General features: G+C 42.4%; 3 protein-coding genes across 5 annotated transcripts; all 3 read left to right on the forward strand.

Annotated features, from left to right (window-relative positions):
- Nucleotides 1-37,652: 37,652 nt before the first annotated feature.
- Nucleotides 37,653-85,694, forward strand: CD96 (CD96 molecule). 3 transcript variants are annotated; one of them, XM_085577910.1, is made up of 15 exons: nucleotides 37,653-51,316; nucleotides 54,433-54,648; nucleotides 57,545-57,970; nucleotides 62,461-62,570; nucleotides 64,030-64,252; nucleotides 68,324-68,379; nucleotides 70,256-70,346; nucleotides 71,543-71,719; nucleotides 72,884-72,937; nucleotides 74,589-74,633; nucleotides 75,508-75,582; nucleotides 77,598-77,666; nucleotides 80,449-80,538; nucleotides 82,294-82,417; nucleotides 83,442-85,694. In XM_085577910.1, the coding sequence occupies exons 2-15, from the start codon at nucleotides 54,591-54,593 to the stop codon at nucleotides 83,548-83,550; spliced, it is 1,707 nt and encodes a 568-aa protein (XP_085434036.1). In that variant the 5' UTR covers nucleotides 37,653-51,316; nucleotides 54,433-54,590; the 3' UTR covers nucleotides 83,551-85,694. The 3 variants fall into 3 exon arrangements, with proteins under 3 accessions (XP_085434036.1, XP_085434077.1, XP_085434138.1); XM_085577951.1 differs by having other exon boundaries at nucleotides 37,653-54,648; nucleotides 77,601-77,666; XM_085578012.1 differs by lacking the exon at nucleotides 72,884-72,937 and having other exon boundaries at nucleotides 37,653-54,648.
- Nucleotides 85,695-85,743: 49 nt separating this feature from the next.
- On the forward strand, nucleotides 85,744-94,929 carry LOC146768572 (uncharacterized). Its single transcript, XM_085567585.1, has 3 exons — nucleotides 85,744-85,765; nucleotides 85,875-87,088; nucleotides 87,668-94,929. The coding sequence occupies exons 1-3, from the start codon at nucleotides 85,744-85,746 to the stop codon at nucleotides 87,707-87,709; spliced, it is 1,278 nt and encodes a 425-aa protein (XP_085423711.1). The 3' UTR covers nucleotides 87,710-94,929.
- Nucleotides 94,930-94,995: 66 nt separating this feature from the next.
- On the forward strand, nucleotides 94,996-115,609 carry PLCXD2 (phosphatidylinositol specific phospholipase C X domain containing 2). Its single transcript, XM_021535392.4, has 4 exons — nucleotides 94,996-95,136; nucleotides 105,724-106,184; nucleotides 107,434-107,675; nucleotides 109,956-115,609. Exons 1-4 carry the CDS (start codon nucleotides 95,055-95,057, stop codon nucleotides 110,110-110,112), a joined length of 942 nt encoding a protein of 313 aa, XP_021391067.2. The 5' UTR covers nucleotides 94,996-95,054; the 3' UTR covers nucleotides 110,113-115,609.
- Nucleotides 115,610-143,322: the final 27,713 nt, after the last annotated feature.

Consider the following 143,322-nt stretch of genomic DNA (forward strand, 5'->3'; position numbering starts at 1 on the left):
GCTGAAGGAAAACTCACACATTTCTGCAAGTAGCAGACTTTGTAGGCAGCCCAGAGCTAGAAACAAAGATGATGCATCTTTGTTCAAAAAGGTGTGATACGTTTGGGGATTTTTCATTGCTGTCTTTCTTCCCTTTCAGGGATTAGAAATAAATATTTTATGAAATAGGCTGATGACTGATGATTGGAAGGAGACCAGGCAAATCTAAGTCTGTTTCTTTTGAGAAGCAGATTTCAAGTCACTAGAACACTTATGTGAAGTTTGTTGCAGCTGCACACCTTTCTATATCTTTATTTCAGTAGCTGATGTAGTTAAGTTAATTTGGTGAATCACTTGCTAATTTTCTGCAGTACAATTGCTTGATAGAACATATTTTTAGTGACATGACCTCTTTGAAGTTTGTGACTTCAGCTTAGGATGTCTGTTCTTGTGACATGTGAAATACATTCTAGTCCATTAAGGTCAAACGAATTTTCAGAGAGGCAGGGTCTGCAGCCAAAGAATTTATACTGATTAACTGCTTTTTGAGAAGCACCGGCATGAGTTTCTAACTTTCAAATAAGTCACCACTTGGGAGATCATTGATGACACAGACACTTGTCTCAAAATTCATCTGCTTGATCTTTATTGAACTTGATGGGCAAACATTTAAATGATAATCGAAACACTAATTAAAATGCTGTGCCTATACTCCTGGTTCAGTATTGAAATGAAAGACTAAATTATTTCATGACAATGTGGGGAGTTACAGATACGGATCTTTAGCAAACTTGTAAGAAAAAGGGTTTTTTCAGATGTTTGAACTCTGCTGCTGCTACCTCCTACTGCTCCAAATATTCCACTTGATCCCCTGGCTTTACAAAGGATCCCACTAACCACAGTTTTCTAGCAAGTGCCAGGAAAACAGATTTACTCTGGTGAGCAAAACTGAAATGTGAGGCCTTGGTTTTGTTTTGCTCTTTCTAGGCATTTTCATCATGCAGTCTTGACACTATTAATCCATGTTTGCTTTTGTAAGTTTGCCTTCGTAAAACACGATCTGGCTCATGACTGCAACCAAGTTGTCTAATTCTATGTTTCAAATTATTCCCTATTACCCTGATATCCATTCCAAATAAATTAGATGCTCTTTCCTACATTTTCCACCCTGCCCTTTATTGTTGTTCATGGACATCCCTACATTTCTGCTTTTTTTCCCTACTGACACACTTGTGACAGCTGTTAAGGTGTGAGGATATTAGACCTAATCAAAATGTCTCAAGATCTTTAGCAAGTCACGTATGACTGTATTTACAAATGACTTTAGATTATTATTCTCCCAATGCAGTCACTTATCTCCGCTCCCCTGTCCAGGAACCAGAAAAGTGAAAATCAGGCTTGGCACTTCCACAGGGATCTCAGGGGTAGGTAAAAATTTCATCCCTGCCAGTGATTTGTTCCCTGTGCAGAACATATTTTTCAACAGGGCCTGCAAAATACTTACAAGCTTGGTACAGCACCAGTTCTGCTCCCTCCTTTCCTATCCTTTCTGTACCAAGAGTGTGTAGCAGATCCATTTCCTTCACTGGGGGGAGTCAGGAACTGCTATGGGAACAGATGCTGGGGAAGCAGATGGGGCAAGAGCTGATTTGGAGCACTGACAGCTCCGTAACCTTTTGGTGTCTGCCTGAGATTGCATCTTCCCCTGTATTCCAGAGCAGAAGGCAAGGCCAGGCACAGGACAGAGCCCAGGCTCAGCACTGTGCTCAAGCAGTGCTGGGTGGCAGCTGGGCTTCTCAAGCACAGCGTGGTGGCCCTGAAAAGGCAGCTCATGCTCCAGTGGGGCTTTCTATGCATTAGGTTCCAGCCTGGATTGCAGGCAGCACTGTCACAGTGAGCTCATGGGCACTCTATTTCCCCTTCCCTGGGACCCTGTGACTCTGATCAAGATATCCCTGGACCCTCCTTCCTCCCCCAACGGGGCTGGCAGAGAGCCCGGGAAGCCCACCCTGTCCAAAGTCTATATAGACCCCTGACATTTCCTGTTCGTCCTCTTTTGCCCTGCTCTCCACATGGACATCACAGAATAAAGAGAGCTGAACCAACATATATTGGGGTAAGAGCCTCTTTTGGAAATCTTTGCCATCTCCTGATATTCCTCCCCTCAGATCTCTGGGCTAGCCTGATATTCAGGGGGCTGAGTGAGGGGGGAATGTCACAGCACCTCAGGCTTTTTCAGGAGTTTGGTTTCGCAGGGCTTGCCAGCCCAGCACTGCTGGGAGCTCTTGTTTCACACCTGCTGAAAAGAAACAGAGGCTGTGAACTGATCAGAATTTGCTTTTCTGCTAAGGGACATCAAGTCCTGCACTGATTTGTCAGCTTGAATGAGGAATGTGTGTCCCAGGCTGTGGTACTCAGATTCAGTCAAAGAAAGAAACAGAGAGTTTCTAGCCAGGCAAAAAGCCTGGGAAAGGCTTTTCCAGCTGGGAAAAAGCTGGGAAAGAATGTAAATAATTCTTTATCTCTCTTGTTGTTCACATTGTTTATAGTTAAGTTCTATCACTGTGTGTCAAGCACTCTGCACCAATGCTGTGGGTTGTTTTCACTTCAGAACCAATGGATTTGGTCCTTGCAAAGCTCTGTATAAAAGAGTGGGGTATTTTGAATAAATCAGAGTTTTACTCTCAGCAGCCTTCTGAGTCAGAGTCTATTCATTCCTGTCCTGCCTCGACAGTGACACCAGGCCACCCAGAAGGTCTGGGGCAGAGCAAGGTGTGACATGTACATACACAACCTCCCAGCCCTGGACAACAAGCAGCTCTCCTACACTTCCACAGGGGCAAAGACAGGATTTTTGTTCCTGTTTCTCTTTTGCTATGGGGCAAGGGCATGCTTGGTGTTTGTGTTTGCCCATTTTGTAGGGAAAAAAAAAAAAAAAAAGAACACTATGGTTCCCCAATATGATTTATCTGGATTGTTCATAGTATAGCGGAGAACTTCAAAAGTCTAAGGATGTAAGTCTTCAGCAGCAAAATTAATGTTGTTTTTTTCAGCCAGGTAAAATGCCATTTAGATGAACTCAATTAAAAATCAGGATTTAAAACATTTAGTAAGGTTACTGGGAGTTCCTGTGTGTGCATCACAGATATACTGGGTACTTTATTCAGGATGCATTACATAATATTTATTGTGTCAAACTACAGGGTTAAGGCCAAACAAGTGCTTTTTGGATCAAATATTTATTCTTTCTGGTGACTGAAAAACAAGAAGATCATGAAGATTGAGAGGTACTCTGCATTTTATTTTAAAATGTACTTCAGATCTGGCCAAGTGATCATCAAAATAATTTATATTTTTCAACCTGATCTTTACCTTGATCTTTACTATGTTTTAGCTAATGGAATTTCCGCTTCTGAAGTTGAATGACACAGAATCTGATTAAAAAGATCATGCCTTCCTATGCATGATTTATTTACCAGGGAGCCAATGATAACATATTAGAACATGCCAGAATGTGTTTGGTCCCATTGTGATGAGAAGTCTTAAGAGCAACGGCATAGATGTGATGGAACTGGAAATAAAAATGTATGTAATTGTGCATTTAGTGTACTAGTTTACAGAGCTCCTGTAGATTTTCTTTATTAAGTGGCTGTCACTTGAGAAGCAGTAGAAGAGCAAAAAGAGATGACTTTGTACAGCACACCTTGCTGTGCTGTATTACTCTTCAGCATAAGATTTTACCCTGTTGTCTCAGGACCACATGAATCATAGTGAAGGGAAGCTGACAGCTTCCTAATGCTCTTTTTGCATGTGCCTGTCTATTTGTCCCCTTACCCTTCATTCATCCAAAAGCCAAAATTAAGCTAAACCAAACCCCAGTGAGATGCTTGCCTGAAATGCTTTTCTGTAGACCTCAGCTAGAGACTTTTCCTAAGGTGCTGTGTGCTGGGTAAATGGGAATAAAAATGCTGTCCAGCTGATGGCTCGTGCTGGCAGCACCTGTGATCTTATCAAACCTCAGGCTCTTCATGGTGCTGAGTGGAAGGTAATGCCAAGTGTGCCCGAGTGTGTCACCAGCTGCCAGGCTGAGCTTGAGAAGCATGATGAAAGCATTTCACTGCAGGAAGCTGGGCCACGCTGTGGGGTTGCTGTGATTTTCTGTGGTGGGCACAGAGCAGACCCCTCTGAGGAGATGTGATCAGAACTGAGCTTTGCTTGACCACTGCAGTGCTCAAGGTTCCAAATGTGACATTTGTCACTAGCCAACTCAGAGACATTCTCTAGGATGGAAGAGGAGTTTGGGGAGTTATTACAATATTAGCACAATATTACAATGTGTGTCACTGTCAGACTTCGTGCACTGCTGATTTACAGCTTTAAAAAAGGCTCGAGAAGGCTGATATCAGCTGATAAAGCTGATCTGGATCATTCTGAGAAGCCCAGTCTCATCCTGAAAACTTGTGGAGGAACAGGGATGGGTCAGCTGTGTCACAACCTATGAATATGTTTTCTTACATCATGAGTGCTGGGAGACAAAGATGAGAACCAGCCTGTAAGGATCCAGGCAGCATTACAGAGGAAATGCTGTGTGTCAGAAAAGGGGAGAGCACGCTGCAGCCCAAGGCTAAACTGAGATAGAGGTGGGGGAGGTGGCTCTTATGTTACAGCTCTCTTTAAAAAGCATTTTGAGACTTCTAAGGCATTGTGTTGTGCTTGTTGCTGCGTTTAAGGCTGCTGTTTATATTATTACCAAGAGACCAGCAGTGCTGATTAACTCTTGGTATGTTAATCTGGGGAGCACCAGGGAGCAGGTCTCCCTCAGCACCTGTACAGCTGGAGAATTGCATCTCATGCAGGTGTCAAGCCCAGTCAGAGCTTCCCTGTCAGGATGAGCTGGGGCTGCTGCCTGCAGTCTGTGTGACCAGTGCACATCTCTGCCAATAAACCACTTTTGCTCTCCCTTATGCCGTGTCTGCAGGGCTGCTGGAATGCTGCCAGGGAGAGAGGGCACAGAGTGTCTGGGTGGCACCTCTTGCAATCTGTGTTCTGCACGGGGTATTGATTTGCTTTGTGGAGGGATGAACATGAGCACCTCGTACCAGAGCATGACATTTTAATCAAAAGATGTGTTTAACTACTGGTAGCAGCTTGGGTAATGTCTACTTAGGGGGAAAAAAAAATGCAACAAAGGAAAAAAAAATGTATATGCTGGTTAAGAGCTATGTGTAGTTAAATGTAGAATACAAATGAGTAGGTTGTGCCAGGGCAAAGAGCACTTTGAAGTAAAGCTGTAGTGAGTGCAAATCAGTGATACAGGTGAAGACACCAAAACTGGGTTGTTGCATGGCTAAGCAGTAAAGTCTGCTCAGCACAGTGCCATTCCTGTCTGCCAGCTGTAAAATCACTTGGCTCAGAGGATAAAAAGGTGTCCTGCAGGAGATGAGGCTGGCAAGGAGCAAGAGAGATTTTTTTTTAAAAAATTAATTTTAAAAATGGAGTTTCCTCTGTATTTGCAATGATAAAGAGTTGTGAGAAAAATCGAGCTCTTTTGGGGTTGGTGTGCCAGGTATTTCCACAAACATTTTGAATAAAGGTTGAAAAATGACCACCTCAGGAACACGAGGGAAGGTTATCCTCCTCCTCAGTTCATAACATGCTGTTTAGTAGAATTTACCCTTCTGTAGTAAAGTCTCAGGGTCCCTGAAGAGCTCTGTTAACCTTGAAATCTGTGTAGGAGGTTACTTTCTACCTGCAAAGTAGAAAGCATCACTTATTCACAGGCATGAATGACACCAAATCTAGTCCAGAGGCAGACTTGAAAGGACATTCTTCCAATGTTTGTGGGAATTTAACTGAGAGGAAGCCTCTGAAATGCCAAAACAGAGAGAATAGTAAAATTATTCCCAAAGCGCTGCCTGCCTGTTAATTGCTGGCCATCTCCTTTTGTAAAAAGAAGCAAGAGAAAGAGTTCACACGTGCAAAAGTGACTTCTGGGGAAAACTGTTCTCTTTCTTCTCTTCATTTTGGATGCTTCAAATGAGGAAAGCAACATATCAGACTAGAGAGAGAGGGAAAAAAGTCAATGTTACCTTGGAATCAGATGATCAAAGGTGTGACCCCCTCTGCAGTGTCTGAGGATGGCTCAGGGGCTGAGGCACTCCTGGGGAGCTGCTCCTAGCTCAGAACACGCAATGTCCCTTCAGTCCCTGTGCCCCACACAGATCAGGAGCTGCCTGCCTGCCCTGGGAGAGGAGGATATGGTGGGAATCCAGAGCTTCCCTCTGGCTGCCCTGGGACCCTGGCAGGGGTCCAGAACCCCCCTGGACAGAGCCCCCAGAGACACTGGCTGTTATTTCTGCCCATGGAAAAGAGTTTGCAATCTTACAGGATGAATTACAAGCTCTGAGTGTTTGATATAAGTAATAATTAAGTGTGGCACGGGTGTTGTTGTAGGACACATGAAAGCACGACGCGAGCCACTTGCTATTTGTAAGGTAAAGAAGAAAGTTTATTATCCGACTTCGTCTTTTATACTTTCCCAAAGGTGACATTGGATTGGAGAGTAAATGGGCCACCTCTCCAAAGACATTGGATAAACTACCAGTACATCAAGTGTTCTCCACCCCCATAAAAGAATGTAAATAATATGTTGTTTACAGAAATTGTGTTGGAAAGTTCTCTAAAGGAATGTAAATTCAGAAGGCTTTAGAAAGTCTTAAGAATCAAGGTGACAGCACAGGTGCAAAAGTAAAATTTTAGGATTCTAGATAAAGGGTCCAAAGGGGACAAGATGGAGGAAATTGGGTGTGCCTTGTCCTTTTTCTCCTTCTTCATGCCCTCCATGTCTCACTGTGGTGTTGGCATTTTTCTGTTGGTTCAGGCTGGGGACACACTGTCCAACGTAGGTGACAGATATTGGCACGTTCTCGTAAATCCAGCCCAGGGAGTTTCTGGTATTTAATGTTTGTCACATCCCACTGAGGGCAGAGCCCCACACGCTGCCCTGCAGGACAGAGCTGGGCAGGGCAGCAGAACATGTGAGAGATAAACAGAATAAACAACCTGGAAACCAGCACAGACCAATTATGGCTTCTGCTTTGGCAGCAGGGCTGACAGACAGAGACTTTCTACAATCTCAGAATCATCAATACCTCAGATTCTGACAGGATATTTAGCTTTTCCCAATAGGAACAGGGCAGCTTAACCAGTTATCCTCTGCCAATGAAAAGAAGCAGGAGGATAAGTGTCAAAGAATGATTATTCCCTGGGCAGTGCCATGGCTGGCATGTATTTTCCTGTGAAGATCCGGTGAGCTGCAGCTGTTAAGTAGCAGGAATTTATGAAATTTGTGGCCAGCTTTTGTACTCAGCTTCCTTTCATCATTTGAAAAGTCTGTGATTTTATTCTGACTATTATACTTTAAACACAGAAAATAATAGAAGCTAAGAGGAAAATGGTTTGTTCTTTACATTCAGTTACCACTTTACTCCGTGCATTTTAACACTCAAAATGTACTGGCTCTGGCTGACATTTCCATCAAGTTGGAGGGCTTGTATGCACCTCATGTTTCTAATGAGGCACAAAATGACAGGAAATAGGCTGCAGATTTTTTCATGACCAAAATAATATATATATTGAAGCTCTAGCCTAAGGTTACAGCACAGCAAAGCAGGCAAAGTCTCTTTCATCTGCAGTTTACTTGAAAACTAGGACCAAATTTCAGCCTCCCCAGGTGACAGAAAACAGCAGAGAATCCCCAGTACAAAAGCAGAGACCCGTGCACCATCCAGCCCTGTAGTCTGTTTTCCAAGGATCCAGTGACACTTTTCCTTATAGAAGTAAAGCAGATGAGGGCAGGACAGTCAGAGAGACAAAGAAAATGGAGAAAAAGTTAAAATCAGTCAATACTGTGAAGACATTGGGTGAGGGTGTTCAGGACCTGATGTGAGACACCTAAATCAGGACACATATAAAATTTTCCCCCACCCCACCAGGCAAAGGGCTGCACTGAATTTGCCATCAGAAATGATGAACAGCATCAGCTAGTCTGAGTTCTTAATATACATCACACCTTTTGTATAAATTTTTGCCAGAACTATGGGGCAATTTTCTGAGACGAGAATTATTTTTTTGTCACCTGTAAATTGCACTTTTGTGAGGAGCCATACTGAGGAAAAGGAAGGTGAGATGTTGGTGGTGTGAGCTGGTGCTCCAAGGCTGCACAGCTGACAAATGAGATTTCTGACAAGGAGAGGTGTAGAGGGGAAAAAAAAAGAAGAAACCAAGTTCAATTCCTAGTGGTTTGAACAGACTGCTGAAATTGCAGGCTATCATTGGGAAATCCTGGTTTTCAGACACATGAGACATTGACATGAAAATGCCAGTGTGAGTCAGTCTCTGAATTATGTTTTTAGGTATAAATAGTCTTTACCTGGGTCTTGGCAAAGGGTTAAGACAGGGTTTTAGCAAGCTCATGGTTGCTGCTTGCATTACAGGGCATGTTCAGGACTCATAATTCCAGCTGCAGTTTTCACAAGCAGTATGCCTTAAAGTTGTTGAGTATATATACATAAATACATGTACACGTGCTGAATCCCCTTGAGAATCATTAAATTCATTTGGAGAGATGAATGGCAATCAAAAGAACTTGTTCATATTCCACCTGCAGAGTTGCACATGGGGAGGAAATAAAAACAAACAAAAATAAACACTATCTAGAGCTCCAGATTTCTCATTCCTTACTTCCATGTCCTTTGTATTTTACCAGAAGGTGTTATTGGAAATCTTCAGTGACAAAGGGTGTCTGCAGTATCAAGATTTTTTTTGTTGTTGTTCTTTCAGGTGCATGGCAGATCTGTTGTATGATGATGGAGCAGAAGCCACCCAAAGGCTTTTTCTATTGTGTGGACACATGGTGTTGGCACATTAATCTGTTCAATAAGTCACCTCATGCTATAGTACTAAAAATGTAACAAAATTGAATTTGGGGAAGGCAAAACTGATAAGAGATTGGCTGCTACTGGGAATGTGAATCACACATTTTCTGTAGCAAAGTTGCAAACATTATCTGAATGGGAGTACACAGAGCTAGTGAACTTCTTTTCTTGGTTTTAGCTCTGATCTGATAGAGGGGAGTACCTGTTTGTTTCTGATTAAGCAATTGTCTGCAAACTAGCAACAAAAGGAACTATCCAAGATGCTTTTGATAACTTCCAGGCAGGACAGCACAACAAGCATAGCAGCCACAGATGTATGCTCTGCTATCCAGCAGTGAGTGCATTTGGAGATAGTGAGGTGGATTTTGTTCACATTTAAGCAACTCCTTCGACTATCATTTCTGAGACATTTTCATGTCTACCTTTGATCTGAAATGTGTTAATCTAATGAGTGGGTAGAGAAAATGAGTTACTATGGGAACAACATCTTTCTCTAACTTCCTGGCCCAGCTGGTTGCTCTGGCAATCGAAGCACGCCGCGAAACGGAGCGAGGCCACCAGAGACAAATGTGCATTTCAGTCTTAAAGGGAGCATTCAGGCTTGGGCTTGGGGTCCAAGCAGACCTCTGGGAGCTCCATCATGTGCTTAAAGCAAAGTGAGAGGAGGGGGAGTGTGGGATCTGACTGATAAAGAAACAAACTCATCTGGTGGGAAGGAAACAAAGGCTCTTCTTCTTTTCTTGGGGTATAACTTACAAATTATAAGGACAGCTGTTAAAGCTTAAAGCTTTAAAATCTGTTATGGTGGTCATTAGCAAGGTATTTCACCATTAAACAGTTCTGTGAGCTGCTTTTGCTTCCTATTTCTTTCTGTAGGCTCACAGAAGAAGCCACGAGTATGAAAAGCATGGGTGTGTCTACCTTGCCACCATGGCTGTGTGACCTGGACAGCAGTGGTGTGGCAAGCACATTTCTCTCAGGATTTTTCATAGAGGTGCACAGAGAGAAATGAAAGAGAAAACAATTTCTATTTCTGCTCCTTGTTTTTCCCACGTGGAATGTGTTTGGAGAATTGTTTACCTGGAGTGAGTGCTTGGTTGGATTCAGGTGAGGATTGTTTGAGTCTGATGGCCAATCCAACCCACCTGGGGCTGGGCTCAGAGAAGGTCACAAGTTGTGTTAGAGTCAGATAGAGTCAGAGAAAGTAGTTTGTAGTTTGAGTATCTTCCTTTTTTATATAGTATATTAATGTATTTTAGCATAGTTATAATAAAGAAATCATTTAGCCTTCTGATTTGAGTCAGACATGGTCATTTCTTCCCATTAGGTTCACCTTCATTTACAGTACAGTGGTACCTGCAGTGGTGAGTCCTGACCTCTGTGGAGGAGTTTTTGGCTGGGAAGCAGCATCCTGTATCAGTATTAAATGTCCTCTGTTTGCACCTTCCTAAAAGCATAACACATGGGGAGAGGGAAAAGCTGAATTTCTTATTACTGCTCATTAAGGGGAGAACTTTTCTCTGAGTGGGAAAGTCTTAATCTTCTTGTATTTGATCCCTGTCCTTGGCCTATTGCCTGAACAAGGCAAAGGGAAAAATCTGTGGGTATCCTGCTTGCTTCAGCTCACTGCCCCTTGGCAGCATGTGAGCATTGGGTGAGTGCTCACCCCAACTTCAACAACTACAGGTGAGCAGGAAATAGCTCCTCTGGGCAGTTTCTTTGATACCTACGTTCCTCACTGTGTAATGTCTGTTTATTGGTGATTTGTTTGTTTGTTTGTTTGTGTTTTTTTTTTTTCCTACTTTCTCAGGAAAAGCACTGTTCAACTTATGTGGCTAAATCAAATCAGGATCATTTTGATCCACTTTTTTTCTAATGAAAAGTAATTGAAGAACAATCAATGAAACATTCTGGATCAATATCAACTATGAAATACAATACTAGACATGCAAACATTATCAAACTCCTATGATTTGCTGGATTTCTAATTGGGTTTTGACCACCACTCTCTTATTCCAATGTTTCTCTCCACAGTCACAAAATTTTGTACCTTCTTAGTTTTTTCAAGATGATTTCTGCCCTCAGGGTCTCTTAGCAGTCCCTTGCTTGCAGTGTAACCAGGCTGACAGTGAACCTAAGGCTGGTTAGTCATTGATAATTTCCTCCCAGCACTGTTAGCTTTTGGGCAATGCCTTCTCAGACAGCTGCAGGTTTCACACTGCCCCAAATTATGCCAGTGTTGCTCTTTTCCTGGCTGCTGCAGTCCAGGAAACACTGTGGGTCTGTGTGGGTGCCCCACACCTGCCCTATTTGTGTCACTGTGGCCCTGGTGCTTCGATTCTTCTCATTTCTGGGCTGTTATTGTGTCCCTACAATTAGAACTTCTTCTCTCTGGTGCTGTTTCTGGAGTTTAATGTTCTGCTCATTGCTTGACTCGTTTATTTATTATTGCTAACTTTGTGTGTATGCATCTCTATTGGAAACCTCAGGGACTTGCCTAACTTTGAGCTCACCTGCCCAAGGGCACCTAGCTGGGGAGGGCTAAGCTGATTTTCACATGTACCTGGCAAGGGAAGCATCTCACTGTCCTTAGTGTCACAGGCACATCCCCAGGCCAGGTAGGGTCACACCAAGGATTTGAACACAACTGAGGCTGCCTTTTCTCTGGTTGGAGCCCCACTGGTGAAAGCAACAGCAGCACCCTGAGCTCAGTGTTGCAACACCTGCATTCCCAGTCTGCAGAAGTGCAACCACGGCATCTCCCTGCCTGCCTTTGGCAGCTGTGCCTCTCCACCTCTGGCACGTTCCCAAGCTCCTCTCCAGAGAGCTTTCTGTGATGCAAAGAGGTCAATAATACAAATAATTAATGTCAAGTGGCTGTCAATAGATACTAGGTCTGAAAACATGGCACGTGTAAGCCCATATCAATTAATTTCATCCCATTCTGAAATTTGAACATTAAGCAAACTAGGAGGGATGGTATGCTGATAATGATCAATGCTTATTTTTTCCTGGGAGGTCTTGAGAAGCAGAGCAGCTTCGACACAGCTAAGTCCTAACTGAATTGATTTATCTCTCCCTTCTTCTGAAATTGATTTTTTAAATATTTGGTAGTTAATGGTGTAGTGCTTACTTTACAGAAAGTTGAAGTGCACAGTCGTAATATTAAAAATTCCTTTACTGTATTTTTCTAAAATACAAAAAGAAGAATTACACAGGAAAGCAGCAAATGAGAAATTAAGTTTTTTATCTTGACACACAGACTGCTTTTTCATGTGATCTGATCCATATTCTAGCTATTTATATTTCATATTTAGTCCTTGCATCTGGTGCATTTAGCCCAGTCCAAGTCCCTGCTCTCAGAAGCTTTTTATCAAGGTGGAGGAGCAGGGATCTCATCCTGGCACACACAGAGCTTGAAGAGGGTAATAGCAAACAAGGCAGCTCAGAAAAACACCACCACCATGTTCTAAAGAGCCCATGTAAAGATCCTTCCCATACAGACATATTAATGGCTCTACTGATTTGTGGGGTGGGAGATGTTGGATTTTTTCCTGTGATATTTCTAAAGCAGATATCTGACAGTGTCAACTTTTCTACGTTGCAGAACTTTTTTTGCCAAACGGGAGGGAAAGAGCGACAGGAATAAAAGCAGAAGATTTATAAAGGCCCTGATTTTTAACATACAAAATAATCTCACATGGGGGAACAGAGTAACATATTTTTACCTTCAGAATAATACAGATCTTTGCTCAGGTGTAGAAACGTTTCAATACGAGTTTTTTTTCTTTGCATGATGAATATGACACAAGTCCAGGTTGCTGCCCACAGAAGTCCCTGTCTCCCTTTCCTGCCACTTCCCTGCTGGGTCAGTGGGAGTGCAGGGAACACAATTCCTTTCCCAGGGCAGTTCCAAGGGCGTGGAGCTGTGGATGTTGCAGGGGACTGGGGTGGCTGAGGGCAGGGAGAGCCTGGAACATCTCCAAGAGCTCAGGAGCCAGCTCTTTGTTAGGTGCCACTGACCTGGAGTGACCCTGCTGCTGTGAGAATAAGTTCTCCAAACCAAAAACGTAAATTTGGTCATGCTGGCTCCAGCTAAGCAGCAGAACATGTTGAGCACAACAATTTCTCAGAAATTGCTCTGTGGAGTCGCTTTGGATGCTGAGAAGCTGAGCAGTTGTTCTTCAGTCTCTGGTGGAGTAGCCAGTGTAATCAAAACATGGTGAATTGCAGTAATTCCTACAATTACTCACGACTGATTTATCACTTCATTGTAGGAATTCAGTTTAAATAGATTTTTTTTTCCATCTCTCTTGCTCCCTAATTGATTATTTTTTTTTAATGCTGAATCTTTGAGTTTCTCTCATAAAGTAGATTAAAGTCATTATAGCTGTGTGCTTTTTAATCATTCTGCTGTATAATTACTGTTGCTGCCACTGTCTTCTGGTTTACACTGCTTCTTTATTAGCAACTTTTATTGCCAGAAGCTTTAAACATTTAATCATCTGTCAAGGTGGTAATTTTTTGTTGTCTTTTTTTTTGTTTTCTTTTTTTTTTTACTGAAGACATTTTCAGTGATATCTTCAAGCACCTGGCCTGCCCAGATATTTTAATGTTCACTTATCTCTATCTGGTTAACCTCATGTTATTTTTAATTGCCCTTCTTCTGGATATCCAAAGTTACCCATTCATCATAGACAGAATGTAAATAAGTCACATGCGACTGCATCAGGCAGTAGGAAAATGCAGAAACAGTAATGAGGCTGATGGCCAGAGGTGATGCATAGGCTGCCTGATGGCACCAGCAAAAGATCATTATTGGAGCCTGACACAGCATTCATAACAAATGCAGGTTGCAGTGGTTTCCATCCTATGAAAAGATTATACCCCAGTTTCTTCTTTTTAAAGCTTTTTGGGGTTTCCATGGAGGCTCTCTGCAGGAATACAGCCATCCTTCTCCCTGAGCTCCCAGAGGCTTTTCCTGCATGGCATATACCAGATCTGGAGTAGCTTTCTAAAGTCCAGGAAGTGGCAAACAGCTTGTGGGTGGTATTTGATGTCTGTGAGAGGCCCTTGGGCTGCAATTCTGGCCGAGCTGAGCAGGAGTCACTGAGCTGTGTCTCCCCAAGGAGCCTGAGGAGCCCTGTTGTGGGTCTCAGATTCAGTCAAAGAAAGAAACTGAGAGTTTCTAGCCAGGCAGAAGCCTGGGAAAGAGCTGGAGAGAATGTAAATAATTCTTTATCTCTCTTGTTGTTCACATTGTTTATAGTTAAGTTCTATCACTGTGCGTCAAGCACTCTGCACCAATGCTGTGAGTTGTTTTCACTTCAGAACCAATGGATTTGATCCTTGTGAAACTCTGTATAAAAGAGCAGTGTATTTTGAATAAATCAGAGTTTTACTCTCAGCAGCCTTCTGGTCAAAGTCTTTTCATCCCTGTCCTGCCTGGACAGCAACACACCCTGTTCCTCAGCAGCTGTGTGTCCCTCAGCCCTCGCTGTCCCTGAGGGCCAGCGCTGCCGAGGATGGCATTTTGCAGAAGTGGCAGCAGTGTCCTCTGGGCTCAGAGCCATGAGCTGCCAGGACACCCTGCATCCCACCAGAACAAAGCACCCTTGGTTCTCCTGTGCAGCCACTCTTTACCCAAAATATCCTCGGGAGCTGGCAGCCTGGCCCCCAGAGCTGCCCCTGGGCCCCACCACAGGCACAGGACCTCAGAGGTGGGGCAGCAGTCTCCAAGGCAGCTTCTCCTGAGCCCCCGAGGGGCTGAGAGATGGGACAGCAGCAGGAAGGGCTGGAAGAAGTGAGCAGCTCAGTATGGATCACTGAAAGCCTCTCACGGTGGCCTCTCCATTGTGGGAGTCCAGGGCTTCCCTCTGGCTGCCCTGGGACCCTGGCAGGGGTCAGGAACCCCCCTGGACAGAGCCCCCAGAGACACTGGCTGTGATCTCTGCCCATGGAAAAGAGTTTTCAATCTTACAGCATGAATTACCAGCTGAGTGTTTGATATAAATGATAATTAAGTGTGGCACGGTTCAAAAGTAAAATTTTAGGATTGTAGATGAGGGGTCCAAAGGGACAAGATGGAGGAAATTGGGTGTGCCTTGTCCTTTTTCTCCTTCTTCATGCCCTCCATGTTTCACTGTGGTGTTGGCATTTTTCTGTTGGTTCAGGCTGGGGACACACTGTCCAACGTAGGTGACAGATATTGGCACGTTCTTGTAAATGCAGCCCAGGGAGTTTCTGGTATTTAATGTTTGTCACATCCCACTGAGGGCAGAGCCCCACACGCTGCCCTGCAGGACAGAGCTGGGCAGGGCAGCAGAACATGTGAGAGATAAACAGAATAAACAACCTGGAAACCAGCACAGACCAATTATGGCTTCTGCTTTGGCAGGGGGCTGACAGACAGAGACTTTCTGCAATCTCAGAATCATCAATAGCTCAGATTCTGACACTCAGTGAAGAACAGGACTGTGGTGGTGGGAACAGTTCTGTTCTCCCCGTCCTCACAGGCAGGACAAAATGCAGTGGGTTCCTCTGGGCTGGAAGTAAGGATAAAAATTCTTGGTGAGGAAAGAGGCTGAAGATTGGGAGCAGAGCTGCTGGGGGACATTTCAGCTGCTCCTGGTTTCAGAGGAGAGCCTGAAACGTGAGCCTGGGGAACCTGACACACCTATGGGCTCCTCCCTTCCAGCAGCATGGGTCAGGCTGGCTCTTAATTCTCTTCCCCCTCTGCTCTCTGGCTGTGGAAGTGCAAGCCAGAGGGAACACAAATGGTGAGATTTGCACATACATCTGCCCTAAAGATCAAAACAAAAACACAGAGTAAAGGTTTTCACAAACACAGAATCTTTTCTGTGCAATCCAAAGACATCAATCATTTATGACCGAAAATAAGGAACAGTCAATAATTGCTTGTGGAAAATAAGATATTTACCTATATTTTAAATGACATCTTACAGATTTTTATTTTCTTTGCTTTAGAGTTGTTTGTTGGAGAAATCATTACATTTTTCCTAGCATTCCTTCAACCATTTTGGGATAAGCTTTTTCATTAATGGCAATGACTGTCTGCATTTCTTTTAGCACCTTGTCTGTACCTTATTTTATCTTGTCAGAGAAAACTAGCAGATAGATAGCAATTCTTAGCGTTTTTCTTGTCTATATGATTATTCAGACAGGATTTTGACAATTTCAGTACAATAGCCTCCTCTCAGGAAGTCTTTGATTGTACTAAATCAAACTCTGAAGTGCTGATTTCGTAACCCTTCTAATGTTCATTATTTGGACAGGTAAAAATTGAGTTTAAAATTACCTGAGAGGTCATCTTGCCAAGGTATAATCCAGTTAAAATTGTCTCAAATTGAATTAAGTAGACTGTATACCATGTATTGATTTTAAAAAATCTTCTTAATGTAGTCATATTATAAGACCCTTGACATATTTTTTTTTTTCTGCTTTGACAGAGCTGTTTGTTACAGAAACTTCAGTGTTTTGTTTTGTACAACTGTCACCATTTTGATGGCTTCTCAGTTGTATAAGACTTTAACCTCTGAACCAATCCTGTGTTTGGAGAAAACACAACTGCAAAATTATCTACTCCTTTGCCACTTGTGAATAAGTTTCTCATATGGCATTGACATGAAGAAGCTGAAGGCTGCTTTGGATTATCTTCTGAAGGACTCCTGATGTGGCCTTAATTCATATGCATCCTGTGCACTTTGAAACAAGAAATTTTTGTAAGTTCTGTTTGCAAATATTTTTTTTTTCCCTGATAATTGTAATTCTTAGTTTAGCTCTTTTTTTAGCATGGAACAAAACTGAAGAAACAAATAGTTGAATGCATGAGGAGACAAAAACTGCTCATCTGAGTGATTGTGGAGGAAGGGAATAGAATTTTCGGGAGGCAGGGGGGCTATTAAAGAACACAAAAAAATTATTTTGTTTTTTATCTTAAGCGTATTATTTTGGTTTATCTTAAGTGTTGAAAATACCATACAAAAAAAATCTTTTCTGTTGTACAGATCCTGGTCTTTTAAACATAACAATGATTTGGTTTCAAAAAAAAAAAAAAGAAATTCAGTTGTCCTTTCTTTAGAAAAAGATATCTTGTGGCAAACTTGAAGTTGACAGTAATTTGTTCTATTCACTGTAATTACTAGAAATGCTTCATCTATTCAAAAGCTTTCATAACACCCTCAGGGGCTGTTAGGCTTTAATATAAGCTGGTTTTATATGTAATTTTTCTCTCAGATGATTTTCCCTTTTGTTTTTTCAACTTGTCTAGGTTTTGTTATTATAGTGTTAATTTTTTCACTTGAAAAGGCAACAATAAAGCAATGGTGTTTCAAATCTTTTATCTAAATTTCTAGAGTCCAGTTCTTATGTAGAGCTATTTCTTGCTAAAATAATGTTGCAGGTTTGCTAGTGAACAAGCTCATTCAATCAATAGTTCCTGTTTGATAGACTAAATAAATGATGTTGTGCTATGTGATAATCTGAATTTTCACACCACCTGACAGAAAGCACATACCAAAGTGGGAGTGCAGAAATGGAGGAATTGACAGGCCCAGACAAATGAACAATTAAGTTGGTATAGTGAGATCTGTGGCAAGGCAATGGAATAAGGTAGAATACGTGCCTGGAATATCAAAATCTTCCATGCTAGTTTAAAGTGTCCCAGGAGAGCTGCTGGACAGATACTGCATGAAAAGCAGATTAAATTCTTGTTTCAGCAGATTAGGTGGCTTACCTAAAATTTGGAAATATGGGGAAATGAGAACACTTTGGAAAAAGGAACCTATGTATATATATTTCTAAAGCAATAATATGTTTATTTTCAGCAAATATGTTTTGAAGTAACCTCTGGTCAAAGAGGAAGAGGCCTGAGGTGTTGCAAGGATTGAAATGTGGGAGTTTTCAGCAGCAGGTCCCTTTCTCCCAGATTGCATCCTGGTCATTGGTGGCAACAATTAGAAAAGTCACAGATTCAAAACTCACTATTATCCAGGCACATCTGCAGTGTCACAAGTGGCAAAGTGACAACGGGGAAGTGGTTATATTCGAGGTATCATTTGCTTCTGTCTTAATCCATACTGTAGTAAAATGTTTGATTCTATTGGTTCTTATTTAAGTGATTTCCCACTTCAGAAAAAGAAAATATGTTATCAACAAAGTGTACTGCCTTGCATCTTTAGCTGGGGCAGAAGAGATGCATCAGCAAATGCCTGAGCAGCTGTAAAACCATTACTAAAGAAATGGGTCCTTATGAGGATCTGATTTCAATTTTGGGATAAGTAAATGTGTTTGCTTTGGCATTAGTTTTTTTTCCTTCTGGATGTATTTTCCCCCATAACTGCCAATAAACTGCAAATAGGATTATAGAGAAGAAACTGCATTGTGAGTCATAAATAGGATTATTGACTAAATAGCAGTTGTAGGATCTACGCTGCCAATGTGTAAGCCAGAAAGTATATCTTGACTGTACAATTTTATTTCTATTTTCATAGAAGCAGCAGTTAAAAAAATCATTATGGCATGCATCTGAGCTAATCATGTTTGATTTGGATGTTACTGGGATGCAATAAACAGGAAGCCCCAGGGTGCCTTTTTACTAAGACAGTTTTCAGAGAGGAACCACAGTTTCTGCAGCAAAGCACCACTGATTTACATGGATTTTCTTGTCACATGTTTTGGCAAAATGTATCAGCTTGTGCTTCTTAGCATCAACAAATAATACTTGACTTGCAAACGAGCTCCTTGGCAAGTACCCAGCCACAGGAGGCTCGGAGACTTAACTGTATAAAAAAGACTTTAATTTCACCAATTTCTGAACTGGCAATGTCCCTGCCATGGTTGTCTGCAGCCGCTTGCTGATCCCTGCTCTTGATTTTTGGATATTGAAGCTATTCAGACTGTTAGCTTTTACCAAATTCCAAGCAATGAAAATTAAACATTTATTCTTTCAATTTCCATGTAAATGCCTTAAAGGGCTCTCAAGCTCATTTGTGCTCTCATGTTTGAAATTAATCTTTTCTACCATTTGACATTGGTATCTTTACCCTCACAATGTAGGCCTTTCAAAATGCTCACCTTTTAAAGAAAAGAGGCAGCTTACTTTGAATTTTTCCTGTGCAGCCTACTTGTTCCTAATGAGCTTAAATATAAGGAGCATAAACCCATCTGGAAATAAAATTACGCACTAGGTTCACTAAAAAAAAAGTAATTACATTATAATCAAGCTGTCACTTTATGAGATAGTGGGAGATGAAATACACTACGTGCTGACAATGGAAGAGGATGGCTTGTTCTTTTAATCATCATCCACGGCACAAAGCAGTGAAGAAAATCTGAATTACGTACAGTGTGGCCAGGAAAGCACTTGGGGCCAGGCAGGTAAACCCCAACAGCAGGACCAGGGAAATAAATGTGCTTTTTTTCTGGTGGGATGGGGGAGCCTTCAGCTTTATGCTACGTGTGCAGGCTACTACTGTCATGAGACTGACAGCCCAGGGGTGTTTGGATTCCCAGTGGGAAACACTGACCTGTCAGTAAGAAATGCACTCTATTTCTGGCTCGTGCTTTGCACAGAACTTCAGTCTGTGCTGCTGGGGCAGCTCTTGCATTTCCTTCCTTGTTTGCTTCCCCTGGGGCAGCTGTGCCCCACCAAGCAGCCAGGGCTCAGCAGAGGCTGGCCCCTGTTTCAGGTTAAACGTGGGAGGGAATTGGGACAATCTGAGTGCCTGGGGAGTTCTCTTTGTTCATGTTCTACAGTATCTTATGGCCCTCTCAACCTGCACACACTACTGTGACTGGAAATGCCTTGTTTAGGTGAAATCCATGGTCCTGTGTAGCCCCTAGGCAGACAGCAGCATTCAGGAGTGATTTTCTTCAGTCCTTCAAACCCTTGTCATATGGGCTGTTGTTGAAATAAGTCCTTTTCCCTTCTGCCTTAATTTCTGGATCTGTTCAGTTTTCTGGTTTCTGTCAGCAATGGATCCTTTCCACGGGCAGATACTTGCTCTGACACCTGACAATGGGCTGGTGGCAAGTTGTGGGCATGAGAGTGGGGCACAGGGAGAGGGAGAGGAGCTGGTGATGGGAGCCAGGATGTCAGCCTTGTCATTCCATCAGGAACCTGTGGGAATCCAGGGCATCCCTCTGGCTGCTCTGGAAGGGGTCAGGAACCCCCCTGGACAGAGCCCCAGAAACACTGGCTGTGATCTCTGTCCATGGAAAAGAGTTTTCAATCTTACAGCATGAATTACAAGCTCTGAGTGTTTGATACAAGTAATAATTAAGTGTGGCATGGGTGTAAAAGTAAAATTTTAGGATTCTAGATTAGGAGTCCAAAGGGGACAAGATGGAGGAAATTGGGTGTGTCTCGTCCTTTTTCTCCTTCTCCATGCCCTCCATGTCTCACTGTGGTGTTGGCATTTTTCTGTTGGTTCAGGCTGGGGACACACTGTCCAACGTAGGTGACAGATATTGGCACGTTCTTGTAAATGCAGCCCAGGGAGTTTCTGGTATTTAATGTTTGTCACATCCCACTGAGGGCAGAGCCCCACACGCTGCCCTGCAGGACAGAGCTGGGCAGGGCAGCAGAACATGTGAGAGATCAACAGAATAAACAACCTGGAAACCAGCACAGACCAATTATGGCTTCTGCTTTGGCAGGGGGCTGACAGACAGAGACTTTCTACAATCTCAGAATCATCAATACCTCAGATTCCAACAGGAACCAGTAGATGGGACACGTGGGTGGCTGCAGGTTTATCCTCCTGGATGGACCAAAGCTGGTGAAAGGTTGGTGCCCAGGAGAGCTGCTCTTGCTGCCAGTAATGTTCCTAATGAAAGAGAAATTTGTTCTCACCTAGGAGCTTTCTTGTGGTAACTGAAAAAACAACAAAAAAAAAAAAGCTTCAGAAATATGAACAGATTGAAATTCATGTTTTGTAGCCTGGTTTGTTTTTTTTTTTTTTTCTGTTCTAGAGATAGAAATGGTGACATACTGAGAGGTCTGTGCTGTGTAAGTGGCACAGCTGATAGCTTTATTCAGTGTCTTGCTTTTTATTCATGCTATGAATACAAGGACAGAGCAGCACCACTTGCTGTGCATGGGATCACTTCCTATACACAGCAGATAAGATTCCCTTGATATATTCACACATCTGGCAGGGTCCTGAGAGCCTCAGGATTGGAGACTTCCTGATACTACACCTTGCTTTTTCAAATTTAAATCCCTAATTTGTTTAAGTACAATTAGTTTTTATTTCTTTTCCAAGAAAACTGGGAGTATTTCAGTTCCAAGAACAGGAACATTAAATAAAGCTTCATCAAAGAGAAATAATAATAAAACCTTGTCCAAACGCCTATGTAACTGTGTAGCCTCTGTTTTGACAGAAACTGTTTTTGTCAGAATCAGTTTTTGACAGCAGCTCTCCCCAGATAAAAACAGTTTTAAAGCTACTGTTCTTAACTTCTGGCACCAAATGTCAGCACAGGCAACCCCAGTCATGATCTGCCAAGAGTGATTTGGTGTATTGAAGGCTACATAGCCTTAAATTTAGCATCCTTATTCCTCATTTTGCTGCTGTTTGTGGCAAGAGACTTGGTTAAATTGCCATAGTCTTCTTGTCATTAAATTCAAGCTCATATAACCACCTTTATCATGCAAGACACGTAAGAGATTTTGAATTAGGAAGAAACAAAACAAAACAAACAAACGCTAACAAGCCTCAAACCAACCAAACAAAATAATCAATATTCTTGTGACAGAAGATACAGGTAAGGTTTTCTCTGTCAGTGCAGATACTTCCATGAGGCCACTGTGATACCAAGGCTGTTTGGAGCAGAAACTTCACTCATCCCAGTGCCTTGGGCATTCTCAGCTTTTCCCAGGTCTGTTCTGCTGGAGCAGGATGAAGGCAGAGCTGCTGGCTCATCTCCATTCCCCTCTTCCTTCATGCAGCTCCCTGCTCACCCCAAACTCTCAGCAGAGCCAGAGGTGGAATTTGTGCTCCCTGGTGGATTTTAGTCCTTAAGAAAGTTGGAGGATTAACACGTGCCATGCATATTCCCTACCCTTGGGATCCATTACCTTTCTGGCTCTTTCTGCTCATATTTAAATTGACCTCAAGTTGCAACAAATGCTATCAAAAATGCTTCCAAATAGATTAAATGGTGCTCCTCTTTTTTTTTTTTTTTTTTTTGTTGTTGTTGTTCTTTCGTATTGTTATTATTATTAATTTGGGTATATTTAGTTCTTTGAGTTTTTTTTTGTTCTATAAAAAACAGCTTAAACAATTTAAACAGCTGGGGCTTGAGTTAAGTTGTAGTAGTCTGCTTGTGGTACAGGTAAGCATCATTGCTTCTACAGGGAAAACTGAGTTGAAGAAAGGGTAAAACCTTTTAGAAAACAAACACAACCTCTGGATCAAATCTTGCTCACCTCTAGCACAGAAATATGTAAGGCTTTTCCTTCTGCTCCTAGTCAGACACAGAAGGTATGTTGTTCAAAGCTAGCAAGCAGCTTGGGAAATGTCAAAAAACTAGCAATACACGGTACTCTCTGGCTCTGGATTTAACCTGAACTGGTCATCATTAGAGCCCCACAAACAACTACATCTTTCTGCTATATTTTCTTGCCCCGAATATCACAGCAATGCAATAATTCACCTCAGATATATGTGACACTGTAAGGCTGAGCTCTTTCTTTTACCTGCCTGCAGTAGCTTCTGCCCAGCAATGTAAACACCATGCATGATAAAGAGGAAAATTCAATTTTTCTAAAATATTAAGGCCTCAGGGTTCTTTAGAAGTGAAAGCATAGAGGAGGACAAAATTACCATCTGGGCCTGGAATCATGTTCTTGGGATGACAACAGGTGACGTTGCTGACTCTTCTTAGCCTGAAAAAATAGTGGCAAAATTACTGTAGCAGGCTCATGAGACTGCTGGTATTTAAGGATTCTGCACAAAAGTTATAAATTATGGCTTGACTCAATGAACTTGGTGTTAGATCTTGACAATATTATTAGTTTCTTTTCTTTCTCTTTTTGTTCCCCCTCTGTGATCCTTTTTTCAGCTGCTGTTCTGAGTGTAAAACAGACACCTATGTATGAGCTTGTCTGTTAAGGTCTTTTCAGGGGCTGCTGATTTTTCCTGATTCTGAAAGGAAGAGAGATATTAGACTTTTTTTATTCCTTCTCTGCAGGGGCCAGGGCACAAAGTCTCTGGCACAGCTTGACACTGAGGTCTAGGGACTAGGTGTACTTAAAATGTGCTAACAGAGCAGGATTATTTGCTTGTATCTGGATGCATTTTATTCATATTTTTGCTGGGGGTCCCTCAACTACTTTTCCTTGTAGCCAGGCTTTCCTGCACTAGTCCTTTGGAGAGCCAAAACCAGCATTCCTGAAATGGCTGAGCATCTCTGTCTCCTGAGATGATGTTGCTCTCCCCTTCTCCCCCCACCCCAATGCTGAGATTTGGGCAGGGCTCTGAAATTTTTTCACCATTCCCTTACAAAAGCCCAAGTGAAGACTAGAGATGCTGATAACTCATGTCACTTTTCCTTTTTCAGGCATGCTGAGACTGAGGAAAATTAATGCCACACTTGTTATAAACCCATCCTCGTGGCAGATGCAGACCCTCCTAAAATCATGTCAAAACAACTTACTTAAGTGTGGCAATTTGCTAAAAAGTAATAGGATGGAAAACAGGACAAAATCATATGAGAACTTTGAAATTTCAGGATTTTAAACAAAATAGCAGCTCAGAGGTGTGTGATGAGTTTTGATTGCAAAGAAACAAGGATGTAGGTTTTGGGAATCAATCTCTGACACATTTTAAAAATCCATTTGTGCAGTGTCTGCCTGCAAGAAAGCAGCCTTCCATGGGATCCCTGCTCTTCAAGTAAAGACAGCAAGGATTGTTGATCTGGATGAAATAAATCACTGGCCTTAGTACAATATTGGAATGAAACATCCTCTAAAATCTAACCTGCTTAGGCCTAAAACTGCTTTCACTTGCTCAAGTGAGAAGCTGCTGACCTGCTTGTTTTGTTTTATACTGTAATTATCCTCATCTTTGTAAAAATACATTACTTCAGTTGCTAATTTTAGTAAGTCAGGATTTTATCCTGATTAATAAATCAAGCTTTTTTCTATCTGATTATAAAATTCACATGGCTTCATTAGAAACAATGTGGGCTGTTTACACTCCTGATCTGTATGTGTGAAGCAAAACAAGAACAAGGGAAGAATTCTCCCTCTCTCGTGTGTTTGATAAAGAAAGAAAACCCCTTTCTTTGCAGCACCTAATAATAAGTTCAACTAAAGACATAAAAGCTTGGGAAAAACCCTTTCTTTACATGGCTGCAAACTTTGTTGGTCCTACTGGCCAGCATTTCACCAAGTTCTGTCTAATGTAAATCAGGTAAATTACACAGCACTTCAGTTCTGGCCCTAGAGGTAAGTGGAAACCTGAACTCAATAATGTTTAATCAAATTTGGTTGGTTGGTTGGTTTGTTTTGGGGTTTTTTTTTGTTTGTTTTTTTGGGTTTCTTTGGGTTTTGTTTTTTTTTTGTTAGGACTAAACATATTTTTCCAATGGAGACATTGCACTACATGCTGGACCTAAATTTCCTAGTAGAAAGAGGCACTGTCCCAGAGTTTAGCATGTGTTTCCAGCTCTGTTCAGAATCCTGAGTTTACCCTGTCCTTATTGCCATGCAAACTTCAGTTCTTTCTTTTTCCACAACCATATCTGACCAAGGTGTGCAAATCCAGAACTAATTGCAAAGGCAAGAAATAAGTCTAAAATGGAAGACATAGACAAAATGGCTATGTGGGTTTTTGGGGGTTTTTTTTGGGTTTAGTTTTTTGGGGTTTTTTTTTTTTTTGTTTTTGGGGTTTTTTTTGTTTGGAATTTCCTTTGCTTCAGTGCTATTAATTTATTTGATTAACCTCACTGTTCAGGCTTACCAAACTGCTGACAGTGGTGCATGACACCTGCTTGGTGCAAGCCTGATTTGCACTTGCATCTCCCAAGTGCAACCATTCCAAAAGGGGAAATAAGATAAATAGAAAGAGAAAATTCAGGAGTCAAAAGTAAAAGAGTTTATTCAGAAGCTTAAAATCCAAAGGAAGATTTTTATGTACAGAGCACAAATCTAGCAAGTTGTAGCTGCTAAGACACATGGATGTCAAAGCTCAGGAGCAGTGACTACCTAGAACATTAATAACAGAAGTATATTGCACTAGATATGAAACTGCAAATACAGTCAGCGTTTATCCCTTTATAATATTTTAACCTTGAAATTAATCTTTCTTCCTTTAGCATTCTCTATTGCAAATAAAGTTGCTGCATTTGCTGAACCATCTTTCATGCCAATGCTCTGTGGCAGCCACGTTGCAAAGATGTTGATGAAGGAAGAGAATTCATTTTACGTGGAGCTGGTGTTCCACATGAGTCCAAAGGCTGGATTTTATGAAAGCTGCCAACAGACCTGGTGGAAAGAACACAGTGATCTGAAAGATAGCCTTGTCTTTCTCGTGGTCTACCTAATTAGAAAGCTAATTGAGTACCAGCTCAGTATGAGCTTTCTCCCTGCAAACACGATCTTTGCTCAGACATTAAGTGATGCTTTTGAAGCACCAATATATGTAGTCAATGTTCAGGGACCAAGTCTGAGAACACAGAGCACCCATTTGAAGCCTCAGCAGGACACATTTGAGAATGAAAGCTTGGACTGATTCAGTCTTTATGTTTCCTAAAGGCAAATTGGAAGCACAGAGCAGTTTATGGCTTTTCCATCACTAAAACAGATCTGAAAGCCATTGACACGGAAATGAAATTTCAGGTTACAATAATGAGAAATATATCATGAGGTTATGATAAGTAGCCAGTAAAATGAATGAGCTTTTTAATGGGCCTCTGGAGGAAAGAAGCTGTCTTAGGCAAACCATTGTGTCCTTAAGGCTCTGCACCAGTGAAGGTTCAAGCAGCAGCCAGAGAAAGGTAAATGAGGTCAGATGGCAGAGCCAACACTTTTTATGATAAAAGAGTGACAGAAGACAACCTATAATGAAAGCACAGTGTTGCTGTTGTTGCACAAATTTCCAAATGAATAACTGTGGTGAAAAGCACCCAAAGGCATGTCAGGCCACTTTCTGAAAGTCTCCCCAGGTCAGCAGCCTGAAGTCTGCAGTATTTCCCACGAGCAATGTACCTTTTCAGCCAGAGCTGCACCTACATGCAATGCCTGTTTCAGAGCCACAAAAGGGATTGGATCAAGGGTGAGGTTGACCAAAATATCTATCTCTGTTAAAAGTTGTTGCCTATGCAGTAGGATCATGAATTTTTTTTTTTTCTCCTCTCACACAGCAGTGATGCAGCATCTCCCTCACTTTTGTTCAGGATTTGAACCCTCCATGACACACTCCAGGCAGGAGGCTGGACAGGAAACTCCTGGGCTCCCCTCCAGCCTGAATTATCCTGTGTCACACCCCACAGGAGAAATGCTGTTTTAAAACCAGGCTGGCTTTGAAACTGGCACTTTTACTTGGTGTAGCTTCAGCATGAAGCTTGTGTGGGATATCAATAGCTAGAACAACCAGTTCTGTCAGACTTGGTGGGTAAGATGAAGGGATCCTGTCCTGAAGGAAAGTGATGGGAAATAGCAACTGAGGTTTCTATGTGGAAAGCTGAAGGATGGAGAGGTGAAGCTGGTTCACCAGGCTTACCAAGCCTGTAGGAGCTGAGAACAGAGTTGGGGTATTTGCAGTCTGGAAAGTATCTGTGTTTCTTCTTATATACACAGAAAACCAGATTTTTTTTTCAGGAATACGAGCTCCCTGGCTTGCTTGTGGCAAGACAAACTGTTTTCTGAAGCATGGAAGATACAACAATGATTTGCAGCTGAACTTGTTAAAGACTGAGCTTGTTAGTTGCCTTATTTAGCATATTTTAGAAGTACTGTCGTAATGTCTATGGAAGGACAGATGCATAACAGCCACTCTGATTTATGCAAATTAGAAGTGGGAAAATGGGCTTAGGTAATGGGGATGTCATAAATATCTCTGAGTTATGAAGTGGTAAATTATCAGAAAGGTCAGGAGCAGGACACAGTAATTGCTCACGACCTCCTATTCATCCTAAGTCCCTTCAATAATACCTTTGCACTGTTCCTTTTGTACTTTTGAAAAATACACTGATAACATACAGCAGGAAATGGTGTCTTGAGAGGATCATACCACGAGTTAAATTAACTCTACCAGAGGTGGATAACTCCAGTGGTAATTCTTCCCTGTGTGTTGGAGTTACGGTCTCAGACACAGTGTACATTCCAATGCATTTCTCCGAGGAGAAATGAGGCAATTTTTGTATCATATAACCAAATAACTATTTTTCAGCAAGCTGCAGATTGGTTGCTGTGGGCACTTGTGCAAGGAAAGCAGCAGTGTGTGCATGAGAACCACCACAGCAAACCTGAGATCTTACCTCAGGGTGTGTATAAGGAAGAGGGTCTCTGTGAGCAGCCCCAGCAATGGCTTAACTTTGTGGCTTCCTCTAAATTATTTTTGGGTTATTCTTCCTGAGGTGCTGGTCTGAGATAATGCCCTGCCTCCCTCAGGAAAGCCTGTGGTGATGGCTGTGCTTCCTTCACTGGTTCAGGTTATGGTGATGGCTGTGGCAAGCACATTTCTCTCCCTCTCAGGATTTTTCATAGGGGTGCACAGAGAGAAATGAAAGAGAAAATAATTTCTATTTCTGCTCCTTGTTTTTCCCATGTGGAATGTGTTTGGAGAATTGTTTACCTGGAGTGAGTGCTTGATTGGATTCTGGTGAGGATTGTTTGAGTCTGATGGCCAATCCAACCCACCTGGGGCTGGACTAGAGAGAAAGGGTCACGAGTTGTGAGAGTCAGAGAAAGTAGTTTGTAGTTTTAGTATATTCCTTTTTATATAGTATATTAATGTATTTTAGCATAGTTATAATAATGAAATCATTCAGCCTTCTGAACATGGTCATTTCTTCCCATTGGATTCAGCTATATTTACAATAGATGGCTGCAAGGAACCAGGAATTAAAGGAGTAACTCTCACCTAAGGTGTCCCCGCAGGGAAGGAGTTCAGATGGGGAAGATAAAGGGCAGAGATCCTGGCTGCATTTCACCAAAGGGAAGCTGGGTCAGCAGAGCCCATCAGAATGTCTGCTTGCATGCATTCTTGTCTTGAAAATGCATCTGGTGTGTACGTGCAACGGATTTGATGCTCATCATGCTTATCACAGCTATCCAGTGATACCTGGCTACAGTCTTGGGGTGAGTATGCATTTCTAATATTTATAGCGCAGACTGCAGAACTAGGGGGGGGAAACACAATTATTACATACATTTAGAAATGGCACATGATATTTAATTGTCAATTGTGTTGTCAGTTTTTGCCACAATGTGTTAATTAGTATAATGTTTAATTGGGAATTCTTATTTGCAACAATACCTATTCATTTATTCTGAATTTTCCTTTAATGGCTTTTCCCTATTATTTTACTGCAGAGAGTACTCAGAGAGCATCAAGTAAATAAAAAAAGTTTAAAACAGTGTGCAGATGGGCACATATACAAATAGATTAGTATTTGAGAATGCATTTTTCAGACAAAATTGTTGAACTATTTAACCATGATTTCTAAATAACTTTGTTGCATTTGTGTTTTAGAGTTTATTTTGCTCAGTTAAAATTTATCATAATCGAGAGTTGTGTCTCAGATCTCACTGAGGCTCATAACATTAATTATTAACTTTGTATCAATGAGAACTGAAGCATTTTGGGAATCTCAAAGTTTATTTTATTGTTAAGAAAAGTAACAATGGTCAGCACTATGGGGGTCATTTTGTTCCATGTCAGTTATTAAAATTAAGAAAGTGTGGATTGTCTTTGAAAGGCACTGTTCTCTGGGCTTCTACTCAAGAAGCTGATCATGAAGATCTGGTACCTAATGTTTAGCAGCTGATTCAATGTCATGAATTATCAATTTCAGGCTATGGAGATTATTTTTAAGTTTAAATTAATAGGAAAGTTTCCATTTGTGATTTTTGTCATTGCTTGTTGGCCATAGCTTGCTCAGTAGTGTGATTTATGAAATGTAGATGCTGATGATACAGAGGTTGTGAAATAAAGGACCCTTCTGGGATGTCCTGGTTCAACAAACTCATAGCTTCACATTTTTCAGTTTTGTTTTATTAAAAACGTGTGGTTTTCACAATCTGTTAGGTTCTGTCTGACTGATAGAAAACTCTGCTTAACATAAGACTTATAGCATATGCTTAGAGTTTCTTTTCCAGTGGAGGAACCATCCAGAGGAGAGCAGATGTCCAATGCTATTGCATGAGTGCAATAGGATTGCAGATGTAAACAGAGTGCTTAAAAAAACAAACCAAAACAAAACCAATTTTGAAAACTTACTGCATTGAGAGGTGTGAGTGTGCTTTGAGTAAGGGTAATGGCTCAAATCTCTTGAAGAGGATGGTTGTTTGTAGTCTGGATGGCAACAGGACTCTCTACTGGAGGACCTGTGTATCAGCATTTTATCTTGCTGCTGAGTATCCAAACTACACTCAGAGCACCAAGCTGCTCAAGCAATGGTGACCATTTCTGCATGAGCAGAAAACATTTCTACTATTTCCAAGAGTCTCACCTATGAAGGAATTGTTCAATCATGCAGCAGGAGCTGCCTGGGGAGTCCCTGGGACAGCCAGATCCCCACCTTGGGTGATCATTAGCACACCAAAACACATTGCTCTACCCATAGCAGGGATCTACCTGGGGGAATAGAACATTTTCCAAAATTCCTTCCTGAATAGCTCCTGAGACAGTTAGTTGTGCTGCTGTGATACAGACTAGGAGTTGGGTCAACACCATACCTCAGATCTACTTTTCTCTTACCAATTTACTGACTTTTCTGTGCAGAAACTAACCTGTTCTGTTAACCTGAATCTGTTAAACCCAAGGAATTAAGGACATAAAGACACAGGACATACAAGCAGGCACAGATTTTATGACAGCACAATTATAATTATGGAACAAACTTGAGTTTCTTTCTCGCCACTCACCAAAAAAATGCTATGGGTCTTGCCACACAATACACATAGCAGTAATTTCCAAGGTGTATTTCCATTCTTGCTGGTGTCTCAGGAAATGGTAGATGCTTGCCTCCAAGCTCTTATATCAGGAGCTTCCTCATTTATATAATCACTAGCTAAAATAAGTCATTTGCACCACCAAACTGAAGCTCAGTATATCTGCTTGCACAATATGTTACACAAAACACTGTTCTCATGCCCTTTGTAAATTGAAAAGACAGCCCCTTTTTAAGATGTGGGTTGAATTTCAAGAGGAATTAAGTAATAGCAGCAACATATTCCAGTTATAAGCTTATAAGCTTAATAGTAGCTACTTCATCTTTCATGTCTTGTTACTTGTTGGTGAGTAAAAACAAAGTTAATAGGTTTTTTTCTGATGAGCAAACATCAGAAGAAATTATTGGAAATTTCTTCACAGTTAAAGCATCCAACTTAAGATGCTTTGTAAAATGTTAGTAATTGTTCAGTACTTTTGAGTTGGACCTTAATGTGGCAAAGGAGTAAAAAGCCAAGCAAATGTTAAGCAGCCCTTGGCAAACATAAACAAATGTGTAGAAGCCACACAATTCAAATTGACATTTTCTACAAAAGCAACTCTACACTGTTCAATAATTGAAAAATCCCTGTGGCATGAACATACATAATGATGGGCAGCAAAAAATGCTTCATCTTCCTTGCAGTGCTTGCTGTGGATTTCATGGCTGGAGCTTCCTGAATTATTCATTGGAAACAGTTAATAGTTCTTATTGTGGATATGGCTTCTTTTTGCATTCAGAAGTCAGGGATGCTGTGGTTCAGTTAGAGGATGTGATGTGATACTCCCTGGGTCATCTCCAGTGCTCAGATGTGTAGCGTGGGGATGAGAGAAACAAAACATCCTTTTCTACAATCACAACTGGAGCTTTTCAAAATTCTGTCTTCTTCCTATTTGTATTTAGTCAGCAGTTTATCACACAGTTAGGTGCCATTCTTTTCATCCTATGTGCTGCACAGCTTTCTACATGGTTTTATTGCTTCCTGGACATGTGCTGGATATACATTCATGGATCCTCATGTGCACATTTAACCATGTGAAAACACAAAAAGGACTGAATCCAAGGTGTGAAGCTTCATCATCATCATGCTTTCCCAGATATGCTCCTGACTGTGGTATTCACATACCCTCTGAACAAAGAGAGACTTGGCTTTCTCAGGGTTTCTCCTGAGAGAAGCAGAGAAAAGAGAATCAAAACAATTCTTATCTCGTTTGGTGCTCCTGTGTTTGTGCCCATGTGGAATGTGGTGAGGAGATTGTTTGCCCAAGGTGATTGCTTGACTGGGTTCTGGTGATGGTTGGTTGGATTCATTGACCAGTTGGGTCCACGTGTGTGTCAGGACTCTCAGGAGTCAGTCACGGGTTTTCTAGTTAGTTAGTAGTGGTAGTTCTTATTAGTGTAATATAATTATAGTATAATACACTTTAACAAAGTAATTAATTAGACCTCTGGAATCTTTGGAGTCAGAGCATCATTCTTCCCAGACATTGGGGATCCTAGCACTGATACCTGGCCAGTTCAAGGCTTTTTTTTTATAAGATGAAAGACAGACAAATGAAAAGAGCTATTAGCTCATTCTCACTTGAAGAGCTATTAACTCTTTCAGGTGTATTTGAAACCTGGTCTCACATAACCAGTCTGTACCATGCCTGTTCCAGCTAGTCATGGAGGAGTTTTGTTCTATTAGATAGTATTGCTCAGGTCACCAGCTTTAGAACCATAGGATCACTGAGGATGGAAAAGGCCTCTAGATTCCTTCAGTCCAATCAGTAATCCAGTGCTGTTCTGTTCACTGCTAAAGCATATCCCTGTGTGCCACATCCAGACCTTTTTCTGAATGCTTGCAGGGATGGAGATTCCACCGTATCCCTGGACAGCCTATTCCAATGTTCCCCATATTTTCAGTGAAGAAATTTTCCCTACTATCCAATCTAAACCTTTCCTACTTGAGGCCTTTTTCTACTGTTCTGTCACTTCTTCAAGGAGAAGAGACCAACACCCTCCTTCCAGGTAGTTGTAGAGAGTGATAAGGTCACCCCTGAACCTCCTTTTCTCAAAGCTGAACAACCCCAGTTCTCTCAGATGCTCCAGACCCTTTCCCAGCTCCACTGCCCTTCTCTGGACTCCCTCCAGTACTTCAATGTCCTTCTTGTAGTGATGGACCCAGAACTGGACACAGCACACAAGGTGTGGCCTAGCCAGTGCCAAATACAGGGGGACAATCACTGCCTGGTCCTGCTGGCCAGACTGCTGCTGACACAGGCCAGGTCCCACTGGCCTCCTTGGAAACCTGGGCAGATGCTGGCTCACATTCAGCTGGATGTCAGCCAGCATCCCCAGGCCTGTGCTTTGGAGCACAGCTTCCTTGTGTCAAGGGAAAAGCTGTAGAAACCCCTTTAAAAAGTATTGGCAGTGTTCTGCTGGTCATCAGGCAGCTATCCCTGTCAACTACTGCACAGTCAGTCTCCAAAGCAATGAATTAAAAATAAATAAATAAATATTTTTTTAAAAATAAATTTAATAAAAACCTAGTTCCTTGCAGCTGTCATTGTCTCTGATGAGTATGACTGCTTTGGAACCATCTCATATCTGAACAGCACATTCAGCCTGTCAGCATTGTTACAGGGAAGGGGAGGAAGGCCCATATTTTTGGTTATGATGCCAGCAAAGAGCTTAAATAGGTCCATCTCTTCAATTTTAATTTGTAAATAAATGGCCTACAAAAGCTGGATTTTTTTTTTGAGTAAAGTCTTATAAATTACAAGCAATCTTGAGAGAGACAAGCTTACTCACTGCACTTTAATAATTTTTGTGTGTAACTACTTATCTTTTCCTGGAGAAACATTTCTTAAAAGGGCATAAAATCTTCTATGATTAAACTTCTCTGCAACACATCTTTTTTTAAATTGAAAATTCATTTTTTATTTTGACACATTATTGAAAACAGGATTTTTTGTACATGCTAGAGTGTCTTGAAACTGCATGCTAAACTAGAGCAGTCTGAAAGGTACCTGAATTTTCAGAAGGGTTTCTGTGTTATTCTCACACAATGTAAAGGATTGGTTTCAATTTTTTGGAAGTGGGGAGGGAGAAATCACCATTTCTCACAGTTCTTTTTTTAGAATTTGGTAAGCTGTTTGAGGCTTGTTCTGTGTTACAAGTAACGAAGTTTGATAGTTAAGGAGGGAACGGAAGGTCAGCTAACAAATTCACATGCTGTAATTTTGAATGAGAACTGTAAAAATCATTTATATTCTCTAGGGGGCGAAGGGGACCAAGTCCCAAAGGTTCAAATGCATTCTTCACTTGTTGTCCTAAAATTTTCTGTGCTCAGTTTCTCAGTGCCCTATATTATGTGCTATTGCTTTTCTTGTGCCAAAAATCACAGATAGCTGCTTGTGTACACATTGGTCAGTGAAGCTGGCAGGTACAAGATGCAAGGATTCAGATGAGAATATCAAATAAAGCATAGGAAAGGGAAGGAGATTTAAAGCACTTGGGATGTAAAATAACTTTTTTTAAAAATGTCACTAAACGTTAGCAAAAGAGTCACAAGGCATTTCAAATAAATGTTTGAATTGACCAAGTAATTTAAAGCTGACCAAAGTAATTGAGAAATCCAGCTTTTAGTTTAATCTGAGGAAGGGAAATATTTGTACAACAGAATGTTATTTTTCAATATATGAAAAAAAATTACCTTATACTAGTTCAGGCTCAAGCTTCTTTTAATATTTAAAACCATCCTAAATGTAGCATTTTCTTTACATGAATCAAAATTAGTTCCTTTTTCCCAACTGATTGGGGGTGAGATGGATGAACGGGGAACCAATTTTTTCCAGACTTCACTAGCTAACAAAAAAATGGTCTGGCCCAGCCTCAGTTCTGATACCTCTTGGCCCAAATCCACTGGAACACAACTCTAGTCATGGTGGAGCAAACCTACAGCTGCTCACTGCTGCTTGTGTCATCTTGTCACTGTGAGAGGAACGACCACAGCAGAGCTCTGCCCCTGAAAAATTGTTCTCTAGCATATTTTTGATTTCTTCATCTTGCCATCCCTGCAAGTGCCCTCTGTCATGAACACTGTGACCAAGGAGTGTGGGGCAGCTCCTTGCTTGGGCTGCTTTTAAAAGCAGCTTATCCCTGATGGTTTCTTGTCCCTGGACTTTTCATCTTGGTATCCAGCTCTCAAATGTCTGGGAGTTTTCCCCATCCTCAGAGCATCACTGCTGGCATGAAAGGAGGCCATGAGACCAGTTTTTGAAAGTCAAACACCACCAAAAACCCAAAAGGAAACCCCATGAGAGATCTGGTATACAAAAACAGTAGTGTGGTACCCTGCTGTATCAATCAGACCCCAATGTGCCTCCTAAATCTTTTGTTCAATGGCAAGAAATCAAAGGTAAATAAGCAAATAGCACAGTACACATATGTTTGTAAGTGTAGTGGCTGAAATTGCCTCATAGGGGACCATAAATCCAACTTCCACTGACATTTAAAAGAGCAGAAGTAGTAAGGTCCATTTGAAATAGCAGTGTTCCAATAGCAATGGCTCTGTGTGTGTCAGGCATGATATCTGAGCACCATAAATCAATCTTCTACATTGCTAGAAGGAGAGGAGGTTTGCTCAGAAGGTGTCAAGAGATACCAGGCTGTGTGTAGATTTAGGTTTTGGGTTTTGCTTGTTTCGGGGGGGATGTCTTATGTGTTTTGTCCCCAAGGAGCAGTAAGGGACATGCTGCCTCGTGCTGCAGCCTGCTGTAAAGGCAAATGTTGGCGTTCAGGGCTTCAGACTACACTTTTGAGTAGTAAATGTAGTTGCTATGAAAAGGGGAGTCTCCTCTCCCTTCACCACGTCCCTTCCCACAGGCAGTGTGGATAAGCAGTAATACACAAGTGTCGCTGTCGAGGCAGGATGGGAATGAATAGACTTGACTCAGAAGGCTGCTGAGAGTAAAACTCCAGTTTATTCAAAATACCCCGCTCTTTTATACAGAACTTCATGAGGACCAACTCTATTGGTCCTGAAGTGAAAACAACCCACAGCATTGGTGCAGAGTGCTTGATGCTCAGTGATAGAAATTAACTATAAACAATGTGAAAAACAAGAGAGATAAAGAATTATTTACATTCTTTTCCAACTCTTTCCCAGGCTTCTGCCTGGCTATAAACTCTCAGTTTCTCTCTTTGACTGAATCTGAGACCCACACACAAGGCTTTCTTTGCCCTGCCCTTGCAGCACCTCTCAGCACTGGCTTTAGGCACCAAAGGCATCAGTTGCCATTAGTGCCATTTATCAAGAGTACACTGAAAGATGTGAATGCAAACTCCAATGTTTAGGACACAGTGCAGGAGGTTGCCAAGTCTAAATGCTGGCCTGAGACATCTTCAAAAGAGTTTCAGTTAAAGCCAAGGAGTAAAATGCAATAAATTGTCTTTTCTGCCACAGAGTAAAACTTACTGAAACCTTCATGTGGTAAATTGAGGATCTGGTTGCGGTAAAATGCCACATTAAAAAAAAAAAAAAAGCAATACTTTGAAGGTATCCAGTACAATCCAGAGCTAAATTAAAGTGATGACCTTCCAGTGACTTAGATTTGGCTGTTATGAAATTAGGTTTTTTTGGAGATGGGCACATCCCTCATAGAAAGGGACTTGTTATTGAATTCTCCTTGTGCAGGAAATTCTATTGATCCTTTCAAGCTCTCCCAGAGAGGTGCCACGAACTGGAGCAGGCCCCCGGGACTGTGAGTGCTCTGAACGTTCCTCAGAAGCAGTTTGTTCAGGGTTAGGATAAAGGCATGTTACTGCTTTTCTCCTGGCTTCTTGTAGGGTAAATGAATATTTCTTCACTTCAAATATTTCACACTTCAAAGCTGTCAGTCTAACGACCCCTGCCAGAATTAATACATCTCTCATGGAAAATATGATTTTGTTTAATTGCACCGTGAGGAAAATGGGACAATAGAGGAAAGCAGAATGGTAAAATGATGCCTTCAGAGATGTAAATATAGAATATAGCATTAAAAAAAAAAAGGGGGGGGGGGGGGAAGCACATGCAAATTTTCCTGGCAGTAGGATTAAAACACCCAATTTCATTTGTGCAAGAGGCAGTTGTGGTTTTTCAAGTGAGGCTTCAAATTTTTATTCAAATGGAAGTTATTTTTTTAAAAAGTCTTACAGAGAATATCTCAGAAAAAAATTATATTTTAATGTTTTTTCCCTGATAGGGGAAAAGTTTAACTTCAGGAGAATGGGTGGAGCTGTAGCTTCTCTGCTGTGGGAGAAACAGGCTGTCTGAAACATGTTTAGGTCAGCTGTTGAATTTACTTACTAGTCAGATTTTTCACTTATAGATGAGTATTCATTCAGGTCTTAAAATGCTGACTTTTTGCCACAGCCTTTTTTTTTTTTTCTTTTTTTTTAGATTAATAGTGCTTTATAAGGACTTTTTGGGCTTTAAAGCAGAAGGTGATGGGAATAAACAGGTTTTTCATAGATCTACAAGCTCACACATGTAAAGCATACATGTAACAAGACAATGAAGAGAGCATGTTTCTTTTCCCCAAGAAATGCAAATAAAATGATTTTTTATCATTAAACACATAAAGCACTTTATGACTGCATTATAAACAGTGGGAGATGAATGAATTTCAATTATGCAGACCAAGGATATTGTGCCATTCATTATATAAATCAAACCTAGGCAGGGGCCTGTAAGCTTTTGCTGCTTCAATGATTTTTATTGCCATACAAAATGATAACTGGAAACCATATAGAACAAGGCAAATTAAGAATCTATTGGGGGGAAAATGCAATTGGAAATGAACATCTTCCTGGAAGCTACATTCACGAATCAAGTGCCTCGTGAGATTTTATCTTCCATGCAAAATGTGATGATATTCCTGGGCATATATGGTTAAATTAATTTTCCATTATCAGCATGAAAATGTAGCTGGCCAAAATAGATTAGAACTGCATAATATGTTGGATCACATTTTATTTAGGTGGAGAAGAGGAAAATATTTAATTTAAGCACAGAATGATATTGAGCAGAATAAATGATTGAGTTCAAACAAAGAGATCATGCTTCCCGGGTATTTTTTCTTTTGTTGCATGAATAAAATAATCTGTAAATTCAGGACAAGATGATGATTTTCTCAGTTGCAGAACAGTGACAATAAAATTATTTCTGTGGTCAAACAGAAACTTCTGAACCTGCTGCAGTCCAGTCTCACCCTTTGAATGAGTATTCAGTTAGTTCAGGAATTATCATTCAGGAATTCAAGGTTCCAGCCAGTCAGCCTGTGCATTTTTAAGCTAAGGTGGGATGAGGTGACCTGTGTCCTGCAGGATTTTTCTGTAAATGAGCTTATCTTCTAAACAATTCACCTGTGACCAATCTGGGCAAGTGGCACCAGCTTTGTCCCTCTGCTAAACACATCTGGCAATCCCTGGGGGCCCGAGGCTGCCCTTGCATACAACCCCACAAAATCCTGAAATGTTGTTGCAAATTAGAAAAAAAGAGCAGGATGAGGGTGGTATTTTGGGAGTTGTGTTTTTTTTTTTTCCCCTTATTCTACTGTTTTACTTCTCCTTGCTATTTAAGTGTTTCTTGAGGTTGGTCAGGGGGGTTTTGGGGTGGTTTTTTTTTTCTCCCTCAGATACAATGCTGTCGAGACTTATTCAGCCTGCAGCTATTTTTTTATAAACTTTTGAAGACGATATCTAGCATATGTCTTAGATTCATATTTCAATGACAAAAGCACCTCCAAACACAACAGGCAAATATCTGCTGAGGATTTATTTTGATGGCTACTTCTTGTTTCAGCCATATAGATATTATTTAATCCAATATTCAAGCATTATTGAACTGTTGATTGTTTAACCTTCAGCTGAGATTTAATTGCTTAAAAAAATATTTTTAAATGTAATTTCTGGTTTTTGGTGTTAGCTATTTCACCTCACCACTTCACTAGGCCAGATTTAATTTATGCCTAGCCTGTTGATATGCAGGGGGATGGATGTTAAATGGCTTAACAAAAAAAAAATATTCCTTCCAGTTGTGGGGATTTTGCTGAAGCCATAGAGGAAATAGATATTGCTTTGTTAGACTAGACTGTTTATTAAATAACAGAGCAATTTGGCTGAATAAAATAAGCTAAGAATAATGAATAATAAGAATGGTTTGTCCGCTGTAATTTCATTCTTACAAGTTTTGTATATCATAATTAGAATTGTTTATAGCTTTTTATACTCCATACCAAAAGTCTCAGATGCTGAGCTGTGTGCCTGGTTCTTGTGGGTTTTTTTATTGTTTTGTCATCTGGTTTTGAGAAAGATATTCCCTTTCCTTGCAGAGCTCACTTATATCTATAGACCACTGTATTTCTAAGAAATAACAGTGCCTTCCTAATTCAGATACATCCTTTTTGGGCAACCAGATGCAATGAGAGACATGGGAACAGTAAACAATGGTAGTTCACTTGATTTTACCAGTATCTGCAATGTCTTAGAGTAAGTTTAGTAAGTTAAATCTGGTCGAAATCATTGGCAAAATAAATTTTTCAGTTTGACCTCTTTGTGATACAAAGCAGGTGTTTGAACAGCCAACACTTATTTTAGCAGAATTCTAAACATCAGTCAAAATGCATGATTCCTATATTTGAGGGACAAGAAATAAGAAAACTCTTCAGGGCAGTAAGGATGTAGTGTATAAAAGCAGACTTGATTTAAAAATTAAATCATGGACAAAATCCCCACTGTTCTCCCTCCACCCCCCAGCTTATGCCCAAAGAAAGGACAGTGTAAGTGGCAGCTATTGTTGTAAAGCACTCCTTGGTCCATCTACGTTGGAGTAAATGAAAAACCATTAAAAGGATAATAGAAAAACAGTGCAATGAGATGCTCTGAGAATCCATCAATAAAAGGATGGCAAGCAATTGCTAAAGACAGCCCTTTCTAAATGTAGCTTTATTGCCAGAGGATGGAAAACTGAGAGAGAATGTGTGAACAATTGAATTTATGGCAATGGCAATCAGCATATTGTGTCACCAAGGCAAAGCTCAGAGCGAACATAAAATACAAAATACACCAATGTCTCATGGAAACCCTGTGTTTCACCCATTAGCTCTTGGTACTGGAAACTGTAATATTCTGATATTAAAACCTAATTCATTGCAAAGTGCTTCAGGAGGCAGTGAGGGTGATAGCCTGCTCTGTGCCTGCTTTAAGGTGAATTGTTGGACTAAAAGCAATTGAAGGCACAAGCTACAAGCAGCTTGCTCCTGTGTACTCAAAATAGCTTTGCTCCTTTACCTTCAGTGATACCTGCACAGTCTGATGCTCTTACCTTGGCAGTTTATGGGTAAATTACCTGGTGATCATTTGAGTCACTTTGAATTTTCAGCCTGTTTGCAAATGCACTGTCACAATTGAACCAGCAGACGTGACTGCTAAATGCCAGGAGGGAAGAAAACAATTCCCTGGTGGGCTCAGAGGGATAATAACCAATAACCAGATAAACAGGAAAGGGGAAAACCAACTTCTGCTGCAGCTCACAGCTACTTTCTCTGGACCAAGCCCCAGACAAAGGCTGGAATGAGTCTCTTTCCAACCTTGTGGCTGGAAAACCACAGGCACCAGCAAGCTTTAGCTTTGAGACAGACTGCACTCAGCACTGAGGGAGGGACAGGGAAGGCTTTCCCGCAAGGCTTATTTTGATTTTTATGTGCAAAGAAATTGCTGGCACGTTTCCAGAGGTTATTTGCGTGTGAGTTTGGATTTCTTTTACTCCATGTCCCCACCTCGTGGTGCCAACAGACTGTTTCAGGAGCTATGTGTCCCCTGATGACCACGGGAGATCCAACTGTCCCTGCTTCTGCCTTGTCCACACTGCTGTGCCCACATAACCAACCATGCACAGTACTGCTGGCTGGGCCACAGAAATGCCCCAGCATTAAAGCAAATCTGGGAACTTTTTTATTACTATTATTACTATTTATTTTATTTTTATTTTTTAATGTGTAGAGAACAAGCACAATGTTTGGATATACTCTGGATAGAGCAGTGGATATGGACGGAGTTACCTGACAGAGTTCCTAATCCTTGATGTGTCGAGGTTCTAAAGATGATTCTCTACAAAGCACTGAGGGGGATACAGCACTTGCTAGATTTATCTTCTGTAGATTTTGGGTTGAGAATAGTGCCTGAAAACAGAATAAAGAGGAGCAAAATATCCCAGGTCAGTCAATGTCATTCAGGAGCACCTGCTCTCCCTATATGGGCACTGCTGAGCCAAACTTTTTTGTCTAAGTCCTCTGCAAAGACTGAACCTGAAGACAAGTTTCCCATACTAAAAAGTCTTATATTAGACAGGGTAGAACTGAGTAAATCCATCTTTGTAAAATAATAATTAAAAATCCAATTTCTGGGGGTTACTCTGCAGATCTCAACAGCAAACACTAATGGAAGGTGGAGAGTTTTGAAAATGATAGAAGGTTGCTATGAGGTAACCAGCAGTGAGAAACTTGAGGTTTCAAAGTTGTGTGGGTCCAAGGAGAGCCCAAAGAACTTACTTGGAGAAATAAAAGTAAGAAGCAGCAGCCGGGCTCAGCCTGGAGCTGAGAGCTCTAGGCTCATGGAGAGCTGAGCTTGGAGAATGGCACTAAGTGTCAACAAAAATCCAGGATGGCCCTGCTGAGGTGGTGAGAGAAATTACCACCAGGCAAAATAGCTGTAAACCAAGCTGCTGTTTTAAGGTTATTGTTATATATATATATAACTTGAATGTTAGGCTTGGGCTGTGGCACTGCCTTGTGTCTCTTTCCTGGAAAACGTTTACTAAACATGCACATATTACAGCGTTGCTGCTATTAATGACTCTACCCTTCTTGAAGGAAAATATCTCTGATTTATGAATAAATTAGGGGTTTGTTGTTGTTTTTGTTTTACATGGTTTTGCCCGAAGCATAACAATTACTAGATCTCTGAAAAGCCCATAAATGACAGAGGCACAGCAATGTGAGTGCTCTTGAAAGATTTAAGCCTGTCATTCCAAGTGTAGTTGTCTTGGCAGCAAACAAGGATTTAAGTACCTTTGAGACATTTGCCTTTAATTGTAGAGGAACGGCATCGCCGGCTGCGAAAATGTTTAACCTTCAGAATAACTTGTCTTACTCATTTGCATCTCGTCGAGGCACTGATTACAAATATGAGGGCTGGGAGAGAGACCTGTAGGATGGCTGGGGTGCAGGCAGAGCCTGGCCTCAGGGCACCTCAAAAAGAGTCCATTTGAGTAGCTAAAGGTGTGAGCATGGCAGCGTGAGGTTACAGGCAGCTTTTACCTGTGCCTTTAGCTGAGGGGGGAAAAGGCACAAGCCTAATAAAGCTGGGGAGCTGTGTACCCTTTTTCTCTACCACCAGAGCTGTTATGATTAAAGGTATATTCCTGGAAATTATTTTTTATTTTAAATTCAATTTTCCCAGATTCTTTTCTATACTAAAAAAAAAAGATTGGTAGCCTGTCTACATTTTTTTTTTTTTTATAATCACCAACAGAAATTAAAATGAATAAAAGCTTTATGACTGTGCAGCCTCTCTAATTATGAATGCTTCAAACCTTGCTGGTCAGGAAGCTGTTCTGGAGTTTACAAGTGCTGCTATACAGCCTCCCCCAGCACCGAGGTGATTTGATGAGCTCTGCCAGGCTGCCAGCGTGAAATCACAGGCTGGTCATACCGAGTGCTCAGCAGGCTGTCCTTGCCCCTTCTGCCCCCTCCAGTTCCCCAGCCAGGATTTCTAATTTACTCAGCTGTCTTTTAGCACAAGTCTGACTCAGTCTTGTAGTTGTCATCCCCAGCTTTTTTGATTCACTGGCTGAAAAGCAGCAAAAATAACACGGCGCCTGGTGGGGTTCAACACTGGAGAAATGCCTGTCTAAAGACTGGAGCTGGACGTTCCTTTTATATAAATTGAGTAAGTTATTTACAGGGAATCTCTTCTTACAGAGAATTCTGTTTCCTTGTCACTCGCTGACTTCTGCCAAGTGCTCAGCTTCCATTCCAGGTCTGTTCACCAGCAGCCCTGTCTTCAATTTATTCCAGATAAGTTGAGATGCTGTAATTGGACTTCTCCAAGAAGTCTGCACAACCTTGTCTTAAAGTACACCAAATGTCTTCTCCAGGCTTTGATTACTTCTCTGACAGACTACAGACATCCTGTTTGTTTGTTTATTAGGCAGCTTCTTATCCCAGCTGCAGACTTGGGAAACTCCATCATTTCTGTTGCACAGCTCCAGCAATTAGGCTTCCTGCTTTTCTGGTCTGCCTGGTGCTACCTTAACCTGTGGAAAGACTAGAAGAAGGAGGTGTAAGAAAGAAAGCATCAGCACTGGGAGCAGGCAGCAGTATAAGGTAAGAACCTGGTCATACACCTCCTGTGCTGAATCCTATCAAGCTGGGGTGTTGAGCAGAACAAAATGGTGCTAACACAAGGCCAGCGACCAAAATTATCAATAACATAGATTACCATTTCACACACTTAAAAAAGGAAAATAAATAAATAAATAAATAATTTTAAAGGTAGGTAAACTAGAATAAAATGCTTTTTCTAGATATTTTTTTTCCTAGCAGGACAGGTTGAAGAATAGCAGAATGCCCCATTCCTGGGAAGTAAATCTGGTTGGGTGGGGCTTTGGACAAGCTGGTTTAGTAAAAAATGTCCCTGCTCATGGCAGGGGGTTTGAGTAGATGATCTTTGAAGGTCTCTTTCAACCCTACCCAACCTGTGATTCTGTAAAAAGTGCTTATTGCCTTTTCCCATTGTCAACCCATACCAATCACATATTCACTGGAAGATGAGCTTGGCCTGGAGTTGCAGAGATACATCTGAATCTTCGTCAAATAGCAACATACACCTAACAGGCTGCTAAAGTACAAATACTCTGTTTTTTCACCTGCAATGATAACAGAAGTAGAAAAATATTGAGGATTTATAAATGCCATTTATCCCCTGGAGAAGGGAGCCTGACTTGAATGCATTTGAAGGCACTGCAAATTAGAAATGTTTTAATCATGTATTCCCATCGGTGGGCGCACTTTAACAGCAGCAAATATTTATCCAGATGGATGAGTGCAAGAATCAGTTTTGGCCTCAAGCTGTCACTGCTCCTAGCCAGTCACACATGTCACTGGTGGGTCTTGCTGACATGTCATCCTCCTTGCTGAGAGCATCTGGGTGCCTTCAGCTGCTTGCCAGCCCTTCCCTCCCCTCACTGGGCTGCTCCCAGTCACTCTTCAGGCTGTGCCAAGTACATCAGCCACAGGAGAGGGTTCACCTGCCAGCCTTTCACAGGGGAATTATTTGGGGCTCTTTTTTCTGGAGGTCACCAGCACTGCCAGGATCTTGTATGGTTTCAACAGGCTACAGGGGTCTTACAGAAAGGTTAAACCAGACACTTGCCTGGCACAGTTTTAATTGCCCAACAGGACAGTGCAGGGTACTGCCTGCCAATGCTGCTGCTCATTTAGCTGCCCTTAAATAATGTTGTTCAGGCAATAAAGAGTTTGGATAAATTATTGCTGAGCAAGAAGCATGGATGTAGTGCTGTGTCATAGAACAGTACATTTTTTTAACCAATTTCAGTCTTTTCTGGGCCACAGTTCAGCTTCTTCCCTTTGAACTCTTGAAGGGGAATCCAATTTACACTTAGTGTTAAGTGCTCAGTTTTCTGAGCCCTTCTGACAGAGCCATGAATGCCTTAATTTTTCATACAGAGAGCCTGATCCCATGAGGATCAAAAGAGGAAGGCATTTCTTAGGCATGGCATGAATCTGCAGGGGAAACTGGCCTTTATGTGCAGGGTCTGAGACCCAAAAAGTATGACTTCCATATGTAGCTTCCATCCTTTTGACAAGTTTCTGTAGTAAGATTAACTGCAGCTGGCATAATTTTAAGGCTAAATCCTGAAGAATTCTGGAACAAGGCATGTAAAGTTCTATTGCTAAAAGTGCACCAGGCTGTTCTGGAAGGGCATCTTGAGAATTATGATCCTAATGGCAGCAAAACCACATCAGGACCAAGGTGTCAAAGCAATTTCAGGGCAAGTTTTGTTCTTGCTTTCCAGTAGGAAAAAAAAAAAAATCCTGTGTTCTGGCAAGCTTCTTCAGGCCCATAAAACTGAGATCTTAAAATTCCCTGAGTGCTATGTAGTTATGGATTAAAGCACAAGGCACAAGTGGGGATTGTGGATGCTGCTGGAGCTTTCTCACATGAGAGCCGTGGGAGGTGATGCCAGAGGTGCCTGACCAGCCCTTCTCCCCAAACCACAGCAGGAGCTCAGCCTTGGCCTGCAAAGCAGTGGTTTTAAAAAGCACCCCCAACACCAGCTGCATAATTCAGAAATTCAGAGGTCTCTCTGATAATGACATCTCTTGAAGGTACTCAGGGAATACAGGCAAGGCACAGTGTCCTAAACGCCTGGAAATCATGGAGACTGGGAAAAGCCCTGGCATTGCTGACCAGGGCAGGGGCCAAATGTGCTCCAGGAAGCTTGTTCCCTCTGGGTTTACTGCTTTGGGCTTGAAACTAATACAAGTTGTCATAAAAAATATGCACACTGACCATCCGTGTTAATAATTAACTTAATGAGGATCTAACCGTCTCCAGGCCATCCCAGAGAAGTTAATTGAGGGGATTGTGTTTATAATCTGCCTTGAGAGTCCTAATCTTCTCTTCTGACTCCGCCAAATCACGGATGGATTGATTGATTTTGGTCTCTTGGAGCAAAATAACAACCTCCTGAGGCAGACTTTGGCAGTTTCCCAAAGAGAAAGTACACAGCATGGGGAACCAGGAAAAAATGTGCAGGCTTCTCTGTGGTGTTTAAATCTGGGTTGCTAAATCCTGCTTCCTCCAAAATGCAAAGGAGTAAATGTCAAGATTTTAGGTGCACTTCAGGTCCTATGGAAGAGTCGTTGCTGTTGGCAAGGAACTTGTGTTGTTTTGTACAGATGATGGATGGTGATTTTTTTTTTTTTTTTCTGAGAATTGGTGTGGGGGATTAAATAAAACAAAACAGAAGGTCACCCCTGCCTGTTGTGGGGTGGTGGGTGAGGTCTTGAAGAGGTAACTCCCAAGTCTGGGAACCTCCTCTCCAGAGGAACAGACTGTTGGAGCTGTCCTACACAGAGCAAGTCAGGGGCTGGCAAAACATGATTCTGGTGAGAGAAGGAAAAGTCAGCCATCAATAAATACTGCTGAAAATGGCAAGTGAAAACGGAACATTGCAGGAAAACATGCTGGAGAGCCTGTCAAGAGATCTAATTCTTCATGTTTTGCCAAAGTCAAACTAACTGCACCAAAGCTATTTTTGGTCAATATTTATTCGAGGTAATAATTCTAATAATAAGATAGCTAATATGCTTGCTCTGTTCAATATTTTGTCCTTTTTGAAACAGCTGATTACTTCCCTGGGAAAAAAAAAAAAATCATAGTTCTTTCCTGTAGCCAACCAGTGTACCAATGCCATAAAGCTGAGCATGTACTTTTTCTGTTCAGGAAAAGTTAAGCAATCCTCCCTAGGATCCCAAGGCATACACTTGTTGCACCCAGCGTTTTCAGATCTGGGCAGCATCCCCACTGGTATGATAAAACTTTAAAACTTGCCTTCTGGGTGAATAGACCACATTCAGACTGCTTCTTTCCATTTTTGTTTCGTTTATAGGTTGTTAAAGGCTTCTATTGTACAAACCACGGAACCATATATGTATTTTCTTTGAACTTACATTTCTTTCATTATTTACTTCAATCTTTTCAGCTTCTTGGGAACGAGAGCCAGAGCAAAGCAGGAAGTCTGTCAGGGAAGTCCAATATCTGAGGGTGTTATGAGATTACAGCCCCAATCTAATATGGATAGATTAGTTTTATTTCCAATTTAGCTACAAGCATTTCTGTTTGAACCAGATATTAAATCAGACTTCTAAAATTGTACCTGTACTGAGAGCAGCTGGTCAGCTGTACTGATCTCTGAAAGACCACAGCCAAGCTGTGGCAGAAGCACCTTGGGCCAAATGTGTCTCTGGTGTATTCAGGTGAATTACTGAAATGAGCCTGAAGCAATTTTGATCCAGCTTCCTGCAAACAGATCTGTGGCTTCTAAACTTGTGTTTTTCATGCAGTTCTGTGGTGGGCTTTGTTCATTCCTCCTTGACATGCTCTTTACCATGCGAGTCAGTGCAATTCTACAGGGAGAAGGGGTGACCAGTAATGGCCACAGCTGCCATGGTTTGCATGAGGTTTGGTGCTGCAGCTGAGCTGAGGAAAGAGTTTTCTGGAGAGTCTGATTCACACAAGTCAACTTCGTTCAGTTCTGTAATGAGTGATTTTTTTTTTTCTTATTTGTAATTAAAATGTCAAATAGACTATTTGATTTGTGCTCAGTCACAGTGCAATTCTCCAGCTTACTGACTTTCATAAGTCTTGCAAGATGCTGCCTTTTTCTTAAAATCCTATTACAGTAACAGACTGAAATTCATTTACTGAAATCATTGATTTTCCAAGGGGCAGAAGGTGGCTTCAGCCTTTTGGGAAGGAAGGCTTGGGTAACATGAGTGGCTTTCCTTGTCTACAGAGTCATGCTCTTCTTGGGACACAGTCTGGAAGCACCCAGGAGCAACCCATCAACTTGGGCAGTTAAACCCACTGAGCCACTACATATTCATTTTGAAAATGGAGGCAATCATGCAAAATAGAAGTTAACTGCTCTGCTAGAGGTCTCAAATGATTTCACTGCCATTAGCAGCATTGCTAAGTTTAATCAGCTGTGGAGAAGTTAAAGCATAACCTGATTTCAGGCAGAGCAAGAGCAGCGTTCAGTCAAGTGGTGCCTGTGTGTCAGTGGGTCACAAGCAGTCTCCTGGGAATGGTTGGCAACACATCAGTGACTGGGATGGAAATAGGATTGAGGACAGAGGGTCAGACTGGGAGGAGGGCTAGAGGTGATGACTACTAACTTACTCTTTGTTCACAGCCAAAATTCCAGTTCAGGTGGCACTCAGGGGTGATTTTCATTACTGGTTGTCCTTTCTCTGTTTTATGCAAAAAATGTGTGAGCAGTGACTTTTTAAATGCCCATTTGCTGAGATATGAAATTTCACTGAGAGAAGCAGCAGCAGTGGCTAGTATTGTTTTGGGAGGTGACAGATTGAGCTAGAAACTGGACCCTCACAAATCAACCTAAAAGTCTTTCTTAATTTTAGTGGTGGTTGAAACTTTAGTAATTCTTATTGAATGTTGAAAGAAGGAATTAATTAATTAATTCTCCATCCTTTTCTTCAGCTACTTGGCCAGGAGTGCTCTGAAAGGACTTGGTGCACGTTGCCACTCTGAAAACTCCTTGTGGGCTCCTCAGGGCTCGTTCACCTCGTGCCTTTGAGCACAGAGTGAACCAAGAGGATTCACATCTGCAGTAGCTGCATGTTCCTCTGCTTAGGGTGTGGAAAATGACATTAGGCAGAAATATCCAAGAAGTTCCCTGCTCTCCATTTTGCCTTCTAGCTGCTGCTGTGCTGTGTTTACTCCACCTGACTGCATGGAGGGAGCGCTGGGCTCCAGGATGGTTTGGATGAATGGAGACAAGAGATCTCTGAAGGCTGCTCTTGGGATATCAGGTTTATTAGGGATGGAGAAAGGTCTTGCTTGGAGCTGCCAGATGCAGCACGTGGTGAGGCTTGAGGGGATGGGGGAGGAGAGAGACAAGAGGATGCTCTAGGAGAGGGTGGAGGTCCTAAGAGGGGGAAAATCCAAGTGGGGGGAAGATCCAAGAGAGCATCTGGCCCCTTGGATTCAAGGTGGGCTGGAACAAGACTTGGGCCAATGGGGTTACAGGCACTTGATGTTTTAGGGGAGGGTTACAGGTGCAGGGTGACCCATACATTTTGGGGGTGAGATGGAACATCCTACTTGACCCCTGGACCCATCCGTAGGCAAGGACATTGTCCTGCTAGCAGAGAGGTCCGTTCTCATCCTGGCTGTATTATTTATGAATAATTATATTTATCCATCCTTCCCAACAACTGCAGGCTGCTAACTCTGTGGAGATACCCTGGTTCAGGAATGCTTCATCCCACGCTGTGCTCACCTAAGGTGCACTCAGCTCTGCAGAGCCTCCTGGAGATGGCCCTGCTCCTCCCACGACAGGGTGAGGTGTCCTGCTATGCAAGGCTCCAGCCTAAAGCACCTCAGGAGTGCTAACAGGCTTCACAGAGGTACACTTTCTTCTCTGCAGAATCAGGCTCAACATGAGGAACAACCTCTCCTTTGCTTTTTGATTTGTACTTCACCAGTTTTTCTAAAGATACAGGAAATTATGGTTTAGTGGACAATTTAATAGATGATGGATGTGATGGGAGTAATGCCTCATTTTCCTGTAGTTGCTTCTGATATGTTGATAACATGAAAGGTATTTATAGGCTACAAAGATACAGCATGCAAACAAATTCATTAACAGCTGATGCTTCCAAAACATTCTGTCCAAAAAAAAACCAAACACGATATGGTTCTTAGTGTCACTGTAAACTTGGCCTTTTATTGTTGTAAATGATTTTATTTCTTTTCTGATAAAGAGAGTTCTGCTGCCTTCAAGTTGTCACTGCTACTGCATCTAAAGTTACCTTTCACACCTTTAATCTTTCTATTTGTTCACACCTTTAATCTTTTCTATTTGATGTGTTTCCTCAGTGGTGAATTCTAACCAGTGTGCCGTGTTGTGCCCTTGCCAGGTGGCTGTGTGCCTTCAAGAAGGTATTTTCATACAGTAGTATGGATGAATTTAAATTAGCTGGGGAACACAACCCACTGGAGATAGTCTGCATGGTAAAACGAGCTGTACAGTCCATCTAGGTTTACATCACTTCAGAAGAGAACATAAACTTCTCCATTCTGACCAGGTGGTCTGTTGCTTGTCTTATTAACTCCCTCTGTTGTGTACCACTCAAAGCCCACAGGCTGTGTCTGAGAAAAATTCTTTCACAAGCAGACACTTCTTGCTGGAATGATTTGCAAAAGTTGCTGCTCCAAGTTTCTCAAGCTGCTGCCAATGTGGCCAGGGGATGACATGGCCCTTCTGGGAGGCTTCAGTGGAATCTTAACCATGTAGTCTCACATGAGCAGGTGTTTCCCAGCACTGGCAGTGGGTTATCCTTTTCAAACAAATGCCTTTTTCAACGTTATGGGTGCCATTACATTTTGGTGCACAGTTCTTAATCTACTTTGAAACATTTTCTTACAAAACCTGGAAGATGAGATGTACAAGAAAAAAGCCTTTACCTGATGTTGTTGGAAACAGTGGGGAATCACAGCTTGTGCTGTATCTAGAAAAGAGAATGTACCAAAGAAATCAGGGCTGGTCTCATGTGTGCCTTCCTTTTCATTTTAAAAGTAATGGCTGTGTAGAGTCTTTAATTTTCATGGAAATATCCAGCTGGATTTCACACAGTGGTATTTCATTAGTGGGTAATTGTTGGGTCAATGTGCCTGTTATTTGTTTTGTTTTGCTCATTGGTTGCACTTCTTATACTCTGCTTTTTCAGCAACTTGAACTTTGCGCAACAAAATGCTCAACAGCTTACCCCAAGAGAACATCACTGGTCAGAAATTGCATTAAATGGGAGCAGAGGACCACAGGGACCTGTAGTGGAATGGCAGCAAAGGTTGGGAGCTCATTCTCCTCTGTTTATCCCCAAACATTTGCTCTCTTTCTCTAAAACATGACCTGTAAGTCAGGCTGCCTAATTAGAAAAAGTAATTAGAAAGCTGAAGCAGGAAGGCACCTAGGGCTGAGCTGTTCTTGGTTTTTTTTCCCATACTATGACCTGTCAGTGAGGTAGCAGAGAGCAAAAATTCACTCAGAGCAATCAACATCTTTCAGATGGAGAAACTGCTGGTGAGAGGGAAGTGTGTGATCCTTGCCATGCTGCCTCCAGAGCCTGGCTGGATTGTGTCATACACGGGGTGTGGGTTGCACATGCAGCTGTGAGGGAGGAGGAGGAGTACAAGGAGGAAGCAGAGGAAGAAACCCTCTTCCCTCTTGTCCCCCACATGCAGAAGAGGCAGTGCTGTGAGCAGGAGAGAGGAACTAGGAGTGGGAAGGGGTGACAGAGGGAGCAGGAGCTCACTGAAAAAGCCCAGTGGGTGTCCCACTGCCAATTCAGTGCCCTGTCCCCTGCCAAGCTGCCCCCCAGCCCTGCCACCCACGAGGAGGTGCCGTGGTCAAAGCTGGCTGTGGAGTCCTTGGTGCAGCTTTCAAAGCAGCTCAAAACCAAAACACGGCGATGAAGTGGGAGTTTCTGTGCCAAGTGCCAAGCGAACCTGAAAGGTTAGTTTAGCCTTTAATGAAATTCCTGCTTCAAAGCCTTCCTCTGTCTTCCACCGGGGACATGTGCTTTCTTTAAGCAATGTTTAGAGGACACCAGTCTGCAAGGGTAATCATCCTCGCCTCTGGCAGGAACGGCTCGTGCACTAGCATTTCTAAAAAGCCTCTCTTTGTGAATAATTGAATTTGTCTCTGGAGTTCAAGATTTCTTTTTCTGTGGGACTGACTGTAGCTGTGCTTCCTCCTTAGGTACAGCTCACTGTAATTGAGGCAGAAGAAATGTATTGCAGTGGAGGGTTTTGTGAGCATGACACATAATGGGGTGACAGCCGTGGAAAGAGTCATTTGTAGTGTTTAAAATCCTTCCTCCAGTGGTGAACAGACCTGCAGAAAATAATTAAAGGATTCCCCACTGCCATCCTCTACTGCCACCAGAATGAAAAAAAATGAATGCTGCATGTGGTGTTCCTGTGCAGTGGGCCCATCCTCGATGATATTCAGAGCCCATCTGCTCAGGGGACTATCAACCAGGTCAAATGTTTGTCCTAAAAAGAAAACCCTGTGGTTCACACATCCACTGGCAAGGTGTGTCATTTGCTTGAGCACAGCTTTTCCTCTGAAACCTCCCAGCCTTGCAGCGATTTCTGGGTGCCTCTGGAATGGCAGGAAAAACCTGCACATCCCAGATCTGAGACAATCATCCCTGTAGCTTCTCCACCGAGGAAAAGCCAAATGCAGGTGCGTCCTCCCTCCAGCTGCCCACGAGGTCCACTGGCCCTGGATATGTTTCAGTACCTCCTGGTGACCTGGCGTGTAACATCCGACCGTGGTCTTTGCAAAACTGCCTGTAAGTAACTTTCCAGAAAAGGGGGAGAGTGGGAAGAAACTCTTATAATGATTTGCTGTGAGCAGGACTTCGAGTCTGGCTCCAGGGAAGAGATGTCTCCCTGCCAGCAGGTGAGATAAGTGGCGTGTCTCAGAAGGGGTTTTGCCATCATTTACAGAGGCTGTAAATGATGTGCACACACATGAATGTTGGCAGCAGGATGACTATTTCAGGACCTGGGCTTAAGGTAGGAACTGGGGCAAAACACAGCTCTGAATGGAACAAAATTCCATCATGCTGGGAGGTTTCTTTCTTGTCTGCCTTTAATCACCAAGCACAGCAACAGAGCTGGGTGGCTGCATTCAGCCAACACAATGACACATGGCAGCAGTATATTTTTAGGAGGTTATTTTAGGGGGAGAAACAAATTCTAAGGGCAAGATACAATGATCTAGAAACTCAAACAAGCTGCTCAGGGATTTCTTTGTCTCTTGAATATGCCACACAGCACTTGGGCTGTCTTGTCAATTTGTGATGTGTGTTTCAGATCAATAAAAAAAATCTCGTTTAAGACAAAATACATTCTCTCATGGTATAAAGCTTACATGACCTGATCAGCAGGAGAAGCTAAGGTAACTGCAATCATAAATGAAAATCCAAATTTTAGACTGAAGTCAGATTTTCTTAGACTCTAGTATCTGCAGGTAATCTCTGTATCCTTTGTGGTCTTTGCTCTGAAGCGGAAACCAGAACGTATCCCTTTAGTATTTTTATTCCCTTCTGTGTCTGTCAATTACCATGGCTTGACTATTCTGTTCATCCTCAGCTTCAGGACTTCTTGATCATCTAGGACAGATCTTTCTCAGTCAGATTTCTGAATGACAAGCAGAGATTTCATACCCAGGGAAAATTTCTTTAGCAGCCACCTGGGCATCCAATGCATTTCCTACAAGTGCTCTTAGTACATTTCCTCAGGTAGAAGAGCAATGCAAACAAAAAGAAGATTGTGCAGCAGCATTTATTCTTCAGGACGTGTGGAGCCCTGACGTAGCCTGGCCTGCACTACCAGCTCCAGCTGGAGCCTATTTAAATATGACATCAAAAGTTTGCATATGCACAAATGAGGGAAGTGGCATAGATGTTGTTAATACCTGGCAGGTCACCAAAGAGGAAAATGACCGGAATCTTTTTCACTTTTCATTTTGTACCTTGCATGCTGGAGGTATGGGGAGGTCCATGGCTAGCAAAAGTTGGCAGTCAGGAAAATATGTCAGGAGTCAGCTCAGCCAAGGAGTCCCTCCTGAGGGAGGGCACTGCAGGTAGAGAGACGTGCCTGTTTAAGGGACTGTGACACTTGCTTTCTCTTCCCTGAGGAAAGGGCTGTAAGAAGCTCTGTCACAAATTCCATATGGTGGGACGTCCTTGGGCCCCCAAGGATGGAGCTATCAGGGGCAGCAAGCATCCTGCCCATCCGTCCTGCCAAACATCCACACGGTGAAGAGCCAGCACACAACACATATCCACACTGTGTACCTGAGGTGTTCTGCTCTGCTCTTTGGCTTGGGGGAATGATTTATTGAAAAAAATATGGATATTGATCTAGTACCGATATCCAACTGTGACGAACAAAAACTCTCTAACAGTTTAAAGTTAGAAAGTGTGTGTTTATTGTGTGTGGGATGGCTCCCAAATCCACACTGCAGCTTCCAGGTGATTACAGAGCCCTTTTATCCACACAAGTATTGAATACCCAAAATACAAATACATATTCATCATTTTGGTACATCCCATTCCCTGCTTTGTATGCTAATCACTCCAAAAGCTATTAAGCATGCCTAGTTTGTCCCTTGAAATGGGTTGGTGTCCCTTCCATGAGGAGGGGTCCCAAAATGAGGAAGTCAATGAAGTCTTCCTCGTTCTGACCTTTCTACATTTTCAATGCAAATATGACAAATGAACTCTTGGTAGAACTCCCATTCCTTGTCTTCAATTGGTTTCAGAACAGAGGAGGCCACAATTGCGTTATGTTCCTAAAAGCTCTTTGTCAGTCTCAAAATCTTCATTATTTAAATTCTGTGTCAGTTTCTATATTCTTCATTATAAACCCAGCTAACTCAACATTGTGCTGACAAGCAATCAATGATTAGTTAACTACTAACTCCTTACTTCATATAGGCCTACTCATTTATTATTATTATTTTAATTAACTCTAGTAAGGCTTATTTCTAACTAAAATCTTAGCTCCTCTAAAATCTCTAAATTCCTTAAAGTTTACGTTTCAGGGAAGAAGCGTGATAAGCAAGAACTCAAACCTGTTTCTTTCTGAAAAGCTGCCAACAGCAGCAAATTTGCATGGCTTGCCTGCAAGGAGATGCTTTGCTGGCAGGTCTGTGGGTAGCTCATGGAAATGCAGTGTGCTGCCAGGACAGCTCGCAAGGATGCACAGGTGACCTGCAGTAAAGACAGGTGAATCAAGGAATTCACAGGTCTTTATTGCAGGAAATCAAGGAATCAACCACCAATCCACCTGAGGGTGCTGCCATTCCCAAAACTGACATCTGAAGGACATTAACCACACCAAGGGACATTGTCTCATGTGATATCGGGATTCATCAAACTGCAGAAAATAATTTGAGTTCTTCTTAGGAAGAAAAAGGACGGGGGAAAAGTGAATGTATAAATGCTTATTTCAATCTGTATTAATTTCTGGAGATAGTTTATGATGTTTTGCTGTGTTTTTAAAAGCTACTGAATGTACACTGTATAGAAATAGTATATGTGAGACTAACTCATGAAGAAAATTAGCAAAGAAAGAAAATCAGCTTTTTTGTATGCTACCTACCTTATAGTACAAAGAACATACAAAATCACCACTGTTGGAGGAAATATTAAAGAAAAATTCCAACAGCTAACCTGGCACCACCATGATCACCCCTAAAATATATCCCTGGAAATTATATATTCAGACTTATGTACCTGGCATATCTTTGAGACGGTGTAAATCAGTAAACTTCTTACTCTGAGTTAATCTGAAAAGGCAAAGGAAAAAAGAATTGGTTTTCAACATGGGCTAAAATGTAGGTGATGTTTTTATCTTAAAGGTTTCACAAGATATACTTATTTTATCACTCTGGCAGGAAACTGAGGCTTTCAGTTTAATGAAGCATTTCTTTGAAGTCATGCTGAGTGAGTGTGCTGCACATCTGCCTGTCTGCACGGGGCAGGCCACTTCAACTTCCTTTTCTGAGGGAGCACCAAGAGAGCTGCACATTCACCAGAACTTCAGCAAGTGAAGATGAAAGCAAGGTGGCTTTTCTCTCTCTTTTGTTTGCTCTCAGTGCCCAGTGTCACAGGTAAGAGTGGGACAGGGGGGATGCCCTGACTCAGTTTATGATGGCAGGTGGTGAGGGGCAGGCTGGGATTAGTGGGTGACCTGTAGCTACTGGTGATGATTTTCTATTTCCTGACAACTTTCTAATAATAACCCTAGTTATAATGTGCAGCTAGTAAGGAGTAAATGGCTGGTGCTGAGCAGATTACTTAATTCAACATTCTTATCCTGCTGGAATAATCACTGGGATGAGCTCACTTGAAGTTAGGGCAATGTGTGCTCCTCTCAAATGGGCCAAAAGGAAAACTGCTTCCAATGGGAAAATAAAAAATACCTCTCTGTCTCTGTCTTACATACCTGTGTATGCAGAGAGAGGAAGAATTTAAATACTTCAACTCAAGAGTAAATTGTACAGGTGCAACCCCTTAAACAGATTCTTCTCCACCTAGCCCCATGTGCTAACATCTTGAGGAATAATTTTGTCATTCAAGTAAAACACTTAGAAAAGCTGACTAAGGAGGGCGGCACCTTTGTCAGAGGGAATTTAAACCAAAAGCAAACCGAAGAAAACCAAGAAAAGGTATGGAGTTCACAAAGCTCCACCTCTACCCCCTCAAAATTCTGACCAATGATAAATGCAGGAATACATATTACCAGTTAAAAGCAACAATTTTATAGGATACAGAATTTTTCATTTAAGAAGGGAAAAACTGCATGTATTTGATGAGCACGGAAGGATGCTAATCTCACAATCTGGCATAGGCTGTTCTTTTTTTGTTACACCACTGAGGCAAACTGGTTCTTAAAATAAAATAATTCATACATGTATTCATACAAAATAGAAAATCTCAAGTGTAAAGAAAGGAACAGAAGCCTCAAAACATGTAAGAAAGAAATAGCAATTACAGAAAAACAGTAATTGGAGGGTTTTTGTCCCTGAGGATGAAATCCTCACTGAACTCATTCAAAGATGAAAGTAGAGGCCTCTATGCCTTTTGTGGAAATCAGACACCTAAAAGTCTGGGAGTTATTCTAAGAAATTTCAATTGGAGCATAGGTATGCACTAACGAACACTATTTAATTTTGAAAAATAAAGTTAACATAAAATGAGATTAATTATATTGAGATGCTAGCAAAAAGTTAAGAACACTTTTGCACAAAATGTTTTCAGTTAAAATATTGTAATGAGCTAGGCTATTAAGAAATAATGCAAATTAAAATGTTGTTTCTACATATATAACTTTTTCAACTTAAGATAAATTAGTCAAGTGGTTCTTCATAGGCATTCTTTATATGATTCTTAGATTAAGGCACCAGCAGCATGAATATGAGAGAAAAAATGCTGCGTGTCTCTTGCTTGATAGTCTGATTGCAAGATTCCTAATTGCTTTTCCCTTAACTTTTACTGATGCTAAACCTATGGTGAAATCAGAGAGCATTTCCTATTATAAGCTCCCTGGACTAACAAAAGTAGCTTTAGTAGTTTTTCTCAACAGCACAAGGCTGAGAGACTTGTCATTCAGGCTTATTTTTATTTACCCTCTTACATCATCACATCCCTTATAATAAAAGATGAGCAGAACACGTGCAGCAATGAAACAGCAGAGTTTAATGTTGGCCATGGCCATTCAGTAGCTTTGTTCTCCACACATCTGCAAGTGTCCATGTCACCCTTCAGTGTACAGGTACCAAACTGGAGCCAGCTCTGTGTCCCTCTGCCCTTGTGCTTTTTCCCTGTCAAGACAGAGCTGAGGGTGCACAGGGTCCCTGCCTGGCTCCTTCCTGGCTGAGCTGGGGGAGTGTGGGCCACCCTGCAGCCCCACTGAGGATGTCTGAGCCCTGGCAGGGCCCCTCCTGCCTCAGGTGCCCCAGAGCCATGTACCACACAGGAGAGCAAATGGCAAAGCAAAGGAATTGGTACCCAGCTTTCCCAAGGAAAGAATGTGAGCAGTGGGCACTTGCAGCTGGCAGGGCTGCAGGGCAAATTCCCAAAGCAAATATTACAGGGATGTTATGATACACAGGGAGGATGATAAAATGGAATGTAAATGGGAGGCAACAAGTCTGTACTAAAGGACAACTGCACAGCTCTTTTTTTTTTCCTGTGGACCCACTCGTCCTTTTGGAAAAGGGAGTTTTTGTGTACAGCTCTATGGAAGTGATTGATTACACATCTCACTGCAACAACCCCCTCCATAAATCCTTCATCTCCTTGAGTTTGTCAGTGCCCTGCATTCAGGGGTTTGGGGACTGCCAGACTCTTACTCATAGGAGGGAGAAAGGGATATAAATCAATTCTACTACAACAGCAGCTAAACCAAGTGGTACAGGCTCCTGCTGAATGCCCCTTCATTCCATCGATCCATTACTCCTCTACATGGCACACTGAGGACTGCCACCTGCTTTATGAAATTAATAGAGGCAGAAAACACACACACTAGAGCAGCTTTGACACAGACAGACACTGGTTTAGCACATGCAGGAGCTGTTTAATAACACAGAGAATGGCTTTCTCTGCTGAAGCCACAAAGGCGATGGGCAGGGGGATGTGCAGGGAATTAGCCAGTGGGGATAGCTCATTTATTCTTGCAAAAAAGAACTGGGGAATAACTATGTCCAGCTTCTACTTTATTTATATTACTTGAAAGATTGACATTTTCACAGAGGCCCTCAGAGCTCTCAGTTCTCTCCAACAAGTGTGACAAGACCTCCCTGGCCTCTTCCAGACACACATGCATTTGCACTCCCGATTTTCTCTCTTTTCAGAACTGGTGGAGATTTGCTGGGAAGCTTGTGCTTACAGTTGTAGGGTCTTCACAGTTGTGTGGCTAAGGCACCAAATCACCTCAAAGATGGATTAGGCAAAGCTTTGCTTGAACATTACTTGCACTGAAAATGATCCTGTTTGTTTTTTAAGGCCAGACTGTGGATGTCATTACCCAGAGAGAAGTGGTCCATGCCCTGCCAGGTGCTGACGTGACCCTGGCATGCCTGTTCCCAAAACTGCACAGCATCCACATCATACAGACTCAGTGGTCCAAGACTGACAGCAGCCCCTCCACCAAAATAGCTGTGTATCACCCCTCCTATGGCACACATTACTTCGAGTTTTCTGAGGCTGCTTACAACTTTTCAGTGTCCTTCAGCACGAGGAGGTGCTGCAGTGGGGACAACGCAGGATCCTTGTGTTCCTCCACTCTAAATGCCACATCTGAATGCAACTGGTGGGTGCTGCATCTGGAAAATATCACCATGGCCCTTACTGGGCAGTATGAGTGCACTTTTGCTACTTACCCATATGGGACAAAGGCCAAAATAATTCAACTTACTGTCAAGGCAGAAGGTAAGTGATTGCAAATGAGATTTTGTTGTTTCCTAATGAGGTAGAGGAAGATATCAGGATAGATGAACACTTCTTTGTTGGTGATGGTGACTTGTTTGGGATTCACAGTAGCACCACTGAATGTTGCTTTTACAGTTTCCTATTTACCAGGCACTCTAGCTCTTTCATCCAACTTATAATTAGGAAACCTTAATTGTTTGGTGGAATAAAAATTTCGATAGTAAAGTGAAAAAAGGTGGTGAGGTGGGCAGTTTCTGCATTTTCATTTTGGAGAAACATTGTGGAGGAGACTGGATGAGCAGGTGAGGATATGGTGGGACTAAGGATGTTGGATCTCTTGTGCTGCTGCTGTGGGTGTTCAGCACTGGGAGCCATCAAGAGAAAACACCCTTGTCTGACTGGGGCTGAGGGCTGGCATCTGCAGAGCATGCTGGATGTCAGCTCCATGGAAGGATGAGTGTCCCCACTGCAGCCTTGTGAAGGCTGACCTAGAACAGAGGCTAGACAGAGTTAAACAATAAAGCAGGTATTTATTAAAAGGCCTCAACAAAGTGCCAAGATACTCCTTAGGCAGCACAAGAGCCCAGCCAGGGCTACACCCAAGATGATCCCAAAATGGTCACAAAATGGACAACTGGTCCCAAGGTCTCATATTTTTAAAAGTTTTGGTCCGTTTGCATATTCAAGTTAATTATCCAATTACAGCTTTAGGGTATGAAGTCCCATCCTTCTTGTTTTCTCTCTTCAGCCCACCGTTGTTTATGCTCTAGTACCAATTGTCCTTGGTCCCAAGCTAGAAAAGGAATTGTTTTGTTTACTTAAACTGTGAAGAGAGCTTACCAAAGCTTAATGTGAAGCTCGGAACTACACACTAAAGCAGCACAGAAACTGAAAATATAAAAGCTAAAACTTAAGGCACCACCACCACCAAAAATACACTGGAGCAAAGTGGGGAATTGCTTAGGAGAATCACAGGAACGGAGATTTGGCTGGTTCTGTCAGGCAAAAGGAAGCTGGAAAGCAGAATGGCTGCTCTCAGTGAGTAAGCCTCAAGGGAGAGTGTGAACTCCAGGAAGGATATTTAAATTATCCTGGTAAAGGAACAAAATTATTTAAATCAGATGAGAATGGGTTTGACAACAAATTAAAAAACAGTGGCAATTGTCAGTGTAGCAACTTTGGGAACAGCTATTTAGTGTTAGTGGTGAGGGCAAAAGCCCCAACTGCTGTGAAGATGGAATTTAACATGGGTGTTGAGCAAGCCTGTTGTTGTGCACATGGGGAACTGGATTTGATGACCTCAGAAACCTCCTTCTGACCCAGGTTTCTGCTAACAGAAGGATTAAAGTAAGTGCAACAAACCTGGCACTGTTTCACTTCGGAGCTGCAAGGCCAACGTGCTCACTCTGCTTGTGCCCTGGGCTGTAGACACAGCAGACATTCAAGAGTCAGGAGCAGGGTGGGTGCAGGTTATTTTAGGGGTATTTTGGTGTTATCCCACTGCCTTTTTACCCACATCACAAGGCCAGGCTGGTTGTCCCCACGCTGGATCACTCCTGTGCAAGACTCAGCTCAGGGATGGATGTCTAACACTGACAGCCCTGCATGGCAGTGTCTCCAAGAATTTTGGTGCTGTTATCCTGGAGACACATCTGGGGCAGCCCTGGAGCACCTGATGAACTCGCAGAGGCAAAGTGAGAGCCAGCACCTCTGCCCAGCTCACAGAGGGTGGGTGTGTGCTACAGTGAGCTCATGGGCACTCTATTTCCCCTTCCCTGGGATCCTGTGACTCTGATCAAGATAACCCTGGACCCTCCTTCCTGCCCCAACGGGGCTGGCAGAGAGCCAGGGAAGCCCACCCTGTCCAAAGTCTATATAGACCCCTGACATTTCCTGTTCGTCCTCTTTTGCCCCGCTCTCCACATGAACAGCACAGAATAAAGAGAGCTGAACCAACATATATTGGGGTAAGAGCCTCTTTTGGAAATCTTTGCCATCTCCTGATATTCCTCCCCTCACAGCCTGCTTACCTCTGAGCTAGCCTAGGATATTTAGGGGGCTGTGCAAGGGGGGGAACATCAGGTGTGTTTAAACAGCACACGCTGAATAATTGTGCCAGAGCTGAAGCTGCCACTCTGCCCACTGCATAGGGATGTGCTGTGGTAGGTTACCCTTCTGGAATTTCCCTGTGCTCCACAGGGAAGAGGGATCCAGGGGAGGGCAGTGAGGTACAAACTGTGCTGGTAGCCCTGTGAAACCCTCCCATGTTTCTGTTCTTCATGCTCAGTTTCTGCATCTCTTCCTTAGTGCAGTGTCATTATAGGACACGAGAAAGCACAGCACGAGCCACTGCAATGGCAAGGTAAAGAAGAAGAAAGTTCATTTTCTGACTCCAACTTTTATACTGTTCCAAAGGTGACAGTGGATTGGAAAGTGAATGGGCCACCTCTCCAAAGACATTGGACAAACCACCAGTGCATCCTTCCTCCACCCCCATGAAGGAATGCAAACCAATATGTTGTTTATAGAAAATGTGTGGGAAGGTTTTCTAACAGAATGCAAACTCAGAAGGCTTTAGAAAATCTTAAGAATCAGGGTGACAGTGCAGTAACTGAGCTAATTGGGCATTGCTTCTCTTCTCCTGCCCTTGGTTGATGCAGACAGGTTCAGTGCTGTTATTGCTGTCTACAGCGTGGGCAGCTCTTGTTCATATCAGCATCATTGTGGCTTTTTTCAGTAACTACGAGATGTAGCAAGCTGTGCTACTGATGACTGCTTGCTGGAGAGAACTAAAAAATTGAGTTTGGCACCTTTTGCAGGTTTGTGTCTTAAGGTAACTGGATGTTCTGCAATAAACCACTCTGACTCAAAAGGCAAAAATCCGTAATCCTTATAAGTGAGTGAGTGGGATGGATAAAGGTGACAGTCTATGATGAAGTACAGTTTTCATTTACATCAAAGTGAAGTGAATCCAGAGGCACTCGACTTGTAAAAAGCTCACAGAGCAGCATGCCTCCATAGGACAGAGAGGACACAGACTTTATCCAACAGGCTGTTAATGGAGATGGGAGTCAGAGATAGGAGGGGAAAGCAAGCAGCTGGGACATGTGGCTGTGAGAGTAGGCAGAAGCTGTTTCCAGACTGAACTCTGGGGTGACTACTCATTTGTTGTATCATGCACAGCACTTCTGCCTGGTGGTTTGTCCCAGCAAAATCTTCTGTACAGTTTTGTTCCTGGAGAAACTGTAGATTTACTTGCTTTGTCCTTTCATTATCCTCTCTGCACTGCCCAATCCTGTTAGGGTTTCTGTGCTCTGTGTCCTGCTGTGAGAGCTGGCTCCTCATTTTCTTTATTCTCAGGGACAATGGAGGGAAGCTGCTTCTGCTGCTGGCTCTCCTGGGCACAGCTCAGGGCTCTGCCTTTCTTCACACCTCTATGGCACAGGCTGCATGCTGGCACCATTGCTTGGGTGCCAGCCACAAAGGAAGTTTCAGCCACCAGAAAGTCCCCAGTGACAAATAGCATGGCAGTGTGGGACAGCTGGATAGTCTCACTCCCCTCAAGATGAGAAATAAATTAAATACATCCCTGTTCTAGCTCAACATGCAAGCCAGAGCTGCCAGGGGAGCAGAGCTGAGGAGTTTCCCTGTGTTGTGTGCTGGTGCCTTGCCTCCAAGGAGGAGGGAAGGCAGGTCTGAAGGCACAGGAGGATGGCAGGATGTGCCACATCCCTGCCTGCCCTGTGGCCAAGGGTCAGTGCTGACCGTGGCACCCACAGCATCTCCCACCCATCACCACTGCTCTTCCTGCTCAAATACACACTCCCAGACACAACATCTGGATCACTGCCCCACTCTGCCCAGCCTCCACAGCTGGATGGAGCCCTAGATTGCGAATAAGTAGGGTAGGGGGTGGTGAAATTATTTTGATATTGATAAGAAAGGAAAGAGTGACAAGTTTTGTGGTAGTGGGCAGGTTGGAGAATAACAAAAGAATAACAAAAGGAGCACTTACACTGAAAACCAGGGTTAGTCTTAACCTAACTGACATGCTGAATAGCTTGCTTAGTGAAAAAAAGGTCTGCAGATATCTTCAGAGAAAATGAAATGGAGGTGCACAAAATTGATGTGAAGGTTTATTTGCCACAGGAAAGAAAAAGAATTGTAAGATAAAATCTGAAGCTTCCAATTATTCTCAGCTCCAAAAGGAGACATCGTGATCCTGCAGTTAAGAAAAGCTTTTTTAAGAATTGCCAAAAAGTTCAGGTAATGCTGTGAATTGAGTCATGAAACTGCAACTAGAATCAGATGCATGGCTTTCACTTAAAAAATGTGTCTAGGGGTAATGGTTGAAAATTGCAGTTCCCTTCTAAAGCAAAAAGTGCCTGTTCCTTGAACAGAAGACTACTCAGCATTGGTTTTCAAAGCACAATGAATGTCATGTTTCTGATTTTCCTTCTTGCATTTTGTTGTTGTTCCAATGATGAAAGAGGAGAGGCACTACCTGAAGAAAGTGTGGTTAAAGCAGACTTTAGAAATTCCATGCCTTGAGGATGCGACCTCAGAAAATTTGTCCACTTATCCTTTGAAATGGCTAGTGGTAAGTATTTTTCATCTCAGATATAAAGTTCAGAAAGAACTACAGGGTATTTTTGAAAATTGAAATGAAAATGTTCTACTCTGCTGCGTCCTGCCTGCAGAATCTGCTAAAAAAATTACCAGTCATATTGGACTGTGATAATAAAGGGGAAAAGTATAACCATAGGCTTGCAAAATATACACTGCACATAATACCTGTTCAAGAAACAAAGAGGAAAAAATCCATCTTAATTGCTTTGAATTTTTCAGGAGCATGTACAGAGAGGGTCTAGGAAAAAGTCTAATATAACAAAACTAAAATATTTATTGTATTGGATTTCCAGTGAGCTTTTCTGTAGTGAAGCTTTAGTATCTGAAAAATACATGGTTACTCTGTAGGATAGTGAGATATCAAGCTGTTTTGACATAGAAAAGAAAGGTACTGGCTAAAGTTTTTGGTTTTGTGTCACAGATGCCACTGAAGACATCAAACCCAGTTATCAAGCTAACCCCATGAAAAACTGGTTTTAAGCAATTTTCTGTCAGATACAAAGCTTGCTGTATTTTTGTACTTTATCTCACTTTCTGGATAACTATTTATATTCATGTTTTAATGCAACCTTTTAGCATTCATTTCAGTGTGTAGAGATAAGTATCTGAGCAGTGTCCTTGAGCTTTTCCTGTTCATTTATATATGTTGTCACTGATAAGCTGTAACTCTTGAGGATTTTTTTTAAAGTGATTTTCAAATAGTTTAGGTTTTTTTAACCTTCTGTCCTGGTTCATCATCTATTTAGATCTCCCTTATGCAGGTCATTCATAATATTAAAATTTTAATTTTTTTTTTTGTAGGGAACACCCTTACCTTTACTACATCAGCTTTACCAGTTCACTCTACAAAGTAGCAGAGGAAAGGGGAAAAAAATCCCCAAAGGTCAGCACAGTGATATATGTGGGTTGTCTTGCATCATACAGAGTAAAGCTTGCAAATATGTACTGGGGCACAGATGTCCAGGACATGCTGGCTGTACTTATAACCAAGGGTGGCTGCCACACAGACAGTGAGACAAATTTTAGTTATTTTTATCAGGGTTTGTTACTTAAAATTCTGTAAGAGCAAAGTTTTCGTTGACAGTTCAGTCACATCTCATATGTATGGGATGTCCAGCATAACTTAAAGACTGGTACAGTGAGAAAGCACCTCTGGTGCTCTCTCTGCAGGCTACAGAGAGCAGGACTCACAAGACACAGCTATTTATTCCATATTTTATTGTCAAGATGATGACTGCTCTTAGTATTGAAGTCCTGAGAGAGAATATATTTGGAAAAAAAAAAAAAAAACCCAGATGTTGCAAATATCCACTTACTGCTACACAATGTGCAAGGGAGACTTTTCATAGTGGGAATAGAGCTGACTTACACAAATATTTCTCTGTGTGTGTGTCTGGACTTCACAATTTTGTTGTTTTTTCTGTACACAGGATGAAAATGGGAGGAAGGAGGAACTTGTGACCAAGGAGCCCTCTTGTCCTGCTGTGTACAGGAACAGCAGCATGCTGCATGGGCAGAGAGTCCTCCTGGGTTTGAACAACACTCTAAAGGTTTTCCCCACCAAAATCACTGATGATGGCAGAGTCTTTTCCTGCCACGTGCTCTACCACCCAGAGAGAGTCCAGAAGAGCAGCACCACTGTGAGAGTATTTGGTAAGGGGCTTCTGCCAGCTGCCTTGCACTTGGAAAGGTGTCACTCCTGTCTGGTTCTGAAACAAATCACTTTTGACAGATACTGGGGTTTTTTTTAATGTAAACATATTTACCTTGTCATTTTTTCCAGCTGCAATGACATAAAATGGTAGTTAATGGTAGTAAACCCTGGAGATCTTAGAAGAATTTGAGTCACTTCCTTCAATTTTTTGCAGGAAAAAATAGTAGATTCATTGCACATATATCAATCTCACTGTCATGCAGATGGCAAGAATCTTACCCTGAGGTTTATGTTGGGATTTTGTAGGTTACAGGAAAACACACTGGTCATCAAGATCTCCGTGTCCCAGTGCTGTCTGTGGTTAGGAAATCATGGCCACAATTTAGGAAGCAGTTTGGGACTACAGCTGGAGTAAAATGACATCCTCAAGGGCATGTGACAGTCAACTGCTGCCAAAATGAGGACATGAGGGTCTGGAAATGAGGGTCCTGGTGGGGGGGTCTCAAACTGGAGTGGCAGAGCCTGTGTACTGCAAACATGTGGGCTGGCATTTCATTTTGTAAGCCTTCCCCATCTTCAGTTATTTCCTTGTTCCCTTTCAAGTGGCGTAGGAATTGCTCTGCTGTCACTAAGGTACAACTGAATCAGAAAATTGCTACCCACTTGAAAACCAGACTTTATTTTGTCTTTAGAGATCAGTTGGTCTGGAAAAGATATTTCCAAAGCTTCAAAAGTAAATGAGTATTAACCACTGGGCCTGTCAACAGTCCCTTGGCTGTAGTTGATTGTCCAAGGAAGCCCACAGCTTGAGGATGGCACGGCCATTCAAGGCTGATGCTCTGAATTCAAAGTTCAACAGGGAGCAGATGAAAAAGAGCAAAATGTGTCTGGAGGCTGTTGGTCACTGATGTAAAAGAAATAAAAATAGAAGTTAATGATCTGAAACCTCCTCTTACGTTTGCATGATTCAGACGCTTTCTAAAATCAACATTTCTCAAATATCAACAGTGTTACCTGGGTAATCATTCAAGGATACTAATATACTTGAACTCTCTTCCATCACTGCTGATGTTCTTGCCTAGATTTGTGTGTCTCTTACTGAGTGGTCGCTTTATTTAGCTTTTTCTCTGAATTACTGCGAGATGTGTGCTTAGCTGTGCATGAACCCATATCAAAACATCAGTACAGCAGGGCAGAGAGGCAAACTAGAGAAAGCAGGTGGTGAACAGCCTGCATTTCCCAGTGAGTGCTGGCTGGCTCTGCACCTGGGTGCTGAGCCCCCAGCCTCTCTCACAGGGCTCCCAGGGGCAGAGCTGGGTGCAGGGGCTCCCTGAGAGCCCTGAGGTTTGCAGAGGCTGCTGAGGAAAGCCTCTCAGACCCCAGCCAAGTAAAGTCCACCACTGGGAGGAAGTGTTCTTTTGTGCTCCTGGCCCTTTCATGTCTGAATTTTGCAGGTGAAATAACTATTTTGCATCCTGTCTCACTCTTTCCTGTTACCATTTGCTGAAGTCATGCCACTTATGATTGCACCAGCCCAGCCTTTCTCCATCCATGCTCTCTCTGGTGCTGCAGCAGGAGGAGAGACCAAGAGCAGAGGGCTCAGAGCCTGCCCTGAGCCAGCCCACAGCACTGGCAGACACTGCCCAGGATAATCCAGCATTCTCTAGGTGACATCTGGGGACAAAGAGGCCTTTCAGATGGCAGCACCTCTCTTGTGCTGTTCCTTGTGCTGACCAGAGAATAAAGAAATGAATATATTTGTGTTCTGGCAGTTTGGGACAGAACCTGGAGATGGTGTATGCATACAAAATCAACAGCACCTTCTGTTGGGTGTATCTGTCATCCTGGCCATTAGCAAGGGCACAGCTAGGGAAAAAAGGCCAGTGGAAACCTGGGGAAGTTTTTCCATTTTGGCAAGCCAGCATCTCCTCTGTCACCCAAAAACTCATGCCTGAACTCCTCAGGCTGGGTGGATAAAAGCAGGGCAGGGAGGGCAGGCAGCTACTGCAGCTCAGAGCTGAAAGGGCCAGGAGGAGGAGAGGGTGCCTGGGGAAACTGCTCATGCAGGATCCCTCTGAAAAATATCTCAAAAATACTTCAGGCAGGGCTAAACACAGCAGAGACAGGCTGAGTCTGAGGGGTGCTAAATAATGTTCCCTCCCAGCTGCTTGAGGTGGCCCAGGTGGGGCTGAGGATTGGACAGGAGAGGATGGAGAAGGCATCAAAGATCTCTCTAGGAAGGTCTTGGTATGTTGGGTAAAAACATTCAGTCAAGATAGCTTTTTTCAAGATGGTGTTTTTGGATTGAAATACTTAAAAATATTTCTCTTCTGGAATAGAGTTCTTTGAGATACAAGCTGCTGTGAAAATATATGGCCTTTTCATGTCTAATTTTGCCAAATATTGATTTCTCCTTTTTGTAAGAGCAAAAGCCCAGCAGCAGAAACTACTGAACTAAATATTGAATTTCTGCTAGATCCAAAACATTGGTAAATATCCTAGCAAGACAAATGAATGTCAAAGTGTTAACAGGGGCTGAGATGTTAATTGGAAAAGATCTATTAGACCACTCAGAGCTCTGTGTGAGAGCTGCCTGCCAGAACAGCTACCAGCAAACACATCTGAGAAAGCAGAGGGCAGTGCTCAATACAGGTGTGGCAAAGCATACCCATTCTCATCAAAAAGACAAAAGGAAGAGCATGCACTAGACCAGACATCATTTAGCCTCCCAGCCAACTGCCAGCAATTAGAAGATACAGTTTGCCAGATTTTTCTCTGTATCTGAAAAAGTCTGTCTGTCTTCTGCCAGCTCCACCATCATCTGTACAGTTTTGGCAAAGAAGAAAGAATGAAAACTTAGGGACATTCATTTCCTGATAGGAAGAATCTATAACCCCTGCCCCACCCCACCCTCCAAAAAAGCAGAAAAACCCAAAACCCAGAAGATATTAAAAAAATAGGAAATTCCACTCAAAAAAGTAGCATAAGACCAGAAAACCATAAGGCCATGATAACTAAATGTAAGTCATGCCCAGGCAGAATCCATCAGTAGCATCAGGCAGAAAAATGGAAATTAAAAATAAAGTCAGGCGAGTCCTTGGTGGATTAGCTGTATAAAACAGGGAAACCTGAATAGTTCACCTCAGGGGGGAATGTAATTAACTGAGGTGGTGCTATATCAATTAACAGGGCAAGAAAAAGAGAAAATTATTATAATGGTAGAGATTAAACTGAAGTTTAGGTTGGAAAGATAAGGAATTTTGGATCTCCTAAGTAATTCAGGGAGAACACTTGTTTCCGGTCCAGTTTCAGGGCTCAGAAAGGGCCAGAAGCCAAATTCATCTGAGGCTTTTGAGATTTATTTTATATTAACACAATTTCAATTGTCCTTACTTAACAAGCCAACATTGCTCCAAACCAAGCATCACAATGGCTAATTTGGAAATGTAGTTTAGAGAGGCTTACAGCTCCTGATAGCTTTAATTTATACAACCAGCTGTGCCCAGATTCAAAATGCTGCAAAAGCAGAAGAAAACAGCTTTTTGTTTCATGTGGATGTGGTCATCAGTGCCCTGCATCTGGGCTTCCTGGAAGGGCAGGAAGATCTGTGGGGGTCACTGTCACACATCTGGCCAGGCAACAGCATCTGGGTGGCTGGCATCCAAAAGCAATCAACATTTGGGGGATGGCTGCAGCCTTTGGGGATAGCTTTGGCAAGCACACAGAGGAAGCAGAAACTGGGGGGGTGTGTGATTTCATGGGGCCCAGGATGGGTGGCAGAGCTGCAGGATGGTTTCAGTTCATTTCCCCAGAAAAGCCACCCAAGCCTAGCTGAGATAGGTGGTGAAATGCATCCCGGATCCTGTGGCAATAGCTGCTGGTACAGCCTTGTAAACCACTTCCTTGGCCTCAAATTGCAGCTGTAAGCACTTTTATCTTTGCTTGATGTGTGGCTGGAGGTAGGATTTAATTTCCACTCTTCTCATGATGCAAGGCTATTGGTGTTATTAGAAGCTGTTACTGTGGTCTGTAGTGTCCATTTCACTAATACATTTATTTTTGCCTTCCAGCTTACCCTGAGATCCTCATTAGCCTGGAGAGGGGCTCAGCCAGCACATCGCAGAAGGTGAGCAATTTTGGGGCAAAGAGTGGTGCCTGTGACTGCCAGCAGTGCCAGGCAAGCTGAGATGAATCAGGCACAGGAGGCATCCTCCAAACTGAGCTCACAGGGCAGCGGGCAAGGCACGGAGTTACCATGAGGTGCCCTTTCCTCCCAGCCACCCCCACAGCACTGAGCACAAACCAGGGCCAGCTAAGCACTTCCCTGGTGTACAGACCTCTGTTTCAGTTTTGGTAATGGCAAAACCTAAAAGCCTGCTGAATTGCACTGGCCCATGCTTGGCATAAAACAGATTTGTGGCTCGTATGACTGACTAGTAAGCCTCTCTGGCAATAGCAGTGGTGCTTTGCTTCCTGTTCCACCTCTCCAAGCTAAAGCTTTTGATCTGCAAGTTTCTCAAATCAAGAAGGTTTTCTTTGGAAATAGAGCTTGTGGGCAGGCAGAACCTTGTACTGTCCATAACCACCCACTTCACAGAATCCATCAGTCACTTGGTGCTGCAAACTGGTAGAATTTTCCTGGTGACCTATTTCTGGGTGTGGTGTTGGACATTTCAGGCTTTTGTCTGCACTGTCCCATTGAACAGGGCAAGGGGTGCTGCTATCACAGCACTGGGCAATAGAAACTCTTCCAAGAGCCTCTGTCTGTTCTTCACCTCCAAACAAATGCAGGCTTCTTTTTACTTCTCTTTTCTGCCTTTTTTTTTTTCTTTTTTTTTTTTTTTTTTTTTTTTAGTGCTTAAATCTAGTGAGGATATCAGATTTCTATTCCTTCATAGGAAGAATTGATAAAGTATTATGACCTAAAACTGCCTGAAAAATAAGGGAATAATGAAGAGGAAAATAGGAGAAAGCAATTGCACTACAAGCTGAGGTGTAGTTTACCATGGCAGGGAAAGAATTTCAGCTGGATAGTTTCAGTTTTCACACTGAATGATCGACTTCTGCTGGCTTCAATACATCAAGCTTGGTTTCAACTTAATGTGGGAACTGCTTTCCTTGAATGAGGGAGCAAGAGAGGTTTGTGCTGCACAAGTAGCACATGCTCTTTTCTTCTGCTGGAAAGAACAATGCCATTTCTCTTCTAACAGTGTTTAGTGCTCAGCAGTGTCATAACCTGCTAATAAATTACTTGAGAATGTCGAGGCAGCATGAGGATGAGGCCTCTCACCCTGCTAGTGCCCAACCCTTCATCTAGCCTTGATTTTGAGGTCCTGCCCTTCTGTTGTTTGCTGAGAAATTAAACAGAGCACAAACACAAAGCTTTGGAATAATTGGCATAGAACCAGGACTACTGCATTTAAAATCTCCAATTCCTTGTGATTTTTGGAAATGTCATACATATTATGTCTGAGACAGAGGTATCCAATTTTGTATATTCAACATTTTCATTGGGCTAGGCAGCATTATTGATGGGAATTATCCCTTTATCTGCCTAATGAAGAAAGGGTTTACGTGGCAATCAGAAAATGTCTCATTCTCATCACACACACTGTGCTCGTTATCAGTTCCAGTGCTTTTTGATTTTTGTGACAGACACAAAGTGAGCATTTGTCACTGGGAACAGGACAGTGGGGGTCCTTCTACATCTCTTCAGCCACAGCACAGGACTGGAGGGGCTTGGAGTTCTGACACCCAGGGCAACAGGACTGTCCCTGAGCCCTGACTCAGCAGTGTCTGCAATCAGAAAAGTGATGGGAGTGGGCAAGAAACACAAGACAGAGAAAGCAAGTGCTTCCTTCCAGAGCAGGAGTGTGAGTAAGCAAGCACTGGCCATGCAGGAGTTTGGAAGCTGGCAGCCAGGAGGAAAACAAATATATGTGTGTGTGTGTATATATATATATATATATGTAACCTAACACCTGCCTTGTGCTGCCCCACAGCCTAAGGTGAGCTGTGTCGTGAGGAAGGCGTTTCCCAAGCCAAGCCTGCAGTGGTACATGGACAGAGCCAGCCTGGAGGAGCAGCCTGGAGGTAAAGAACCCATCCCCAGGGAAACAGCACAGCTGCAGGAGTGGCTCCCAGGGAAAACCATGGCTCTTAGCCACTTCTGCCACAGGGAACCTGTGTGTGTCTATGTGGCTGAAGGGGAGAGCACCAGCCCTCCTCAAAAGGAAACAGATGGAAAATGTGACCAGAGACCCCTGCCAGGGGTGTGAAATATGGTTTGGCATGACTGTCGGAACTCAAAATGTCCCTCAGACATTTTTGGAGGTTCCAGGCCCAGGTCAGAAGCATTTGAGACCCTGGCAGGCAGCTGGAAACAGCTGTGATTTTGGGTTTGAGCCATGGAATGATTTACCAACCTTGCAGGAAGGATAAGAAGTCACAAAAGTTTAGATATTAGAGTAGAAGTAGTCACGAAGTAGAGGGAAGAATTTTTGAGTGCTGTGCAGGGGGGTTTTAGTTTTGTGCATGGGGGTCAGAGGTTTTAAGATGGATTTGGGATTTGGGCCTGCCCTGTCCTCCCTCTTTCTTCTTCCTTACCTCCATGTTCTTGGTGATGTTGGCACTCACAGATTGGTTTAGAGTAGAAAAGCACCATTTAATATAGGTAATAGGCATTGGGGAAAACTGTAAACATGGAACACGTAATGTACCATATAAAAGATAGAAAATCACCATTTAATATAGGTAATAGGCATTGGGGAAAACTGTAACCATGTAACACGTAATGTCCCATATAAAAGATAGAAAAGCACCATTTAATATAGGTAATAGGCATTGGGGAAAACTGTAACCATGTAACACGTAATGTCCCATATAAAAGACAGCAGCAGCCCTGGGCGGGGAGAGAAGAAGCAGTCGGGGTCAGAGAGGATGTCAGGGTGTGTGTGTGCCTCTGCCTGAGCTGTGAGCAAACCACAGCAGCCCCAGGAGAAAATCTTTTAGATAACTTGCAATAAACTGCCTTGAGATCAAACAACAAGAGACTGCTGAGCTTTTTTTTGGAAGCACGGGTGGGAGGAGAGACTTTTCCAGCACACGGAGCCACCCCAAACCAGGGTGAGCTCTGGCAGCATGACCACACCATTCTTGCAAATCTTTGACAGTGTCTCAGCAAAGAAACCTGTGGTTATATAAGCCTGCTTTCCAGTACTAATATTTTCTGACTTAGAGTTTGGCGTGTAACAAGAGCATCTTTTCTTTTTTTGTGTTTCTTTCCCAAGAAATTTCTGTGGTACAAGAAGACTTGCAAGACAGTGAAGGTTTCTATGAGTTGAGATCAACACTGATGCTGCAAGGGACCCAGAAGACACATAAGACATTCTCGTGTGTGTGTCTGTTTCCCTTCCTGGGAAATGAAACAAGGAATATTTCATCAGAAGAAATATTTGTTTCCTTCGGTAGGTTTTTCTTAGATAGGACACATCTAAAATTTTAAGAACACCAAACACATGTATTCTCTTGCTATTTAAAATATTGAAGAAATGCCAACAGTATAAAAGCTTTATTTTACAGGTTCATCACGCAGCTTGAACTCTCTGGCAGGTTTTTTTGCCTCTGAATGAGCTAAGAAACTTCTGCACAAACAGAAGAATTTGTTTGTTTAGGCAGAATCTCGCTGTACTTCCCATACCCAAAAATACTCTAACATAGCCACATGGCACTAGTGAGACATTATAATTATGTGTTTCTCATGGAGGACTCTTGGCTCCCTGGGAAATCAAATGCTCACACTCGGGGCTATGTTATACACCTTCAGTAAAACATGCAAAAGGCTGCACCTCTGTGGACAGTGGAGAAACTCCCCTATAATCTGCACTGCAAGAATTAAGTGCATGATTAGGGAAGTGGGGAAAAATACTGTCCTGCTTTTTGGTGAAAACAGGAAACTTGGCAGTAGAGTTTTCAGCACCTCTGAAGATGCAGAGTGACTGCTGAGAAGAGCAGACAGATTTCCTTTAGCACCCTCTTGTGCATGCCTCCTCTTCAGGTGCAAATTTATATTTATACCTTTTTAATTTATTTTTTTTATTATTATGTATGCTCCCTGCTGCACAGACAATACAACTGAGCTGCTGACCCCTTAGCAGCACCTAGGGGCACATCACCTACCATGGCAACTACTTGCAGCTCAGCTGGGTTCTCTTGTGGCTGTGTATATTCCTATTGATATGTTTTTCCACAAAGAAACTCTGCAGCAAAAGCCACAGCTTACTCCTCTGGAAACACAGCTTCAGAGGGGAGGGAGATAAATCATAATTTTTTCTCAAAAATGACTCATTTCCCCCAATTTGCAGTTTTCTAGAAATGTATTCACGTCGAAGAGCTGTCAGTTAAAGCAGTCTGTGTTCTTGCCTGCAGGCTATGCTCATGCTAAGACAGTTCCACTCTGTATAAAAATGTTAAAGTATTTAAATGTGACAGAAGGGAAAGAATTACATTAATTCTCAGCCATCCCTTCTGTGAAGGTGCACAATATGACACAAGCCCAAACTAAATTTTCAGCTTTTATAACTACTTTTAAGAACTGCTTTAATTTTTCTCTTTTTTTTTTCCTGTCACAGACAATAAATCTAATGAAGCATCATCTGAAGTTTTTACAACCACCGTTTCAGATGGTAGGATAAATTAGAGAATGAAATAGCTTGGGTTGTGTTTGAGGTGTGTTTATAAAGTCCTAAAGGTATTGTAGCACTTACTACTCTAAATGGGTAGTAAGGAACCCCTTTCTGCAGCTTTGACTTCAGAGAAAATACTACAAACCAATATTTTTGTGATGTAATCTATTATAATTAAGACCAAGCACAATTAAACTCCAGCCTTGAGGGGCACTTAATGTTATTTCTGATGCTTCAGCTGGCATTTGAATATAGCTCTTTCAGTACTGAGCTCATAAGTAAAAATAACAGCCCTGCTAATGGTTCTACCTTCTGTTTAAGCACAGAGCCAAGATCCTCAACAGTTTTGCCATGTTAAAGAATTGATATCATGTTTCTTAATATGTGTAAATTTGGTAAATCCCAGCTCTTCCCCTGCAAGTTTGTCTTATTATCAGCTTATGGGAGTCAGCATGGAGCAGGGGGTTACATGAGAGAAATGCTGTTAAGTAGGTGGCATGAAAAAAAGTATGTGTTTTGTGAACAATTTCTGCAAGTGGAAGTTGTAGCAGGCCCTGGGGGCTCAGCCAATACCCCACTGGGCACCAGAAAACCATCCCAGATATTTGGAGGGGACTCGAGAGAGGGAGACTTTTTGCTCTACTGGCATCTGGCCACCAGCCTGCTTTGCCCTGCACGCCCTGCAGGACCCTCTGGGAGCCAGGCACATCTCAGAGAGCCTCACTGCTCTGGGTTTTAGACCTGCTGGATCTTTGGAAAGGAGTCCTTTATGGCAGCCAGCTGCTGTGAAATCCCTGCTAGTGCAGGCAAGGCTAAGCTGAAATGCAAAGGGAAGAGCCGCAGTCACAGGAGGTACAAGTGCTGGCACAGATTTTAGCTGGAGGGTGGACGGCCACCTGCCCATGCTAAAATCCAGTCTGCAGTCCCACCCAATGTCCTCCTCCAGACAGAGGTACTTTCTGGTTGCCTTCCCAGATATATTTTTCTAATTAAGTACGTGAGCTTTAATAGATCACTTCCTTCATGGACCTCTTTGGAGAGACATTATTCATCCTCCTGGTGCCTCAGGAAGAACTTTGCCTCTCCTGCTGGGGAAAAAAAAAAAGAGAGAAACCAGACATCTCAGGACATATATGCTGCTTGAGCAGGATGGTGTCTCTGCTGAGCTTGCCTGGGTGGTTAACAGAGTTTAATTTGAAGGAATAATTCCCCCTCCTCTTCTCTGAGGACTCAGTGAGCACTTTTCAGTGCAGAGTGTCTCTGAAATTTCCTCTAAGAGTTGCAGCCTCATGGATGAAACTGTGCAGGTGCCACCACCAGGTTGTAAATGTATTTTCAGTATCTGTGTCAATACGGTGCACCTCTTTGTATGGAATAAACCCATGTGATTCATTTCTGGTTTTTAAGCTGAGGTGCCAGGGGCTCCGCAGGGCTTTTCCCCAAAACCTTTGTTTCCCTAGGGATTTCTCAACACAGTTACCTCAGATATTTCATGTTTCCTTCTGGACTACTTGTCTGAGTTGTACATGGAAAGATTATTTGGAATTTAGGTCTGATACACTTTCTTGCTCCTGAACCTTTCAACCACCTACTTTCCCAAAGCAGAATAAACACCTTTCTCATGCTGAATGTTTGCTTTGATTTGTTACAGATTTTGCTAATTCAACACTGGCATCAGCTGTCATGACAGCCTCAGGTAACGGGGAAAATATTACCTATACAATATATGTAGGATCTCTACTTGGCCACTGCCTAAATGTCACACACACCAAGTCAGGGGTGTGACAGGCAAAGGTCAGTGTGCTCTGGTGCTGCTGCTTGGGAAATTGTGAGCTGGGAGGTCACCCTAGCAGAGTTCTGACAGAAATCTTGATAAAACTGCCACGTTAGGACAGCACATAAAACAGCATGCTGAATATTATATATCGTTCTTACGTATTTCTATGAAATGGAATAATATGCCTATAAACTGTAAATAAATTTGTTCCCATTGTGACAGAGAGGTGTATGTGATAGACAAGTTAAAGCCATCACTTTTCCTCAACCCAACAGCAGGGCATCATTCCCATTCATTAATTATGTAATTAACTCTGCTGTACCAGAGCATGGGCGTGGATAATTAATAGAACTACCTTCAGCAATTGAGAGCAGAAGAGCAGGTGATGTCCTGGGCTGATGTGGCTGTGGCCTTTTGTCATGGATGATTTCTGCCAAGGCCCTGGCTCAGCTGGGGACCACCACATTCAAGTGCACACTCCACCCCTCAGCAATCAAACCAAACCCAAATTTGACTTTATACAAAGTCAAATTTGTGTGCAGAAGCAGAAATAAGCAATGCCTGCAGCCAGCCAGCAGGAAAGGGTCAGCATTGATAACATCAGCTTGCCTTGGAGTTTGAAAATGTGCTTTGAGCATTTAGCCTTAATTCCCACGGCAGGATTTCTGCTGCACAATCTGCTTTTACCCAATAGCTACTGCAAGCTCTTCAGTCTAGGTTGTTTTGTGATTTATTAACATTATTTTCTGAAGAACCTATCGACTGAATATGATGCCATGTTAACTGTCTTTAGAGCACCAGTCGACATCTGTGGCCTCTCTGGATTTCAGAAGTCAAGCAAACTTGAGTCCTGCTTCCACAACACAAGGTAATTAAACTGTTATCTCTCTTGCTTCAACAATGTAGAAGAGAGACACATAAACACAATAATCATCTTACTTTTTTTGAAGAAAGAAATTTAATGTCCACTGAAGTTCTTTTCCTAGTGCTTTACACACCAGCCACTAATCACTGGTTACACTAGCCACTGTCAGTGTAACCACAGTTCAGGAATAAATATATGAGATAATAATGTCTTGATTTTATCTTTTTTAATGCTCTAGGATACATTTGTTAATTTAGGCAACAGGCATGGAGTGTTATTAGTGTTTACAAAGAAGTCAATTAGTGTTATTATAGTGTTTATGAAAAATACCTACTGTCTTTAGTTAAATATCATTATGAAAAATACCTACTGTCTTTAGTTAAATATCATCCCCAAATAGAACACTGGAGGAAGATACTAAACACAAAGCTTTGGCCTGTCCCAAAAGAGTGCTCTTTGGGAGCTGAATCACTCACCATAAAGCCCAGGGGCTTGCAGAGGTTTGACTGACATATGCCAAGGCAAGAACACAGATTGCAGCAGTGCTGAAATGAAAGTTTGCTGCTTCCCACACTGCCTTCCCCGTCTCCAAAACAGAGACACTTGCCTGGCTGACAGCAGAACAGCAAAGTTCAGTCCAAGTGGACTCAACAAAAAAAATTCAAAATTAAAGCTATAAATATACGATATGAAGAGAGAGGATTCTCCTCGCTGAATTATACATTTTCCCTGGTTGAGGTGGTACAAGGCCAAATTCATACTGTAAGATGGATCTGAGCCATTTTTCTTCTGCAAGTATCCTGGGAAGCAATTGCCTTTTAACCAGTGGTCCCAACGTGTGCCAGTTATGGTGTGACAGCCCTGGGCTGGCACTTCTCCTCTCTGCTCACTGCTGCTGTTCCTCACACTGGTGCCACCATCAACTTCTTGAGCCTTCTGTTTTACTCTACTGGTTTGGTTCAGTTCCTGGTGGATTTTTTTTTTTGTTTGGTTGGTTTTTTTCTTTTTTTTCTTGTTTTTTTTTTTTTTTTTTTGGTTTGGTTTGGTTTGTTTGGTTTGTTTGGTTTGGGTTTTTTTGTTTGTTTGGTTTTGGGGTGTTTTTTTTGTTTTTTGGGGTTTTTTTTCACAAGTTTTTAATGAAAATCTAAGAGGTGGCTGAGAATGCATATGAGAGAAGAGTGCACATATATAGGCAAGAGGAGGAAGAGGGGGAGCAAAACCAAGGCTGCTAAAACTGCAGCCTGGTTTTGCTTAGCAGCCACAACTGCTCCATCACTGAGCCAGAGATGCTTGAGCTCTGAGTGATCAGTTACAGCTGCAGTTCACCTTCTCAGGTTTGTTCAGATGGCTTGATGTTTTTCCAAGATGAGACAGTTGTTAAGAAAAACAGATTCTTTTTAGCAAATGTGAAATAGTTCTCTTGGGAAAATGAAGGTCTACATGCTAGCCACCATCTGTCTGTGTTTGAATATCAGCTAAATACCTAGCTGAGCTCTAGAAATCTTAGCACTTAAAAAATGCCTTAAGGAAAATGTCAAATAAGTTGGTATTTGGCATCAGACATTGCAGATGTGACTCTTGTACTCTAACTTTTTCAAAACTTCCTTTTGCTAGTTGGGAAAACAGTTCTGTTTCACTGGAGCTGGTGACATCCTGTCTAAATTCTGATTTATGTATGTTTGTTCATTGCTCTACTGGTTTCAGGCCAAAACAGCCAGTGCACTCATGCTCCTGAGGTTCACCTGAAACTAAGCTGAGATATAAAAATTCTTCAAATATTCTGTCTAAGTTTATTTACCTATCTCAGCAAAACTCCTCTTGAGTTTCTAGCTTGTGATAAGCTTTCAAACCAGACACAGCATTGTGTAACACCTGCTTGAGAGCAGCCAGCAGCTCAAGTAGTAAGCTAAACCTGTTTGACCTCATCAGTCAGAAAACAGGAAGGAAAGAGGGGGAGAAATTAAAAACAAGTGATATGGTTCCCTACAGCAATTTTTACAAGCCTTTGTTCTTTTCAGCAGGAGCGCCGACTTCTACCACAGAGGCAAAAGGTGCCACAGCATCCAGTGAGACTTTGACAACAGCACGTGAGTAGACAACACATCTCCTTTGCTTCACAGGACTGCCACAGAGGAGTTATGAAGCCAAAAAAGCAAATGTGGCACCAGCAAAAAAAAAAAAAAAAAAAAAAAAAATCTGGAGCATCTTGCAAAAACCACAGCAGCAGGTCCTCAATTTGTGATGTCTTTTCTCAGAGCATTAGCTCTGTGGTGCTTATTTTCTGCTGCTAGTTGAGAGTCCCCACATTACCATGCAAAAATTATTACTAAGCATGGAAAAGTCGTGTCTGAGCAGAGGCCAAAGCCACGTGGAGTAACGTACCAGATTTTCAATACCCCATAGAAGCAATTTCCCTCTTGAGTTCCACTGAGTCAGAAGACAAAGGCTTGGGTTTCCAAGCTGTCGAGGATTTGCAGTGGCAAAAGAGGAATGAAAAAACATTTGAGTACCCTGGTTTCATTAGATATATTTATTTTAATAATATTACAATTGAGATAGTTGCTAGGCAAATGTAGTGAGTGCTGAAGGTAGTTTATAGATGAAATAAATTGCCACAGAAGCTAAATAAAATCGCAGAGCAGCAGTGAAATAATGAGATAATGTGAAGTAATAAAGGCTGGTTAATAGAACATTGAAAGACAGCCTCATTAAAGATCAATAAATCAATAAAAAATCCCCTAGGGCGAACATTTTTTCACTAATCTTTCCCTTTAGAAAATCCCTGCTCAGCAGTATCAAGCTGAAAGTGTCTTCCTTTTCTAACATCTTGGTTTGCCTTTGTGCTTTTGGAACAGGCAGGACCTGTCAGTGTGCTTTTGCATTTCCATGGGAGTTGTCTTTTGGCTGAGGCACAAACGTAGCAGCCACTTTCCATTTTGTGAGTGTATTTCTGGTGGAACTCTGGTGTTTATCTACCCTTGTATAACCCACAAGCATGCATTTATACCACAGCCTTGTGACACCTTCTAGTGCTTCACAATTCTGCTCCTGCACAGCTTGCTGGTTGCAATTTTTGCTAAAAGGGTGCTGAATTCCTCTGCTATTTGTAGGGTGTATTGCTCCACACATCCCCACATCCCTGCCACTGCTTCCCTACAGCTGTGCCTGCCTGAGCAGCAGCTAAGAGATAATGGCCTGGATGGGTTCTTGGTCCAGCAGCTGTGATTGAGAGGAGTTTCAGAGCACACAGGCACCAGTGAGTCTGCTGAGGAATACACAAATATCCCTGTGCCCTCCCAGGGCCACTGGGCTCTACAGCAGTGATTACCATTATCACTGTGGTCCTGGGATGCTCCAACATAAGCCATTGTGTAAATAAGAATAAATAGTGCTCATCCATGTGCTGTATAGAGCACAGTGCTAACACATCTCTAAGTGTATATCCTTTTTTTTTTTTTGGTTATAACTTTGTAAAATGCCATGCATTTTGCAAATGTGAGATGGGTCATACCTATTCACAGAAAATCAAAAAGAACTAGTACTAAGTAGAAAGGAACTGAATTAATATCCAAAAATTTGTGAGTTTTTAGAGTGCCCTAAAACTGGACTGATTTTCATATGTCATTTTAATGCATATATACATACACACACACACTTGAAGTCTCAACTTCAATCAAAGCCAGCAAGCATCTCACAATAAAGAGATTTTCTTGGTTCTGTCTGGTTAGTCATGTACATCATTTAAAGCTGGGTTTTTGTCTGGATTTATAAATCAGCAGTTATATCAGAGGCATTCAGGTTCCTCTGTTGTTTCATTTGTTGTGTGCATCAGAGAAAGTCAAAGAGTCCAAAATAGTCACAGTACAGCCTAATGAAGTAGTCACATACAGGCTTGTAAGATAATTGAAGGTCATTATTTCTTTTTGTACAAATTTGAATGATTCCACACATCAGAAGTGCCGTGGGAGCTCTGGTAATGCTGTGCCATTGTCTAATTGAGTATTTTAGCTATTATTTCAGAAGCTGTGAATCTCTAGCTGGAGATGACCAGAAAAAACAGAAATGTATCCTTATGGAGCACTGATCTTAAGCACCAGGAGGAAGGGAGAAAACTGTCTGTAAACAGATGATAGATTATTTTTGTGGTTCAGACAGTACTTGACAGAGGAGACTGAGGTTTTGCTCAGTCATGACACAAGCAGAGACTTTATGTTGCTGCTAAGCCACTTAATATCTTTAGGTTTCTCATTACCATCAAAGAGGTAAAAAGCATATTATTCTCCCAGACAACTGTGCTGCTTAAAGCTGGATCAATGCTGGCTTGCTGGAACATCTTAACAGTCTCCCTCTTTCTTTCTTTCTTTCTTTCTTTCTTTCTTTCTTTATTTATTTATTTATTTATTTATTTATTTATTTATTTATTTCCTTCTTTCCTTCTTTCCTTCTTTCCTTCTTTCCTTCTTTCTTTATTTCCTTCCTTCCTTCCTTCCTTCCTTCCTTCCTTCCTTCCTTCCTTCCTTCCTTCCTTCCTTCCTTCCTTCCTTCCTTCCTTCCTTCCTTCCTTCCTTCCTTCCTTCCTTCCTTCCTTCCTTCCTTCTTTTTCTCTCTTTCTCTCCTTCCCTTCCTCTTCCCTCTCCCCTTCCCTTACCTTCTTATAATATTTCATTTGATGAAAGCACATTTTTTTTATCCAACAGCAGGTCATAGGCCAAAAATGTAGGCATCTTGCCAAGTGAATTTTTACACCCTGATCCTGGAATCTGATTTCCTGTTTACAGCTGGGTGAATAACAGAGGGTTCAAAAGACAACCTTCATTTTTGAAAAACCAAGTAAGTCACTAAAAATGTTCTGTGCCTGTATCTTTATAGGTAACCTGTCCTACAGCATCACAGACCAGACAATTTCAGTTACCAGAGGAAAAGATTTCTTTGCTACCAGCAGCCTGCTGAACAGCACTGGTGAGGCATTATTCTACAAATCCTCTTCTTGTAGAAGCACGAAACCTGGAGCATCACATCCATTTGACCAGGGGATTTCAAAAAAAAGGGAAAAGAGATGAAAAGAGGAGTCACAGCTGCTGTATCCTCATATCACAGGTTGTCACAGGCTTTTGGCATTCCAGCCTTCTCCCTCCATCTGCAAGCAAAGTTCAGTGCATGTTTTCATCCAGCAGCAAAATTGGGTCAGTGACACTCTTGTGCCCCAGGGCAATCTGGTGGCTCCTGCAGCGTGGGGGACTGGCCAGAGCCCTGGCTGCCATGGTGGGTGAGACCCAGCCTGGGTGACACACCAGTGTCAGTGACAAAAACAGTGCCAGACAACAGTGCCAGCCAAAAACAGTGCTGGCACAGGGTGGTGACGCCAGCACAACGGGAGGTGCCACGGAGGCATTCCACCCATGGATCTTTCTGGCACCCAGGCCACTGCTGCACCCTCTGGCAGCTGGGGGACCGCTGTGCCCCTTCTCCATACCCAGGACCTCAGGGCACCTCTGTCAGCACTGCCAAGGGTGCTGTGCAGAAGGGGGAAGGGGAATCCCAGCACTGCAGGTGGGAGAGGCAGCTGGAATGGGACTGGGATGCTATGCTGCCAACAAGAGACCTCCAAAGGCAGCTGAGCCCTTGGCCAGACACTTTGGCAGGGTCTGGTGTCAGTGGTGTGAAAAACAAACCATGGGGAAGGAGGGCTGGGGTGGGCAGACGTGCCTGTCTGCACTGTGACGTGCAGCTTCTCGCAGAGCAGCTCGCAGGGGAACGGAGAAAGGCAATGGGTTTTGGATGAAGTGCTCTCTGTGCCGTGCCTAAATAATCCTGTCAAGTGAACCAGCGGGTGGCTGAAATCAGCTCACACACCCACTCACAACAGAAGAGGGCTAAGTCCATAAATCAGAGCTGCCATGCTCGGAGTTTGGGATGCTCAGCCTGGTGATGGGGGGCTGCACTGGCAGCAGCGCTGGGCAGGGCAGGGAGCAGTGAGCACAGGCAGCAAACCCCAATTTCCCTCCTCTCTGAGACATCCAGATGAGCTCTGTGTGTCCCTTTTGATTTATTGAAAAAAATATGGGTATCCATATACCGATATCCAGCTGTGACAGACAAAAACTCTCTAACAGTTTAAAGCTAGAAAGTGTGTGTTTATTGTGTGCGGGATGGTTCCCAAATCTACACCACAGCTTCCAGGTGATTACAGAGTCCTTTTATCCATACAAGTATTGAATACCCAAAATACAAATGCATATTCATCATTTTGGTACATCCCATTCCTCACTTTGTATGCTAATCACTCCAAAAGCTATTAAGCATGTGTAGTTTCTCCCTTTAAATGGGTCGATGTACCTTCCATGGGGAGGGGTCCCAAAATGAGGAAGTAAATGAAGTCTTCCTCATTCTGACCTTTCTGCCTTTTCAATGCAAATATGACAAATGAACTCTTGGTAGAACTCCCATTCCTTGTCTTCAATTGGTTTCAGAACAGAGGAGGCCACAATTGTCTTATGTTCCTAAAGCTCTTTGTCAGTTTGTGTATTCTTCATTATAAACCCAGCTAACTAAACATTGTGCTGACGAGCAATGAATTATTAGTTAACTACTAACTCCTAACTTCATCAAGTCCTACTCATTTATTTTAATTAACTCTAGTAAGGCTTATCTCTAACTCAAATCTTAGCTCCTCTAAAATCTCTAAATTCCTTAAAATTTACGTTTCGCTTTCAGGTGACGGGAGGAACACCAAAGCCAGTCACTTCCCCTGGCCAGCAGTGGTAGCTGTCCTGCTCCTCTTCTGCAGTGCTCTGCTAGCTTTAGGCATCAGGAAATGGTGTCAGTACCAAAAGGAGATGTAAGTACCAGGGAATGGAGCCACAGGCGTGGCAGGGCAGCACCAACTCTAACCCAGCTCTTTGGGTTTACACCTTCTCATCTGAGATGACACATAGCACACAAGGCCTTCAAGTGCATGGATCACTAATGCCATTTTTTTTAATACAACAGTATGTAGAGTGTTCTCAGTCCTTTCATCTGTTCTTTGGGGGTTATATTTAAAGTAAACTTTAAGAAAAGAGCTTCAGTGCAGCTTCAGGGTGTCAGGGAAGAATAACAGTCAATTTTTGTCCCCAGAGCCCCCCATTTCTATTAGCCTCCCTGCCAGCTGCTTTTGCTCTCTCATTTTCTATGGTTACTTGAGGACATGTTTTAATGAAATTGTACTTCTAGGGCAGCTCTATTTGAGTTTTGAATAATACATGTGAAAGTAGGGTACCCGAAACCAATACCAGTCAAAGAAGCATTGAGTATGTAATTATTACCAAAGTTTGATTCCCTACTAAAGCACTCCAGGATCTACTGGTGAAAGCAATATCTAAGAGACAATTATTTAAAATCTTACTACCATTACGAATATACTCCAAAAATCATAATTAATCAGCTATGATTCTAGAAAACCCTCTTGAAACACAACTGCAAATCCTGTATCTCAAAAATAAAAACAGGATTGATTTTTTTAACTAATTTGAGATGGGACCTTTATTTATCAATTGATCAAAAAAAAAAGTTACAAGTCTAAATATACTTTCAGAGAGCAGTGTGAGCAAAAGGCCCATGCAAGGGTTTTGAATAGTTCATCAGGACTATGTTCTGTCCTTTTAAAACATGAATGAAAAAAACCTGTGAGGTGGGAACTAAGAAAGCCAAATGAATAGCAGGAGGTGTGCTGGGGTTGTAAAACAGGCTCAAGGAAGTTGCAGTATGTAAGAGCTAATGTCAGGTGCTCTTATAATGACTTGGTGCCAATCCACCTCCTCCTGTGAACATTTTACAGTTGTCTTTTATGCTGCTTTCATGTGATTTTCTCTCTTCTATTCCAGCATGAGCAGACCTCCATCTTTCAAGCCACCGCCGCCTCCAATGAAGTACACCTCCATGGTAGAGTCTGATGGGACTCCCCCATCCTGCCACGAGCTGGAGAACCTGTAGCAGCACCTGCACCCCTTGTGCAGCACACAGAAGCCTGGCACGGTTAAAAGGCTCTGCCTTTTCCACAGTGCTCACAGGAGCTTGGTGGTAATGACCCCTATTAAAATTCAGAGCTCCTATGTGACACTGATTTTGGGAGCTGAGCACTCCTTGGGACACTCCTTTCACGCTGTGTGTGCTCTATGCTCACAGTGAGTGTCACTGTGAGATTACACGTGCTCAATTTGAATTGGATGCTGTCACGATCCTCTTGTAGCTGGGTGTTGTGATGGTTCCTTAGCTGATCCCAAAGTGCAAAGGACAAACAGCAGGGGACTGTCAGTTTAATCACAACAAATGCACCTTTATTAGGGGCCAAAACAATAAATGCCATAGTGGGGTCAGAAAAGAAATAAAATGATAGAGAGAGAAGGGGGGATGGGATGGGGATCCATCTTGTTGTGTTGGGGAGAGTCTCCAAAGTCCTACCTAACCCAGGGGTCCAGTTATAGTCCACAGAGGGAAAAAGGGGGAACAGGCAGAACAATGAGAGTCTATTGAAGTTGCTGTGGGGGGAACAAGTGAATCTACAGAAAATCATCCAGGCAGGACAAACACAATGAAGACTAAGTCCATTGAAGTTACTGGAGAACAGGTCAGGTCATTCTCCCCGCTACTCTCTGTGGCAGGGGTCTCAGTCTCAGTCCTTGGGGAGAGGGTTCTTGATCTCTGTCTGTCACAGTGGTAGCAAGGCAGATGAGGGGTCTTCAGTGAGAGACCACCAGAGTCACCCCAACAGTTCATTCAGCTTAAGGGTGGAGAGTGAACCAGGAATTGCAGTAGGGCGCTCCATGCTGGGTCCGTGCTAAGTCTTTGCCAACTCCTTGCCAAGTTCTTGCCAGGCCTCGTTGGGAACTCTGTATGGACACCAGATTTACACGGGAAACAGTGGCTGAACACAAGATTTTGAGACCTACGCAAGCTCTTCTTGCAATTATTTATTTTTACTGTGGACTAACATATAGTTTTCTATCGCTGTGAAACCAAAAGAAAGAATCAGCACCGTACACAGACAGGAAATTAGCTGCATCTCTTGGCACAGGATTGCAGCACTGGATCATGGAGGGTGGTTGATGAGATGAAAGATTACCAGCCTTGGTGCAAGTGTATACAAAGAAGTACCAGTTGTCATCAGTGAAGTCACAAGAAAGTCAATTTTGATCCAGAGACTTAAGGACTGAAGCAAGCCTGAAGATAATGAAAAATTCTAGTCCTTTTGGAAGTGCTATGCCTTTGAAATAATACTTACTTTCAAGTCTGCTTTTCAGGAATTATATTTACAGTATACATGAAGGAGGGAAAAAAGAATGTAATAATTTTCTTTTTCGTTGGTCTTAATGAGCTTCCATTATTTGCTATCTTCACATTTCCAAGGCCTCAGGGGTAGTTTCCCAGGTGGCTTAAGCCTGTGAAAGAGATGATCCTGTTTTCCCCCTGTCCTGCCCAAGCTACAGATTTTCTCATATTGATAGCAATGAATAAATGATGGTGCAGAGGGTGGGCTCGGCTTGGCCCTCTGCACAGCTCAGCCAGGTCAGTGTGACCACCAGAGCTGCAGGAGGAGCACGGCTTTTGGCAGCAACTGTGCTACCTTCAGGCTGCCAAGAAACCATCCCTCTAAGCTCGTTTGGAAATGTATTGTTACCACAATGGTATTTCTGTAATGAATGCAAATCAGCTGAAATTCAGTCATGTCAGGCTTAAAATTGATATTCTGATTTAGCAATGGGATTTGTTTTATTTACTGCTAAACACTGGTCAGTGAGGTTCAGGGTTCAGAGCACTGTGTTTCCTAGGACTTTAGATTAAATGAATGGCTTACTGGAAAGAATGATCTAACAGACCTTTTTAGAGTATTTTGTTGTATTATTTATGTTACAGTACAAGCAGTTCTAAATCCATCATCTGTGCTGAACAGAAAACACTTTGTTTCCTACAAAACTATACCGACCTTCTATGCATGAAAAGGTCAATGTTAATTTGAGCATTCCTTGTCTGTGTTGTAGAAGCACAGTAGCTTAACTTTTGTCACGTTACCCATCGCTGCGAAATAAAGCAGATTGTCGCCTTAAAAAATAAATTGGAAAAAACCCACAAACAAACAAAAAAAACCAAAAAAAAAAAAAAAAAACAAAAAAAAAACCAAACAAACAGATGGATAACAATATCCCAAGGGGTATGGAGAGCCAGGACGTTCCTCCTTGTCATTAGACGAGGATGACTATCCATAGCACGCATGCCGGAGGGGGTTATTTTATCACCTCGGGTATTCTGATCCCGCTCAGAGGGAGCTGGAGATGCTCCCTCTGACCGTGAGCAGCGCTCATGGGTGTCACCGCTCCCCGGCCGCCCATCCCCGGAGGCGGCTGCTGCGGTGCCCCGCGGTGGCGATGCCCGGGGCGCTCCCGCTTCTCTTTTGGGATTTTCCTCCCAAATCCCCGCGCCGGGAATCGCGCCGGGCGCGGCGGCCGCGCTCCCGCCGCTCTCCAGCAGGTGGCGGCGCGGCACCGCGCCCGGCGCCGAGCGGGGCCGCTCCCGCCGCTCGTCCCGCCCCGACCCGGTCCTGTCCTGTCCCTATCCCGGTCCTGTCCTGTCCCTATTCCGGTCCTGCCCTCTCCCTATCCCGGTCCTGTCCTGTCCCTATCCCCGTCCTGTCCTGTCCCTATCCCGGTCCTGCCCTGTCCCTATCCCCGTCCTGTCCTGTCCCTATTCCCGTCCTGTCCTGTCCCTATCCCCGTCCTGCCCTGTCCCTATCCCGGTCCTGCCCTGTCCCTATCCCGGTCCTGCCCTGTCCCTATCCCCGTCCTGCCCTGTCCCTATCCCGGTCCTGCCCTGTCCCTATCCCGGTCCTGCCCTGTCCCTATCCCCGTCCTGCCCTGTCCCTATCCCGGTCCTGCCCTGTCCCTATCCCGGTCCTGCCCTCTCCCTATCCCCGTCCTGCCCTGTCCCTATCCCGGTCCTGCCCTGTCCCTATCCCGGTCCTGCCCGTCCCTTCCCTTCCCGGTCCCGTCCCTTTCCCGTTCTCGTCCCGACCCTTCCCGGTCCTGCCTGTCCCTTCTCCGGTCCTGCCGCTCGTTCCGCCCCCTTCTCGTCCCGTCCCTATCCCGGTCCTGCCCCATCCCTTCCCGGTTCTCGTCCCGTCCCTATCCCGGTCCCGCCCCGTCCCTTCCCCGGTCCTGCCGCGTCCCTTCCCGGTTCTTGTCTCGTTCCTTCCCCGTTCTCATCCCGTCCCTATCCCGGTCCTGCCCCGTCCCTCCCCTCTCATCCCGCCGCGTCCCTTCCTCGTCCTGCCCTGTCCCTCTCGTCCCGTCCCGTCCCCGTTCCCGTCCAGTCCCGCCGGGAATGCGGCGGTGTCCCTCCCCAGCCCGGGGCGGACAGAAGGAAGGAGGAGGGTGCCTGCCCTCCTCTGCCGGAGCAGGGAAAGGGGCAGCCGACAGATTGGGACCCGAGGGAGGAAATCCCCTCCCCTGCCAGCCCCATCTTCCTGGTTTTTCTGCAGGTAAATTTGGTGTAGGATGGTTTGTGTTTCTGTTTGTGTCTATTTGCTCCTCACCACGATAAGAATGGAACATACCTTTTACTCGAGAATTGTAATTTATTTCAAAATTGACCCCTGCTTTCAAGGAAAAAAAACTAAAACAAACAAACAAACAAATTAAAAACCCTACTCAACTGCAGCAACTTCAGAACTTCAGCTGTCCCATCCCTGGAAGTGTTCAAGGCCAGGCTGGATGGGGCATTGAGCAATTGTCTAGTGGAAGATGGCCCTGCCCATGGCAGAGGATTCAGAGCATGATGATAACTTTGGGATTTCTTTAAACCCAGACTATTCTGCCATTCAGTGATTATTTTTGGCAGCTGCTGCCCTGCTGTGTAAGCTGCAATCATTGGCATGGATTGGGTTCTGTCAACTCTGGAATTATTTGGCCCAGATCAAGTTACCAGATGCTTGATGGTGGCTATGGGAGTATTAGGTAGAAACTTTTCTGTTTCTGAAGTGGGAAACGTTCAAATCTTGCTGTGTGGATATAGTAAAGAAAGTCTTAAATGTTTGTTGTGGTTTAATCCCCGCTGACAGATCACTTCCACCAGTAGGATGGAGGGAGAACTGGAAGAGTAAAAGTGAGGAAAAGACAGTTTAATAAGGAAAGCAAAAGCTTCACACTCTGAAAGAGAAGCAAGGAAAATATTCACTGCTTCCTATGGGCAGGCATGCGTTCAGTCAATGCAGGTAAGCCAGAATCTATCAAGTGTAATGGTGAATTGGGAAGGCAAAACACCATTGCTCTGAGTGTCCCCCTCCTCCTTCTTCTTCCCCAGCTTTATATTCCAAACATGACACCATAGGGTGTGGGATGTCACTGTGGTCACTTGGGGCCAGCTGTCCCAGCTGTGTCACCTCACAACTCATTGTGCAGCCCCAGCCCACTCAGTGGGGTGAGAGGCAGAAAAGGCTTTGACATTGTGTAAGCACTGCTCAGCACTAATGGAAATATCTTTGCATTATCAACCCTGTTTCTGTCATAAATCCAAAACACCAGCTCATAAATCCTCATACCAGATACTATGAAGACAATGAACTCCACCTCAACCAAAACCACATTGCTAAATGCAAATCCTTGACACAATAAAACCTGTAAAGCAGACCCAAGTCAGAATCTGAGGTCACGTAATAACATGTAATGTCATACTGTGAAATTAGCTGGGGCTGCTGTATGTGGTCTTTAATCCCTGCATTACACAGCCATAAAAGCAACACACTGGAAAGCTAAGCAGCTATCTGCTTTTATGCACATGGGGTTTTCATCTGCTCCTCAGGGGATGGTGAATGCTGCAGGATGAGGGGGAAAAGTGACAGGAGGAAGGAATTTGTTCTCAGGATTTGTTTGCAGTGGCTAATGTGCTTTGTGAAGTCCGTGGCAAGGCCTGGGGATTGCAGTGGAGTGAGTGACCCTTCCCAGCACTCTGTGGTTTGTATTCCAGCATCCAGGTGGTGCTGGACCCTGCTGCTGGAGGCCCAGGAAAGGCTGCCAGCCCCAAGCCCAGAGGGTGTGTTCAGCAGAGGTGTCCTCAGCCTGGCTTCTGTCACTCCAACAACAGAGACAACAGCTCTGAGCCTAGAGGATGCCCTGCTCCTGGCATCCAGCCATCCCAAACCTTAATCCCTCTGAATTACCTTTGCCTCACCCTGAATCACACATCCTTTTCAACCAGTAGTACAGTGGCTTCACGTACAAGGTGCCTTTTGGTTCTGTAAATCAATTAAGCTTGGCTTGTTTATTTAAGAAGCACCCCTCTAATTTGCATGGTGTGCTGCAGTAATTGGAGTGCAGGCAGAGGTGTGGCAGAGCCCAGCTCCCTGGCCATCCCAGGGCCAGACTCATTAGGTAACACTGCCTGATAAAAGGCTTTGCCACTTGGGATTTCCTGGGATGGGCTGTTTCTCCCATACACATAATACAGATGTATGGAGTTTTCTCTTTTCAGGAATGTTCTCCTCCTTGCAGCTGTGTAAGTGCTCCAGCTTGATTTCAGTGTCTGTGTTTGCTTGATGAAGCCATGCAAAGAAATTAAACCTGCTAGCCAGCACACGGTATTGGTTACTTTGCATGGTCTTTGCTGGATTTAAAGCCATCATGTGTTAGAAGTGGCAAACATTAGAAAGATCTGTGCATGCTTTGACTCCAGAAGAAGCAGGATACAAAGGAGAAATTTTATTTATTATTTTAGCAAGCAATTCTTCCTGACTCTGCAATTAACTTTGTAGCAATAAACCAATGGAAAGCTCCTGAAAAGCTATGTAGGGGTATAATGATTGCTTAATCCTGTTTAAGGAGATTTGAATAGAAATAATATGAAATCATATTATATTTGAAATTATCCTTTAAGGACAAGACAAAGCTTAGGGAAGTCCACAGTAAAGAGTATTTGATTTCAGAGAACATCTGATTATGTCTTTAAAATTCCTCTTCCATCTGTTTCCTAGTTTATGATGCTTCATCTTTTTCCTTTCAAAGTCTCCTGTAGCAGTTTGCCCAGTTTGATAAAACTTTTAATCAGTGGGAAAATAGTGTATCTGTTTGCCCCTCGGTTCCTTTCCAAACGGGATGACTTCCAGATGGATTCTGGCATCCTGCACAGCCTGAAACACCCTCGTGTGGTGTAAAGGAAGAATTGAATAACTCGCTATTGTCAAACAGATGCCAGGGCTTGGCTTACAGCAAACAAAGGGAGAGAGAGAAGCAGGAATATATTGACAGAACTGACACTGAGGCTATGAGTGGTTGGCAGAAGAGGGAGTGGAAGTCAATATTACACAGGGTATATTTTGTATTACAGAAATCTAAGTATTTGCAATGGGCTTAGGAAGTGCAAAAACTGTGATAGTAACAGTGGTTTTCTGAGTTCATGTAAAATGGAAAATGAACACGGCTTGTGGTGCACTTGAAAGAAGTGGCATTTTAAATGCAGTGATGTCTGCAGAGCTTTGTGATTGAGTGTGGCTGATGGTTTGAGATGTTAAATGATTCTATTGCAGTCAGGGTAAAAATGGTAATGAACAGCTTGAAAAGTCTGAGTATACTTACATGAAATGTTGAGCAATTAGCTTCTCTCTCTGCAAATGAATCCTGCAGTTTTCTTCTCATCAGCAGCAAAGTGACCTTTCAAATACACAGAAGACACAAAAGCCATTCCAATAACTTATTTGATCTCTTGCCTGCTGATAAATTGCATTGTAAGGATTTGGAATTTACATGGCACTGAAGACTTTGGGCTAAAAAGGATGATTTTTCAAACATTAACAAAAGCTTTCTAGTAGTAGAAATGCAGCCTGTTTAAGAATGGGACATGCTATCAGGGTATTCAATATGGTAAGGAGAAAGAGGCTAAGCTCCCTGTAGTACCTGATATTATCAGCTTATTTTCAGTTCCTTTAAAGCTCTTTTAAAAACTAATTGTTCTGGATTTATATTCTGTATATGGCAGCCCACATATTAAAATTGAAATAAACCACATTTGTGTGTTTGGAATTGGCTAACAGTGAAAAACATATGCCTCTTGGTGCTTAAATAGCATCAGCCTGATCTGCACAGCTAATCTTTTTACTATGCATTTGAAACAGAAGGGTTAGGAGGATGGGAATGGGATTTGAGCTGCTGGATTGTCTGGGCTGCCTGTGGTATTGGCTTGTGCTCTGCACCCAGGCAAAAAGGAATAGCTGAGTTCTCAGTAAATCCACATAAGGCATAAATATGATATATATTTATGTGACTATATAATCTGTGGGGGGAAATTGATAGTAAAGTTTTAGTCAGGCTATCCTCATTGCTGAATGTTATTCATATGGGAATGCTCCAGTAACATGGAAAAATACCTACTAGTCTTGATACAGAATGAAAAAATATCCATAACATGATGTTTCCCTGTATGCTTAGGCAATCATTTTTGCAGCCACTTAAATACTTGCTTGAAGTGGAGCATTTGAATGGTCTCAAGTGACAAGACCCTATATAATTTGTCAGTTTAGTCTGTGGAAAATAAAATTGTATTATTAATGCCATTTGTTCCCTCTGGCTATCTCAATCAATGATCATGATTGCAAGGTTTGGTAGTGATTACAGAAGCAAATTACAAAGTTTTGTGTAGCTGGAAGGAGGTTGAGGTTTTGTGGAGACAACAGATCATTTAATACTCTTCTTTCTTAGAAAAGGAAGGATTTTTTGGACCAGAAGAAAATTTTGCTAGTGGTTACTGCTGGCAAGCCCTACATCTGATGCTCACAGCTGAAGTCTCACCCCACAAATCTGAATGGATGCATGTCCTCCTTCCCTTACCATTCTGGTTGCCAGCTGGGTGGTGTCCCACACAGTCTTAAGTGTCCTTTGCAGGTTGGAGATGTAGACACCATCTTAACCACAAGAGCCAGGGCGTGCTCATCCTGCACATCATCACCCGGGGGTGCTGAAACTACCTGTGCACAAGGGAGAAAACAGAAGTACCCTGAAGCTGTCACGTTCTCCAGTACCTTAGATGAGTGATGGCAAATGCTCAGAGGTTCTGGGGAGGCTGTGAAGAGAGAAGGTTTGAGATTCCTCCTGCTTCAGCTTCCTCTTTTTTAGCTGATCTGATGACAGAGGACTGCTAAGGCCTGCTCTCATGGTAGATGTGACTAAATTCCTCCTCCCATGTCAGAGCACACCCTCCTGTTCCTCTTCAGACTGCTGCCTGCCAAACACACCCATCTTTATGTCCTTTGAGAGATGGGAAATGCAGGATGGGGTCTGGCTAGGACACCCAGCAGTACTGTGTCAGTAGTCAGCCATAACAGTTTTGGTTCTAGATTTGAGTGTTTACAGTTTCCCTGCCCAAAGGCACAAAGATGTCCTGGGAAAAAACCAACCTCTGTGAAGTGGCTACCCCTGAACTGCAAGGCTTCCTCATCCTGGAAAGCTACACGTGGCACAGCCGTGGTTGCCCGCTGCATTCAAGGAGTTCACAAGTGCTCTTTTCCTGGACAGCCACCAGCTGCAAAGGTGGGAGCATGAGAGAGTGAATAATGTACATTAAAACAGAGATTCTAAGGAGATAAACTTGCAGGGGTAGGGACTGTTTGGGGCTCCAACATATAACATAACAACATAACGTAACATAACATAACATAATCATCATAACATAACCACTCTCTAGTTGAAGATATGTTTTTAGAAAAGAAAATGTTCATGATCTCATACACATGGGTTTGAAGAGCACACCCTGCTGTCTCCTACATCGGGGCAAGTGTGGTCTCAGTGGGAAGGAGGAGCAGGGCTGCAGGACAATGGAATGCATGCAGGGCCTGCCCTCCATGCTCTTCCTCCAGCGTGAGGTCAGGAGTGCCTTGTAGAAATTTATAATACAAATTGCACTGGGTTTAAGCCTCTTCAGTATCAAAGATCTAAAAGCAAAATGTCTTTGTTGGCTTCCTTGACAAGAAAAATGCTGACCCATGGAAGGAGATAGCTTCTGATTGTGTTCTATGAAAATATATAGTTAATGTGTATTTACAAATGCATTAAGTTTATGTATACTTTACAGTTCAATCATTAAAGCATTCTGTGAATAATGAGCAAACTGTAATGTACCAAATGAAAAATACCTGCTTAATTAAAACATACTTCCTTACAGACAAAACAGAGGACTTCCAAAATACATATTTCTGGTATTTTGTATTCAGCCTTTAGTAATTTGATACTGAAAAATTATCTCAGAATTATATTTGTGGTATTTGTGGTTTGTTGGTTTTTGTTGTTTTTTTTTCCCACTGACATGACAGAGTAGGCCTCACTGTTTTACACCTTGTGATCTCTATATGCTATGGGAAGAGTAGGGAAATAGTATGTTTGTACATATTTTTAAGGAGCAGTTAAGAAAACTTGCTCACAAAGCATTATCCTTCCAAGACACATCATAATGCAAGGGAGGAAAAGTCTATCTTAGAAGATCAATTTTGTGTATCATGGCAAATCCAGAAATTATTTTGGAGAAAATTCTTTCCCTAACAACCAAATGCAGTGAAAGGTCAAGTGTGAGACTGTTGGGGAAAGGGAATTGTGGAAGAGCAGGTGGTGGGGGATTGAGCCTGTGCTGTCCTGCTCCTTAACCTTCTGCTGCCCTGACAGCTCTTGCCAGACAGTGTGTAAGTCTCTCCAGATGTGAAAAACGCCAATCACTTGGTTTTTAAAATTATAAAAGTTTAATAATAATAAAATGGTTATAAAAATAGTAATACAATTAGAGTAATAAAGTTTAGAGTTAGGACAATTACAAGACAATAAAAAGCAAAGAATTACGGAGGTCCGGATGCTCTCGGACACTAAGTCATGAAAAGCATCCCTTGTGAACAAAGGAATAACCTTAAAAACAATACACTTGTTGCATATTCATATATCCTTCATGGTTATGCATACATTCTATTTAAAATAAGAACTCTGTTGTATGTCAACTATTTCCTTTAACCCCAAAGCGTTTTCGAGTCTGAGCAAGGCCTGAAGAAATTGGCTTCTTCTGATAAGAAAACCATAAATTTCTTTTCTTTGGAAGATTTAGGTGTCTCTCAAAGCGAGTGTCTCATTCCAAAAAAAAAAAAAAAACTCCTCCCACATACATAGTCTCTATTTTAACATTATGTTGGAACCTAAAACTATATTTAACACACTACTTAAGAGAATTAATAAGCATAACTTTCTAACATTACACATATAATATTCATTGTAATATTTGCGAAAAGCCAATCATAAAATATGCATTTTTCACAAGCGGATTTTAGGGGACTGGTGTCTGTCTGATGTGGAATGACTGAGGGAGCTGGGCTTGTTTGGTCTGGAGCAGCCTGAGAAGGAACCTTGTCAGTGTCTATCAGTATCTGAAGGGAGGGTGTTGCTATAAATGAAAATTTGCCCAGCCAAATAAAAATGAAAAAGATAAAATATTTATTTTGCAATCAGATTCTATCTAGCCAGCCACAAGGAAAGAACAGAGCTGAGCCCGGGGATGGATCTTGGGTGCGCAACAAGGAGTCAGCCTCAGCAGAGGTTTTCCTCTGTGCCCACACACCTCCATCCTGGCACAGGCGGGTTTTATAGGGAAAATTCCACCCGAGGCCAAGATTTCGGCAATCAGTCTTTTCTTCCATTCAGAGTCCATAGGTTAATGAGATTTTCTTTTTGGTGATGAGGAAGAACAATCCCGTGTCCTGGAGCTGGTGAATCCCTTGATGAAATTTAGGGGAACGCTGCATTCACCTGTATCTGCCCGAGGATTTCTATAATATTTCTATAATATTTCTATAATATTTCTATAATATTTCTATAATATCCATCTCGGGTAATTCACGCAATGATCAGCGCCTGGGCATCCCCGTATCCCTCCTGGCCCAGCCACATCCTTTTACGTGTAAATCAGGTTTCAACACACACCAGGTTTCGCCTGCGAGGGTGGGGGGGACTCCTAATACAAACATGTATACTCCAACAAATATTCAATATCATATATACCATACTGGAAACGAATTATATGTACCACACATAACAGTGTAGCCAACAGGACGGAGCCAGGCTCGGCTCGGTGTTGCCCAGCAACAGGAGCACAAACAGTCCCGGGAAGTTCTACCCGCACACGAGACACAACGTCCTCCCTGTGCAGTGAGCCCTGGCGCAGACTGCTCGCACAGGGCGGCGTGCTGGAGGCACACCGCACCCTCCCGGACGGTGTTCCCGGAGCTGCCCGTGCCGGAGCACGGCGCTGCCGCCGGGACCCCACAGCCGCACCGAGCCGCCATTGCCGCCATGGCCGCCGCCATCCCGGCCCGCCCGCCACACCGCGGCGCGGCGGCCAATGGGGAGCCGCCGCGCCCGTGACGTCACGGCGGCTATATAAGGGCGGCGGGGCTGGCACGGTTCCGTGAGGGAGCGCCGGCGCCCGGCGCCATGGCGGACGGGAACGCGGACTGGATGGGCTCGCTGCCGCCCGCGCTGCGCTCCCTGCCGCTCTCCAACCTCGCCATCCCGGGTAGGGCCTGCGGGGACGGGGCGGTGGTGGGCGAGCCGGCCCGGCCGCGGCGTGGCGTCCCCCGTGATGAAGTGCTGCGGCGGAGAGGAGCGCTGTCCACCGCAGCCGGGAATGGCGGGTTTAATCTCCCTTACTAGCCGCTGACCTGCTGCTTTCACCCCCTAGAAAAGGCGGCTGGCGGCCGTGCTGAGCGCTCGCAGGTGCTTTAAGGCTGAAATCGGGTAGGAAGGGAGGCTTGGCTGCGTTGAGCCAACAGCTGGAGGTTTATCAAATGCAGGTTCTGCTGAGGTGGGCTCTGAGCAGCCCTGCTCTGGTCAGGAGTGTTCCTGGGGCTGGAACTGTGGGATCTTCAGGCTCCCTCCCACCCCAGACCATGGTATGGCATGTCTTTTATAGCCTGATTTACAGCTTGTAGATGACAACAGCAATAGATGACCTAAAATTTACTAAGGCTGACTTTCTGTCTCTAAAGGGCAAAGAAATACTCCTCCTTGCAAATGTCAATAGGGAAGATTTTAGGGGTGGTTGCTGTAGTCCCTTCTGATGGTTACGCTCTGGTACAGCCTTGGTTTTCCTTTTAGTGCTTTAGTTTGTCCCTGGTGCTTTGGATATCTGTTGTAGCATGCATACAGCCTCAAATTGTGTCCGGGGAGGTTCAGGATGGGCATTAGGAGGAGTTTCTTCACAAAAAGGGTGATTAGACTTTGGATGGGGCTGCCCAGGGAGGTGCTGGAGTCACTATCCCTGGAGGTCTCTAAGGAAAGACTGGATGTAGCATTCAGTGACACGGTCCAGCTGGCAAGGTGGTGTTAGGGCTTAGGTTGGACTCTTGTGGTCTCAGTGTTGTTTTCCAATCCGATTGATTCTGATTCTATATAGCAGACACTCAGCGATACCTCCCTAGAAACAGAGTAATTTTTTTGTGTCAGAATAGCCACTTATCAGCATGCTCAAACGCCCTTGAAGCATGCAGAGAAAGGGCTGTGCACCTCCTATGCACTGACTCCTGTGTTACCTGAATGAGACAGTTAAAATGCCAGATTTCAATCAAAAATGGGGCCCTTTCCTATCCTGACAGTAGCAAAAACATTTTATGTGACCCTGTTCTACTGAACAGGGAAGCGAGACAGAATGGAAATTCCATGTTCATATAAAAATCTAGAGCAGACTTTGAAATTTCTGGCAAAGAAAGGCTTCTCTGTTTTAGTGAACTCATAAATCAACTTCTTGTTGTTGTAGCCACTTAAAGACTGTGAAACCATGCTGAATGTTATGATTTAGACTGCATTAGGGGCACAGTGCTGCTGTCACTTGCAAACATCATGCAACCAGTGTTGCAGCAGAGAAACCAAGGAAATGATGGGTTGTTTCAGTGCTTTTAGAATGGTCAATGCTTCTTTTTTTTTAAAGCTTGCAGTACGTGTTTTATTTGTGATCAAGGTTGATGTATCTCACCACCACTTTCCTGTATATGCCTTATGCAGCCTGCAAGCAGGCAAAAGTTATTTTGGGTAGATTTTTGTCTTTTTTTATTACTATTATTTTAATCCAATGATTATTTTGCCAAAGTGGGATTTTGGTGTTGTGCTTGACAGAGCAACCTTTTTGAGAGCTGGGGGGTTTGTTCCTGGCAGTGTGCAGTTGAGGAATCTTTGCAGATGCTGAACAGCAATGAAGACCAGTGTTACCTTCAGAAGAGAGATGAAAGATCGAATGAGAAGCAGTCTTGTCTGTGCTTAACACCTGTGTGTGTATATGACAGGAGTGGCCTGCTTTTGTCCATCTCAGGATTCATTTGTTTTCTTCCCTGGAATGGTGGACTCAATTGGTTTTGATTTGGGGAGTTTGTTTGTTCCCCCTGAAACTCCTTGTCATCCTTTGTACATAGGAACAGAGATGGAGCTCCAGGAATGGAAACCTTAAAACTTTTTTTAACTTGAAATAAAATCAGCACTCAAAATCATGAAACTGTTTTATACTTTTTGCACTTTGAAGAAATGCAGCATTTAAAGAATATTTTTTTAAAGAAAATAACAAAGTTATTAGTATCATGGGGCTATTTAAATTGAATGAATGAAGAGTGTACACACGAAAGAAACTTCTTAGATTTAATTTATTATGTACTGCTGTGAGTAACTCCCTAGTATATTGCCCAGGAGATCTTCATAGGGTTCTCTTGTGTCATTTGTTGCAAACCTTTTGCTTTCAGAGCTGCTTGTTTTCACTAGCTTTAGTAGAGGTAGCTGTGACTTCTGAGGATCCTTTTAAAGCTACATTATTCTATGGTTCCGTGAGCAATATTAAATAATGGTGTGAAACACCTTACTTGATGCTAGAGAAGGTGATTCTTTCCTCAGGCCTTAAAATCAACTGGTAGCAAGCAAATAATGTTGAAGATGGGTGTTCTTGAGGTATATGGGCTGTTTACATGATTATTTAACTCTGCTGAAAGGAAGAGAGACTTTGAAAGAGTTAAGGCCCTTCTCCAAAGCTTGTGTGTGATCAGTTCCCACATTTGGGCTTTTCTGTTACTTTTGTTGTGAAAAACTCTAGCCAGAATGCTAAACCAATATAGTCGTATGCTAGGAAAAGAGATGAGGTTTCCTGGGCAATGTCATGAGAGAAGGGATCTTTTGCAATGAAAAATTGCCAAATATGAAGTAACTCAAATGTCATCAACTTCACAAGCATGCAGTATAATCAACAAAAATAACCACCTTCAACAAGTGGTTGACCTTGTGTGAAAGTCTAGAGGGTTTTCTCTTAATTATATTCCAGTAATCCTCTTTGGATGTGGGTTTAAAAATGAAACCTTAAACATTTTGATTGTGGACAAGACCCTTGGCAGGGTATTGTATAGTGCTTGTTTAATCTCAAGCTGATTTACATTAAATAATTTAATGAAATCACAGCTGTGATACTTGCTATTTTCCTTCATCATCTTTTGATCTGCATCTGCTACTTTTCTTATTTCTCCATGTAGAAATGGAACACAAAATTGTAGAATGCTCTCACTGATCATCTTTCAAAGTAAATCAGCTATTTAAAGAATTAGCTGGAGAGCCTGTTCCTTGCTCATACTTGCATCCTAATAGTTGACAGCACCATGGTATGTCCAGTTTGTACTGTTTCATTTGAACTGCTGCAGAAATTTTTAGAGAGGCAGGTATCTTGATTTCCTTGGTGCTAGAGTCTGAAATCTCTGCATCTGGAGGTATGGCACCATTTTCCTGTTTCATCAAACTCTTACAGAAATATTTATTAGAACAGGTGGTAGGCAGTCTTAACAAGGAGCAGCCCTGCTGACCAAGCCTGTGGTTCAGCTTAAAGGAGGACAGGAGGCATGGAGAGCTGGTGCAGTAGCGTGGCTGTCCTCACGTGCCTGGTTCATGAGGAACACTTGGAGGTGGTGGGTCCTGAGCATCTTCTGTACAGGATGCATCTTCCATCCACCAGCTGGCCAACTCTGCTGTCCTGACAGTGCAACTGCTCCCCAAAAGCCCCATGAGGTGCTTGACTTGGAGTTGGCTAAGCAGAGCCAAAATGATTCTGAAAAGGAGCAGCAGCAAGCGCTGCCCAGTTGAGAGCTGGCTGCTAGGCTCTGACTGGATTTTGTTGTTTTTCTCTTTGTCTGCCTGACCCTGAGGTGAGCTGCTGAACTTGCTAATGCTGTGATTTTCTCATTTATTTGTTCATGGGCTGGTGTGGGCTGTGGCCGTGCATGCTGAGAGGAGTGGTGGTGACCTTGAGGCTGCATCCTCCTCCCAAACAGTATTCCATTGGAGTTCTCATTAAAAGCATCATTGAATCATCTGAACTGGCCATCTGTTGGGTTGAAGCTCAAAGGGAAGAAATACAAGATTTATGTTCTGATTCACCAAGCTTTATTTTCCTTCTCAATTTAGTTCACATCTACCAATGAATCAGGTAGTAATCACTAGAAGAAAGTGTCTGCATAAGTATAGTGATGTTGAGTGTGATTTGTAAATGCAGAATTTTTTGAAAAGACAAGTTACTTTATTACTTTGTTAGGCTATTTGATTGTAACAGCAACTCTCAAATATTTTTAGAGAGGCTAATAAACTATCTGGACTGTTAGGCTGGTGAGAACATTTGATGGAAGTTGTTCCACTGTTCTTAAGTAACAAGGTATTCTTTTTGTATATCCCTCTGTGAGAAACTGGTCTGGCAGACATTGTGTCTGTCCTGGAGTTCCCCTGAAAACCCAGTCTTAGGGCTTCTCCTTTTAAAGAACTTATGTCATCTGTTTAGCCAAAACCAAATTGTTCTTGAAATGCCACAAAATTTTCTTCAGACAGTATATGAAGGTCCTAATTAATTTGTTTTTTTTCTGGAAAATTTTTCTTCCTATTACTTATTAAAATCTGTACCCTAGAGGGGGACTTAAGTGTGTCTGGTGAAGTGTCTTCAACCTGCCTGTTCACTGATCTCCAAGGAGAGATGTAAATGTTAAATGAGTGCAGAACGTGCCAAAGTTTTAATTCCAATGGAGAAAACTAGTCGTAATGGTGATATGAATGGTTGCCCTTCTTCCATGTTGTGCAACTTTGTTTGCCTGTTTCTCCAACAGAGATGCTAAAAGAAGGAAAAGTACAATGTAATAAAATTTTCTCTATGGCTTTCTCAGAAGAGAATGAACCCTTGGTCCACTTGGTTCTGAGTGGTCACAAAAGAGGAGTTCAGGACTCTAAGCTGAAAGATTTTTTCCTTTTTGAGCATGTGGATTCAGTCAAGCTTTGACATGGTAGAGACATGCTGTGTCTTTCTTGCATTCCCATTGCAGACAGCTGAGATTGTTGATAAATGAGAAAATATTGCTAAATGACCTTAACCTTCAATGCCAATAACTCCAACCAGTGCCAAAAGGATTTATTTTGGCTGGAAAGAAAAGCAAACTACTCTGTGACATTGTGTCTGACATTTGTAGGCTGTCTTTAAGCTCTTGCATCCCATTGCACTGCCTGAAAGGGGCATCAGGGGAAATCAGGGTAGTTCTTGGATAGAGGGAGTTTTCCTAAGAGGATTTGGTCTGTACTGGGGTTTGTCTTTCTTAATGGGACTGCACTAAGAATATCTAAAGGATTCTTGCAAGTTTCTTAAAATATACTCATCTCTGTAGTTATAGATAATTGATTATCAATAGAATGTTTCTTATTTCTGCCTCATCTCCTTTTGCTGGACAAGTTAGTATGAACTATTTGATTTGCTTTTCATTAGTGATGAACTTTTAAGATGTTAATCTTCTAATAAGAAAATCTGGATTGTTAATGACCTGAATCCTGAGGACTTCTAGACTTTGAGAGGCACTGTTGCTTATCCTGTTTTTCCCTCAGTTTTGGCACACACAGGACATCACATCTGATTTCAAAGAACATCAGTGGGATAGCCTTGAGTCACTAGCACTTACATCCTGTGTTTTTGGAACTTGGTTACTGTTCTTCTGCCCATCTTGGCTGTGTGATGCCTGCTGTGCTGTGTCATGTGCAGTGGTTTGTAATGTGTAGGGGATGTACTTTGCCTAGTAAGCAGAGCTTGTGCTAAGAAGTTTAGCCTCACTACAGCTTGGGTGATTCTTTGGTCATAAGTGACCCTGTAATGCTTTTAAGGGACAGGTATGGTTTTTTGACCTTGTTTTTTAACTTCATGTTAAGTTAAACATTTGTTTGTTGTAATTTTAATCCTGTTAGTATTCTATTCATGTAAAGATCAATCCAAATTATTCAGATCTATTTAAGCTTATTCACAGCACACTTGTCTGCCCTTGTGCTTTCATTTATTCTTGGTTGGCCACATGTTTGCAGAAAGTGTCTTGAGCTGCTGCTTGACTAGTCACAGCCTTGAAGCCAGGGAGGCTTGCAGTATGCTGAGACATGCTTGTATCCAAAAAACCCTGTGAGTTTTTGTCTTGTTTTTGAGTGATTGGCAGTGCACAGGTAATTTTCTGTGTTGGAAGATCTCTGCGCTTTACATGCTGTACAATCATATTTTTAATGTTCCATGAAGGTAAATTTACAAGGGGTTGGTGATGTGTTGCTAATGCCAGTCCCTCTGCTGCAGCTGTATTTGCAGGAAGTATTCTGTGGAAACAAAAGGTATTACCAAATGTATAGAATCATAGAATATGCTGGAAGGGACCCACAGGATCATCAAATCCAACTGCTGGCCCTGCACAGGACACCCCCAAGAGTCACACCCTGTGCCCGAGAGCATTGTCCAAACACCCCTTGAACTTGGGACAGGCTTGGTGCTGTGACCACTTCCCTAGTCCAGTGTTTAGCCACCACAGGAGTGAAGGATCTTTTTCCAAGATCCAGTGTAAGCCTCCCAACTCAGCTTTGTGCTGTTTCCTGAATTCTGTCACTGGACAGGAGAGTGAACAGCCACAGCTGGTATGTGTTGACATTGGAGGCTCAGTAACATTCTGTTGATGAGTGTCGTTTGTTTCAGCTCCACCATGGGTTACTTTGGCTATCTGTAAGCAGCGTGACAAATGAGCACACTGGGAAGTTAGATTTTACTGCAGATGTGATGATAAAAGGCTGGTGTTTAGCAATTGGCACAAGGGCTTCAACAAGAAGTCATCCTGAACAGTGAAATACAATCTATTTAACATATAAATTGAATTGAAAAGTAAGCTGTTTAACATAAAATTAATTTGAGGAATTAGTATAAGCAGAAAAAATAAGTTTAAAGATATTAATGAAATTTAATCCATAGTTCCAATTACTGGGCTAAAGTTAAGAGGTCGGTCCATCATTTTAAGTCTGGCATATGGAAGATGCCTATATAATATTATTCTAACTATAACACACTTTGGATAGTTAAATATCTGGGTATTTGATGGCATGTGACTTCTTTCCTTGAAGCTGCCACTTGTTGTTAGATGAAAGAAATGAAACTGAAATAAAACTGCCAGCTGATTAGCAGTTCCCTAATTTTTGTCTTTGAATGTGCAGTCTCTTTCATGATTAAATTTAATGCTTGCTGTTTCATGCTGCACGTCTTCACCCAGTTGGAAGCAATTGGCAAATCACCCATCTCTTCATTGTATTTCCTGTGCCTGGCTTGGTTTTGGGAAGGGCTGAGCACCAGCCTGATGCCATGCCACTAGAGCAGCTCAGTAAGGTTTGCTATCTGAATGCTAATCCGGTTTTGTGTACAGTAATTCCATGTTCTGCATGTGCAAGAACGTGCTTTTGAGGCGGTTCAGGCTGGGCTTCTGGCCTCTCCTTACCTAAAGGACAATGAAGATAAATTTTCTTGGCTCTTCTCTGCCTTTTGACTTCTCCGTGGATGAAACCTGGTTTTGCTAGTTGCTTTGTTCACAATTAGTAGGTTTAAGGAATAGCTTTACTGAATAGAGCATTGTTTATATTTAAGTTGTTAATTATAGTGTGAAATGTCTTGCTTCAGTAATTCTTGAGATGGCTTTTTTCCCAAGAAAAGTACTCAGCATAATTTGCAGCAATGCACATTATTTATGTGGTGGGGAACAACAGATGGTGAGGGATTTTTTACACATGGAAAAACTTTACGGTGTGTGTTGCTATAAGAGTTTTGTGGTTCTTGCTCTGTCCAGGAACTGCCAGCCTTGCTGCTATCACTGCAGTGTCCCAAGTACCTTCACATATCCTTGTGTGAGATATGAATTGAGAATCTGCTTAGCAAGCTCTTACACTGAGCTCCTGACAAAGTGGGGCTGCTCTGCTCCCCTCTTGCCATGTAGGCTTTGTCCTTTGCCTTTGAAGTTTTACAGATTTGGGTTGGTTTAGGTTATGCTTTTTCAAAAAGAAATCGTGCTGTATCACATGTATCAGCAAGCAGCTTGGCTCCTGCCATAGCAACAGAATGGCAAGACTTTTTATGAGTTTAGGGATAGAGCAAAGGACAGCAGGGATTATTTTGACATCACGATGCAATCAGCTTAGCATGTACTTAGCATCACAGCTAAGCTATATTAAAAGGTAGTGCCTGAGCTGGTAGTATATCACAGTGATCTTAAATTAAAGAGGGGCCTGGTGGATGATGTGGGTCTTTACCTTGCTGTTACCCCACAGACCCACAAGTATCCAGAGCTGTTGCTGTAGGATTTCAGTTTGGGGTTTTTCCCCCCCTTAACAGAGTCAAAACACTGTGGGTCCAGGTTTGGCCTAGTTACTGTTGACTGGCCTTTTTAAATGGCCACTGAAGACCCAAATGAACTTGTGCTGTCTTTCCAGCCTCAGTCTTGATCACAGAATGATTGACAGAATTGGTGATGCTCCCCTGCTCTCCTTAGAAGGTGATATGCTACCAACAGTGAAAAGGTCTTACAAATGCTCCAACTCATGTTCTACTTGATTATATCTAGGCATATGTGTTGACTTGGATGTAGGAGGAAAGCTCCATTTCCTAGGCTTTTAGCAGAGCCATGGGGCAGGAGCTAATAAGATCTTCTGTAACTTTAGAAGCATGTCACACATAGTTCAGTTTCCTGTTAAGGAGTGCAGTTTTTAAAGTAAGTGTTGAAAAAGTTGCAATGTAGTGACTTGTTTTGGTTTTTTGTGGATTGGGTTTTTTTTTTCTTTTTTGATACTGCTTTCTAGTGCTAGCCTATAAATAGGATTTGGTTTGTGATAGTGCAGCGAGAAAATTTGCTCTTTGTATCCTTAAAAGTGCCTTGTAAGTGTCAAACTGCAAAGGAAATACTTTTGTAGCTGTAAAATGAATTATCAGAATTAGGAAAATTTGTTGTTTTTTGGTTCAGATTTACTTAGCTCTGAGGTGACGACAATATATCAGTAGCAAGATAAAATTCTCATTCCTTTGTAATGAGATTTATCAGTCTGAGGGAGCATAATGGTGTGAGTGACCCCTATAGGTCTCAAGAATGCTGCACTGTCTTAGTTAATTTGAAAATATTTCTTATGTCATTATTCTATGATGTTAAACTGTCTTCTACAGTGACCTAAACAAAATAAAAAATAAAAATTGCTAGAATTAAGAACTAGGAAAAAAACGAACAGAAAACAAGACCAAATGAACAATTTATTTGTGCAGAGCTACTAATTCCCGGGCAGAAGGCAAGCCCCTTGTGATTAAAGTCTACTTTCCAAATATTGTAGAAGCTTGGATGACTCACTCTGCTGTACAGGGAGGTAGATGAAACTCAAATATCTGTAAAATACAGTTTGAAGCATCATATGGCTTCTGAAATGTCTTCACTAGATGTTTGCTCCTGGATTTTTGTTTGGGGTTGCATTTTTGGAGACAGGGAAAAAAAATCTAGGTGTTGCTCCACAACCGACAGCCACTTTGTGATTTAGTTTAGTGGGACAGGTACTGAAAAGTTGCTTAAGATGGCATCTTTGGCACTTCTCACTTCTGTCTAGAAGACTGAACAGCAAACCATAACAGAGACCCACTTGTACAAATGCTGTGAAGAATTAATGAAGAATTGGTCAGAATTAGTTTTAGGGTTAATTTGTAAAGCTTAAAACAAAGCTTCACACTACCTGTTCACTGGTTTTGAACTAGTTAAAATCCATGGAAAAGGAGTGCATTTAAGGTTATTGAGAAGTGATGTTTAGTTTGTGCACAGTCTGTTCTTTCATCTGGATTAAAGATGCCAAGATAATCCAATTAAGATCATAATCTTGTTTGGATCTCTGATCTTGCATCACAAAAAATGCATCAGTGTTCAAGTGAGCACTAGTACATGAATAAAAGGTTTGGCTAAAGGAGTCTGTGAACACCTCCAATGTTATCTTGAGGTTGAATATGACAGATTGGGATTTCAAAGAGTTGCAGACTGAGGTAGAAGAGAAAATTTGAGAAAAGCATAGTCCTAGAAGCAGGGACAAGCATGCAGGAATGTTTTTCCCTTCACCATGCCTTTGGTCACTCAGAAGCATGCCAGGTAAAAGACATGTTCATGAATTTGTTTATCATGAGCTTGGTATCTATCCACACTGTAACTGGTGGTGTTTTGAATTGTTCCACCTCTAAGTCCAGCCAGGCACTGCCCACTGTTCAAACTACTGATCATTTATCTGCCATCTCGGGGCTAAAGTGAGATGTGCTGATAAGGCACGTGCAGATCCCTCAGTCCATTATGTGAATAAAGAGACCTGTTCCAAGATGTTTGGTGTAGAAGGTTACAGCTGGATATGCCAAGTAGAACTAAAGTCTCAGATTTTAAAAATTAATCTGGAGTTTCTTCCTAGACCAGTCATATACCAAGCTCTGGGAAGGCTTTGGGGATTGATTTGTAGTTTGTGAAGGAGGGAATGAAGGAAGGTTAGAAGGGGGTTTTCCCTTTACCACAAATGTTTGTTTTGTGTTGTTCAGAGAACATTGAAACTGGAAGCTCATGCAAGAAAGTAATTCAAACTGAGAACCTTATGCTTAGCTCTTGTTATACTGTCAAGGAAAAGTAAGGTGTAAAGGACAATCTGAAAGATTCACACATGAGCATAATGCTTCTGCACCCCTGTCACACATGTGGGACTTTGTTCAGCTTTCAGGGACATGTGTTATGGGATAGTCACTTTTTTGAAAATTAATTTTTCTTGGCTTTTTTCCTAGGATCACATGATTCTTTCAGCTACTGGGTTGATGAGAAATCTCCTGTGGGACCAGACCAAGCAAAAGCCATCAAACGTTTGGCCAGAATTTCTTTGGTTAGAAAGATCATGAAGAAATGGTCAGTGACTCAAAATTTGACTTTCAAAGAACAGTTGGAAGGCGGGATCCGCTACTTTGATCTTCGTGTCTCTTCCAAACCTGGGGAAATAGGACAAGAGATTTACTTCATACATGGCTTGTTTGGTATCAAAGTATGGGATGGCCTGAAGGAGATCAATAGTTTTCTTGAGCAGCACCCCAAGGAAGTAATCTTCTTGGATTTCAATCATTTCTATGCCATGGATGACAGCCATCACCACTTCTTGATTAGCAGGATCCGCTCAGCATTTGAATCCAAACTTTGTTGTGTAGAATGTGTAGAATATGTGACATTACTGTACATGTGGAAGAAGAAACACCAGGTAGGGAAAGGATGTTTAATGTTTTTCAAACCCAAAATGTTAAGATTTTAAAGAGATAAGCCTGGTGTAGCTCCCACTCAAAGATATTGGACCAAAGATGCTGCTGATGGTCAAGTTAAAGCCCACTAGGGCCTCCTCTATGTAGTGTGCATGCTTGCCTCCATTTACGTATAGCTATGTATCCCCTCATCCATGGTGTGGCCAGTCTATCCTGCTCCCAAGAACATTTGTTAAATAATTAAACTACAGTGTCCTTGGAGCCCTGTGCTCCTTACAAAGGGTTTTCTCTTGTGGAAGGGCACATAATGCAGACTTGTGTTGGTGAGGATTTGATTAACTGTTATACTTCTGGCCAGTGTGAAGCATATAAGCTTTAGCATGACTAAGGTATGGTCTGAATTTCTTACCTCCTTTGCAGCCATCCAAATCTGCAGAGGTGATGTTAATGCCTCTTCTCCTTGGTTACTGCTCCCTTAGATACACAAAAACTGAGAACAGAAAAGGGTTTCAGCAGCAGCATATAATTCTTAAACTGGAAATCAGGCTTTGAGGAATTTGTTCTGAACTAGTGCTGTCAGTGTTAAGCTTCAAGATGAATCTTTTTTAAGTGTGGGTGTTTGTAAAAAACATTGCCTTTTTGTGCTGTAGAGAAGCACCTTACAAGGTAAAACATATTTACTTTGGATTTGACAGTTTTGTTGACAGCAGGACTGGCTTTGGTTTCTCATGCAGCACGTATGAGCACGGTGCCAGTATGTCAGTCATGTGCCAATCAGCCCAGCACGCTTTGCCCTCTTAGAAGGAGGTATTCAGAAGATGGCAAGGCTGCTAAAATCCTTAACTTTGATTATAGATACAGTATTTTCTGGCATTAAGAAGTTGCAGTGCTTTACGCTGAGCTCTTTAAATGACAGAGGCAACTTTGTCATTTTAAACTGATGACCCATAAAGCCTGAAGCAATTTGTTCCTCAAAGCTGAACAAAATTATCCTCATCTCCTATGTCAGTAGTGCAACAAATATACTGACACTCATGACTCAAGAGCAACTTTTTTGCTTGGTCCTCTTCACTGCTATGCTAGCTGTAACAGTACTGTATAAACATAAACCAGTGCAACAGCCTGTTCAAATAAAAATACAGAAATTGTGATTTTTTTTTTTGTTTTGGTTTGTAGATTTTTTTGTTCGTTTTGTTTCTTTGATTTTCCTTTTTTTTTTCTTTTTTTTTTTTTTTTTTGTTGTTCTCTTAGGTTCTCATATTTTACCATCACCCTTTGTATCAGGAATATCCCTTCCTGTGGCCAGGTAATAAAATGCCAGCACCGTGGGCTAATACAACTAATGTGCACAAACTGCTGCAGTTCCTGGAGACCACACTTGGGGAACGAAGTCGTTATGGGACTTTCCATGTATCTCAGGCAATTCTCACACCTCGAGTCAAAACAATTGCACGGCATCTAGTTCGTGGTCTGAAGAACACACTTGTTCATAGGTAAGGACTTATCTTGATTGTCTTAGTTCTTTAATTAACATGTCTCATGTTGAAAGAGGCACTGAGCAAGAAGGAAACTAGGAAGTGTGTGCGCAGGGTTGCTGAAAGGCTGCAGTTTTGCTCAGTACTGTTGTTTCATGAGAGATATTTGCAATCATTAAAAATAAGGAATTAGTGAAAATAATAAAGCAACAGGGTATATATGTGTTTCCTGGTAATTGGAACTTTTTCTGAATGTGATATGATTTCATAAAATGTAGGATGGATGTGTGGCTTCAAACCAATAATTCATTTCAAACTGGCTGAAGTTGGATTTGCGGGGGGGAGATGGGAGGGCATGAAAAAAGCTTGTGCCATGGAGAAAAACTGCTGATTTCTGGACTTAGTTTTGCATTTGGCCATACAAATGTCTCAGTAATTTCAGTAAGGACCAGAGATATATGACATAGGGCAGTATTTTACCTTATATTTTAAGGGGGCTGGGGGGAGGTTTTCCAAAAATTAGATTCACCATTTGACTTTTTTTAATGCTGCTGACCATTGTACAATTAATTTTCCTATGAGTAAGGTCACTGTAAGAGGGTTTAGCTTTGATTAGCTCAGAGTGCTGGTGATTTTTAACAGCATGACCAGGGTAGTTCCACATGCCTTATTTTATGGAATTATTACTTTGTAGCCAGTTTGCTAGACATTACCATAACTGTAAAAGTCCTCTTGGATATTAAGAAGAAATCTTTACCGTGAGAGTGGGCGATGCAGTGGTACAGGTTGCTTGGAGAAGTTGTGCGTGCCCCATTCCCAAGGCAGGTCAGGCTCTGAGGAACCTGGTCTAGCGGAAGGTATCCCTGCAAAGGCTGTTGGAACGCGGTGATACTGGAGGTCCTTTCCGGATGCTGCGGGTGGGAAGATCGCGGGGCCGGGATCGATCGCGGCGCTCCCGGGGCCGCGCTCGGCACCAGGTGGCGCTGGGGGCCCGCGAGCGCCGGGCCCGGCGGAATTCCTGGACAAAACCACCCGAGGAAAGCTGCATTTCGTGGAATGGGCGAGCAGCTCTATTTCGAGGCACTCCTGGCACAGATCTGTGCTCTAAGACACTGTTAGCGAGAAGCCTGCTCACTCCATCCCTTTCCCTCATCCTTCCCACTTGTTTGCAACTAGACCGAAAGTTGCAGATAGGTGTGCTCCTTGATTACTTGTGTGCATTTGCACAAGCTAGCTGATATACAAATCTCTCCTTGCACTTTTATGTAAATGACTGCCTTCTTGCATGGAAATTTTGCCCTGCTCTTGCTAAAGGAGACTTGCCACAAGTCACACTTAGCTGGCTGAAGTCTGGTGTGTCCCTTGGCAGTAATTATGCCTTCATTCATAGTTCTTGATAAGTTTTTTTTATTGTCCTGATGCAACAGGAGTGAAGTGTTAAGTTTTTTTGTTTGTTTTTTTTTGTCTTCATCACCCTGTCAGCTATTTTGCTAGCCTACCATCTTCTCAAATAATGTATGCATGTTACAGCACTAATCTAATTAATGCTAACATATATAGCTATTTGTGTCTAATTGCTGAAAAGTGTGGGTTTTTTTGTTAGAGTGCAAGAAAGCTGGTGCAGACTCCAGACTTGCACTCTTGTCCAAGAAAGACTTTATTTCTCCCTATGGTAGAATTTCTAACTCAATTTAACTCAGTTCCTGACACACCTCTCCTTTATCTAGTTATAGTGATGTATAACAGGTTGTTCAACCCTTATGGAGCAGACAGCTTCTCATTCTAGGTTTGCTTTCCCTGACCCCATTGCTCTGAGTGGGTCTGGAGGCTGAAGAGAGTTTGGGAGAAATGCAATGTGCTGCCTCCAACAACTTTTTTCCTGCCCACGCTGAGGCAGAGAAGGGGAAGGGAGCATCTTGGGCCATGTATAACCTTTGTGTCACACTGGTCTGCTGTGAAATTGAGCATTTGACTTAACATGTACTTTGGTAAAAGCAAACTACGGTGGAGAAAATTGTGCAGTGCTAAATCCTGAAGCACAGACTACCCAGTGAATATAGAGGGGTTTTGTATGCCTGCTAGCTGGGATTGATGACTGACCAATATGTCTGTTTGATAGCTAATGACCACGTGCTGTGTTAAGCACTCATAAGCCAGTTGTATCTAGAGTGACAGCCCTGATCACAAATATAATCTTATATATTTTGTAAACAGCGTGTTGTATTTGAAATTAGTAGAGTATGTATAGAAAAGTGCCTCTTTTAAAGTGTTTAATTTTCTTTATTTCAATTTCTTTAGGAACCTGCCCATGATTTTGAATTGGGTGAAAGCACAGAAGCCTGGTGTTATGGGTGTTAACATAATTACATCAGACTTTGTGGAGCTGGTTGATTTTGCTGCTACAGTTATTGCACTGAATGACCTCCTTTTGGAAGAGAACGAATCTGCAACTTAAATCCTGATTGCTGTGTTCCATGTGTGCTCCTTAGTGGACATCTTTCAACTATGCTTAATGTTTTACTTGTCAAGTGAAACCTGTTGTAATCTGTCTTTATGAAAAAAAGTTTCCTTTAGGAAACGTGGTTAAACATCACGTACAGCCAGGTCCCTTCTCCTGGAGTCTGTGGACCTGAGTGAGCCGAGTGCTGTGTGTGTGCTGCTGTGTCTGTGTGTGCTGTGTTTGGCTGAGCTGTGCACACATCTGCTGCTGACAGGGGCTGGCCTCTGGAGCAGATGAACCCCATTGTGGCACTCATCTCCTTGGTGACCACACTCCCAGCACCCCTGTGTGTGCATCCTGCCCGCTTCCCATGGCCAGGGCTCACTCCAGGGATCACTGCTGATCCCATGGCAGCGTGGCCAGGCTGGCTGGGTGGCATTGTTCTTGGGCCACCTCTGGCATAGCTGGGCTCAGCTGGAGGCTGCTGCTGCTGTTCATTATGCTCTTTTAGACACTACCTCTGACTTACTTGAAGAGACAATGCTGCTGTTGTTCAGGGGGAAGCTGTGTTAAATATCCAAACTGTCCTTTGGGCCTGAGAGATGAAGGCTTAGCACAACTTTTCTTCCTGACCTCTTTATTTTACATTATTACTTCAATAAATTAGTTGCAACTGTGCTTAAGTATATTTTTTGACATTAATTTGGAGAATATTTCAGTCTTCAAATTTTGAGGATTATAACTCAAGTCTGAATTCCTGTTTCCTGTGATATATAGGATTCATTTTCCTGAATTCCTGGGACACTTAGGAAACTACAGCATAACCTTTCTCTTTATCTCTCAGTCACTTGGGTTTTTTTAATCCATCAGATTTTCTTTGGGGAAAGTCTGTCACCCAGTCAGCCCTTCTCTGGAAGGAGGTGGGCCAAGTGGGGTTTGCTTGATATTCAGAGAACTGGAGGTGGCATAGACTGCTCAAAGTCTAAATATTGGATCACTGTGATTTCTAATGGGATGGTGAATTCTGCAGTCAGACCTGAAAACTGTGCTTTTAGATAGATAGAGAGCCACACCTATTAAGAAATTTCTCCAGCCTTCACCTGCTTGTGACAGAGTAAGCAATAATCACACAAGCACAGGGAGGTGTTAGTACTGCTTCTTTCTTTAGTCACACTTATTTTTGTGCTGGTTCACAATGAAATTGTGGCCATGTATGTTTGAGCCAATGCAATCATATGTTGGTACTTATCAGCACTTAATTTACTAGCTGATAGTATCCTGTGGTCTGATTTATTGTTGTTTTTTTAAAAAGCACAAAAGGGACTGATTAGCAGATACTTCTCTGCTCAATCATCTTCCCGAATAAACTATTGGTGCACTAATTATTCCTGATTATGAATTTGTATTTATCTCTAAGCTTATTTATTATAGAATGTATTGTCTTTTACATATTTAATTCAAAGGAAAAATTCATCTCCAGATTTTTTACTTCTTTTGTTGCTTTATTCTGTATCTGCCATCGTGGTTTGACAGCTGTGAAAAATCCCAACCTTATTTGTTTGCTTGTCACAACTCGGGAGAAATGTAAAGGTTTGCAAACCTTCCATGTGAACCTTGGCCAAGTTCAGAGCAGACTGTAATCTGATTTATCTGTTGTTTGCATGGCTTTCATTAGAGTTCCTTGAATTTTTTTAACTGAATCGTTTCTCAGAGGGAGCTGGGGGTGGGGGAAGTGCTTGTCACTCACTGTCTTTCCACTTGTGTCTCAGAGAAAGAGGACAAGTCATAAAAATCAGGGTTTGGCAACTATGTTGAAGTTTCTAGTTTAATACTTCCTTTTAAAACCACAGCAGAAGGTTTTAATTGGGTTTGGTACTGTTTTTTTCTTGTTGATGAAACCATCAGAACCTGTTCTGAACAGTTCTTTTCAGTCTGCAAGTTTATTTAAAATACCTGGGTTTTCCTATTTATTAAATAATGAATAATTCCTATTTATTTAAAATAGCTGAATTTTATGTTTACTTTACTGCTGCTTTACTCATGGCCCCAGCTGAAACTCCATGTGAATTTGGTTTTGTTGGTTTTCTTCTGCAAATTGTCTTGGTGCTCAGAGCTCAGTTGGACTTTAACACCAAGGCTGTATGGGCCATTCATTTAAGAGCTGGATTCATGACCCTTATGGGTTCCTTCCAACCCAGAATATTCTGTGATTCTGTAATTTAGCTTGAATGCCAGTGAGGCAGAAATAATACTTTTGCAAGGTTCCCATCTAGAACTGGAAGACAAAGCAAGGTGAAGTGAGTATGATGTTTGTATTTGACCCTTAATATATTTTGTGCTGTACCTATACATACATATGCCTCAAAAGAGATTTATTTGGATTAACCAATATTTGTTTTCTGCGTGCACAGTAATTGTTAAAAACAGTGACTGTTATTAGTCCTTCTGCTGTATTTAATTGAATAGAGATGGATGGGCTCAGGGCTGTTTTTGTTTTTTGGTTTTTTAAGTGCAAACTCAGAAGTTCCTCTAACATATTGGCTGTTAGTTCTTGCCTCTTGAAACATGCTGGGTGTTGAGTGCTAGCAGAGGGAAAAGAAATGGAAAATAGATTTAGCATTAATGATTTAAGTATGTGAGGAGGAACATTTCTGTAAGTTTGGCCTGTCAGAAGAGATTTTTGTGTCATTTCAGAGCAGTGCTTGGTGGTGTGCTTCCAGTGTTCCAGAGGAACCTGACTGTTTTAATTGGTGAGTCGGGCAATTGGCAGGTAACATTTGTCTGACATGACGTCTCCCTTGGCTACTCTGGGCAGCATTCATGCTGGTGCTTAGAGCTGGTCCTAGAGTTGTCAGACACCATCCCAAGCAATATGAACTACCTTTCATCTATTCTGTTACACAGAGAAAAGCTATCCATATTAATGGGCTTATCTTGCTTACTCAACACCAAAACATATCCAGACTTCCTCATGCTTTGCAAAATTGAGCTCATCTAGGCTTGGACTTTGGGCTGTGGACTCTATTTTCCAGCATTACAAAATTAAAAGGTGTGCTGGGCAGGAAGGGAGGATCAAGGAAGTAGGGCAGTAGTTTGCATCCAGTGCCCACATGGAAGGTGTGGTAGTGCTCAGCCCAGTTCTGAGCCCACTCCAGCAGAGTGGAGCAGGTCTGGCAGGTGAGTGACAGCACTGCAGCTCACACTGAGGCCAAGTCTGACCCCTGAGCAGTCTGCTCCTGAGATCAGCAAATAACAGCCTGCAGGGTCAGGATGTGTGAGCTTGAGGAGAATGGAGATGGGTATGAGCACAGGAGAAGGCAGGGGGTTCTTACTGTTGATGTAGATGCACATCTGGTGAATACAGTGGTTTTAGTCTTGCTTGTATATCCCCAAAGCAGTAGAGTTCACTTTTAAACAGACTGGGAAGAAAACCTCCCTAGAAGAATTGTTCTGACCTCTTGACCATTTGGAAGGTGCTGGGAGAGGAGAAGCCAGAAAACAAGCAGCTGTTTGAGGCAAAGTACTTAAACTGTGTATTCTTGAATAAGTACACATATGGTTTGTTATTAAAGACTCAGGTTAGTCATACACTGTTTTATGACTGTTATTTCTCTTCCTGGTGTGCAGTGTCTGAATGCCAAGCACACTGGTGGCATTCCTCTTCTCACACTGGTGGCTGCCATGTGCAATTTAAGGGCACATTTGAGGCACAGGAGACCTCTGTGTATCCATGATGGGAAGTAGCCAATGCTTTTTATGGAGCATCTATGAGTTTTTAGCCTCTTACCATGTCCTATAGGTGAAAACAAAAAGGATTTTGCAGACTGACAGTCTGTTGGCTTTTACTTGGGGACAACTGTCATAATGTATTGAACTGCCCAGGGAAATGGTGGAGTCACCATCTCTGGAAGTGTTCAGCACTGTGTGGATATGGCACTTGAGGATATACTGTAGTAATGAAAAGAGCAGTGATGGACTTGATGGTCTTGGAGGTCTTGTCCAAGCTTAACAATTCTGTGATTCAGAGTAGAAATGCTGACTGCTCATATTCTGTTTAAAAGCCTCTTTGGAGGAAAGAATAATAGGGAAATGGTGACTTTGCTCCTAACACATGCTGGGTTTTGCTGTTGTTGCTACTGAATGTTGGAGTTTAAAAGCACTGTGAGGTTTAAAAGAACTGTGAGGTTGAATAACACTTTTGAGCAGGGATTTTGGCTCAAACAGGAGTAGAGATTCTCTCAACGTGCTCATCTGTTCTCATCTGACTAAGCCTTTGGAAATAATTTCTTTGTGTACCTGTCTCAGGAGTCAGAGATCACTGATGCATCATTTAGCAGACCAAGATTTAGGGCTTAGAGATAGAAGGCATTGATATTTTGATTTAGAATTGGGTTGCCTATGGAAGTCTTACTGAGCATGTGTGATTTGAGGTTTACTTGAATATGCAGTATTTAATATGACATCCATATGCTGTTTTTGTAAGACTTGAACACATAGTTACCAAACCCTAATAAGCAAATTTTTTGGTCAGAGGACCACTGTTTGGGACAAAACTTGAGGCAAATTTTCAATGCTTGTTAAAGCACAAAGAAATTGTCTAATGTGGGGAACAGAACTTGTTCAAAAAATTGAAGTATAGATCAGGTTTAAATGAAATCCTTTTGGCAATGAAAGGTAAGATTTTTTTTTTTCCTTCTTTGACAAATTCTTATTCCAGCTTTGGTTTTTAGCTCAACAGATGGGTAGAAGAGCCAGAGCATATGGTAAAAAGCAAATCAATTTTATGCTGGGGACATTGTAGGACTAACTGTGGTAAGAGTATGATGATTTACTTAATGACACCTTTAATGGTAATCCTATCAGCTCTTAAGTTTAGGTTGTTAAATCAGTCTCTATTTTGCATTTAAAATATCAGTCCCACTAATTCAATACATCTGTTTTGTTGAAGTGTGTTTACTTCTCTATGCATATTTATTTCTCTAAAAGTCTTACCAAGTAAACTGTTAATTGTAGGGACTGGAATAGGACTGTCAACTTTAGAACTGTATGCTGAATCTGCTTACATTTTGTATCCCTGAATATTTATGCATTGTGTGTTGTCCATTTAAATAGTACTTCTTACCCTTTGTTAGACTTGTCATACCATTTACATTGAACTGTAGTGTATTCTTAATTTTGAAAGAAATGTTGATCAGCACATCCTATATAAATATAATTTAGAAGATTCTTTGATTTTTATTAATGTCAAATGTATTTTCCAGATGGATTTTTTTATTATTTATACTGTGGAAGGGTGCAGAGGGGGCCAGGTGAAGAAGAGTTACCAATTCTCAGTATTTATTTTGTGCAGTTTGTCTTCTTTTGGCAGTTTGTGCTTTACCCACCTGTGTGATTAAGTTTTGTGAAACCAGGATACCTCATCTGAACTGCAGATAAATTTAAGGTTTACATCTGTTTCTTTATATCATGGGGGGGGTTTAATCCTGAAAATAAAAAGTACAACTTGAGCTAATCATCTTTGCTGTGTGTTCTGTGCTGCTGACATGATGATTATGTAGTGAGTCAGCTAACATCAGTTGAGCTGAGGAGCTTCTCTGATGCAGAAGGGAGTCATGGAAGGTTGATTTGGGATATTTTTTTTTTTAAGTGCTACATCTTGCTGTGCTTGTGTCCCCTGAGTAGGCAGACCCAGACAACATTCTTATTTTTAGGATGCGCTGACAACTTCTCAGTGCAAGTAATAGAGCAAAATAATTAGAAATTGGTGTGTGCTTGCACTTTTGTGTACACACAGCTAACACCTTTGCCTGATTGCACTGAGACAAAAGCATGCTAATCCATGGATCCAGTTCTGTCCTGGAAGGCACATTCAATTTCTGTGCAGCCTCTGCTGCTGTAGCACAGGTGCTAAAGCTCCATTGTAATACCTGCTCAGGAAACAAAGCATTGATAATGATTCTTGGAGCCTGGGCTCATATCAGATGCTTGTAACCCAGTCAGATCAGACACACCTTTCTCCTGGGTTGCTTTCAGCATGCCTGTCTTGAAGATGTGGGAGTACTGGGGGTGGGGAGAGGGACAGAATGGCTGGTCCTGATTCCCTCATGTTTTCAGACAGTGGTATCTGAGAGAGATCTGTAGATTTTTTTTTTTTTTAATCCCAAAGTTAGGGCTGGAAATTCTGAGCTAATCACTACCTGTTGTCTCAGACCTCGAAGTAGGTGTTTGCAAACCAGCCTTCATTAGCAGTGACTCACACAAAGCTAACCATTGGTGTCAGTAATGTCTGCAATGTGCTGTAGGCACTGAGTGTGCCACTAGTTTTTTTCAGAATATACCTATGCAGCATGAATCTAAAGTGACTGGCATAAGGTGCCAGTGTGTAAATAAACAGTTGATGGCTAAATAGCTTGGAGTGGCACCATGGCTTTCACCCCCCACCCCCATATACTGTTTCCCCAGGCCAGGAAAATTATGTACCATAGAGGGGACTTCAGGTGCAAGAGTGAGCATGATTTCATCATATTGCTTCCCCAGGGGATTTAATGATTTTTTTTTTTTTTAAGTCTGTGTGCCTTTAGCAATGCTGGACAAGGTCACACGTATATACATGCACATAAATGCATGGAATAAATTGTTATTTTGAAGCTTGCAATGGGAAAGCAAAAACTAGAAGCATGTTATGTGACAAATTTATGCACGCCCTTTATACCGAGTTTCGCTGTTGCCACAAACCTGTGATTAGTTGTTCAAACAAAATCATTCCTAAATTGCATGTCTCTTACTATTCACCTCTTAGGGGATGCTGCTGAACCTGCATGCATTTTTTCTTAGCTGTGGAGGACAAACTTCGTGCTGTGTGAAGGACAGGCAGTTTGGAACCTGGTGTATGCTGCCAGCAGCTCTGGCTCCACGTCCAGCTCGAAGGTGAGCAAAACACTGGCAGGCTCAGGAGCTGAGTAATGGTAAAGTCACTGATTCTTCTCATCAGTTAGGTGGCACACCAGGTACTTGCATTAGACTAGAAGAGCATTTGATCAAAAGCCTCTCTCCAATTTAAATGTACTAAGTGGGGTCAGTTTGTCATGCTCTTGGGTGAGCAGATGCTAGAAAAAGAAACCAAGTGAATTTTGAACTACTGCTGGTTTGTGAGCCCAGCTACTCTTCTTGGGGATCAGGGTTTGATCCACTCAGCTGATTGTGCCACTGCCCGAAGACAAGACAAAGTGGATTCTGCTGGAAAAGGTGGTGAGTGTGACCAGGATCATTAACAGGTAACTTGCTGTATGGATAAGCTGTTAATACAATCACACTGAAAATCAACTTTCCCTCAGTTTAGGGATTTGTTTAAATTAAAAGCCAAATTTGCTTAGAGTAGAACATGGTTTGTTGTTTTTGTTCTTTCTTGTATATCTCTTATCTGCAGTAGAAATAGAAATACCCTGGGGGATGTACTTTGGGATGGTGCAGAGTCTGCTCAAGGGAGAAGCTATTGTACACATGACTGTGTACAGGTTTATATCTGCAAGTTCAACAAAAACTTGGCCTCAGAGTCACCACTGCTCCTTTCAGCAGGCAGTGAGAACACATGCCCACAGCAGAACTGTTTACATGGCCAAATTTGTGGATTCAAGTTTCCAACATAATCTGTGGGCTGAAATTGCATATGGCTGCAAGTTGGGTAGTATTTCAGAGAGGTGAATGCTTCTCATGTCTGCTTGGAGATGATTTTTTTGTTCTCTATAGTTTAAAAGTAAAACAACCCCATTTGTTCTAAGATATGATTTCTTAGCCTGGCTTCTAACCTGAAATTAGTGTAAGGGTAATTTTCTGCTGCCTTATCTGTAGTGGGCAGATTCTTGATGGAAGAAAGGAAGCATCTGGCAGTGCCTTAGGCACTAGAGCATCAAAGGAGCTTAGCTGGTAGCTGCATAAAGTGGGAAATGTATGGTACAATGGACAGACTGTCCCTTTGTGAGGCAGATGGATGAACCTTTAAAAGAGTTCTAGTGGCTCAGGAGATGCTGAACAATGTGTTGGTCTTCAAGCAAAGACTTTCAGGTTTCAGTGAAATGGCATAAAAGCTTGGCTGGTGCATGCAAAGCCCAGATGGTATCTCATGCTCGGGTTTGAAAGGGTATTTTCTGTTTGACCAGAGTTGCAGGTACCATTGTTGTTTCATCTCTGTTATAATCATGAAGAAGTTTTGATAGAGTTTGTGCAGATGCTGTTTGGGTGACTCAGCAGAGGGACAGGCAAATGGCTGGCCCAGCCTTGTCCCCCCAGCCCCTCACTTTATCCTCTGACACAGCACCTTGCCACTTCAGGTATGTTTGCAACTCAAATTCTTATTGGACTGGACATTTGTGAATGCAAAATACAGAAGAAATTGAGAGCTGAGTTACTTCTATCGTGTTTCTTCTTGCAAATACTCTCTAAGAAAGGGAAAACAAAACACTGCCAAGGAGGTGTTTCTCTGAGCTTCAAAGTCATCCTTTGGCAGATTGGGTGGAGAACACATTGTTTATTTGGTGAGGTCTGTGTAAATGAGAATTAAATGTGGCAAAATATTTTTATTTAATTTTTTTACTGAACATTCACTTTTCATTTTGTTCATAGCAACTGAGCAAAAGGTTGGGTTTTGGTATTCCTGGATTTTCTTCCAGCTTGAAACTGCAAAACCTAAAATCACGAATGCAAGAAAGAAACAAAAACCATCCAGAGAGGCTGGAGCTGTGGAAAGGGAGGAGGAAAGGTATGCAGCAGTGATGGTGCTGCAACTTGCCCTTTGGAACAGAAAATAAAGCTCTTGGTTTGGAACGCTTTTTTTTGAGACAGAACAAATTACACCAAGTTTATTCTTTGAACCACATCCAGTACAAAGTTCATTTGATACATTAAATGCAGTTCCACATTTGCAAATATGCTGAATTTTATTTCATTGCATCTTTTGGAAGGCTACACTGGCATGGCAGCAAATTTAATATGTTCCAGGCATTTCTCCTGAGAAAAATAATAATTGCTAGTATTTCAGCCTAAATATCTCAAATGCCAACAGTTTTGATTCTTTTTCTGCTTTTCTTGAAGGATCATAACTTGAGCTCTGAAGCAATAGAAGCAGCCAACTCATCCTGTGTGATAGTGGATAGTGCTGGAAAATGTGCTTTTGGTCATTGCCAAGACAAAAAATAAAGTGTGTACTGCAAAGATAATCCCCTTCTGGGCCTCCATCAATCTGTCTTGAAAATTGCCCTTAGTAACAGGGTTGTCTAAGGATCAGTGGCACACGCTGTCTCACCAGGCTGACTCCTTTGCTGCACGCCACAGCCCATACAGGGAGTGATGAGCTGCTGTTTCTCAAGGCTGGTTTTTCCCCTGTCTGCTGGATATGTTCACTGTACAGGCATGCACAATACTGGCAAAGACACTTCAAGCCAGACATATCCTTCCAGGCATTAAGATCCAGAATGAATCTGAAACTCGGTGTACGTTTCCTAAAATATATCCACAAAGGAAAAGCAAGGCTGCTGCTAGAAGATTTTACACTAGCAGAGTCTGTGTAATTTTGGAGGATCCTAGAAATTCCTACTAAGTAATTGCTTGTTTGCACAGTACTAGTTCTGGAGAAATTTATGGTGGTGCCAAATGGGGAGAGAGAATTGGGGTTGTTCAGCCTGGAAATGAGAAGGTGACCTAATTGTGGCCTTCCAGTAGTTGAAAGGAATCTATGAGAAACATGGAGAGGGACTTTCTGCAAGAACATGTGGTGACAGGAGAAAGGGGCAATGACTTGAAACAGCCAGTAGGTTTACATTAGATACCAGAAAGAAATTCTTTACTGTGAGGGTGGTGAGGCTCTGGCTTCCCAGAGCAGCTACAGTTTCTACCCATTCCTGGAAGTGTTCAAGGCCAGCTTCAATGAGGCTTTGAGCAACCTGGTCTAGTAGATGATGTCCCTGCCTGTGGCAGTGGGACTTGTACTAAATGTGCTTTAAAGTCACTTCTACCCCAAGCCATTCTGTGATCTTCATATCACTTGGATTTTGTGCACAAAGGAGATTGCTTTCTGAGATAGTTATTTGACTGTCATGTCCTGGAAAGATTTCTAAAAACTAAGCTACTAAAAAAATTGCTTATTTATAGCAATAAACTAGATAATTAAAATTTTGTCTTCTTGCATTTATTGCCAAGAATAAGAACTCTTAAGTAACTTAATTTCCCTTCCACATGTTCCTTCCTCCTGTCTTGAGCTTAGGTTTGTCCCCTTTCCAAGGTTGAAGGATAATGTAGGCAGCATTAATAAATGTGCCAGGGAATTGGTTTCTCAAGATCAGGATTATAGTGCAATTCTCTTTATCCAAAACTAAAATGAGAGACTTGGCTGGTGAATTTTTTCTCTGCTCTGTTACAATCTTGTAACTCTTGGAGCAGAAGGGGCTGTTAGAGCAAGGTTTTTAGCAGAGACTGAGGAAAACAGCTGAAAATGAAGCTTCCAGAGAACACTGGAGTACTCACTAAACCTGTTTACATTGAACTGTAGTGTATTCTTAATTTTGAAATGTGGTCAGCACATCCTATATAAAGATAATTTAGAAGATTCTTTGTTTTTTCTCAATGTCTAATGTATTTTCCAGATGTATTTATTATTATTTATACTGTGGAAGGGTGCAGAGGGGGCCAGGTGAAGAAGAGTTACCAATTCTCAGTATTTATTTTGTGCAGTTTGTCTTCTTTTGGCAGTTTGTGCTGTGTGATTCAGTTTTGTGAAACCAGGATACCTCATCTGAACTGCAGATAAATTTGAGGTTTACATCTCACTAAACCTGCTTACATTGAACTGCAGCTTTTGTAGATGGCTAATAAGTAATCAGCTTGAAATCCTTGTTTTCATGCCCTGCTCTGTGAGTGGTCAGGGTACTTTAGAAAAGATGAAAAGAAAAATCCTTCTCACTGTCCTTATGCCTACTGAAATGCAATATTTAGTAGACAGGTGTGTGCTGCTGTCCCTTTTGCTTTTTTGGGGGGCTTTTTGGCAGCTGCCCAGGCTCACCAGCGTGTCCCAGGTGCCTGCCACGTGTTCTGTTGTTCTGGATGTGCAGTTGCCCCATCCTGTTCCTGGGACTTTGCTTTGGGGACCGGTGTGGCTTTAGCTGTTGTCACACACCCTTTGTGCCTGTGGAATGCATAGGCAGGATTTCTTTCATGGGCCTCAAGCCTTGCCCAAAACTACAAAAGGTTTTGGAAGTGGCAAACTGAAAACTTGTTTCCTTATGCTTTTTTAGAAGAAAACACTGACTGCCTTCTCATACTCTGCAAATGGCAGTGGTGATCACTGTACCTGCTGAGATGACAGAGGTGTTGCACTACATTCATTAAAGCACAAGGAACACTCCTGCTCCTGAGGACTGCAAATCCATAGCCTGACACAGACACCAGGATGAGCAGACTGAAACCAAAGCCCCATTTAAAGATTTGAGAACAGCCTCTGTGAAATGCTGGGGTGCTGCCTCACCTGGCTCTCCCTGGGACACACCTTCCTGGGGAATTCAGACCTCCAGGGTCAAACAAGGATGAGCAGACACTACCTGCTGGCCTAGCTCAAGCTCGTGCTTAGACATCTGTCTCATTTCTGTCTGTCAGAGTCAATCTTCTCTGTCCAGCAAGTCTCATCATTAATGCTGGTATAGCTCCTTTCCTAACTCAAAGGTAGCTGGCACGTGTAACTGTGACCCACAAGAGAATTTAATGAGATGTGGCTTTCAGGCTCCAAGCTGAGACAGTATTTGGGCTGATTGGTTTTTTCCCAGATCTGATTGGTCTAGGAATAGAGTTGAAAGCTGCTTTTTAGTTTCAAAACACTTAACCATCCTACTAAATTATTAGCATGGGCAAGGTGCCACCAAGTGGGACACAGTCCAGTTCTGGCAAGGTGGTAGAACTGCTGTCTTACTTAGGTGGTTTTTATTGAATAACAACCACAAAAGACCACCTAATACTCATCCAAATTTTTCATTCTGATCTGATGGGAGCAGGATGTATAAATAGCATGGAGTCTGAGGGAAATATGGGCTCTTCTCTCCCATGCCTTTCTCTTTTGTTGGTGCCAAGTTAAGGAAGAGGAGAATTCAGAAAATGCAAGGAATTCTCATTTCACTTTTCTCCTTGCTTGTTTTAAAGTGCCAGAGTGAGCAGTACCTTAACATGTCTTCTATTTATTACCCTAGAAATACTTTGTGATTTTGATACCTGGAGAGGGAACATCCTCCCCCAGGGGTATTTTGGACTCCTGTTATTGTATTTGCTGATGTTTGTAAAACTCCATTTGCTGTCCTGTCTGTTAGCTGTTCTGTTTCAACACTCCTTTAGCTGACCTATGCTCCAGAGAACTGTTAAACATTGCAGGCATGCTTGAGGAAGGAAACTAATATTTTTTTCAACTTGGAGTGCAGCACTTAAACTCACTGGTGTGGCAGAAGGAGCAGTAGATGTGCTGTGGGTGGTGCTAAACTGATTTGGAGAGAGTTGGGAACAGCATGAAGAGAGGAACGAAAAAGTTTGTGATGGGATGGATAAGTTGGCATTTATGTGCTGGCAGACTTTGTTGTGTGGGGGTGTTAGAGCTTTAAAAGCATTGTGGGCTATAGAAGGAGCACTTTGGAAAGTCTTTGAGCCCCAGCTATTCCTTTGCCTTGGAGAAGGTCACCAGAGATGGTTAATAAAGCTTTAGCTGCTGAGCTCACTAAACATTCTTCCAGTTCAATGGCCTATGCAGCATGATGTGTTTAGTCAATGTTTAATTCCTAAGCAACAAATGGTGATTGTCATTCTAGAAGGCACTTGTGGTGTTGACTGAAGCAGTGGAGGCCAAGGATTAGAAAGGTCATGCAGGGAGATCATTTTGGCAACCTCAGAGCTCTCACCTCTAGGTCAGGTCCCTTCTCAGCAGGAGAAAACAAGGAGAAGTTCATGCTGCCTTAAGGCCAAAAAAGGTTTTCCAATAAGAAAATAAACTAGCTGTTTAAAAAAATAATAATTTGCTGTAGGAAACAAAGCAAAGGGAAATGTGAACTGTGGATAGCTGAGGGAAGGCAGGAAATGAAGAGGCATTTGCTCTTTCCCTGGTGATGGGGAGCAGGAGTGGAGCTTGTAGCTGGTCAGCAGAGGCAGGCTGTGACAGGAGGAGAAGTTGGCAGCAGCTGTGGAGGAGGTTGAGGGCTGCTTGAATAGCTCAGATGTGGAGAAGAGATGATGGAGGACTGCAAGCAATGTCTTCATGTAGCAGGAGGAGACCTGGATGGCATGTCAGGCAGAAAACTTAAGAAACTTTCTTGTTAAACAAGTCAGAAATGAGAAGAGCCCTCTCAGCTGAGAGCATCTAAGCCCATGTCACCTTCAGCCCTCTCCAAGGTCTGATTGTCAAGCCCTTGACCTTGAGCTCTGAGCATCTCCAAGCCTGAGTTTATCTCCAAGTGTGGCCTGGTTTTGTCTGAAGCTGCTTTATCCAAGGATTCTGTTAACTCAGGCTGGAGGGGTAGGCATGTGACACTCCTGCCTCCTATGACACTAACTCAAAGCATGTGAAGTTTTCAAGTCTTTATAAAGCTTGGCTCAGGCCAATGAGACTAGCTTGGCTGTTTCCTACATATAGCAGTTCACTTCTTTATCAGTGGTAGGAGGATTGGCATGATTTGCCCTTTATTGTTCTTTATTGTCCATGTTTTATACATCAGCATGCATAATAGCAATTATTTTGTGCTTTTCCAACTCTGTTGGGTAAAGTACACGGGGATTTTGTGATACAGACAAAGAGAAAGTGCTGTTCAAGCCACTGCACTTTCCATGTTGTGACTCAGTCCTCAGGATTGCTTTGTCTTACAGATATAACCAATTTTTTTTTTTTTTTTGTTAGGCTGTTACTGAGCCTGGACATGTGTAATGCAGACCAGAGTTATGCTTCAGTTTTAGAAAATTAAGGCAAAATTGAGTAGATTTTCTTTTATCTACCAAGACCTTCACTGCTGATCTACTAAGAGAGGGCAAGATGGCAAGCCAATAATAGGGGTTACTTGTGGCCAGGACACACTACTTCTTCCAAGCTGGATATTGACTCCAGCACTTATTTACTGGGCACCAGGAATAAGTTTTTGCCCATGCGATTTCCAGCTGCAAGATGGGTTTAGTTCTAAATTACTGATCTGTGATGGTTTCAGTCATGGCAATGATGAATTTTCCTGATGAGTTGATGGTTTTGTAAACATGCAGGGCAGCTCTGTAAAAGTCATTGTTTATGAGGTATTTGCTGCTTTTCCTTTTCAAATTTCATGCTGTTTACCTTGAGGAGGAAGAATGAATGCTGTATAAAGTTGCATGTCCTATGAACCAATATTATTTTGCTCAGTGTTAGCTGGGCTGAGCTTTTCCAGCAGTAAGGGTGCACATTCCAAAGCAATTAGAGCAGTTTCATAAGAAAATACTGCTCAGCAGCTGATAAAATGCCTTTCAGATGTCTTTGTAAAATAGATTCAGGTGACCAGTAAAGAACTACTTTCTTTAATCTTTGCAGTCAAATGTGAAAATACTTATTTTGATTCTTAACATCTTTTTCATTTAAAAATTGTTGTGAATTGAAAGGAGTTCATTTGTCTTGTTGAAATAGCCTGCAACTGAGTCACAGGGAAAAGAAATTGTGACAATCATAGATTCCCCACCCTATGTGCTTTGTCAGGGTCTCTGCCCTCTCTGAGCGTAACCACACATTGAAATAATTTCATGCTTGGCTTTCTATGAGTATAAAATCTTCTAGGGAGGAGGAGGAAGAAGTGGGAGGGTGGAAACCAAAAAAAAAAAAAAGAATTTCCTCTGCCTATAAACTGGTGTACAAAATTGCAGTTCATCTGGGAAGCTCTGCAAACTGAAGCATGCCTGTCTTCTGCTCAGAGCAAGCATGGCTTCAATCTGCAGCACTGATTCCCAAACTTCTTGGACCAGCTTTCACCCATATTATCCCTTGTCACAGAGCTTTGAATTCCCAGCCTCAGAGCAGGGGTGTAGTCCCTAGGCCCCTTTGCAGGCCCACCAGCTATCTGTATTTCCAGCTGTGAGAACACCTGCCCTAGGGCACTCTTTGGGTAACTGCATAGGATGCTGGCCATTATGTATGACAAGACCAAAGCTAAAGGTCTTTTTCCAGAAGAATTCTTTCAGAAATGAAACAAAACAGTCTTTTAGATGTGGGTTTGCTTTTCTCTTTCGTTACCCCTGTTTTCCTGATTTTCATTCTCTACTATCTTTTAGACCTCTTGGCTAGTGTTACTTTCTGGGGGTTGTTTCCTTTTGTTGAATCATAAAATAAATGGACCTTTAAAGGCCATTTAGTCAAAAACTCCTGGAATAAGCAGGGACATTCTCAGCCAGGCGAGGTTGCTCAGACACCTGTCTAGCCTAACCTTGAATGTTTCCAAGAATAAGGTATCCACCACCTTTCTGGGCAACCTGCTCCAGTGTTTAATCACAGTCATTATAAAAAACTTGCTATTTATAGCTGAACTAAATCAGCCTTCTTGTTTAAAACCATCACCCCTCGTCCTATCACAACAATCCCTGCTAAAAACTTTGTCCTTATCTTTCTTATACTCAGAGAATCACCAAGGCTGGAAGAGATGATCAAGTCCAGCAGCTGTAGAGAGTGGAGGTGAGCCTCAAGCAAAGACAGCTGAAGTTCCCCTGGGCAGTGCATCAGCCAAACCCTAAATCTGTTTGCTTGGACTGGGTAACTTTAGAACTGCCTTGGACACTGTGGTCCAGGCCCTGGCCAAGCATATGGAGCATTAGCCTGTGTGAGTATGAGGAAGAAATAATCAGCTTTGGCAGCCCAAGTCCCAAGCCTGTCATATAAGCACAGGCTGAACTTTAAACCTGTGTGTAGCCCTTTTTCCAGTACAGCATTTGAAAATGTGTCTATGCTCCAGTCCTTCACCCTGATGAAGAAAACAGAATTTATAAAGAAGATTTTAAGCATAAAGTTGCCTTTTGTTCTGTATTGTAGTGGAGCACACAGATAGTAATAATACACAAAGATCTGTTTAATTTCACTTATCCAGTTAGCTGAAGTAGAACTAGCATTAGTTTGGGTTTTTTGTTGGTTTTTTTGGTTTTGTTTTTTTTTTTTGGGGGGGGGGTTGATTGTTGTTTTTGTTTTGTGTGCATGTGTTTTTGTGTCAGTCTTGTTCTGTTTCGATGTGGTTTGGTTTTCCTGAGGGTGGTTGTATGTGATGTGCTAGCATGAGAATTGTCAGTCAAAGAACTGGCTTGGCACTTTTCTGTGGATATCCAGGAGGTTGCTAATGGCATCTAGCTGTCAAGGTTCCAGATATGACCAACTCTCAGAAGATATTCCTCCTGACTCTTGCCCAGACAGTTTCCTCCCCTTGCTACTCCTTCAAACTTTCTTCCAGAGCAGCACCTCAGACTTATGCTTGGTAAAGCCCATTTCTGCTGGAAACCTCTGTAGAGTACCTCCAGCCTGATGTGATATCCAGGTAAGTCAAAATTCACTTTTTATCTTCCTGCCTCTCAACTCTAAATATAAAAATCTGTGTGTTCCATGTGGTGTTTCTTTGATAATGCAAGTTAAACTAAATAGAGAATCCTGTTGATTATGCTGTGCAGTCATGTTTCCTGCATGATTGTCTTCCTCAGCTAGACTCAGCTTTTTTAAAATATAAAACAACAAACCAAGTGTTTCCAGAATGAGGCAAGTAAAGCTTTCCAACACCTCTGGAACCTTCAGTTCACAAAAAGTGTCCTGATCCTGGTTTGCTGTGAGTTAAAACCTAAACAAAAGAAGAATTAACTTTTCTTCCACTGCTGATCTGCACTACATTAGAGGCAAAGGTACAAATTTTACAAGGATTATTTACCTGGAATAGCTTTAAAGGACCTTCCTCTATTTGGAAACCTTGTGGAAAAAGTAAGAGGAAGTTTCTGTAATTTTGCATTTAGTTTCAAGCTGGAGTCAGAGCCTTCATGGTATGTTCTGTCTTTGGTTTGGAAAGGGAGCTGCTTTGGCTTTTGGCCAGCTGGCACGGGGCACTTTCAGCCCTCCCCAGGGAGCCCTGCTCTCTGCAGGTCAGCAGCTGAGCCACAGAGTCTGGCCACAGGCAGCAGAGCTGGGTCCTGGCCAGCTTGGCATGCTCCAACCCTGCTGGCTAAGGATGCTGCAGCCAAAATCTGAGCCCCTGGGGATCAGGGAGAGGGCCTGGGAGGAGCCTACCCCTGCCTCCCTTGGGAGGGTGCTGCTGCTTCATACCAGCAACCATGTGGCAGGAAAGAGGTGTCTATCTACACCATTCAGAACTGGATGGGAGGATTTTGATGTCTTTGTTTCCTAATCCCATGATAATTGAAACAAGGTTGAAATCTGCAGCAAAATTCGCTCTGAGCCCTACAATTCTGAGTGATATTCAGATTGCTAAAAAAAAAAAATTAAAAGTCCTGTCATGGTTCTTAAAATCCATGTGTTCTTGCCCACTTCAAAGCTCTGGTGTTGGCATGACCAGCAGAAGTCCTGTATGTGGTCCCATGTGATGAGCAATGGGATTTGCCTGCTCCAAAGTCCTCTTCTGCTATAGAAACAGAATCACAGAGTGGCTCAGGTTGGAAGGGACCTTAAAGATAAATTAGTTTCAACACCTGTGCTATGGGCAGGGATACCACCCACTAGACCCTGGTGCTCAGGACCCCATCCAAGGTGGGCTTGAACACTTCAGTAGATGGGACAGGCTTCCCAGGCAGCCTGTTCCAGTGCCTCACCACTCTCACAGGAAATAATTCATTCGTAAAATCTAATATAAACCTTTCCTCTTTCACTTTAAACCATTGCCCCTTTTCCTCTCACTATCTGCCCTTATGAAAACTCCATCTCCCTCCTTTTTATAAGCCTCCATAAGGTCCTGGAAGGCTGCAATGAGGTGTCCCTTGAGGCCTTTTCTTCCCCAGGCCAGACAGCCTGGAGAATGGGCTCTCTCAGCCTGTCTTTGTAGGAGAGGTGCTCCATCCCTCTGACCATCTTCACGACCCTCCTCTGGATTTGCTCCATCAGGCTGATGCCTTTCCTGTGCTGGGGACCCCAGACTGGATGCTCCCACCCCAGGTGGGGTCTCAAAAGGGGAGAATCCTCTCCCTTGAGCTGCTGGCCAGGCTGCTTTGGATGCAGCCCAGGCTATGTTTGGCTTTCTGAGCTGCCAGAACCCATTGTGGGTCATGTCCAGTTTTTTGTCCATGAGAACCCCCGAGTCCTTCTCCCCAGGGCTGCTCTCAATGATTGCTTCTTCCAGTCTATGCTTTTGTCTGGGATTGCCCAATACTCCATCACTTGAAACCTGGATGGTCCTGCTGGATCAATGGTGCTGTTTTGTTTTCTGCTGTGGGCTCAGTCTTGAGCTCAGGTACAAAAGGGTGTGGTGAGATCTGCAGCTTTGGAAGTCTGAATGTGGTTACCCCAGCTAAACCTGGCCTCTGTTCCTTGTGCCTTGAGTGCAAAGGTAAATCTTTCTCATTTTTTAAACTTGTTGGTTTTCCACTTTGGTATGTTTCTGTTTGAATTGTTTCCTGGGAATGAGAATGTTAAAAGCTGCTCTTTCACCTTTAATTTGGTAAAGTAGGCTGAGTGCTGCTAATATGACAATGTTTAAAAGGGATTAGTTAGCACATTAACAGTTTCAGTTGCTAATCTCCTGTGGAACACAGAGGTTTGGAAGGGAATAACTGCTTCTCCCTAGCGACTTTCAGTTGCTTGTTCTGCATGGATACAGGTATTTCCTCAGTCTCTGCAGAAGGCTAGCAAGCAGTGTGCTGAGGTAACAAATGCTGTGATGCTTCCACAAAAATTGGTTGTCAGCTGAGGTGCTGAGTTAGCATTCAAATCATCCTGTGGCAGACCACTGGTCATGGTCAAAAATCCAAAATTATTCAGGGCAAGACAATGTCTTCACTTCTCAGGGAAGCCAAGAGCAGCTTCTCAGTCACACAAGGCCCATGATGCCTAATCACGTCTCATGACTAAGTTAGAACAAAGAGCAAAAATCAATTTCTTCTGAGTTGCTGCTTTCACTTCCAGCTGGTTGATAAATCTGTGCTCCCCACACCCCCTTGAGTTTGGTCCAAGCATGCATGAAGTCCAAGGTTTTACTTTGCACTTGCTCTGTGTAAAGCTACATAACTTCTGCATGCACATTTTTCAGCTGGGATGGTAGAAAACTGCTCGCTTTTCCCCGTGTCCCACATGCTTTTAGTTTGAATGCACAGTGATAATGGGGATCTTGAATCTCTGGGTTCCTGTGCAGCAGCTGCCTGCTGCTCAGACGTGGTAGAGGACAGGAGGGCAGGATACATTTGTGGTGGAAGATAGACAGAAGAAAATGAAGTCAAAGTTCACTCCTTAAGGAAGTCTTTACCTGGTGTTTGCATGTAGACACAAATTATTTACCCTATCTCTTCTGTCTTAAATATGTCATATTTTTTTTCCATCAGAGAAATAGACATCTCTGGCTACTCTTTCAGAAGGAAGGTAGTGAAGTTCAGTGGGAAGCCAGAATTAAAATCCTCTTCAGATGTGCAGTGTGTTATGTAGCCTACTGGATTCCCTCTTATGTGCATTTCAGAAGAGTGTTTGCCTGTAATCCAGAGAATGTCCAATCAGTACCTCTCCGTGAATTGCACCATTTTTATTTTGGGTGAAGCTTTGACACTGTTTTCTCCAGTATTGTTTCCTGTTACTGCTCTTAGCCATGGTCTCCTACTACTTCATCTCCTTAAAGCTCACTTGTGTTACAAAATACCTCATTGGAAATTAAATATTCAGGGAAAAGTGATAAAGTGAAAGCCTTGCAGCACCTTCTGATGTTTAACAAAAGGTTAACAAATGCAAAAATGGCTCCTGAAAGCTGCAGGCAATTTCAGGCCAGGTTTACATTTTTCAAATTCTTACTTTACCTTATTTGGCCATGCAAAATGGGATCCAGCAGTCCCCAGGGATTTGGCTGCACAGAGATTGGGCTTTGTTAAGAAGTATGTGTTTTTTCCTTGGGAGACACATAGCTAAATATGGGCTGTGTTAATAAGAAATGAGTCTGTTTGCTGGCAGAGTTACAGATTCCCAATGTCCTCCAAGTTAAAAAGGCAGGCACACAGCAGCCCTCTAAAATCAAGCTTTTTGGCTTTGACTGCAACTGAATTGAAAGTGGGGGAGTGGAGGGATGTGCTAACACCAATTGACATGGACCTTGGGAAGTAGTTTGGGAACAAGACAGCTACAGTTGTCTAAAAAAAACTTGAAATTAATGCAAACAGGTCAGAGAATCAGAGTTGAGTGATTTTTGCGAGCTGAGGCTATATAGCTTCTTTTCTTCTTTTTTTGCAAAATTTTTCTTTTTTTTAATAGTTTTTCCTGTGAACAATTCATCTGAAAAATACAAATAGATAAAACAAGCTGGCCGAATAGTATGCATAGTTTTAGGGAATAAATATTGACTTAGTATCTGATATTGGTCAAGTGATATGTTTGAGGTGTGCCCAATAAAATGTAGCTCTTGGGACAGGAGTGGTATCAGATCAAAAGCTCTGCTGACTGCAGGTTTTATTTGCCTATTCACAAGGGTTCACCTCAGTGCTTTGTTAGGCATGAAATCTGTTGATGCTTGGGCTGAGGTGAGGAGTGTAAGGTGGACAGCAATGGAGAAGTATTGGTTAAAGCACGTGCTACATACAGGAGGTGTGAGAACCCTGGGCTTGGTCTGGGGTCTCGTGTGGTGGAAAAGTCTCTCCTCCAACCCATGCTTTCAAAAAAAAGCTCAGCAGTCTCTGTTGTTCAGTCTCAAGGCAGTTTTTTGCAAGTTATCTAAAAAATTTTCTTCTGGAGCTGCTGTGGTTTGCTCACAGCTCAGGCAGAGGCACACACACACCCTGACATCCTCTCTGTCTGCTGTCTTCTTCTTCTCTCCCCACCCAGGACTGCTGCTGTCTTTTATATGATATATTACATATTACATGTTTATAGTTTCCCCCCAATACCTACCACCTATATTACAAAGTGCTTTTCTACTCTAAACCAATCTGTGAGTGCCAACATCACCAAGAACATGGAGGCAAGGAAGAAGAAGGAGGAAGAACAGGATCAGCCCACTTTCCTCCATCTTAGAACTTCTGACCCCCATGGACAAAGTAAAAACCCCCCTGGACAGGTGCTAAAACCCCCCTGTACAATACTAAAAAATTTTCCCTCTACTTTGTAACTACTTTTACTACACTATCTAACCCTTTGTGACTGCTGGTTCCACCTCCAAAGTTGGTAACTCATTCCATGGCTCAAACTCAAAATCACAGCTGTTTGCAGCTGCCTGCCAGGGTCTAAAATGCTTCTGACCAAGGCCTGGAACCTCTAAAAATGTCTGAGAGATATTTTGAGTTCCAACAAGCAGGAACTATATAACCACTTGGTTAAAACCTAACAAAAGGTTAAAGAACTCTTGCAGGAACAGGGGGAGTCATAGGCAGTCAGGGAGCTCTCAGCACCAAGGCAGACTTTAGGAAAAAGGTGTAAGTGCTCAAACAGCTCCTGCTGCTTACTTGGGCACTGCTGATGGGACAGTGTGAACTGGATACTCTTGAGCAGTTTTTAGCTCTTCAGAAATGATTACAGGCCAAAATCCTTGTAGATGGCTCTCTGCTCGCAAAACCAAAACCCAGAACAACCCAACTTATGAAAAAAGGCCAAAAAAATAACCAGTGGAAGTTTGACTTTTCTATTAAGTGCAACTTGAGGCAGATCATGGAGGAAAGGCAGAGAGCATAGCCCCCACTGACTTTGGTTAGGAACACACTACATGTCAAGCTCAGTCACTTCACAAGCTGAGGGGATAAAAACATAAATTATTTAAAATGTTCTTTGAAGATGTTAGGAACAGGACAGGCCTCTCTTGATATCTGTTCTTAGTAAAGTAATTCTAAACCCGCTACAGTCTCCTCGTGTGTTTATATATTACTGTCTGGATTGTTTTCACTACAGGTTGAAATTTTCTTGTACAAAGAGCCTTGCAGAAAAGGATTTTACTGAAAAATAAAAATTTCACAGGGAAAAGGAAAACTCTTCCTGGGACATTTCAAAATATCTCTGTTCAAAATATTTTCTGTGAAAAGAGAAGGATTTTAAAGTTAAGGAGTCTTGTTTTCTGACTTCCTGTGACTATCTGTACGTTGTGGTGGGATGGAGGGGAATATTGGTTCCCATAAATGTTGTGTTGATTAAAGACTTGGCAGACCTATGAACATGTGAAGCATTACAAAACTTCTTTTATTTTTTATGTGAATGACATTCTCCATTATCATGCAAATGGTTTTGAAAGCCAGAGAGCAAAGAACTCCAAAAAACCAAGTGTATTTGCATGTCCAAGGGAAACATAACTACCAACCACTGAATTTTTTTGTCTGTTTTTTGGTGCTCAGGTTTGTACCTGAATATTTGTAAGAGTGAATGACTTTGGTTGGAGTTGAAGGTGGTTCAGGATTATCTCAAGTTATGCTGTGGCATCTCAGGCTCCACACCTGGACTAGGGATATTGCCCTGGAAGTTTTGCTGCAATTTTTCCTCATAGCTGGTGCTAGGTTTTTACATCACTGTTGCAGGATGGTGAGCTGATATTTGGAGAAGATGACTGTATCTGCTGAGGACTAGTTTCACTTGGCTGTATGAGTGTTCTAATTTGGATATGTGTGACCAGTTCAGGAGTCTGCTCTGGACTGAGGTCCTGAGGAAGCTGAAGATGGGGTGAATGAAGGACTGAGAGCTGAAGACAGTCAAAGTTCTTTTAAAATGGTGGCTTCTTTTACTCCCTATGGCCTGTACCCAAAGCTAACAAACTTTACTATTTCTTCTGCATCCTTTCTATGGATAAGGTACAGGATTTTGACAAGCTCAGTCTTCTCATGCCCTTGGAGACTGTCAAGGAACTGAGTACCTGTGCAAAAGTGGGGATGCAGTAGGCTTGTGGCTTTTCACAAGAGCCAATCTATTCCTCTAGCTCAGGCAAGATGTGCTACAGGAATGAAACCACTCCTGCAGCCCCTGTGGGCTTCTTAGTAAGATTCAGCCAGGCAGATATCAGATTTCTGCAATACTGATGTTATCACTGTTCACGCTGCTCTGTTTTGATTCCAAGCACCTCCCACATTCTCAGAGCTGGTTTATGAGGCTTTCACCACTGTGCCCACATTCTGGGGTATGTTGGGACAAGGCTGGGATTCGTGCCTGAAATGCCTGGTGCATACCAACAAGCCCACTCCCACTGCCTTGTCTGTTTGGAGGAGGCACTGGCAGACCAAAGGGCTCTCGTGGCCTCTGATAAGCTAATTACTGGTGGTTTAAATGTTTATGAGGTGGAATGTGCTTCCCATTCAGCATCTGACCTGTGCTGAGAAGCTGCCTTTGGCACCTTGTTTCATGGGTGAACGGTTTAAAGTGTCTGTGCAAAGCTGAAAGTTGTTTGAATGATGTGCTATCAGTGCTCCTTTATAAGACCAAAGCTTCTTTGCTGTCTGATGTGAAATGTGAATAAGCCAAATACATTGGAGCTGGGGATCTAAGCTCGTCTGGCACAAGGGTTTCTCTGAAGCACTCGTGTTGCCTGTGCCAAGCACATTTCTCTCCCTTCTCAGGATTTTTCATCGAGCTGCACAGAGAGAAATGAAAGAGAAAACAATTTCTATTTCTGCTCCTTGTTTTTCCCATGTGGAATGTGTTTGGAGAATTGTTTACCTGGAGTGATTGCTTGGTTGGATTCTGGTGAGGATTGTTTGAGCCTGATGGCCAGTCCAATCCAACCTCTCAAGAGAGGGTCATGAGTTGTGTTAGAGTCAGAGAAAGTAGTATGTAGTTTTAGCATCCTCCTTTTATATAGCATATTGATGTATTTAGCATAGTTATAATAAAGAAATAATTCAGTCTTCTGAATTGAGTCAGACATGGTCATTTCTTCCCATTGGGTTTGCCTGCATTTACAATAGTCGCCCCTTCAAACCCAATATTTTTTTGTGTGTGATTGTGTTGTTGCTAATTACAAGGTAGTCATTGTTTATATCCTCATCTACCCTTCCGGCTTCCTCTTGGAAGAAGAACGGGCACAGCTCCAGTCTCCTGGAGGCTGTGGCTGATGGTGGTTGGTGGCACCAGCCAAGGCATGACACTTGCTGGGGGAATGTCTGAGCTGGGACCTGGAATCTCCCCTCCAGATCATCCAGAGCAGAGCAGGACACAGAAACACCCACCATGAGGAAGGGGAGGCTCCCAGGGTGAGCAGTAGCCTTAGGGAATGAGGTCTTGTGCAATGCACAAAACCCCCTTATTCTGCACTAAAGTAGAATATGAACGCCATCAAAACAGTTAGAGATACATCTGTGGATAACTGATTTGAATTCTTGAATCAGGGAGTGGTTTTTGATTTTAATTTTCCTAAAAAAAAAAAAAATGTTTTTAAGGAAATGAGAAGAAAGAAGGGAAGCATGCTTTTCCCTTTTGGAAACAATAATGAGGGATTTGGATTATCAAATAGCAGCTGTGTTGATGCAGACACAATAGCTATCTGTCAAGAGCATGTAGATGAAATTGCTGTGCTTCTATCTCCCAGCAAACACTGGTATCCACTGTGGAAGAAACTGATGATGCCATGGATGAGGTACTTCCTTAGTAGGTTTCTCCAGCATTATAGCTTAAAATGCTGGGAAAAATTTTGATGGAAAGATTTTCTGTAGAATGGAGAATGCAGTTTTATCAAAACTAAAATACCTTCTATGTGGATCCTGGAAAAAAATTACTTGGGGAAAAAAAAGTGATATGTTTCCTCTTTTTGGTGAAAGTGAAATGTCTATACCTAATCAACTGTGTTTTGGGAAAGCTGTGTGTTCCATTTGGTTTGTTGAAGAGTATACTCAACCCCAACTGCATTGGGCATCTTCAGGTGGATTTGAAAGTGAAGAAAGAATGTTTGCCACAAGGTTTTGCTTGACTGAAATCAAAAATGTGAATCTAAAAGATTTTTACTGATCCTAGAATTGGGAATTTTTCAGTCTTTTTTGCTTATTAAGACTGAATTATCTTCAACATCACAATGATTTTCAAGTACAAATTCTTGAAAATCATTGTGATTCTTGACTGGCTTATCCACCATAAAGCATTTCATTCAAGTAGCTACGTAACTGCTAAAAAGCTTTTAGGACACTAGTGTTTTAATTATTTCATTTAGGCTGCTAACCTCTTCACTTGAAATAACACCCCCTCTCCCATCAGTGTTCTGCCAGGAGATTTTTGTACCACATGGAACAGGCAGAGAAGACAAAAGCACCCCAGCATCACACCTGAGCTTGACTTGTTTTGGATTCTTGGGAGAAAAATCCTAAATGGTGCTGCTCTGGCCAGCTGTACAAGATCAAATCCCCAACCTATGTTAGTGTGAATATAATTTCCTTTTAGCAGTATGCTGCAACACAAGGGAACTTAAAAATCATCACATTTGTGGGCACATAAGAAAGACAACATGGATGCAGGTCTTCTGTTGTGTTGCACTGGTTCTGGAGGATGCCACAGATGGGATAGCCATGAGAAGAAAAGATTCAAAGTATGTTTGTGATGGGGAAATGAAGTGTGAGAGACAAAGCAGGAGGGGAAAGCAGTCATACATTGCTTTAGAAGGAGTCAGTAGAGACTCCCTGGCAGCAGGACCCCTGGCTTCCAGCAGATTGAAAAATGATTATGGGCTGAGCAAAACACAGGGCCTGGGAAAGGGCATATTCTTCAGTAGGTCTGGGACAGTTATTTCCCTCTGTCTATTCCTGTCTTGTAAAAATACTTTAAACTGGCACCAGTCTGTAGCCAGTTGCAGCCGATGTTGCATATTTTTCATGTGCCACATTTTGAAAATGTGACTCAGAACTGCCTTGATCTGAAGTGTATGTTTAATTTTAAAACTGGGAGGAATGGCTTATAAGGCTTTGTGTAAAAGGAAATGTTTTAGGATGCTGTTATTTTTAAACATGTTATGGCATTGCAAAGTAGTGTGAATCAAGTGCTGATTCTCTTGTTCTACCTAGAAATAGGAAAGTCTGTATTGAAGTGTCAAATAACACTGAAATTTAAAAGGTTAAACTAGGAGCAAAAAGGGGTTAATGCAAGTAAAAAAATAGCATATTTTCTAAGGATGCAGAGCTGTTTAATCAGACCTTGTACTGTATCTGCATGTCTTTTTCTGCCTGAAAACTCTTTTTATCTATTGTCCAACTTTAGGTGTGATAGTGGGAGGAAGGTATTCAAAGTGATTTAATTTTTGTCAACGAAATGCAGTGAAAGGGTGGAGAAGATACTGCTGCTCCCCAGAGAGAACTTAGAGGTGATTCCAATCTTGCATAGACCCCAGAGATTCCATGCAGAGGAGCACTTGTGGCAGGAAAAGCCACCTTGGGAGATTGCAGAGGTTCCACCTGTGTGGTGGGTGAGGCTCTACTCTTCCAGCATTTTTGGAAATAGTTTTAGTAGGATAGCCACACAGTGATGTGCTCAGCAAAGCCCTGTTTGTTGGAGAATGGAGATGGTAGAGGAGATGTCAGAGCAATGATGATGGGTACTGACATTTGCATGCAAGCCCAAAGGTATTACAAACCCAAAGCACCATAAACACAGAGCTGAGATTGCTCTGTTGTCTGAGCAATGAGCAGCATGGCGTGGGGGGAAGAATTGTGCCTCTAGCAACAAATGTGAAGTCAAGATGTGCAAATTCCCACCCTGGGAATTGTTGTTTTAGAGTATGGAATGGCTACTAAATTGCAGAGATTAAAAGCTACCTCTGTGTTTAAAAGGTGTGTAAATATGTAAAAAAAAATAAAAAAGATGATGCAAAAGAGTGTGTAACTTATAAGGCTGCATTTCACAGATGCAAAATGTACCACATTTTTGCAGATTTTTCCTAGTACTGCTTTCCTGTTACTAGATGGTGGAGCTGTTCACTGGATCTGCTAAGGAGAGGTGCAGTTTAAATGTCCTGCATAAGCTGATTCTCAAGCATCACATTGCAGGGCTCAGTTTCAGAGCACTGAATTCTTCTGCTGCTTTCAGGTGTGACAGCAGTGTGGAGTGCTGGGTGATGAGCCTGGTGTTGATATTGATATTCCTTTCAATATCCTGTTGATACTGATGTTGATATTCCTTACAGCTGGTCTAAATCTCATCTTTGTGCTTACAGGGAAGAAACCTGCTCCAAAGTATCCTAGAGACTGTGGGAGGGCAGGATGTGACAGGGCTGGGACAATGCTCAACAAGAATGAACTTCAGGTATTCCACACTGTGGCAAGACAATATTGAAATGGCATAAAACCTGTTTTTTAGCAGTCACAGCTCACCTATTCATGATGATGGCCAAAACAGGAATATTGAGCAATGGCAGGAAATCCTGCTGGAAGCAATGGTGCAGCATAAATGGCAGTTTTGCTGCTGACAGTTCTCACTGTGGAAATGCTGTGCTCTCTTTAAAGAGCCTCAAACAGACCAAGTTACTACTTTATTGCCTGTTTCTGACACTGGGGAAGTGATGTGTTCACCATATTATTTTATGGAGTAATATGTAATGGTGTTAAACATTTGGCTTTAGAAGAATCATCAGTTTTATGAAACAATGAAGTTTGCACTTGAAAGGAAAAATCTCAGGGCAATAGGCACTTTTTTAATCTTAAAAAAACTCAAAAACTCAAAAAACAAAAAACCAAACTGCAGTAGGCAGTTTTTAAATCTCTTTGAACCTGTAAGGTTCTAGAAGTTTTCATTATGACCAAGTGTCTCTAGATTTCCAGCTTTAAATGCTTTTTGCAGTCAAAGATAATTGTTTTCTCATGCAAATCAATGAGAGGACCATGCTTACTTTGGTCCTCAAAGTGAAAGATCCACCAACCAGTGTTAATGAGAAATGATGCTAATAGAGTCAACAAGGAATAGTTTCTGTAAGTGGCAACACTTGACTGTGGAAGAGAATAGTACAACTGTGAACAGTAAAACAGAAAATTGCTGCAGAAGTGTTTAACTTAACAGTTCTGGAAATCTGGAGAGTTTGAGTTTCTGTGAGACTCAGGTGATGGAATGTTTTGTGTGTGTCAAATAATACTTTTAGATCCAGACCTCTTAGAACTCTGGTTTTACTGTGCTATTATATTTCCCTTGGAAGTAAATGGGAAATAAAACCCAGCATGTGCAGACCACGTTGATCATGGACACTATCAGCTGATGTTTTTCAACTTGAGCTGCACTGTATTTTTGGTACTGTTCCTTTCTTATTCTTTTTATGCTCGTCTTGGATCCTGGCTTTGTTGAAACTGGCCAAGTTGTTGAAAATTAAGCCTTTACGCTTGTGAATGCAATTCTTACACTCTGCCTTTTGCAGGGTGCAGCAAACAAGAATGATTTTGCTCCACCCAGCACAAACATCAGACACGGCCTGGCTGTGCATGTGGGAAGGGCAGCAGGACCTTGTGTGCCAAGGAGCCTTCGAGGTGGGCTTGGTCCTTGTGAGCACTGCAGGCATATTCTTTCTCTGCAGTTACTGTGGGCTGGGCTGTGAGCCAAAATTCCTTGAACTGCAGGGGGAAAAAAGAGTTTTGTATGATGTACTGCAAGAAGCCAATCGAACCTCTGTGGTCCTCTTGGAGAATGACCATTCTGCTTAGGGTGGTGAGGCACGAGCATAGGTTCCCCCAAAATGTTGGGGATGCCTCATCACTGCCAGTGCTCAAGGCCAGGTTGGATGGGGCTTTGAGCAACCTCACCTAGTGAAAGGTGTCTCTGCTGATGGCAGAGGAGTTGGAACTAAATCTTTAAAATTTCCTTCCAATTCAAACCATTCTATAATCCTATGAGGAGCATCCTGGGACCTGTCTTTCAAGGCATTGGTGGAAATAGATGAGCAACAGCCAACCCCATTTGCTGCAGAGAGACCTTAGGCAGACATAATAGGAGGGCAGCTTTTGGAAGAGAGGGCAAAAGTGGCTGAAAGGGAATGTGGGATACTTGTCACTTCCTATTCTGCTTGGTAAATTCATGCTTGCTGAAGTTATTTTACTCTGCAAGTTTTCTGTCAGAACTCTGCAGGAAAAAGAGGCTTTGATTGTCCCTTTTCAACATCACAGTGGTTTACCTCAGTCTTTAAAAGAGCCAAATGTGGATGAGTCCTTTGTTAATCAAACATTCTATCTGAATGTTGGTATTGTCTTGGTTGATAAGTCTAGGGAACTATGATCTAATCAAATGTGTAAATGATCAGAGACGTGGTCTTCAAGTACGAGCTGGGATCATCATCCAAATGAAAATATTCATCAGCGAAGTCTGAAGTCAGTATTTTCCCTAAAGATTTGGATGATGGAACAGTGATTCAGGATTAAATATATTTGATAAAGTAATATTTGGGCTGGAGGTGGGGCTCAGGATTTCTAGGCAATGAGTTTCTGGTTCAAAATAACTGAAAGAGATTGAAAAAAAATATTTGAAAACAGATTATGTAGGCCAGGGAGGACAAATGTGAAGTTCTTCACTGTAACAAGCAATAATTGGTCAGTTGGTCACAAGGTGGGAAACAAATTAATAGATTGCATTTCTGCAGAAAAAGATCTTAAAATGTCAGGGAGATGATATGTGTATATATATAAATATATGTGTATATATATTTTTTTTTCTCATAATATAGTTATATTTGTCAGTAATATATATTGTGAGTTATTCCACAAGGTCAAGCTGACAGAGGTGATAATACATGCAAAGGGATCCTGCTCTCTCTAAAACCCAGCTGGAGAGGCTTGAAAGGAATAAGAAGAAAGACTGGGGCCTTACACAGGGAAGAGGAAGACATGGGTTGTGGAATTTAAGGAAAGTAAGGCTGAAAGACACCAAGTGAGTTGTTTGTAAAGACAAAAGCAATGCTCTGTTTTCTGGTCCATGGTGGCCAGAATGGGCATGGAGATGGCTTTGCTGAAAGTAACAGTGGTGGAATAGGCAAGTTGCAGATTCTCTGTTCAAACCATGTAGGTGACATCTGTCAGGGGTGGTGTGTACTCAGCTCAATCTGCCTGGGAACATGACTGGGTGGGAATTCAAAGTCTTGCTTGGTCTTGTGTCTTGTGCTTCTGCTCATGCTGGGAGGTGGTGGGGGAGGGAGGAACCCTTAACCTGTGGCAGTCTAACCTTTTGGCCAGTGTTTGCTTCTGCCTCTCTTCAACCTCATGCTTCTAATTCCTGAACTCAGACTCTGCTCTGCCTGCTTGTTGACATAAACTCTTTATGTCCTTTCAGGCAGGGGCTGTGTTTACCTGCCTGTTTATCTGGCATCGGTGGTGCTGCAGCGTTGATTGGCACTCCAAGCATAAACAAGAACCATTGTCAGAGCAGATTATTCAGAGCAGAGCAATCTCAAGTCATTTGGTTATGAAAAGCTCCCCAGAGCATTGCTGCTTGCTGTGACCCAGAAGTGTTGGCACGAAAATCGATTCCATGGTAGGATTTATGTGGCAAACTTGTGGCTCTTTCCTTGTGCAGGCAGCACATGGTGTCATGGAGATGGCACCTATTGTGTGAAATGCATGTGCAGCCTTCCTAGAGGGACCAAAATCCAGCCATGGGAGAGATGGCTGAAAGCACCCATTTGTTTGGAAAGGGGGTGATGAAAAGGAAGTCTTTGGGGTTTCCAAAGTGAGATGATATGAACAATAGCTGCTGGGGAGGGAGTGAGATATATGAGCCAAAGATGCAAGGTATGAAGCCAAGTGACTGCAAACATGGTCTCTGAAGCTTGAGCAGCTCTGTTGCTTGAGAGCTGAGTACACAAAGCACTGAAGAATCCAGAGCTGTTTGAAATGGTCCAAAAGCCCTTTTCTTTTTCCATTTCTCTGCCTTGCTGCTTTCTACCTCTGATGAACGTTCCTGCCATATTCTGCTTGCTTTTTGGTTGGTGGGGAGAAACTGGGAAGTTATTCCTATCAATTGCCCTGTTTCAGAGAGCTTTGCTGCTGAAGACACAGCATCTCTTGAGTGAGGATTCAGGCCCTGGAAACTGCTGTTATATTCCCCACTAAAATTGTGGAAACTGCTGAAGTCAGCTGTTTTGCCCTGTGGGTTTCTCAGAGCTGTAAAGGACAGTCACCTGGGCAGGCAGACTGTAGGTGAAAGAAAGAAAAAGAATTATAAGAAAAAAATTCTTTATAAAATTTTGATTTCTCCAAAATAGCTCTAAAATGCAAAATTTGTGCCTTTTTGTGCCAACCAAAACCCCCCAAAATCAAAACCCTCCAAAATGGCTAAAGGCCTTTATGGATGCTATGCTAAATCTTAATCTGAAATGATTAATCTGCCTCAAGAACTAAATCCATCTGAAGATGATCAAAGCCATTCTTCCAGTGCATTCTAACTAGCAGAGCAAGGGAATTTCCTAGCAAGTCATTATTGGTATGTGAAAGTGCAATGTGTTGAATATCTAAAAGGTATGCTCAGCTCGGAGCAAGGAAACTTGTCTTAATTTCTGCTCTGGACAAGTTCCAGAAACACAGAGCTAGAAAAGTAAAGCAGCAAGAAGATAAGCATGTCCAGCATCCACATCTCCCTCTGGGGCAAATACCCAATTTTTGACCCTACAGCAAACAAACCACTTACAGAGTTATGAACTTGTGTGATCGTTTCGTATGCAGTGAGACACAGTTTCTTTCCTAATCCATATGGTGATCAGGTTAAACCATGAAGTGTGAAATGTGATTAACCTTGTCCAGAGTCTGAATTAGGGGGCTTCAAGGAAAGACTCATTGCTCTGGATTGCATGAAGAAGGAGAGAACAGGCATAGAGACTTGATGCTTCTACATGTCTCTGTGAGGCAGGGCAGAAATATTCCTCTTCCATTTATTCCTTGAAATTCAAGTATGGTGAAATAGATAACATTCCCTCAGCAGGGCTTTAATATAGATCTGCCATGCAGATGCAATGCACTGACTTGGAGCCCTTTCTCCTACCCTGTCTTGAAAGGTTTTCTAATAGAAAAGCTTTGTTGTTGATCTAACACTGATACTTTTCACACTACAAGACTGAGAAATTCACTTTAGTGTTGCCTAAGCTTTCTTTTGAATCTGTGCTGCCATTGGAGCTGTCAGCTTCACAGAGAAACCCCAGTAAACTGTATGTAAATCTAGAATGTGTAAAGGAGAACAGATGACAACCAGTGGTGTTTTTATTGAAACATCTAGTGTAATTTTCTGTTGCTACTTCACTTGCTTTGCTTTTGTAGACTGAATTTCCATAGTTTTTAAGCAGTTATGGTAGGCTTCTAGAAAAAGAAGAGTCACTGTCCTGCTCTGTGTGAAATGCTTTGGTTTTAAGTGTGGTTGCATCTTAGTGCACTGGCATCCCATGATTGCATTTAGAGAGACAAATCCCATCACAGCCCTGTGCTGTAATTGCCTGCTTGCAAGTACTTGACTCTGCAGTTGCTTGGACTTGGACATGTTATAATATTCATGAGATATTGATGGTATGTATCAAAGGAAAAGAATTCATTCTGCTAGCCAAGTCTGGAAGCTAGACTTAAGGAAATCCACACAGTACAAAAATCTCAGCTTTAGTTTGGTGGGCTGCTAATAATACATGATTGGCTTATCTGAGAACAGAATGGTGTTCTTCACCTGCCTATAAAATTTACACAGTAAATACATTAGAACAGTAAAGTAGTCTTTATGCTTATTCTCTCTTAGAGGCTTCTCTCTTACTGGTCTTTGAAAACAAACTTATTTTCTACATTTCAGTATTCACTCCATGCAAGCTATTGTGTAGGCTATTGGCAAGCTACCTACAAAGAAATTCCAGTCTGCTTGCCTGTTGCCTTTTTCTGTCACATTATTGATGTATTAATATCTTTCCAAGCATAAGTCTGTGCACTTGGAGATTTTTCATTCGGGGTGTTTTTCCCCAGGTCTGATGTGTCCTTGAGGGAATTCTGGAGGGATGCTGGAGAGCTGTTGTCACACTGGGTGAGTCTCACTGCTGAGCACAGGGATTCCCACTTGTGAGATGGAGCCTCAGACCTGCCTTCTTGACTCAGTTCCCTGACTTTGCTGCTCAGTAAGAAAAGATGTTGGGAGAAACAGAGTGGCTTGGGCTGGGAGCCAGAAAA

The sequence above is a fragment of the Lonchura striata genome, chromosome 1 (genome assembly GCF_050655825.1).
Source record: "Lonchura striata isolate lonStrDom1 chromosome 1, ASM5065582v1, whole genome shotgun sequence".
In the NCBI taxonomy this organism is placed as follows: Eukaryota; Metazoa; Chordata; class Aves; order Passeriformes; family Estrildidae; genus Lonchura; species Lonchura striata.

Excerpts from the sequence above, each read along its gene's own strand:
- CD96 (XM_085577910.1), top strand. The coding sequence starts at position 54,591 with ATGAAAGCAAGGTGGCTTTTCTCTCTCTTTTGTTTGCTCTCAGTGCCC. Across the intron at positions 68,380-70,255 it reads CAGCCAGCACATCGCAGAAG|CCTAAGGTGAGCTGTGTCGT; the intron begins GTGAGCAATTTT and ends GCTGCCCCACAG. Across the intron at positions 70,347-71,542 it reads CCTGGAGGAGCAGCCTGGAG|AAATTTCTGTGGTACAAGAA; the intron begins GTAAAGAACCCA and ends TTCTTTCCCAAG.
- LOC146768572 (XM_085567585.1), top strand. The coding sequence starts at position 85,744 with ATGGATAACAATATCCCAAGGG. Across the intron at positions 85,766-85,874 it reads GGATAACAATATCCCAAGGG|AGGGAGCTGGAGATGCTCCC; the intron begins GTATGGAGAGCC and ends GATCCCGCTCAG. Across the intron at positions 87,089-87,667 it reads TCTTCCTGGTTTTTCTGCAG|ATCACTTCCACCAGTAGGAT; the intron begins GTAAATTTGGTG and ends CCCCGCTGACAG.
- PLCXD2 (XM_021535392.4), top strand. The coding sequence starts at position 95,055 with ATGGCGGACGGGAACGCGGACTGGATGGGCTCGCTGCCGCCCGCGCTG. Across the intron at positions 106,185-107,433 it reads TGTGGAAGAAGAAACACCAG|GTTCTCATATTTTACCATCA; the intron begins GTAGGGAAAGGA and ends TTGTTCTCTTAG. Across the intron at positions 107,676-109,955 it reads AAGAACACACTTGTTCATAG|GAACCTGCCCATGATTTTGA; the intron begins GTAAGGACTTAT and ends CAATTTCTTTAG.